At 45.0% G+C, this 142,985-nt stretch overlaps 5 protein-coding genes and 2 long non-coding RNA genes across 11 annotated transcripts; 4 read left to right on the top strand and 3 right to left on the bottom strand.

Moving 5' to 3' along the window:
• Positions 1 to 11,498: 11,498 nt before the first annotated feature.
• dntt (deoxynucleotidyltransferase, terminal) lies at positions 11,499 to 78,038 on the bottom strand. Of its 2 annotated transcripts, none has more exons than XM_040178082.2 (11): positions 77,692 to 78,038; positions 73,351 to 73,525; positions 71,205 to 71,315; positions 54,929 to 55,099; positions 52,414 to 52,485; positions 52,055 to 52,178; positions 49,862 to 49,994; positions 44,043 to 44,145; positions 35,751 to 35,999; positions 35,396 to 35,479; positions 11,499 to 12,802 (listed from the first exon to the last, which is right to left on the bottom strand). In XM_040178082.2, exons 1-11 carry the CDS (start codon positions 77,883 to 77,885, stop codon positions 12,716 to 12,718), a joined length of 1,503 nt encoding a protein of 500 aa, XP_040034016.2. In that variant the 5' UTR covers positions 77,886 to 78,038; the 3' UTR covers positions 11,499 to 12,715. The 2 variants fall into 2 exon arrangements, with proteins under 2 accessions (XP_040034016.2, XP_040034017.2); XM_040178083.2 differs by having other exon boundaries at positions 35,396 to 35,476; positions 77,692 to 78,020.
• Positions 12,718 to 15,009, top strand: LOC144409480 (uncharacterized). The gene is made up of 2 exons (XR_013467938.1): positions 12,718 to 12,856; positions 14,816 to 15,009. It is a non-coding gene; the product is annotated as an uncharacterized LOC144409480 (long non-coding RNA).
• A 2,894-nt stretch (positions 78,039 to 80,932) lies between the features above and the next one.
• Positions 80,933 to 103,387, top strand: blnk (B cell linker). 3 transcript variants are annotated; one of them, XM_078104578.1, is made up of 26 exons: positions 81,103 to 81,236; positions 81,375 to 81,437; positions 89,658 to 89,704; positions 93,706 to 94,666; positions 94,778 to 94,830; positions 96,505 to 96,570; positions 96,972 to 97,018; positions 98,342 to 98,382; positions 98,479 to 98,596; positions 98,809 to 98,912; positions 99,027 to 99,099; positions 99,247 to 99,330; positions 100,451 to 100,476; positions 100,573 to 100,601; positions 100,705 to 100,761; positions 100,850 to 100,874; positions 100,961 to 101,012; positions 101,128 to 101,179; positions 101,283 to 101,298; positions 101,390 to 101,420; positions 102,069 to 102,144; positions 102,231 to 102,259; positions 102,367 to 102,422; positions 102,518 to 102,601; positions 102,682 to 102,837; positions 102,986 to 103,387. In XM_078104578.1, exons 4-26 carry the CDS (start codon positions 94,562 to 94,564, stop codon positions 103,100 to 103,102), a joined length of 1,497 nt encoding a protein of 498 aa, XP_077960704.1. In that variant the 5' UTR covers positions 81,103 to 81,236; positions 81,375 to 81,437; positions 89,658 to 89,704; positions 93,706 to 94,561; the 3' UTR covers positions 103,103 to 103,387. The 3 variants fall into 3 exon arrangements, with proteins under 3 accessions (XP_040034012.2, XP_077960704.1, XP_040034015.2); XM_040178078.2 differs by lacking the exons at positions 93,706 to 94,666; positions 94,778 to 94,830 and having other exon boundaries at positions 80,933 to 81,236; XM_040178081.2 differs by lacking the exons at positions 81,103 to 81,236; positions 81,375 to 81,437; positions 89,658 to 89,704; positions 93,706 to 94,666; positions 94,778 to 94,830 and adding an exon at positions 95,950 to 96,124.
• On the bottom strand, positions 103,349 to 108,823 carry znf518a (zinc finger protein 518A). Its single transcript, XM_040178092.2, has 3 exons — positions 108,297 to 108,823; positions 105,463 to 107,293; positions 103,349 to 105,219 (listed from the first exon to the last, which is right to left on the bottom strand). The coding sequence occupies exons 2-3, from the start codon at positions 107,264 to 107,266 to the stop codon at positions 104,615 to 104,617; spliced, it is 2,409 nt and encodes an 802-aa protein (XP_040034026.2). The 5' UTR covers positions 107,267 to 107,293; positions 108,297 to 108,823; the 3' UTR covers positions 103,349 to 104,614.
• Positions 108,824 to 111,676: 2,853 nt separating this feature from the next.
• Positions 111,677 to 115,279, top strand: ccnj (cyclin J). Its single transcript, XM_040178095.2, has 6 exons — positions 111,677 to 111,858; positions 112,047 to 112,138; positions 112,544 to 112,754; positions 112,846 to 113,145; positions 113,847 to 114,006; positions 114,254 to 115,279. Exons 2-6 carry the CDS (start codon positions 112,070 to 112,072, stop codon positions 114,603 to 114,605), a joined length of 1,092 nt encoding a protein of 363 aa, XP_040034029.2. The 5' UTR covers positions 111,677 to 111,858; positions 112,047 to 112,069; the 3' UTR covers positions 114,606 to 115,279.
• Positions 113,469 to 114,404, bottom strand: LOC144409479 (uncharacterized). Its single transcript, XR_013467937.1, has 2 exons — positions 114,191 to 114,404; positions 113,469 to 114,067 (listed from the first exon to the last, which is right to left on the bottom strand). It is a non-coding gene; the product is annotated as an uncharacterized LOC144409479 (long non-coding RNA).
• Positions 115,280 to 120,327: 5,048 nt separating the features above from the next.
• On the top strand, positions 120,328 to 140,063 carry btaf1 (BTAF1 RNA polymerase II, B-TFIID transcription factor-associated). Of its 2 annotated transcripts, none has more exons than XM_078104576.1 (38): positions 120,328 to 120,795; positions 121,811 to 121,934; positions 122,151 to 122,265; positions 123,362 to 123,505; positions 125,300 to 125,499; positions 125,978 to 126,111; positions 126,328 to 126,457; positions 126,541 to 126,609; positions 126,730 to 126,819; positions 126,908 to 127,003; positions 127,864 to 128,040; positions 128,268 to 128,408; positions 128,532 to 128,656; positions 129,279 to 129,399; positions 129,536 to 129,640; positions 129,764 to 129,913; positions 130,580 to 130,725; positions 130,818 to 130,992; positions 131,099 to 131,302; positions 131,599 to 132,019; positions 132,460 to 132,644; positions 132,731 to 132,887; positions 133,277 to 133,386; positions 133,588 to 133,789; positions 133,960 to 134,108; positions 134,236 to 134,388; positions 134,766 to 134,887; positions 135,335 to 135,502; positions 135,686 to 135,763; positions 135,848 to 135,977; positions 136,070 to 136,211; positions 136,310 to 136,440; positions 136,756 to 136,875; positions 137,194 to 137,346; positions 137,628 to 137,839; positions 137,938 to 138,097; positions 138,637 to 138,807; positions 139,260 to 140,063. In XM_078104576.1, the coding sequence occupies exons 1-38, from the start codon at positions 120,782 to 120,784 to the stop codon at positions 139,398 to 139,400; spliced, it is 5,565 nt and encodes a 1,854-aa protein (XP_077960702.1). In that variant the 5' UTR covers positions 120,328 to 120,781; the 3' UTR covers positions 139,401 to 140,063. The 2 variants fall into 2 exon arrangements, with proteins under 2 accessions (XP_077960702.1, XP_077960703.1); XM_078104577.1 differs by lacking the exon at positions 120,328 to 120,795 and adding an exon at positions 121,557 to 121,695.
• The last annotated feature ends 2,922 nt before the right edge of the window (positions 140,064 to 142,985 follow it).

Here is a 142,985-nt window from a genome sequence, read left to right as displayed (position 1 = left end):
ACCTCTGACCTGAGTTATTTATTTCAGAAGGCTTAAAAACCGAATGTTTCATTCATGATGAGTAAAGCAGGCGGACAAACATGCAGGAGACAGCAGGCTGCTGGAACAGCTTTAATTAGAGTCCAAAGTGTGTACACGGTGTAACACTTGACTTAATAAGATGAAAAGATCAAACACGTAAACTGTTTGCGATTGTTGTACTGATGTACAGGACAATTTCCAATCAAGAGAATCATAGTGATTATTTCAGTATTCAATGTCTTGTGTATTACAAGATTATATGTTTCTGCTATCCACAGGTGCACAGTTTATGTTACATGTAGAATTTATTCTACCAAACTTTAAAATGGGAAACAGTAAAAAAAAAAACAATCCACAGCAGTCAAGATTATGTGCTATATGTCTAAAAAGTATAAATATCAAAAAGGGAATAAAAGAATCAAGTTGCCAAGTAAAGCGCCATAAACGGTACAAATCCTGGTTAAATGTACTCTGCTGCTCTCTGGTCAAATGTTACCAGAAAAACTGTACAGTTGACAAAAGGGTAAATCCTAAACAACATTTCTCATTGGCTGTGCAATGACGTGCTCCTAGAAGTGAAGCCCAACCACCGCCAAATTCTCATTTTCTTTGCCTTCAAATGGATCACAAGGTTGTTAAGAACAAAGGCTGCATTGATTAATATGCCTTCTGACACCTCGATGAATGACTAATTCTTGGTAACAGAATGCTCTGCTCAAAGAATCGATCGGGGTTCATGGATGTGATGTATAAAAAAGATCCGGCTGTCATTAGAGAGATGAACTAGAGGACAGACACATTGGGGTAACAAGCTCTTTTTTTTCAGGAATATTGATTATATTGATTGAATAGAAACACAAATAACAAGAAAGGGGAAGTTATAGATTATCACAAAACTGGCGTTAACAGCTGCTATATATTTATTTTGCTGTATTCAAAAAAGCAGGTTGCATTTTTGTGTTATTTTTAGCCAATCCTCACCTCCTCCCGCTCCTGCCTGTCTCTGTGACTGAGGCTGACACCGGCGGGGGGCCAGATGGCGCGAGTTGCACCTTTTTTGCAGCCGTGCGACTTATTTTTAAAACCGAAGAGGCAGCAGCAACTCCAGACCGAAGCTTTTTGTTTTTATAGAAGCTGAGGAGGAGACGGGCGAGGAATGAGCAGAAGACAAAAACAAATGTCCCTATTAGATTACCACCTAGGCCCCCGTGGAAGGACTCTCTCCTCCTGTCTTGTGTGTGGAAGCGCTGCCTGCGGGGGTTGTGTGTCCCCCCCCCGCCGAACAGAAAACAATGGTCTGATACCTCAATATCACTGGAAAGAGGCCATGGATCATTTTAATGCCGCCTCGTGTACAGGAAGCCCCGAGTAGCGGATCAATGATACATGTCCCCCCAGGCACCCATGACACCAGCCAGACTACACACATATCGCACAACCGGGCCCTGAATTCCTGCCTTTTTACTCTGCAGGCACACACCCCTCCCCTGTACGCTCAATAAACTGTGAGAAAAAAGCAATATCTCTCTTGAAGCCAGAGGAATATGATTAAAGCTCCCGTGCTGCCGCTATCGTCCCATGAGGCGCTAACAGCGAGCAAAAATGAAGCAAAGTGAATTACCTCCAGCTGTCACCGTGTAGCCTGCAGACCCACAGTCAAGGGCCCGTAACGTTCAAAGCATTGTTGAGGCTTATAATGAGAGGTAGGAGACTAGAAAAGCACATTGTGCCTTTGTAAGAAAAACAAAGTTATTGTGGCAACATAGCTTACAGGGTCACAGTTTTGGTGGTTTCCACCAGGTGAGAAGAGATATGAAGCCGTTTGTTGTGTGAGTGTGAAAGCATCTTGACATTGAATAGTGGCCGTGACCGCCGACACCGACTCAAATCATGGAGGGTTTTCAATAAACACTCGTATCCTGATGCCCATTTTAGACCTCAAGTCTCCCAGCAGAAGAGTTTCCAGTATCCCACCAAGAGACCAAGAAAGCGGGGCCCTCCGGACTGGAGTCAGGCACAAAAAGTGGTGCTTGCCTCCCACGACTGGGAGGTGAGCACGGTCGTCCTCCAATCAGAGGGTTGGTCAATCAATCTAGGGCCCGGCTAACCTGCATGTCCATGTTGTCTGATGGGCAGGTGGCTCTGCCTTACGGTAGCTGCTGTCATCAGTGTGTGAATGGGTGAAGGGTGACATGGTGTGTTAAAGCGCTCTGAGTGGTCGGAAGACTGGAAACGCGCTGTACAGTCCGTTTACCCCCCTGCACCTCGAAGCCCCTTGCGCATTAATATTCAACATGATTGTATCTTTGCCGTTGAAGCCTCGACAAGAAAAACAGAGGTACACCCGAAGAGTCTTTCTGTTCTTGGGTTGGACCGTTTAATATCCATTATCTCTTCTCGTGCTGTTTGCCGGGACGGGTATTACAACACATTGATTTTCATTTCCTTTGACGGACTGGTGTGAGCTTAACAATAAGACCATGAGCTCTGTGAGTAAAGGATAGTGTAAATTATTTTGCCTCACATGGCGGTGAGATAGGTAGTAAGGAGAAACGTATTGGAGCCTCTGTTGGAGCCTCCCTCTGTCCTTTCTCTTGCTATTTCCAGCGTGTGCTTTTCTGTGGCGACGTGTCAGTCCTTGAAAGATACCATTACCGCTCACACTCATATGAAACATTATCATCCCTGGCTGCCGCCGTGCTAATCGGCAGCAGCGGCATCGGGATGAGAGGCGACGCGGACGAGAAGACGGAGAAGATGAGACGAGCAGGAGTGAGAGGAGTAAAGTGTGAGTAGGAGACTGATTGCAGCCGGCCGTCTGATCCCTGTCAGTCTCTGCGTTTGATTACAGCTCTGTGGGCTTTTCCTCAGACCTCCTTCTTTAAGTCAACGGGCAACTTTATGGTTTACATTGAGACGAGTGCTTGATGTAGGTGTCAAACCACGGGAAGCATTAGGATAAGATTTGTGCGTGTAGGCAGAATCTAAAACAAGGGCTGTCAAAGTGATCTCCCGTGTGGACGAAAAGGCAGCGCGTTGATGAATTAGGACAGGGACTCATTTTGTCGCAGACTGACAATTAAAAATGCCTCGGGATTTGCTCAGTGATAACATCCATCTCCCTCTTTGCGCCCATTAAACAGGAGCAATCATTTAGATTGACACAATGAGTGCTTACGGGGGAAAAAACAAAGATTATATGACATCATTACTTGACTTTGCAGTCGCTAATCTTTATTAATCTACTTTTCTCAAAGGAAAGCCCGTAGCAGTGTCCTAAATCCACAGTGCGTTTTAATTCTCAGCGGGATGTGATTGATGGTGTGTTTACGGCGAGCGTATTCAGAACTTCCTTCCAGATATAAAGTTTAGGTGCCAGGTGATGGATGGTAGACTCGGAAAAGATTTCCATGTGAAGGACTAGAAAGCGAGACGGTTGTTGGATTAGAGAATTGGTCTTGTGAGGCTTGAGATACATGTGCACTGACATTTTGAAACTGTATCCATTAAATTTGTGTTAATTACTACTAATTACTTGTGTTAATGAACGACAGTCTTAAGCCGACACGAGGCACTCCCAGGTGAGTCGTGATTTGAGATCATTATTACCAAAAAAATACATTTAGTCAAACATTAGGGGATTAGCAGCCCTATTAAGCGCTTATAAAAAAGTCTTTGGAAGTCTTTCCAACTATTTTTCCGATATAAACTACAAAACAGTCAATTTCGGATCCTTCCCATAATTAACAATCTAGGCCACTAAGGCTGTGGTTATATTGTCATTTGAAGATGGATTGGTCCAATTGAAACAGCTCCGTCCCCTTACGCGTCCACCCTTGACACCTCATTGTGAACTGGTTAAGCAAACTGCGATCAGATGCATACGGGGAGAAAAACTGAACTTCGAACCACAGATCATTCAGAAGCGACAAAGCGCTTTGAGAACCGAACACTTTTGAAATAAATGTCTCTCTCTGGTCTCCTGAGCCGACGTGTGAGGAGGAGAAAGGAGAGACGGACTGAAAGGACGGTAATGGAAAGACACGGTGAGACATGGCACAGCCAAAAGGGCCCGAGGAAAGCCTTTTAAGACTCACAGTTCTATATTAACAAGAGAATAAATTACTTTGTGTAAAGTGAAAGCTGTTTCCCATGGCGACGATGTCAGGGTTGAAGGGGTGGAAGGCAGGACTCAAACGCAGACTTTTCCAAAACAAAAGACTTTAATAGTCAAAAGGTCAAAAAACACAGGAACCGGGGGCAAAAGCACACAGACGAGAAACTACGGCGATCCAAGACGAAAGACAGGACATGCGTGGCTAAAGACAATGACGCGACAAGTGACACAGGAGACACACGGCTTAAATACACAAGGGAGGTGCAGGTGATTGGAACACAGGTGGAAACTATTAGACGAACACAGGGGATGACGAGACAAGGCAGGAAGTGAAGTTACCCGGGGACACGAGTGGCAGAAAACGACAAAATAAGACAGGAAGTGAACCACACCGTGACAGTACCCCCCCCTCAAGGACCGACTTCCAGGCGGCTCACACTAGAGCAAAACAAGGGGTGGGGGGGAGGGAAACCAGAGACGTTGGTCGGACCACCCGGGAAACTCTGGCGGGCGGCCCGGCGGGTGGCCAGACGAGCGGGGAGCCTCTGGGGGGCGGCCCGGCGGGTGGCCAGACGAGCGGGGAGCCTCTGGGGGGCGGCCCGGCGGGTGGCCAGACGAGCGGGGAGCCTCTGGGGGTCGGCCCGGCGGGTGGTCACCAAGCCGGCTCCGGAGCGTCGACTGCAGGGCACGGAACGTCTCTAGAATGGCAGGCTCTGGGACACGGGAAACCTCCGGGGTCGGCGGCGGCAGCTCGGGGACACGGAACACCTCCGCGGTTGTCGGCGGCGGCAGCTCGGGGACACGGAACACCTCCGCGGTTGTCGGCGGCGGCAGCTCGGGGACACGGAACACCTCCGCGGTTGTCGGCGGCGGCAGCTCGGGGACACGGAACACCTCCGCGGTTGTCGGCGGCGGCAGCTCGGGGACACGGAACACCTCCGCGGTTGTCGCCGTCGGCAGCTCGGGGACACGGAACACCTCCGCGGTTGTCGCCGTCGGCTCCAGCTCGGGGACAGGGAACACCTCCGTAGTCGTCGCCGTCGGCTCCAGCTCGGGGACAGGGAACACCTCCGTAGTCGTCGCCGTCGGCTCCAGCTCGGGGACAGGGAACACCTCCGTAGTCGGCTCCAGCTCGGGGACAGGGAACACCTCCGTAGTCGGCTCCAACTCGGGGACAGGGAACACCTCCGTAGTCGGCTCCGGCTCGGGGACACGGAACACCTCTGTAGTCGGCTCCAGCTCGGGGACACGGAACACCTCCGCAGTCGGCGGCGGCTCAGCCCCCCCCATAACCCACCCCATAGCCCCCCCCTCAAGGGCCGGATCCCAGACGGCCCTCAAATCACCAACGGGAGGGTGGGAGAGGACCATGGGATGGGAGGGAGGGAGCCTGAGTCTCGGAGCGGGGACTGGGGGCGTCGGGGTCATGGCTGAGAGTCTCGGAGCGGGGACTGGCCGAGTCGGGGGCATGGAGCGTGGCGCCGGAACTGGTCGGGTCGGGGGCATGGAGCGTGGCGCCGGAACTGGTCGGGTCGGGGGCATGGAGCGTGGCGCCGGAACTGGTCGGGTCGGGGGCATGGAGCGTGGCGCCGGAACTGGTCGGGTCGGGGGCATGGAGCGTGGCGCCGGAACTGGTCGGGTCGGGGGCATGGAACGTGGTGCTGGTACCGGGGGCATGGATCGTGGCGCTGGCTCGGGGGTCGGGGACATGGATCGTGGCACTGGCTCGGGGGTCGGGGACATGGATCGTGGCACTGGCTCGGGGGTCGGGGGCTTGGGTCGGGAGGCCGGGACGGGAATCTGCTGCGGCCCAGCGCGGGACATCTTGCGCTGCGACCGAGCGGGGTCGGGACGTCGCTGCGGCCCAGCGCTGGACATCTTGCGCTGCGACCGAGCGGGGTCGGGACGTCGCTGCGGCCCAGCGCTGGACATAGTGCGCTGCGGCCGAGCGTGGGGAGCATAGGTGGCCTGTAGTCGGACCGCAAGGTCCATTACCCGCTCCCAGTGCGAATCGCCGCCAGACGACCACGAAATGGTCTCCTCCTCTGGGGACCATGTGGGGGGCGGCGGATGGTGACCCAGATGCCTACTGAGGGCTCCAGATGGGGAGACGGAGTAGTACAAGTACCCAGCTGGAACCCCCGGGAGGACCGTTCCCCCACTACGGGCAGCCCGCTGGAGACTCCGTGGACCGCCCATTGCTAGACGGGTTCCCCTGAACTCGTCCAAGGGAAAAAACTCTGCTGAGTCCTTTCTTGGTCGCGTCATTCTGTCAGGGTTGAAGGGGTGGAAGGCAGGACTCAAACGCAGACTTTTCCAAAACAAAAGACTTTAATAGTCAAAAGGTCAAAAACACAGGAACCGGGGGCAAAAGCACACAGACGAGAAACTACGGCGATCCAAGACGAAAGACAGGACATGCGTGGCTAAAGACAATGACGCGACAAGTGACACAGGAGACACACGGCTTAAATACACAAGGGAGGTGCAGGTGATTGGAACACAGGTGGAAACTATTAGACGAACACAGGGGATGACGAGACAAGGCAGGAAGTGAAGTTACCCGGGGACACGAGTGGCAGAAAACGACAAAATAAGACAGGAAGTGAACCACACCGTGACAGACGAAGCCTTTTCGCTTAGACCCTTTAAATGGTGTCTGATGTTAGTTGAAGAGATTTTAACGTTTAGTTCTGTTCTTATTCCAGAAGCAGCGATTTCATAGAAACCCTGGTTGCTGACTGGTGACCAAATGACCGAAGCAACAGGAAGTCAATCCAAAGTCACACCACAGTGGTGTAGTTTGTTCACAGCCTGAGAGATTATCGTGCTGAACAAACGGTGTAAATATCATAAAGGTTTGTTCGCCCTGGAGCATCATTTCTGTAATAATACAAATCCATTGCATTGGCTCTATAGTTTTCGCCTGGCGGTCGTCGCCGCTACTGTTTTGGTTCAGGAACAAAGCTCCACTCACTGTCAGGACCCATGAAGGATGACAGTTTATACGGCTTCAAGGCTGAGGAAAATCCCCAATCATGTTAAAAATAAACCATGATTTAGACAGTTGGAGGTCTCCTGTGTAAAGATATTACACCACAATTACTACAGCGCAATCTTGTGTGAGCACACAGAAGCACAAAAATGATCTTGCCCTAAAGGTTTTGACCAAGCAGGCATTTCTTTCCACATGCTTTTTGTCTGTTAAAGGCTCTCGCGGAGCTTGTGCGGCCGCAGCTTTTCATAATGATCGAAATGCAAATTTGAGTTTATGTAAAGTTGAAATGATGCAATTATGACAGTGCAAATGAAATTGAGTTAAATATTACAATGAACATCAAAGCTGTTTCCATTTTGTGCTTGTAACTACTTTAGCTGATTTCATTCCTGGAGGTTAACAAAATACCAAAAAGAGATTTAAATGGCAGTGCTGTAGTTTACCTGCAGGTATCCGCTGTACAACCACCAACAAAAGGCCCGGACGTAACAACACTACGTTGTGACAGAACGTTCTAACTTTCGTTCAGAAATTCACGATCGTGTGCCATCAATAAAAAAATGACCTGTCCCACCCCCTCGCTCTGGGACGGGCAAAATCACAGTATACTCACTGCAAACATATAGACTACACCAGTGCATGGCAGGAGGAACTCGTGATCGCACCTGGCCAGTTTTGCAGTTGCATTTAACTGCCCCAGTCCTCGCTCTCTTGGTTGGCCTTTCGCCTTCGTTCACGGGAGCTTTGTCTCTTTTTCCCCTTTTCTTGAAGAACGACAAATGAATTATACGTGCAGTCTACAATCCCGTGTGTTTGTCGTGGCTCAACAGCCAGGTTGTGACAGTGCACTGAAGATCTTTATAGAATTGACGAAAACAAAGAGCACGCGTACATTGAGTGATAAACTGACACATTGGAAAAGGCACAAACATGGGTCTGCACACACACACACACACACAGACACACACACATTAGCACAAACACGTGGAGTAAATAAAGTGGCGCGCACACACTCACTTTCAAAGACAAACTGCCTGGTAGAAAGCAGGAAGCGGAGGGAGGTGTGGAACCGCGGTGACATGTTGCAGCAGATGGCTCATCTCTTCATCCTAATCCTCCGCTTTGTTCCTCTGCCACCTGTGGAGGAGGACGCGCGCCCCCTGAAACTGTCCGCCCTCCCCGAAAGCAAGGACGCAGCTCGTTCATCACGAAGGGAGAAGGTCACCTCAAAGTAAAGTTTGTTAAGAGAGTGTGCCGTTGTTCTTGTGGGCTCGGGTGAGTCTGAAAGTCACCGTGACACCGACTGGAGTTCGTCTCCAATAATCCCTCAGATCCATTTCAAACATCTTCACTCATGACAGAGATCTTCTGTTTGATATCCCTGTTTTTTACACTTTCTAATTGTGCCCTGGTATTTTATTGATGGAGCCTTTTTTTAAATTTTGTTTAAGTGAGAAATCGCGGCCTCGAACGTGATTTGAACCCAAATAAATCTGTTGTTTTGGAGTCAAACCGTCGAAGCATCACTTCTCCCCGGCTGAGCTTGTGACAGGCCTTGAGAGGCAAGGAAACGCAGCGTCCTTGTTCTGTCACCTCCTGCCATTGGCTCTGACCGGCCCCAACACTCGCATTTAAGCCCCCCCACAGCACGGGCAATAAATCCCTGTCTTCTGATACAATGCGAGAGGACGTTCGCTCCGGGATCTCGACGTGGACATTTCAGCGGCGCTTGGTCCCGATCTATTTCGGTCCTCCCCTTTTCACACGAAAGGATAGATGTGCTAGCGGATCACGCTGTGATGAAAGCGGTGATGTTCTTCGCCGCATTGACGGTTATCACAATGATAATTAAACTAATCGGGATTTGTGTGTCAGCTCCTTTTTGGCAGTTTGTTCCCAGACGCTGGCGCTCTGAGGGGTGTCTCCCAACAATTATTCACATTAGTCGTCCATTGTTCCTGGTGACCTTTCGCCACGTGACTTTGAGAGGACAGCGACACTTCATATTCTATCTTCAGAGCGTCGCTGGGGAGACATTACGGCTGATGCATGTTCCCACGGGTACATGTGTCCTCCTCAAAGAGACGCCCATTCATCTTTGAGCGCTCCCTATCAATGCAAACCATTCCCACATCATCGGCTCCCTCGATCAACCTCACAACATCTGCAGTGACAAATTGGCGGAGCTGCAGAGTGACCTCACGTCATTTTACATTGCAATGTATCCATGGATGAATTATGAGACGGGCCCTGGTAATTTCTATGTAGTCATTTTGGTAATTGATTCTTCTCTCTCTTTGTAGTCGTTTTTGTGTCTGTTTGTGTCGTTTTTTTGGTATCTTTCTAATCGATCTGTCAAATTATTTAGTAGACCTTGTGGTTGTTTAGGATCTGCATCCATTTGTACTTGTTTTGTGTCATAAATGTACCACATTTTTATGTTTCATTTGTGTCCTTTGTGAAATCAAGCACTTGTTCTTTTTCGTCTCCTTGTTGTCGTTGGGCATTTTTTTGCAGTTGATTTGCATTTGGGGTGTTTTTTCAGTAGTTTTGCATCTCTTTGTAGTAATTTCTTGACTTTGTGGCTCTTTTGTTTCTTTCAGTGTTTTTGGTTGACTTGGCAAGAAGTAGTTGAACTGCTATTGATAATCAATTTGAACTGAGTCTCTGGTCCAAGGCGCCTGTGGCCGCTCGGCCCCCCTGAGCCGGTGCCTGTAGTTAATCCATCCCACTGCAGAGGCTGCTAAAAGGTCAGGAGGGAGGCTGCTATGTTGCACGACGGAATGAATGAGACGTTGCTGGCAAACACCAACCAGGTGTCAATATAAAGCTCCCGTGGCTTGACAGATCCGGCTGAGCACAAAGAAGGGTTGTGACTGCAATGATTGAAGGATTTTGGCGCCTAATGTTACTGAAAGAAAACTGGGGTCTGGAAATGATTGCAAAAGAAGAAATTAAATTAAAAGTGATTGGATGGCAAAATAAAAAAGCATTTTGTCAGCAAATCAGCACTTTCATGCAAATTCCTGGAAGCAATTTTTGCCTATATTCACACTTCTGTCATCGCAGTAAGACTTCAGACATTAAACATGCAAAAAAAAAGGTTTGCCGGGCTGCGACCAGCCCATGGCAGCGATTTACATAGAAAAAAAACAGGTGTGATTGGCTGAAAGTGATGCATAAACAAATTAGATGGATCTGAGGCTTTAGAGTTGGACCTTCTCTAAGTTAATAGAATTGGTCAATAATGTAATTCCCCCCCCAAATAGTTAGCCTGTGTAGAGCAACAAACAGTAATGCAGTGTCCGACAACTGGTTGCCACTCTGATCTTTAGTTTTACACATTTTACACTGAGAGAGAATAATTATAGAAAGTCAAAGTAGCAATTGTTGAAAGAGTGGTGACACACACACTACCTCGACTAAAGATTAACAAATTGTAGCACTTAAGTTGTACTTATAAGCCACTTATCTACAGCAAATTGTAAATTGGCTTATTTGATGAAATTGCACTTTCTTGGTTCTTGTTCTTCTTAGTTTGTACCGCTATGGTTGAAGGCACGTATAAGTCGCTTTGGATAAAAGCGTCAGCTAAATTACATGTAATGTAATGTTGAATGTACTGTTCAATCCTCTTTCCTCCTTTTCACGCTTCAATTGCGCCCCGAATCTCTATGATGTTATTTTTCATAATTTACTAATACCAATACATGTACTTTACCTATATAATTCAACCCAGAGGGAGCACAGGAGATGTTATTGATAGTTGTGGATTGAATTAACCAACGTGGTCAAAGCAGTTTAAAGTAGCTTCATCTTTAGATGAAAATTAAACTATCCAATAATGTTTATTAATGCACAAATGTCATTTTGTACATAAAATGATGTTATTTAACTTTGAGTACTTAAAGAATTTCTTTACAATGATGCAGTTTTTTGTAGATACATTTAGAGAGCAGGACTGAAGTAAACACTGGAATTAAAAGAGGCTGTCTGAATAACATGCACGTGCTTTGTGAATTAAGTTCTGTATGACAATCTGTAATTACCTCGAGTTCACTAAGGTTAAGTGTTGAAACACTCCGGTATAATCAGTTTTGTGAGGCATCCACATGTGCTAGAGTTCAGATTCAGATACAGTTCAGAGTAACTAAGAGGAAATATGGTCTCACTTAATAATGGTTTTATTGTGATACCACTCAAAGGACGCAGTGTGTTGGAGCTACTTTTCAGCTTTATATGCAGTTCAACTTTTCAAATTGAGTGCTGCAACTTTAACCCCTTTATATTGGTGCATAAGTGATGTGCCTGTAGAAAAAAAGATCCTTTTTGCACTTGAAAAAAGGAAAAACCAAAGCGAGGTTGGTTTAGTTATTTTTTTATTCGTGCTCCAAACCTCTATGAAGAGATTCCCTATTTTTTGCTAAGAATCATTTCCTGTGGAAACATCAGACAACCCAGGAGAGCCTGGTGCTCGCTCCATCTGGCACACTCAGAGCCTTCAGAGTGAGTTTTGAGTCGGAGTGAAAGGGACCCAGAGGGAGAGTGAAGAAGGGGTGGCGGTCGGATGCCCGGGTCGAGTCCTCAAAGCGCCGGACTGTTCTACTTAAAAGATCTTTAAATAGGGTGATTTACAAGAATGCCCGGCTCTCACCCGTCTTATCTCTTGTTGAGGCACCATGGGAGAGAGGCACAGTGCATCATGGGAAAGTGGGCCGTGCCGACTCAACCAAATTGCCCACAAAGATCAATAAAGTTTCTTCATAAATGAATCATATACGGATAAAATAAGGACACATGTTGTGCATAACACATCAGCCCAACTCAAACCAATAACATAATAGATGCTTTATGGGCCACAGCCCCCTTTGAACGCTGAGGACCGTTCATGTGCACTAATTTACCTTCCTTCTGAATTCTTCAGGATATTCCCGGTGCAGCTGATTGCCTATAATTTCACCCGAGCATCAGAGGACGGGGGGATCCATTGTGGAGCGTGAGTTGTATTGCCGCTCTGCCAGCTAAATGATCTCCAGTGGACGCCGGCTTAAATGGGAGCTAAACGGCGACGCCGAGCGCTCCTCTATCTGAAGCTCATTACCCGCCTCTCGATTCCCCAGAGACCTGGTTCAGCTTCGCATCGAGCACTCTCCCGCCAGGAGGAGGGTGATTACAACATTTTGCTCGACAAAAGGCCCACCCCCCCCAGCCCTCGCCATTTCCTGTCTCCCCCCCCCTCTTCCCTCTCCGCGTTTCTTTCAGGCTCTCTCTCTCTCTCTTCTGCACCTCTGGCGAATCGCACGCCGCCTGATTTGTCTTTGTTTCCTTCCAATGATTGCGACGCTTAAGAGACAGGCAGTCCGTGAATGGCACGGCGGAGCGCACGCTCGCTAACAGACGACGGCGGGAACAAGCGGAATTATGAATCATCGCGGCAGTCCAGACGACAACAAGCGCGATAGCAGTGACAACAACACCGAATCAAGAGGCTTTTTCTAAGAGCGGATCACGGGACAGCCGCAGAATGGCGAGCAGATGGGATAAACACTGATGCATGGCCGCCCGGGAGGAGCGGAGGCCTACGCGTTCCTCTGCCAGGGCTCGATGTACTCCAGACCCAGATGCGCAAAGATGTCCTTTTCAGTCGAGGCTGCCAGGAACTCTTTCTAGAGTGAGAGAGAGAGAGAGAGAGAAAGAGAGTAAAAACAAAGAGAAAGAAGGTGAATTCTCAAAATTTGACCTTCACTGTTCCTAAAGGTGTTCAAGCTCTGCAATCCGTAGCGGCGCGTTTACCGCCACCTCCGCCGCCAGCTGTCAATGAAGCGGCGACTGTGGCGGTTTACATTTGAACGCCCACCTCCCTTCCAACTCATAAACACTCTCACCCCGCTCTGTGTGATTGCGCCCAAAGAATTTTCTTTGACAAATCACGACGGGGGACATTAGCGGCTGGCCGTCCACCAGCAGGCCATGTGATGGGTTGTGTCTGTACAGGAGGGGAGACGAGGCCGGACTCACCTTGAGAGTGAGACAGCCGAAAGAGAGAGAGAGAGAGAGTGTTGTGATTCTGACACGTCCTGCCTCCACGTGTTAAACCGGACCGGAAGAGATTTTGCAGAAGAAACGAGCGTCCCCCGCTGCGAGCCAAGCGGCAGACATAACCGAGTGCAACCAGTCGACAGGCAGGAGAAGGGAAAAGCGCCACCAGGCTCGCCTCCCAACATGCGCCTAGTTTATTTATAATGCAAACGACAGGTTAGCCGTGCGGCGGGGGAGGTTTGGCTGCACGCTGCATGAGGCTCCGTTCATACCATAGATCTTCCTGACCACTGCATTTGGAAGTAAAAGTAAAAGGGAGCGCCTCAAAAGGTCAATAAACACAAAAAATCACTTTGTTTTTAGCTTCCGAATAAGTGAGTGAGTTAACATAAATACTTGTTACTGCTGTTGGCAATCATGCCTGACAAAAATTCTTTAAACTGAGAATCTCCGTATTCTTAAATATGTTGGTCATATAGTGCTTTGTTCTGGGAGACGAATGAACGAACCAACGCAGCTCATCGTACGCTCTTCTGAGCGATCAAGTGGTCAAATAACTGAAGGACGAAAAAGAAAACACAGAAAATCAAACAGAAGTTATTAGGTTGATTTTCATTTGGGTGGAAAAGGACGTTTTCCCCTGTTTTTACACTTTATTGTGATGGACACCCAGAGAGACTGTGCGTGGTGTCCGTTAGTTTCTCATTTTTCTCCCGTAGACAAATCCTCTAACCTCCGTAGCCCCTTGAAATATTATTGCTCTTTAATAAAGAATGAGAAAAAATACCTCACATTGTATTATATTTGAGTAAAACCATCCGGGTCCCATTATGTGCCTGGATTTTTCATTGTGCTCATAACCCTGAACCCTTTTATTGTACTCACAGCTCAAAACACAGATCGCTGCCATTTATGATGCGGCACTCCGGACCATATGGGCTTGCAGGTGATAAAAAAGGATGCGAGTTGGAGTGAAAGGAAAACAGGAAAGAAAGGATACGCTGTGATTTGCAGCAAATCCACATTTAAGCATCACAGGACTTTAAGGAGACTGAAGGAGAGACTCGGGGAACAGATGAGACTTTCGACATCACCAATTTAACCATTGTTCTGGATTAGGGCCAAAGTCCTCTCTCCGCTTTCACTGTTCACTTTCCTCCACTCCTTCCATCCTCACCGGCCCTCAGGGAGGTGTGGCTTTATTGACTTAGCACAACGCGGCGAGAGAGAAATCCTCGCGCCTCGAGTTCTCTGGTTCAAATGGCAGAAGCAGCTTTTTTGGTGTATCAAAAGGAGCTTGGAGTTTAAGAACAGGGCAGCGGTTAATTAGACGGCGAGGTTATCCGCCGGAGACGCGGAGGTTCTCGGGTTACTGGCACGCCGGATGGAAGCCGCGCGGCAGAATGGAAGCCGATGGCCTCGACTTAATAAGCGTCTAATCAGCCGCGCGTTTGTCCGTCCGCCCGCCTAGCGGCATCCCTCATGGACGTGGACACACATCAGTTCCTGCGGAAAACATCTGCCCTTTCTCTGCTGCTTGTCATCCTCTCTCTCTCTCTCTCTCTCTCTCTCTCTCTCTCTCTGCCACCCGGCCCACTGCTTGATGGATGGTTCTGACGGTCATGGCCGCCTGCCCAAAGAGGAATGATGAGGACGAGGCCGGGAGACGGAGGGAAGAACTCGGATAGCTGTCCAACGCCATCCTACCGGCGAGCACTCGAAGGACAGAAGCAGAGAGGAAAGCTCAACAACAACAACAACAACAGCCCAAAGGAGCATGACCACTCAAACTCTGCTTGAAATAGGCACAAATTAAATTGTCTTTTGTTATGGGCTTGCTTTTCCTTTCAAGTGTTTTTTTTAGAGCTACCACTCGTGGCTACTTCTGAATGAAATCCAATCAAATCATCCTTCGGAAGAAACATACAAGCTTATATTCCATGTATGTAGGATAACATCAGGTCTGTCCAGTGTGAGAGTCTTTTTCAACTGCGTTCTAGGGAGATGAAAGGAACAACAAAGGAAAAGAACAGACAGGAAGCAGATGAGTCATATTTATCAGAAATTACGAACAATAAAGTGTTCAAATGTGGCTGAATTCACCGCAGGAGTCACTGTTGAATTATCTACTTAAATATTTATTATTTAGTTTATTTTAATTTAATTTAATTTATGTTTGACTTGCTTTTAACAAACACGATATTGTCTAAAGCTCCACAGTTGCTAATGTTTTAATGCAACACGCCGGGAGACAGCATGATATAATTAATTTCACATAAATACTGCAAATGTACTGGGACACTTTCAGGCAGACACAGATATCTTTAGAAACAACAGTAGGCTGCTATGATAAGCGAGTTAAAGGTCAGAGGGAGAAGTATGCAAACACAACTTGACGTCGATGCAAATTCCCTTGTTGCTTCTCCGGGGCAGTAAAATGAATAAGAGCAAAAGCCTCAGTGAGTGTCTCACTGTCTGCTCTGCCACAAAAGCAATGGCAGCGTATCAAGAACTCCATTATTGAGGTCAGACTGAATGGCTGGTGCGCATAAAGCTTTCAAAATGTTCAACATGGTTTGTTTTCACGGGTACTTCATGTCTGAGGACATCCGCCTCTACACGAAGAGTCCAAGGTTTTACAGTTCCATCAGCGGAGGGACACTCGAGGCCTGAAAGAAATGCAATTGGTTTGTTCAACAGAATATCAGCCAATGTTCTCAGTCTCCTTTTCTGTACTTGGATATTCTTCTTCTCACTAACAAGGTAGAAACAGATAACACTATCGCCAAGAGATCACGAGGAGGAAAATCCTTTGATTGCTTTTAAGTCAGTTTGTCTTTATTGCAGCACACGGGAAAAGGCTGACTGGGGCAGTAAAGAAAAAAGGGAGTGGGGGGGAGGAGTGGATTATGCCCCTGTGTCTTCCTCCTGCAACGATCCGCCGCACACCCACGTCTCCCCTGTGCTCCGGTCTGCAAGAGCTCGGATCACAGGACAGCCGGAGCGACCAGCGAGGGCACAGACGCCTCACTAATCACACGGCAATTAGTGCCAGTCGTACAGCACCGCCGCCTATAAAACAGCTATTGAGTGCTTTGTGCATTCATTTCCTATCTATTTAGTGTTGCCTTCAATACCTGTCCGTCCCCGGCTTGCTAATCAGCACAATCACTGGGCAGAGGAGCACATACTGGGTGGGGGGCAGATAATGAATTTCTACTTGGAAAACAACGGGATCCTCTCTCTACGTGGCCGCCGTTATGGCTCCGTGCTCCCATGAAGCGGTAAACATCTGCAAATCAGAGTTATTTACTTGATTAGGCTGCTGAAAGGTAATGGGCAGACACTGCAGGGAGTGACAGAAGCGTAATAAAATCTTTCTTCTTTTTTACGGCGTCCTTGTGATGATGCCAAAGAGCTTCTGGATCCATGTTTTCATTTGCACATCATTATCCTTGAATACAGGATTTGATTTGCAATGACTGGCCGTGACATTGTCGTACTGCTGGAGAATTCTCTCTCGCTTCTCGTCGGGAATTCAAGGAAAGATGGAATTTGTTCCCACAATAGAAGTTCAGAAAATAGTTTTTGTTTCTGAAATATTCTATTGAAAACTTTTTTCGGCCTTGAAATGCTCATGAGAACAATCAAGTTTCTACTGAATGACATGGTTCACACAGGTATGAGATTAAGGAGCTTGGTTACCATGCGTGCCGTATATCGTCTTATTTTGTGGAGGAATAAACCTGATGACAGACAATAGATTCATACAAATAGATTTTCTTAAGTTACTTTCTTAATCATGTAGGTCCTATAGAGGTATCACGATGAGCCACTTTAAAGTTCTTTTGAACTTTGATTACTCTGCCGAGACACAGCATGTCACTTGGACAATTGTCCTTGCAGGATGTTTGTTTGTCGTCCTCATCCTTTTAATTTCCATTTATTAGCTCATCATCGCCCTGAAGTCTGCAGCCCCCCGTGATCTTGTGAAGTGTAAAAACGACTGTCTGCCACAGTCGTATGAAGTCCCCCATCATCTGTGGAGCCCGTAATTGTAGCTTGACTCTCCCTCATATGGATTCAAACAGAAAGCTCTGCTAATGATAACAATAAATTAACTCTGCTCCACTGAAGGCCTTAAATAATTAATTGGTTTGTTGAGGAGGGGCTGGTTTTGCGTGACCAATTTGCATCCTTTTCCTGACAGTGTGATCGGATGCTGCTGTATCAGCACTGCTTTTCATGCTGCTCTGTTTTAATGGGACTTTGGGAAAATGTGAGCTTAGTTTTGGAATCACTTCGAAGTCGGAAACAACAATGGAGAGTTGGATTGGGCGGGAATGTGCTTTACCTGAAGGTTTGAAATACAAGTTATGACCAGGAAGCAATTACCAAACAAAGTAGGTTTCCCATTTTTTGGGATGCACATTTGACTGCAAAGTCAGCTGCCATTACTTAGCTGTTATATTCTAGAGTCAATATCGAATTTAAAACCGTTTATTTGAGACTAAATAAATACTTTTCTCTGACTCTGATCACCATCGACATAATGTAGCTGTCGATGAATGGATGAATTCTGTTTGATTCTGCGACTATTGGCTGTGGAGGGAAACACATGAACCAGCCGGATCATTAATTCTAATATTTTTCTATTTCGGGGCATTAGTGGCCTTGATGCGCAATGCTGTATTTTCTTGATGGCAGTTATTTTGTATTTTGGTTGGTTTGGTTGGTATTTTGGAGGACCAATTGGGCACCTCAAGTTGCAATATAGTGCAGGTCCGGAATAATGAAGTGGCACCCGGGCCGGCGTCAGAGACCTGGACTGCATACAGAGAGACTCTGGCAGAGGAAGAAGCAATTTTCTGTGTCTTTTTCGAAAGTGCACACTTATCAAGAGATTTAAAAGTTTTAAATAACTTACATTTTTCGTTCAAAGTGCTTTTCTGGCTGTACTTCTAACTATTATAATCTAGCACAGACCTGCCAATATGAGTCATGAGTTAAAAGGTTGGCAAATGTTGTCCTTCTTCTCTATCATTAAACGGTTTCCTACATTAGAAAAGGGAGCTCTTTGGAGCCAGGAATGTGTTGGCGAATGTGCCTCCTCCTCCCACACCAATTTAATTTGAGGTACCTTCTATTTGCCTTTCGTTGAAGAGAGTCTTTGGCGGTGGGATTTTTTCGCTTATTTGTCAGTGCGCTGCCGCTCAGAAAAGACAGATTTCAAAAGGGAAGAAAAGAAGTGATCTGATTTCGTCATGAGTCATGTCAGTGCCCACACTGGCTGAGTAATGTATTCCTTCTACTCGCACACTGGTTCCAACACGGTGTCACTGGCGGTCGCACGGAGACCAAAAAGAAATTCTGTTGCCACATCCCGTGTGCCTACAAGAATATCTCCTCTCAACCTCTTATCGTTGCTTCGCCCTCTCAAATCTGTCCAAACAAACCGCAGTTGTTGGTTCTGCAAACAGAAAACAAATCCCCCTCAGTGCAGGAGGGCTGTGATCAGCAGACAGTGTTCAGAATGACTCCTTTATGACTGAGCTGCGAACATGCTGAATCATCAACGAATGACATTAACCGAAAGCATAGTTTACATTTACATTTGCTCGTGGTCATCGATCGTGGTGACAATTTCACATCATCACGTTTGTGCTGATTCTTCAGTTCAATAGTTATTCAGTGAGTTGCTGATACCTTAATGGGAGGAGTAATGATTAACCAGATGTACATAGTTGTCTTCATCCATGATTTCTAACCTTTTGCACATTTCACAATCTTCAGATTATGAAGAGCCGGATGAGATTTTTAGACAAAGACTGGGTGAGATCATTCCAGACGGAAGCAGCTTGTAATTGATTTTTCAACAGCATTTTAATGGCCAGTCTGGGGGGGATCTCAGAATTGTGTCTCCGCCCCTTTATAGACGATGTGGGTCTGTTTGCTCGTTCGGAACGTGGCCTTTCAAGACGCACCAGGACCGAGCATGAGGTGTTCGCGATGAGATAAAGTACATGCACATGTGATTGCCCCGTCGGTGTTGGGCGAGAGTCAATGCCCCATGCAGGGGAGATGATTTATCTGGGGTTATTGTTGACAACGAGGGTAAATTGGCGAGTGAGATGGACTGACAGTTGGATGGTTCTAAGTTCTACCAGTCGGTCCACGTCCTGACCCTCACGTATCTAGTACTGCACTCGGTCACCAGTGAGGGGACTCAATGACAGTGAGGATTCAGTACTGTCAGTTCGGTATGAAGAGTGCGTGAACGACTTGTTTGTGCAGGAACTGAACACCTCTTGCAACATGAGCAATTTCCTCTTCCTGCCGTTGGACAGTGAGACCACCCATGCCTTTTAGAGGGCATCCCGCAAGAGAGACCACAAGATAAGCCCGAACCACCCCAGTGATTGTTAAGTCGAGTCTCCCCTGTAAATAAATCATGGGGCAAACTGAAACAGGAGCCCCGGACGGACGGGTGCCCGAACAACCGCATGGGCAGTGTCAATTAATGTTACAGGGCAAGCAGACACGGCCCAACACCTTCTGCTGTTCACTCACATCAATAATGGAGTTGAATCAGTCTCCCGAGTGAGCCGACACCGCTGGTTCAGCCCAATCCCCATGCTGCTCTACCTCCAACATCTCCATCTCGCTCATTATCTTATCTTCTTTGTCTCTTTACGCTGCAATTACTGAAAAACAGATTGCAGGTTGCAGAATTTGTCTGCTGTCTTCTTTTTTTGTGATGCAAATCGCAGGTTCAATAGAATTCATAAACACTTTCTACCCTTTGTTCTCAGCCATTAAACACTGGTAACAGGCACTGTGTGGGTGGATGGGAGGCAGAGGCTCAGTCCGTGTGCTCGGTGAAATGGGTGACAGTGGGGAAAAGTGGGGGTGAAGGAATTCAGCTTCAGTGGGTGAAGAGATAATATTCATGCAATTATTTTGAATGCCTTTCTCTTCATCTAGAAATGTCCCCCCACCTTGGTGGGTCCATCACTCTTCTTTCTTCGCCTTAAATCCCTTTAATTTCAGTCTATTTTCAACAGCTCCTCATTCCCTCCTCTATCATTACCCCCCTTCTGTCAGGCAATAGCTGCCAATATGATTTATCGTTGATGCTAACTGATGCAGTTGTCCCAGTGTGAAGGCTGATTAGATGACCATCCTGCTGATACAGCCTCGTCAGGATAACGGAATGGCATCCAAACCTTCCTGTCTCTTCCAATGTCTTCATGTGTCACTCTGTTTATCTCTCTCTCTCCGTTTCAGTGCCATAGCACATTCTCACATAAAGCATCGCATATCGGCCTGCTGACGCTGCCCTCTGCAACACTTTCATGGAAAAATACACTTGTCTTTTCAACATGAATCATAAACTTGCAGTTGAAAAAATGAGCCCTTTTCAAGTGATGTTTTAGATTTGGCCAATTTTTGTTAGGGATGAACAGAATCTTCTCCGACCGCAGTGATGAATTGGAACATAAGACTGAAGCACAAACAAGAAGCATTCCTTCTACAGAAAGTGTCAGCACTGTTTTTTTCCTGCTTCATCCCTGTTTCTCCAAATGGCATTTGCTTGACTAAAAATGACTGTAATAATAATGCTTTTTATGCTTTTTGCTGGTAATTCGTGCACCAGGTAGTCTGTACTGATGCCAACACACTTGGACGGGTGGGGAAGGTTGTCGGGTAAAACGCAGACCAGGAGACGAAACCATTCATCAAAGTGTCGTTTTTCTAAAGTTATGTATCTGATATTCATGTCTTTAGTGACTTTTGTGTCATTTGTGACGGGTTTTCTCTTTACTGGTCCCATATGTTGATGGTTTAAAGATTTAAATAGTTCACCAATTATGGGAACCGTTGTTATGACATTCATGACTATCAAAATATGGATCCCATTGACAGCAATCAAGAGATATGTTTGGTTTTGAGTGAAATGTCTGGGACATTTGTGCACATATCTCAGATGCCACGTGAATCCATCTTTATGACTTTAGTCCCGTACTTTCACTACCGACAAACAGCTTGAAGTTTTTAACTTAGGCTTGCACAGACTGCGTTTCTCACTTCTCTGCTGTGTGCGGGAGGCTCGGCTCCACCGGTCCATGTCGATGTGTCCTTAAACTCAATTTGCTCCTGTAGCCGTGCCTACGCTGTGTGAATCTAATGTTAGTTAGCGTCCTGATGGGCAGGTTGCACCTTGCAGGCTGCTCCTGCCACCAGTGTTCGAATGGGTGTTAACGGGTGAAGGAAGACATGTAGTGTTAAAGCACTTCGAGAGGTCGGAAGACTAAAAAAGTACACTCCATTTACCCGTTATACACACCTGTCATCAACGGGCTCATCGGCCCTTCCAGTCCTCTCACCTGCCTGTCATCAGATCATCAGCCTTGCTGTTTTTTGGCCCCAGATTTTTACACATCCAATACACTTATCTATTTGTTTCTCTCTCCCGGACTGTTAAGGAACAAAATGTTCCCACCTTTGTCCACAATTAACACTCCTCTTGCCTGTCCACCAGTCTTGGACAGGGATTGGCCAGAAGCCACATATAACCACTTATTCAGCCGAACCGTGTTGGTGCAATTGGCTTATATTTGTGTGGATGTAAATGGATGTCTTTCAGTTTTTTTTTATGCATCTTGCAACTCAGTTGTACTTTGGTGCAAATAGATTTACACGCAAATGTAAGACGATGAACATTGCAAATATTTTACGTGCTAACCAATAGCATTTAGTTCAAAGCATCACTGGGCCTTAGAGGGTTTCTACATACTCGTTGCCTTGTTTTCACAGTATCTGCTGGCTGCATGTTCTGTTTTTAGTTTTAAAGGTACGGAACCTTTATCATCACAACCACGAGTAAACAATTTTTAGCTAAATAGTAACAAAATACATGTGAATTAAGAAAATAACTATATAACTCTTCCAGCTTCTGTCGTCGCCCCTTAAAATCGCTTGAGATTTTCTGTTGTAAAAAATGATATTTAATTTATCTGCTTGAACAAATTCAAAAGCTTGGGATCCATCCTTTGCCAAATACAAAATACTTTTGTCAAAACAACAGAGCACAAATCTTGACAAGGGATTGGTAAGAAAACCGCAGGAAGGGAACTAGACGTCCCGGCACAACGCTTCACATGTATAATCCATCATACACATGCTGATTTACCTGCCTGCAATCATTGCACTCAGCTTCAGTCTTACAGTCAGTCTTTCAGGACCAACTTGGGGACATAGCAGGGAAAATGTCCAAACTGGCGTGATCAAAGCAAATCCCTGAAGGGAAAAATTCCTTGAACTCTGTTTTGATTGGCAGGAGAATACGAAAAAGAAATATGAAATGTGTGCAGGCTCATACGGCGAAAGCAGCATACCCGCCTTTGTAATGCTGAGTGGCAGCTCCCATGCAGGAGAACAGGCTTCTTTATCAGAATAAATGCAAGAAGACACTCTGACCTGTTGCACGGTTATGGCATTAACATGGATTAAGAATTGACAGAAGCTGTCCGGCCGTGTAGTGGAGATCCTGATTATAGCGCCTGCATGCAGACTGTAAGCAACTGAATGAGTGACAGACAGCAGGCCGACGCGCTTCAATAAAGGATCACGTGTGTGGGGGTTGTATGAGCATTGATAAGAGTGTGAGCGAAAGAGCTGTCTTTGCCTTTTAAACGCAGAATTTATATTGTCCCCACATAACTGCCTTCTTGGCAAGAATACAAAGTCCTCATTTACACCCGGTAATACTATCTGGATCTGTGAGTGCTATTCAGATAATTAAAGATTTGTTTGTATCTATTAATTAGATGCTTTTTGCATTTTGGGTGTGAAAATACAGGTGAAAAGTCGATGGGGACATTCAAGATATAAAAGCACAGACTAAACATTTTAAAGCTTATTAAGCTATTTTGCAAGTGCAGCCGTAATTAACACCTTTGTTTTCTGAGTGGCAGAGAGGGATATTTTGTGATGCTGCCATGGTACAGAAACCTGTCCTTTCTCTGGTCTATTACCCCACATTTTCCAGATAAGCTTGTGTCATGATCACTCAGTGACCAGAAGGAAGGAACCTGTGTCCGGGGGGCCTTTTGACTACCTTTGTCTTTTACTGCCACTCAGACAGGGACCCCGAGTGTCCCGCTGTTTGAAACCAATCAAATTCACCCCTAGGTGCAGGGCGGGATTGATATCCGGGGATTATGGTGGCCGAGGTCAAATTGGTGGCTGTATCAGATAACTGTGTTGTGATGTAATGGGACAACTATTGTGCTCGACAGTGTTGTGATAGTGGGACTGACCTTTCTGGCACACATGATCAAGTCTTTATCTACTACATCTGGCTTTAAATCCGGTGATAGTAATACTTTCTCGAGTAACGTATGGAGACAACATCAATTTTTGCCTGTCATTTTGTATTGTACAATACCACACAGTAATATATTTAAAAATTGTGAGAGATGCAGGATTAGGTTTTCTCTTTTTGGCATCTAAACGAGGAAAAGGTGTCTATAGTCATATGACTCAACAGAGCATGCTATCATGTGCACCGTCTTCATCCTAACATCTGATAATTAGTGCTTGACAAAATGTTTACCTGATTACTTCACTCCATGAAAAATCGGAGGCAAAATTGTAAACGTGAAGCTGGTGGAAGAGGAAAGCTAAGGGCATCATCTGGATGAGGATGATTCAGCAGTCACTGCCTTCCCCCACGGATATGTACGCGCTGTAGTTCAAAGACATCCAACAAAATCACCATATGGGGAAAGGTTGTCTGGATGAAAAATGATCCAATCAAAACATCCCCATTTCTAGATTCCACAACGTCTCGCCATCTTTGATTGTGGCAACGCGGACCCGAGCGTTCACTAGCGTGGTTTCATTAAGTAACAAAGCAAAAATGAAAGTGACAAGAGAAGTCAGCTTTAAAAGGAGGCAGTTGTTTTTACAGTGAAAAGCGAAAGCTCCGGGTATCAAAACCCGCACTCGTCATTCCGTCACCCAACATTCTCTTCAGTTCAATTTCCTTTTACAAATTCTGAATGCAGGGACTTGTTTAGCTGGCCTCGCTCCATGCTGGATTTCAGTTTGTCATCGCGGATTGCAAGAATGCACATGTTCACAACCTTCAAGACGGTCCAATTTTCCAAAATCCTATTTCCCAAATCCAAACAAATCTTGTAATCTGTAATTTCCCGCCCTTATCTCACAACTAGGTGGGAGCTCCTCTTGGAATGGAAGACAAGGTTTTTATGTGAGAAATCTGGAGCGGACGGCCTGTAAATATGAGATATGTGGAGATTCCTTAAATCCAGGCGTCTGATCCCGGCTTAAAAAACAGCTCCTCATCCGGCTCTGCTGGGCGCCAAGATGTCTTCATGCGGTGTTTCGTGAAATGCCCCGTGTTTCCTGGAAAGCGCTGTCGGGTTGCTGTCCATTGTTTGTGCGATTTCCTCCGGTAATGATAATTGCACCAGTTCATGATATATGGCCAGGCATGTGCGTGTTATTACCCGAGGTGACGTTTCCACCTGTGGTGATGACATTGACACCGACAGTGATGACATTTCTATCCGTGGTGATAATGTTTGCGCCCACAGAGATAACCGTTCTACCCACGGCGAGGATGTTTCCAGTCATGTTGGGAAAAATGATGCCATTTCTCTGAACAGTAAGGAAAAGAGAGCTATTTTTTCAACAAAAATCCTGCTTGACCTTGTGCTCGACCGATGGCTGAACGCCAACCAAAGATAGATGTAAAGAAGTGGGGTTTTACCTCAACACAACCTTCTCTAGCAGCTGTACAACTTGGAGCTTATAATGATTAAATTCAATTAAATTCATCAACTGCGGCCATGAGTGAATGTTGATGAACCACTTTACGCAGTGGAGCCCTTTAATGGCCTCAATAAGAAAGAAGTGGTGGAAAAATGTTTTCTTTGCATTTGTCCTTCTTTTGGGGCAATAATATTTCTATCAACAACATAGCTGAAGCAAGTAGTAGAGATGGCTCAAACGGTGACTTAAAGTCAATCAAATTCTAGATGGCGGAGCAGAATAAGTTCTGGTTCAAGCGAGGAGCGAGGGGATGACAAATAAGATGTATGCTTGATCTGACCTGGGCCCGGGCCTTGAGAACGTAGTATCCCCGGGACGCATGGTACTAAATACTAAAACAATTACGCTTCTTACATCTCGTGTTGTTAGTTAAGTACGCACATTATGTCACAAAAGTAAGGCAAAATGACTCAGGGTGAACTTGGTTTCTCAGGGGACAATAACAGCTGCGTTACTTCAAACTCTTCATAGTGAGTTTTGAAGCCTTCACCCCCTTAAATACTTGCATGCAAAACCCTCCTGACTGGCAGAGACATGGTCACCTCTATAGGAGTCAATACGTGTTACTTCCCACATGTATTTGTTCTTTATGGCTAACATTTAACATACTTCATACTGCACTTAATGTTAAAACCCCCAAAGAGCATAAGCAAACACCAAGTTCACAATAAACCACTAACAAACTGCAAAAGGCGGTTAATTAGGGATGAGAATCGAGCACCGGTTCTTCTTCAGAACCGGTGCCCAGTGAATCGATTCCTTGGAATCATGTCTCTTCCTAACGATGCCGCTCATTGTAAATGCGTCATGACGTCACACACCCACTGCGTTTGTTTTGATTCAGAACGCAGCAAACATGCCACCGAGACTGAAGCGCTCCAAAGTTTGGCTATATTTTACGCGAAAAGACTTAAATTCCGTCACTTGCAACAGTTGCAAAAGTTCAATTTCGTCAAGGGGAGGGACTACCTCCAATATGCAGAAACATTTGGCCACCCAGCATGCGATTCATTTGCAGGACTGTCGCGTGTTTGATACACTTCTACTTAGCGACACGACAAGTGAGTCAAGCAGCAGCGGAGCTAACAGGACACCATCTGTTATTAATTCCAAAGGTAACTTGTCCAACTTGACTTAGTTAATGTGAGCGCGCGCCATTTCATTCATTGAGTAAACTTTGACTATATAACGATATTAATCTCCATTGTCATTGTACATCAAATTTAGATGATGATGATGACGGCCAGAGACTGGCTGGCTCAGAGGTTGCAGCAAATATCTCTCGTGCACCTCTAGCTACTCCGTTTACAGAGGCAGAGAAGAATAAAATGACCCAGGCAAGGATAAACGAATGTCACAGAGCAGTGACTAAGTTTTTGCTAAAGGGTTTGCACCCGTTTGCCACAGTAGATGCCTCTGCATTTCAGTAGGTTTATTTGCTGTATTTTGTCCAGTACAGTTTGTTTTGAGGTTGTGTATACTCCGTGGTGTGTCTTAAAGTTAATTAAAGTGAGTTATAACAAAAAAACAAATTTGTACTTATTCCCTCACCAAATGAGAATCGATAAGAGAATCAATAAGGAATCGGACCGTTAAGCAATATCGATAATAGAATCGGAATCGAAAAAATATTATCAATTCCCATCCCTAGTGGAAATTAATTTGACTGTCGACATACAAGATGGAGCCTAGAAAATCGAATGGAAAAAAAGAAATCAATCGCTGCTGCTTAAAATAGAACAGCCAGCGCAGCAATTAGCAGTGCGATGTTCCTGGAACACTCTGCTTCCGAAATAAAAACAGCGACGATGATTCAACTTGCAATTGACTTAATGAAACGCTGCATGCTGCTCGCGCCCCTCCATCGACACTAGATCTCATACGAAAACCAGGAAGATGCACAGCAGGAAGGGATGCGCGTCTTACTCCCGCAGTCTAATTTTTGCGCTCCTGGTTATTGGTTTATATAACACGAGCAACCAACAGGAATAAATTTAGGTTTTTCTTGCTTATTATGTGCTGTATTGGATCAAAACCGTCAGCTAATGCTTCAGTAATGGAAACACAAATGGTATTGAAGTAGCGTGAAATTGCTGCATTTTTTAAATTAGTACAGGATCATATTTGTTCTTTTATGATCAAAGGAAGGGAAGCTGGTGGTTGGGACGAGACACAGTTGCCCTGCAGCCTGATTTTTTTATAAAATGCATGTCCTCTAAAATGGTTTAGAGGACATGCATTCGCTTTTATATGTGTTGATTTGATTCCTTCCCCAGGATCTCCTTCCTTACCTTTTGTGAACCACGAGGCCCGTTCTCATGTTCTCACTAAATAGGATCACTTCTGCCAGTCATCCACATTGAAGTTCACATCCATGTCTGTAAATATCAACACTTTTTTCCCATATTAGTTGGAAAATTGTCATGATCACCATATGAACTATTGATCTGAGATGTGTTTTATGAGGTCACAGTGACCTCATTTGACCACCAAGTTGGGGGTTTGTGCCAAATCTGAGGAAATAAATACAGTCAAGACAGAAACATGTGACGAACGAGGGGTCACAGTGACCTTGAGCTTTGACTCCTCAAATGAATCAGTCCATCGTAGACATCGGTTTGTGTTGAGTTTGAAGAAAAGCCCTACGAGGCGTTACAGAGATATCTGTGTAGTTCTATTTATTATAATAACATACCTATTGATACATTGGTCGAAAGCAGAAAATAAGCACTGGATGAACTGGGTCAACCTGAAACCTTGAAAAACATCCCAACGTAGCCGTCCTTTTTCCACAGGCTCTGGTCGATTCCTCTGCCTCCCTTAATTAGAATCCATACAGTAAGAACAGACGTGCCGCCAAGGTCGAGGAGAAACGCGAATGTTAACAGTAAATGAGTAACATTCCCCCAGCGACTCGGCACATCACTCCATTTAGAAAAGAAGGAGAAGAAAAAAAAAGGCTCTCTCCTGCTCTCCCAGACTGCCACCGGGATGTTAGCAGGACAGGGGGGGGACGGGGGGGGGGGGGGCGCGCCCACCTCAGCTCGCGTGTCTTACAGTATGTGACGCCCCGAGGGTCCCTGTGCCGCCACCCGCTAAATGAAACCTCACCTCCCCCTTCCTGTGCTCGCTGAGAGGAGGGCCTCCATTTCAGGCAGGCTGCATCCTCACCAGCCAGCAGGCCGGTTGGGGGGGGGCATTCCACATTGTCTGCCCCCAAAGCCCAGTGCAATTGCCCCGTTATTGTCCACTCATCCACTGTTTAGAGCGCGGGGGGTCGAAGGAGCTGTGAGCACTCCATGTCCGAGAGATCGTAATTTGACAGCCAGCCTCGTATTAAATTAAATAAGAGAGAGAGAGAGAGTTTGGTGGAGCACAAGAAAGAAGCAGTCTTCCCTGAAAACTCTTTAAATGAAACATGTTGTGCTTCTCAGGGAAAATTGGGCCAAATTGAGCATCTGCTGTTCATTTATGTATTTTTGAAATGTTTGAACTTCAATGCCTCTGTAAATTTCTCCAACAGCCTTTTTTTACATGAAAAATCAAACGTAATATTGCTACTACTAATAAACAGCTTTTCTGAGTTATCTTTGATGTTTTTAGCACATTTTATTTTATTTATATTCCAGTTAATTGTACTGCTTTAAGCTCAGATATTTAACCTCACTGCTACAATTTAACAAAACAATTAACAAAACATCAACAATATGAATAATTTGAACAGTCTTTCATGCAACTTTCATGTTAGCATTAAATGTTAGCATTATGTAGTTAGATGACATAATAAATATATGAAATAGGGTGTGAATCCTTTTAAAGAAATACATTAAATGTAAGAACAAATGCTCTTGAATTGAAGAGAAATGAGGCAAATAGTGACTCCTATATGACTGCAGTACAGACACACCTTCTGTAATCAGAGTGATGTATATTTTAGAATAGAGCATATCTGTGTCCTAATGTCAAGTGTGATTTTGACACTTGACATTACGTCTGTGTGTGTGTGTGTGGAGTACAAACAGCAGGTGTGTGATTTTGTTTTCCCATAACATCTTAATGTGTCCTTATTGTCTGTTCAAGTCATACGAAAATCTACACACTCGGGGTGCAATCTACACAGCTAGACTGATGAGAAATAAATCATTTCTCATCAGTCTAGCTGCAGAGTAACCTTCTTGCTTAAAAATGTCATCCATAATAGATTATTCCTCCTCGGAGCACACATGTGATCATCATGTAATCTTCTTGATCTCTGTGGGAGCACGTCACTGGACTCTGTCTTAATTGTTCACACACAGCTAATCATTTCTTCAGAGAATTGGCTTTATAAAGAAGCCTTTAGGTATATTGCTTTCATTTGATAACACAGCTGCTGCTTTTATTGATACGTGCATATATTTTACGATGAACGTATGAGTGCAATAGATTAATTTAAGTTTTGATTAAATGAACAGTAAATTTTGGCATTCTGACAGACAAATGTTTTTTTAATCTTCATTCCTAATAATACAGTGTTTAGGATTACAGTGTGGTAAAGAGCCAGAGGAGTGTCAGCGGAGAGTACAAATGGTCCTCTCGTATGAGTAACTGGGCTTCAGCACTGAAGCCGGGACATCTACGCTCACTGCCTTTTGACCAGGACCTCATTAATCACACTCCTACCCAGGACATAGAGTAATTACCCACTGAGAAACACACACAGACGGATACACACCAAACGACACGCGAAAGCATGCATAAACAGGCGAAAAAACAACAACCAATTTCATCTGCATGGGTGTACTTATTATCCGTCTGACTTCGGTTTGCGGCCTGGGGAGCCGCGTCCATGATAACTCAAACTCTGCACACACAATCATGCTCACAGACTGAATTTCAAGGGTAGATCCTGCCAACCAGAGAGTGTTTCTCTTTTCTTTCTAGGTGTTGGGCGGGTCATGGATCCCTCCTGCCAAGGGAGGGAGTCACTGTCTGGGAAAGATAAAATCCTCCACCTGTCCTCATTCATCAAGCCCGCTACACGTATTAATTATCACAAACCTTCAGACTTACAGCAGAGGACACACACACACACACACAGACCCATCTCCCTCGGCCCTCCCGCCTCCCTGAAAGTTGCCACCTCAGACCTACAGTTAAAATTCAACCGTGAAGGCCAGACACTGATGCTGTCTGTAAGTGCCTGGGGCGCTCCAATTCACCAGAGTGTTACCTGAGGACGCCTAGATGTCAGTTATTGCTCGTGGGGTGTCCCAACCCAAAGCTGCCGGTGGAGGTGCAGCCATATCGATCGCACTGGGGTGTGAATGATTTCCTGGTTTGCGGTCACCGATCGAGAGCAAACCGGACTGACTCAGAGGCTCCTTCTGTTTGGAAAAACACCCACTCAACTGCAGGAGGACATTAAGGTATGAATGTGCGTTCTGGACCAAAACAATTCTGAAACTATGAGGCTGGAGGTCATGTTAAAATAAAAGGTTGCGGTAGGTAGCCCCCAGGGGTGAATAATTAAATCGGTTTGGGCTGAATTCCATTTAGCTGCTTCAGTTTGAGGTACCTGTCGTTATAGACACTTGAATGGAACCGAAACAGCGTTACTGCTACCAGTAACACCCGTGCTTTGCCTACTATGACGAGTGAGAATATCTGTTGCTCCAGTATTCTGTCATGCAGGTCCCAGTGTCTCAGGGCTCCATGTAAAAAGACGTTGTGATAAACTTTCACTTGAACCTGCAGCTCCTCTCGGCTTTGCGGAGCTCTGGGATCAAACGAACAGCCGCTTTACTGTAAGAGTGGGGTTTAACCCCACTCTTACAAGTCATTGATCAGCTTAAGAGACATGTATTTCCCTCAGGAGGTGGTTGGGACCAAAACCCGATCAAAAAGAAAGATTGCGTTTACATTTCTGAGGTTGCCAGAACCAACTTTTTAAAAGTGTAGTAATGGAAATCTGAGATTTCTGCTTGATAACATGATGACAGAAACATTTATTGAAAGTCTAAATGGCAAGAGATTGATATTTTTGTCAATCGTCAAATAATTATTAAACTAATTATTTCAGCACAAAGTGGAAATCTTTCTTTCATACACCAAGCAGAACATTATGCAAATATTTGATATAATCAATTGCTTATATTTTGGAGACCAGCATTAACAACTGCACCTCAGTCCAAAAAAAGTCTAAAAAGTCAAGCTCCTGAAGTTTGCGGATGACACCACCCTCATTGGACTGATCTCTGGTGAGGATGAGTCCACCTACAGGTGGGAGTCTGACCATCTGGTAATGTGGTGCCAAAACAACCTGACACCAAAGACAGTGGAGATGGTTGTGGATTTCCGGAGGACCAGCGCCCATCACCCTGTGTGACTCGACCCGTCACCACTATGGATTCCTTCCGTTTCCTTCATCCATCATCACCCAGGACCTCAAGTAGGAGCTGAACATCTCCATCACCTAGAAGGATCAGCAGAGGTTGTTCTTCCTGAGGAAGCTGAAGAAATTCAACCTGCCAAAGACGATGATGGTCCACTTCTACACGGCCATCATCGAGTCCATCCTCTGCTCCTCCATCACCGTCTGGTACGCTGCAGCCACAGCCAAGGACAAGGGCAGGCTGCAGCGGGTCATCCGCTCTGCAGAGAGGGTGATCGGCTGCAATCTGCCGTCCCTGCAGGACTTGTTCGCTTCCAGGTCTCTGAAGCGAGCTAAAAAGATCGCGGCCGACCCCTCCCACCCCAGACAAAAACAGTTTGTGCCCCTTCCATCTGGGAGGAGGCTGAGGTCCATCAGGACTACGACCTCCCGCCACACGAACAGTTTCTTCCCGGCAGTCGGGCTCATCAACAGAGCCCGGTCCCCCACTGACTGACTCTGATATTCCACCGGTCACTTTCTTCACACTTTCACTTGTCACTTTCTGTTCGCTGGTGCACTTTATTTTTAACATTAACGTTTTAAATGTTTTTAACTTTTTAATTGTTTTTACTTGTTTAGCTTTTATTTCTTGTATTCCCTTATTCTATTTGATTTGATTCCTCGCATGTTTTGTTGTCCATTGTCGTACTGTCTGCTGTCACGCACCAACCGCCAAGTCTAATTCCTCGTATGTCTGACGTATTATGGTAATTAATGTTTCCTGATTCCTGATTGTGTTTTCACTCTCTGAATGCGACAATCCATAACAACAGACGACTGGAACAAAATGTCACTGTGGAAACCGACTCTCTGACCCACTGCCTTCAGAAACAGTCAAAAAGGTTAATCGACTCAGTTTGGGATTTAATTCTTTCCTGGGCCTCCAAATAACCTTGACTGTCTCGTTAATAAGGGGCTGTATAATTGGTACCTGCCGGTCCGGAGGATTTGGCAGCAGGAGGAAAAGCAGAAGAGAAAAGTCAGAGGCCCTGCAGGCTTCAGCATAGCATCTCAACATGACCTTTCAGGGATCTGAGACCTGTGCCCTTCAGCCCATATTCTCCATGCGGGCTGTAGTCATCCATGATGTTATGCGAGGCTTTATGAGAGTGAAGAACTCTAGCTGCCAACACCGGTCTCCCGACACCCATAAAGCTCCACGTTGTGAGGTCACTCCCCGTATTTGGGTAGGATAATGTTCCCCCTCTGGACCACAACCTGCACTTTCAGCTGTTTCACTGCTGTTCCTTCGGCTTCCCCTGTGTTTGAATAGAACGCTTCACACCTACATAAGCAGTCTGTATGCTGGTGAATGCTTCAAACTGCAAACGAGTTTGCTGTGCATCACCCCCAAGTCGCCGTGTCTCTGTATAACGGTTGTCCAGCTTCCTCCCACGGCGAGATGCGACTCCCAATGAGCCTGTTCTTAATTGGGAGATCATTAGCCCGAGTATTAGCCCTCTAATCTTTTTTTAAGCATTTTATAATAAGACGGAGGCCGGCTTGTATCCACTGAGAGCTTCTGAAGCGGACCAGATTTAAGTCCTCTAAATGACAATCGGACGCCGGTCCTCATCGCTCCCCTGTTTCTCTGACACGAGCGGCGCCCAATCTCCGAGACACCGCCGGCCAATTAGACGGGTCGCGAAGAAGCTGAAAGCCCCATTACCGCGCCATCGTCCGACCAATTATGCAGGGACGCTCTTCCTCTCCTGCTGACGGGGAACAGAGGGAACGTCGGGTGGCGGACAGTTAATTGGTCTTCATTACGTTAATTGCGCCCTGCGCTGCTGCACCATTCTGTCCACATTAGGCTTTCTGCTGACCTTGAGACGCCCCTGGAAGCCATGGCGCTGCTTAGGCGAGCTTAGCCTGTTTCGGGGCTATTCTTGAGATCTCGACACCAGGCCGATACCTCCCGTTGGGAATCAGCTGCTCTTCCTCAAAGTGCTCGACGCGGCCGTCCTACCGCATCACACTCTGACGAACACGTGCACGGTTTCCGCGAGAATGTGTGTGTGTGTGTGTGTTTGCGCGTGACGTCCTCCCTGTCCGCTCCAGAGCACGGATGGCTGCCCTGTCAGCCGGCCCGGCTCTGCCCTCGCATTTGAATAAACACCATCTGAGTGGACTGATTGTGTATACAACCTGTCAGGAATCTGCCACCCGCCGATCCCGGCGACTCTGACCTGCGCCCCCCCCCGGGGACCGGCTGACAGGGCACGCCGCTGACAGGGTCTCTCTCCCCTGTCGATACGCTCGCCTCCCTCCTCGCGCTCACGTCTCAGAGCGCATTGGAAATGAGACGCGGGCGTTTTACAAGGGTGGAATGAAGAGTGACGAGGGCGGCGGCAAAACGCGAGCCTCGGAGACGCCTGTCACAGAGATTGATGGTCCTCTGGAATTTTTGTTGTCGTCTTGTCGGCGCCGTAAACCTTTCGCCGCTAAATAATGGAGTTCCACAGCTGAAGATGTTGCGTGTCTTTTTCCTTCAGGTTTATTCTCCCACACTGGTGCTTTCCAGGAGCGCGTCTGGCTATCTGATCGGTGTAAATCAGAGAGAAGTGTGGAGAAACCAATCTGAGGCCCATGATGTCCAGCTGATGTACGGCATACAAATAACCAGGATTTAATGCAAAAACCCCCAGCAGCTTCGCTGATCAACACAAACGTTGCAGAATTTAGCTGTTGCTAAAAAAAAGTCATCGTCTACCGTCTCTCTCCTCCCGACTAAACTCATCGGTCAGCTCTGCGTGATGTTTTCTTGAATAAAAAGAAATATACAAAGCAGCTTGATTGAGCGCCAAGTCTCGATCTAACTAGCGTGTGTTCCCAGTCTACAACCTGCTACACGAATTAATTAGCTTCACGCTAATTGCATTTCGTGTTAATCACACCGAGTGGAGAATAACAGTGAAAGTAACTGCCGTCATGCCGCCGACACTCGTCACACCCGGATGTGTAATGTAGAGAGCTGCTCCTATTTGTTGCTAGAATGATCTCAGGTGCCACAACTGAAGGTTTGACTTTGTCATGTAGTTTGCTGATTATCCCACGCACAAACGTTAAGGTGTTGCTCTGGTGTCGGCGTCTGTACTCTCCTGCATTCAGCCAAACCAAACCCAGATGAGCGCGGTGCCAGAATTACAAAATGCTGTCCTCGCTCCGGCATCAACTTTCATTTGCATCAAATCATTTGACGTCATTTTTTGCAACACACTGGCCTTTATATGTGATAAAAAAGAAAACAACCTTAGAGGACCAACGATTTGGCTGTAATCAACTTTCCAGAGGGTTTCTCTTGTGGCCTTCCCTTCGATCGGATTAAGTTCCCTAATAAATGGTTGCTTTTTTGTTTTCTTCCACCGACAGAACCTCTGGCTTTGCAAGTTACAAGGTATTCCATTAATAATTTAGAAACGAGGATTAAATAAATAGCTTGTTTGGAAACCTTCTCTTATAATATGAAAACCATTTGCAAAAAGCTGTTTGTGAAATCATTTGAGCACAGAAATGAGCCTTGGAGTCACTGTATCTGCAATTTAACCTTCAACCTTTTTTCGAGAATTTCAGAGGAAGTTGTCGTTCGCAACGGTTTATGGGACGAGGAGTGGTTTCACTCTCAAAATATTTACGTAAACAGTCTCGTACATTTGCCATTTTTCCATTTTCCAGGTTATTTCCACGATACATCAGCTACCAGTTGGTTGGCTCGGCTCATATACTTTTTAATTGGTTGATTTCATTAACCCCAGCGGTTAAAAGTGAGCATGGTGGGTCACCGTATCGTGTGAGAAATCCTCATTAAGTCAGTGTAATGTTTGCTCTCCTGGCTTGCGACACAGTCAATTACTTTATGAGCCCAATAAGTTTGAAACAGGAACATATCAAAAAATAATAGACTCAAGACTCTGCAGTGATTGTGTATCTCATGCTGCACTACCTTGTTTTTGTCGTACAGGGCGTGGTTGTCCAGAAGCATCCCTCGCTTCGCTCGCGCAAACCGCCTCAGGTCTCTTTCAAACTGCTGTGGAAGCAAAGAATCAATAGTCTGAAACCAAATATCTATTTCACCAATATGCTGTTATGGCACTGAGGGGAAATTAGGTTGCCTGAAAGCTTATTTTCCTCCTGATGGATAAAGAAGGTATTTTCATAGACATTTTAACATAATATTCTACTTCTGTTGCTAAACCAGAACCACACAGACTAAAGACCACCGGAACTTGAGCTTACTCTGTAGGCACGATTGACTTTATTCTGCTTCATTCCGTGAATGGATTGAGTGTGTATCGTACCCTGGAGCCGCTCCAGCCCAGGAGAGCAAAGGCATAACGATCCACAGGTGGCGACACCAAGTCCACGCGCACCGCCCTCCAGCCCCTGTTGTCCCCCTCAGCAATGTGGAGACCACCCTCTACTCGGCTGCCCTCCAGCCTCAGGATCAGGAAGCACTTTGCGTAGTGGTCCATAGCCTCAAACTTAGGGCTGGGAAGCTTGTTTATATCAAAGGTGGAGGGATGGTAGTCGCAGTACAGCAGCATGCCCTGGGGAGAGGAGAACAAATGAGGTGTGCCGTATCTCATCCCGGATATATAGATATTGGAGATTGTTTTCTTAATAAAGAGCTTGGTCCAACTGTATTGCAGCCTCCTGTTTGTCCGACACACATCAGTTGGTAAAGCAATAAAGAAATACGTTTTAACAACTATTACCCACAGTGTTATAAGCAACACTGTGACTTCATTTTAAGTATAAATGTAAAACTAAGTCAAAGTCGTGCAATTGAAATAATTTTGGCAAGCGACTTAAAAGAGGCCGCCAGTCCCTCAATCATCCCCGAGCGAGCACCCGAGGGATCTGACAGCAAACACCCGGTCACCTTTTATCATCAGCCCAGACATCCGAAGCAGCTGGGAGGAGCGCAGCTGTATCAGAGGATCAGAGGCTCATAGACGCTAAATAATCCTGGCGTTTAATCTGTAAGCGAGCTGTTGATCATCTTTATCACTTCCAAAAGACAACATCATTTGGAGAAGTGTTGTCTCCTAGTCGTGAAGAGAAAGCATGGGGGGATTTCACCAGACCAGAAGCTTTGACAGCTCTGCGGTAATCAGTACAAGACGATCGCAGGACTGACTGGCAGAAATTTCATGTTTAAATTAGTATTTCAAAAAGACGCATTTACTGGAAAAGCACGGAAAACGTTTCAATTCACGGTGGGGATGTTCCGGTATTTGTTGTGGGACTCTCAAATATGCTTTTGTCCAGGCAAAATCATTTCTCTATTGTCACATATACGATGTGGAAAGTCTGATGGCATTATTATATTTAATATAATTGTGGAGTGTGGAAGTCAGTGTCTGTCTGGCAGACGACCGTCCTGCTGTCCGACCCAGAATTGAGCCATTAAACACAGCAAAGCCAGTCTTCCTGTTATTGGACAGGCTGGATGAGAGCACAGAGACGGAGGGAACCAGCTCCTCATTTTAAGCCCTGTGAAAAGCATCTGTGGCCCAATGTTGTTTTCACAGAGCACCCATGATTTAAAACAAATTGTTTTAGTGCTTCTGCCCTTGAAGGAGACTTATACAACTGTATTCCTCTTCATGAGCACTGCAATTTCCTTTAGAACCGGGAACCTCCCAATCTCAAAGAGGAAAGGCAGCACACAGGCATGGAGGTATTAAAAATGTCTAAATTCAGGTTCTCGGCAGAAACATCATGAGACTTTGGATTGACTCTGCTTCTTTTCTGAAAAGCAAACATTTAAAATACACACATCAGTTTGTGTTACTTCTTTGTCTATTTGCATCTGAAAACTTTTCCTAAATTAGTAGCTATTAGATAATGCCTCCTTTGTATGTTCAGACATATTTCAGAAAACGTATAAATAGTAAAGATTATTGCATTCATGTTTGGATATTTGCCCTCTTAAAATACTGAGTGGGGGAATTTCCAGAGGAGGAATGTAATGGACCGCTGGATGGTCTGATGAAAAAATGTAAAACTGACTATAATGAGAAAAGTTGCAGTGAGCAGCGAGGCGGGTGTACCGCACGGAATGCAATTAGCATACCGAAGGTGCCTTTGTACTACAAGTCAACCTGCACCCATTACTGCACTGATGGCACAGGCTGTCATTTAGGCTGCGTCCTGCCCATCAGATACTAATCACTCAGACACAGCAATTACAGTTTGACTGGCGCAGCTGTAGAAATTGGTCTTGCTGTAAAACTAAAAGCCATCCTGGGACAAAATGAAATCATTGTAACAACGATCAGCTAAGGATCTCGCCAACATCGAGTTAGCTACTATGTGCAGTGGATGCTGTATTGTATGATAATATAGCTAATGTTGAAATCAAAAACACCCTTTTTGAGATGTTCGAGGAATCCAAGAGAACATCTGCTCAGACCCATTGTTCTGATTTGAGGGGGGAAAAAAGGGGATGGTTGAGCATCCAATGGAGATGAACCTCCAACCACCAGTCAGCCATTCCCTGGTAAATGGTTCCACTTCTCCGACAATGGAAACATCTGCCAAGTAGGATGGCCGTGCGTTGAAGAGAAGAGAGGCTCAATGGTGAGAAACAAAGCCCTGAGAAAAGAATGAAATGGAGGGAATCCGAGAGAGTTCCACAATGGAGAAATCTACCTGATAGAGGGAACGTGAGAAATGGCTGGAATCAGTGCTGTAGTGGTAAAATTAGAGGTGGGTAAACTCTGAATTTTGTGATCATACAGACCTTGACGCGATGCGATGCAACGCGATGCGAAGCAACACAAAGCGTTGCGACTCTGTAAGGCTGTCCTGGCTATATTGCATTATGTTATCAGTAAAAGTCATGTACAATCAATGACAATGAATAAATGTGTTAGTAGTTTGTAGTAAAGAAAAGTATGTCAACACAACACAACAAGACAATTGCTAGATTAAGAACTATCTACATATGGAGTCTCCTTTTTACAGTAGTGCCCAGAGGGCCTCCTTGTCCTCCACGTCAGGTCCTGCCTTGCAGGGGCGTGTTCTGGGGTTCATGGCTCCTCTGTGCTTCACCAGGACTTCACATAATGTGATGGATCTTTCTTGAGGCAGAGCCTCCCCTGTCATCATGAAAGTAAAAAACTAATATATTTGACTTTGACCGCGAAATTTGAAGATTCTATAGCTAAACTAAAACATTTCACTTAGCATTTCTCTTAGCTACGTCTAACTGGCTTGCACATAATCTGTCGACAATTTTTCAATGAATTAGCCTAATCTGCAGCAATATGCGTGAGGATAATTACCGGGAAGGCTCGCTTGTTACCTGCATCATCTATTTGAAAGCACGTTATTAATAGCGTTTGTCCCTGTCTTAATGCGATGTTGTGCGAACCAAAACAACGTTTAAAAACGTGATTTGATCTTCTTCAGTCTTACTTTGTACTTGAGGCTTTTTGCGGGCATCTGTGGGAGTGGGAGCACTCGATGGTCTCTTCAAATGTCGCCTGATATCATTGCTAATTACCGGCGGTAATCCATTCTGTAGTATCTTGGATACTTCCGGTTCAAATGTCTGTCATGTTGTGATGAGGTCATCAAGGTGCGCGTTTATGCGCAGAAGTAAATATGCACTAATAAAGATGAACGAATACAGCGCAGACTAAAAGAAACTCACTGGTACGTGTCGTACTTAGACAATTAAATGTCAGTGCACGCACACGAATATTACACATTCCGAACAGGTAGACAGGCAGGCTAATCCACAACGTGTATGTGTTTACACACCTCGTGGATCCTGATTGGTGTCGCTGCTGCAGCCGCAAGGCACTGATTGGATGGTCACAGACCACAACACAGCGCAGATGAAAATGATTCAGAATATGGCGTTTATATGTTCAACAATAGGAAACGTAGTCTTAGCTGTTTTAAAATTACACCAAGTTTATTTCGGATTGTTCCAAAGGAAGAATACAAGGCGCAGGGAACTTTGAGGTGCGCAAACGCCACTTAGAGGTGCGTAAACGCTATTTATAGGTGCGTAAGCGCTATTTTCAAAATTCCAGAGGTGCGTAAACGGCGTTTACGTGCGTTTACCCTCCACTACAGCCCTGGCTGGAATGGGAGAGAGTGGTGAAAAGACAGACAAGTAGAGAGAGAGGGGGGACAGAAAGACAGGAGAGTCTGTTGGGTTGATTTCCTCTGAGGCTCAGCCCAGCTGATTGGGCCTCCTCCCTGGATGCAGCAGCTTTAAGGCGAAGAAGATCACAAAATGTCAATTCAAATCCAGCACCGACGTAACTGCTGGGATGCTGCTCTCCTCTCGCTGGCCCCAAATCGGACGCGCTCTCCTTAAAGAGCAACAAAGCGGCTGCTGCCGACGACTGAGGTTAATCGCAACGCATTAAAGCATTAGAGTAGCCACACTGGGCCCTGGGAAGAGGAAGTAGAGAGAAATCCAAGGTGGCACAAAGGAAGCAGATCAGCCCCCTCGCACCTCCACCTCTAATCATCTTCAGTCGTGTAGTCGTTTGTCGGAGGCAAGAATAACTCTCGACGTCTGCTTCGCCTGTGCAGTCACCGATAAGCGTTCACCTCCCAATAACGGGCGGGCCGAGGGCTTCTTAAGGGTCCCTTTATGTCCGGTAATAGCCTCGCTAAAGGCAAAGACACGCCCCACTCAGATAATGAGAGCAGGAAGACGGCCTTAAAGCCCTTTAACAGCTGACTAATCTGGAATTAAAATCCCCGCCAGCTAACACTTGAGACAAGTTCTGGGAGAAGTTCCGCCAGCGCGTCTAATGCGGCAGGCCACGAAAAAATGTGGGTCGCGTCCCGTTCTGACAGCGCTTCCATCCGTCCCCTCCTCCTCGTCGCCATGTTCCTCTAAGCCTCCGATCCTTTTGGACGGCTTCCGAGAAAAGGTATTAATGAGCCCGGCGAGCACCTCGGAGCGGATGTCATTTGTTCCACGAGCATTGCTTCCCACATGAACCGCGCACACACAAATCCACCAATGAAAACAGGATGTCATGAAGTCGCCTTCAGGTGCTCTGTAATCATCTCCCACTCAGCAGGTAATGTCAGCGAGCATCTGAGGGGGAGTTCATCCCACCAGGACTGTTTACAGAGTGAGGACAGGGGAGGAGGTAATCGTTCCCCCAAAGCGTTTGCCTCTGGGCAATGGGACATTTTTATATTCTAAGAGTCAAGTGAACATGACTTTGGACATAGTGCTAAAAGAAAGGAAAAAAAAGCTATTGGATTATTTGCTTTTTATGTGACGGGTTGTGATGAGATGTCGCGGCCTGCTGCGTCCTCACAGAGGACAGGCGGGACGCATTCAGGGGGGGCGAGGGGGGCTCCGATCTCATCTTGTAATCTCCCTCACACAGAGAGAGAGGGGGGCCAGGAAGACGGCCCTGAAGCACTCCAACACTGACTAATCTGGAATTCTCTCACACACAGAGAGAGGGAGGGAGAGGCAGCGATAAAGGAAACCTGCCCGAGTCACAGATTAGCGCGCGTTAGCTCCGGGCCGTTTGAACCGCGCTTCCGCTTTGATTTTCGCAGCTCCGGCGGAATGAAAGAGACTGATTGCTGAAATTAAAGCGCAGCGGGCCGTTGCTTCAGCGCGCGTGTCAAAAGTGGGCCGCTGCCGCTCGGGTTTCGCTCAAATCGCAGCGTGACTGCATCGGCCCGGCTAAAGACCACCCGCCGCGTGGCGCCATGGACTGGTGGTGCGGATGCAGAACAATGAGGTCTGAGCGGAGTGGCATCATAATGGCAGCGGAACTATTTGGAGACAGCAGGTGACGGATGGATGGGTGGAGGATGCTGCATGGCTGCCCCCCCCCTCCCCCTCCCACTCCCCTGTCACAATTACCAGGGCCAAGCTGAATCTCATCTGTCTGCCACAGAAACTTGGGGGCTGACCTTGCCTCTGCCCCCGAGTTATGCTTTCATGATATCTGGAGGGGGGGGGGGTAAAAAACGATGAACCCGTTTTTACAAGGACGTTTGCAGATAGATGTATTTTAAACTCCCTGCAGGCTGTGGGGGGATGAAGGGACTGCCTGTGATATTAGGCCTGAGTGAAGACCCTCCTCCCCCACTCCACCCAGGGGGCATGATTGCAGATGACAAGGTTACGCGACTTAGAGTCCACCCCTGCTGCCGCCACTTAATCATTGTCTCTGGCGACCTCGTCCCCGCAGACCCCTCCGCCCCCCCCCCCCCCTCTCCGTGCAGCCTGCTTCCGGTCGAATTCCACAGTCCGAACCCGCCCCCTCGTCCTCATTCACACACCCTCACCTGCGCCCACTCGAGGTTCACCGCGAGTGGGCGGTAATTATCGGCGTGATGGAGGTGGGTGATGACGGAGGGACGCAGGGATTTATTTTTAAATCTGGTAAAGACAACAACAAAAAGAAGAAGTCAAGAGTAGACTGTAGACGCTTCGTCTAACGCTCTTCTGTCATGAGAAAAGTCCAGTTAGAGTTACAGGGGAATGAGATTGAAGGCGTTTTAGATGCCAAAACACTGCAGATTATATCATAAAACAGAATTATGCATCATCTGACTTTACAATGAAAGTACCATGGTAAAAGGCGAGTTAACGCAATCGCTTCATTACTTCTTATGTATCTATTTCTATGAAAACACTGAATTATTACCTTTTGATTCGTTCTTACCAGTTATCTAACTGAACATCCAATTGATCTTTGTATAACTGAACTTGCAGACTCTAAAGTAAATTGGTTATTTCCTCCTCCATCTGTTTTCCTTTTGTTTAAATGCAAAAAAAAAGCGCTGATATTTAAATTTCTGTTCTCTTCTCATCTTGCAAGGCCATAAAACTGGAGGAGTTTAAATGGGTGTGTAAAAATGACTCCTGTATTTACAATTATGATTTAGACCTTGGTTCAATGTAATTAGGTAAATGTGTTTACATGCACTGAGTTTTAATTGGACACTTCTGGAGCGCTTTATATTTCACATTACTGCGATATTAGCAGCAAATAATTGACACCATTTGAGTACGTTTAATTTTCAAACAATTACATGCAGGTAAACGTACGGAAAGCTGTTGACCACTCTGTGATGTCTTTTCGCTCAGACATTTCTCACTGATCTCGCTTTCCTTCTGCTTTAATCAGACGCCATCTGTCCGTCTCTCCTTCACATCCATCCTCTCGTTTTGTCTCCTTCTTCCTTCACTGAATGATTCATTTTCCATTAAGGGGCCTCAAGAGCGGCTGCTGGTCCTTGAAAGTCTAGCTAAAAGTTCTTAAAGTGACTCGCTAAATTGTGACGTTTCTCTTTTTCCTGATTCACTCACCTTTCTCCAATCTCGTTACATTAAACGCGACTGAATCAAAAACTCCGACCCCTTTTCTCTCTGGCTCCTGTGGAAAGGCTTTTAAGTCTCAGAGGGCAGTTCTAGATGATGGAAAAGTGGCCGACCGTTCGATGCCCTATTATCGAGACATTCCTCACACCAAAGAGATCTGTCTCTAAAATGGGAACAAAATGAAAAATTTATTTTTGAACCAATTGCATCACATTTCTGGTCATATTGTGGCCCTTTCTTGCCACATTCCTCCTGTGGCGCCGCATCACGCTGCACTCTAAAGGATTTGTTTTGAATCGCTGCTGTAATCGGGTAATATATACTGGGGAATCTGCTCCACAGATGACCAAACTTTAAGTTAGCATCTCACTGGTCCCTCAATAAAAGGACAGCAACCGTTTATCCATTGCATTTTGGATTATTGTAGAGAAATAATCGCTAACAGAAGCGTGTGGCATCGGCACATTTTGTTCACAAACACCCCTTTCAGGATCTTTGGGGGTTGATCGTCATGACTCGGCCCATTGAAAAGTCGCTCGCTCGTGAGCAAAAAAGATGTGGGGAAACCTGCTGCAGACCTTCCAAACATTGTTCAGCGTGGCCTTCTTGCATCTAGTTAGTGAGTAAGTTTGGATTTTTATTTTAATATTTCAATTGAAGTGACTTAATTCTTTAGTAGCTGTTAGATAGTTTGGAGCTGGTGATTCATTGATCTGATGGAATTCATGGTGGAATTCATCTGATTCCACCAATTCAATTTGAACATTTCTTTCGCAATGTGTAAATCGGTTGCTGGGAAACATTAGTGTTTTCCACTTATAAGCACGTTTGTGTAGCTCAACTGTAACAGTAATGCACAAAAGCGTTTTATGCAGCAGTACCCTGTACTTTGTAGTACGTAGATGTGTCTTATGTGTCAGAGAAGGGAAAGGAAAAAGTGCTGACGACGATCAGTTTCTAAGCTGATGTAGAATTTGTATCTGACTATGAACCTAAACATTGCTACATGGATTTTTGCAACATCAGGTGTATTGTGTTGCTTTTTTTTAAATGTGTGCAAGAATCTTCCCAGTTGCTCCGTTCATTCTATAACTGTTTCTCAGCCTCAGTTCCTTCATCCAGATATTAAGATTTAAATCTGTAGCGGCTTCCAATTAGATTCCATCACTTTCATTTGATTAGTTTCCCTCACAAAGGATGATCACCTCATTACTTCCCCCACAGAAGAAAAAAGAAAAAAAGACATACTTACTTGCTTTTTCAGTTCATCAATAATTTTGGGAAGCAGAGTCTCCTCCCCCCCCAGCTCAGGTGTGGTCACAATGAAGTCGACATCGTGACCAAACTCCTTCTCCCTGGAGATGAAGACATAGTACAATTACATGGTAGTCACAGCTATTAAAAGCACAGTCAATACTAATGGCATTGCCTTTTTTTTACATTATTCCAAGTAATTTGTCTTAATTTGGGAGTTTTTTTGTGTCGCCTCAGCTGTCGGAGCTTTAACTTTAATGAGAGTCATCATCTTCTGCTTGGACCAGTGTCATAAAACAGACCCATATGGAGCCCGGCTGTGCAAAGCACAAAGTATCTCCTCTGTCAGCACAACTGGATCGTGGTGGAAGTGATTATTAAGTGATTATCATGCAGGAACAGATACAATGAAAAGCTCAGCAGAGGACCCTGCATATTTATAACATCATGCACAAAGGAGACATATCAAGGCTTATGCCTGAAATCTACTCACTGAATCTGTGACAACACGTAGTTTTTAGTCCTGTTACTCGGGAGAGCTTCGCAGCTTAACAGGATCAATGTCTAACCATTTCAGTAGCCCGTTCACTCACAGTGGATCGATTGAAGCTGCTTCATGGTGTCAGGGTTGAGGTTTGTTCATGGCTTTTTGATTCATGTTGTGGCCCTTGAGGCCACAGTAGCAGAGCATACCAGGCCTAGTGAAATGCAAACCTGCCAATTGGTTATAAAACTCTCATTCAGAAAGTCGAATCAGTGTGTTTAGCACTGTGTGGGATAAGTCACCATCTCTGTCTCACATTCACAGTTGAAGCTTCTTCAGCTCGCTCCCAGCCGCACTAATACCCGGATGCCCTCGCATATGCCGACGTGCTTTCATTATACATTTGTTACAGAGAATGAGCAGAGAATCGCGCTCCGGTTGTCTCCAAAACTAAAGTTTGTAATCACCACGGTAAAAACAATCGTCATTTTCTTTTGTACAAACGACCTCGGGAAGCAGTTTGAGTGATTTCTGCACACGGCACATGCCCCTGTGAAGCATATTTGTGTTTTGGAGGCCCAGTGTTTAGAGGGCAGCTGATTTGTTGTGCCCGCCCACAACTCCGGCTTGGCCGTTCAAGCAGATGTCCGAACGCCATACTGGGGTTGAGACTGCAGTCGACCTCCTGTCATCGCAGTTACAAAGGCAGTTTGTTACAAGCTGGCACCGTGATGTGGCTGCAAAGAAGCCTCGGCTGCAGCGCGGCGCCGCGTTGGATCTCCTCCAGCCTCCAGTCCTCCGACAGATGAGTGACGGCAGCGAGCGCGAGGGACGCTACTAGAGGGCACGGCGCGAGGGAAGGCTTCTAAAGGCCACCGCCGCTAATTCAGGGTGCAAGAAAGTATTAGAAAACAGTCATTAGGGCTCCGCGAGGCACGGTAATGGTAATGATTAGCGTTAGTGGCAGAGAGCACGCACCCCCCCTTCGGCATTAACAGGACGAGTGGCTGACTTGCAGGTTCACGCAGAACAAACTGCTTCAGTCAGTCATTTCATCTGCACCGCGACCGCGTGTGCTCCGTTTGTTTTCTAAAATAATAGAAGACGTGGGAGTACAAACTTCTGTTTCGGTGGTATTTATGTCAGCCTCTATGTGAAAAGTCGACAGTTCTTTAATTAGTTGACTGCTAGGACACAGCTATTTGAGACTGCATCACAGATCGCCATCCGCTGACGGTGCAACTCTCCTCCCAAACGCTTCAACACTTAATTGGCCAGGCTGAGATTCCACAGCACTCCCAGCTTGTGCAGCGCCCTCAAGTTGTTAAGTGAAAACTCACCACCAGCCTCTGCTGCGCCGACAAAACTCGAGGGCAACTGCATAAAAGTGTGCGGTGAATAGCAACCAAAAAAAGAATCCCAAACCGGAGAGATCATCAGCATGAATTCAGTTTAGTCCCAATCACAGCTTAAAAACAAGTTGATTTTATATTGAGGCATGAGAAACATAGGGTTTGGGGGTTCATCTGAAGGGAAGGCGCCATGGCATCGCACGAGTCAGCTCCTTACTGATCACACCGCAGCATTAGTATGTGTCGGCTGTGCGCGGATTCAACCGCAGTCAGCGGAAAAAACTACACACATTCCCCCCTGTCAGAGAGGGTGTTTTGCTTCTTCTTTGCCCACGATGCAGCACCTCCACAACACAGTTTTTATTTAGCATGAGGGAATCCACTCTTGCTCAACGGGAGATGTGGCTCAGAAGGTATGGCTGAAAGACGTTAGCTTTGATGGTGCACCGTGCACAGTTCCAACCCCAGTGCTCCTTTAAATGAAGTGTAACACAGAAGCGCAGCACTTGAATTTAGCTGCCCTGCTATTTTATTGCGTGAGGTGAAATGCTAAATTATTAATTTCTCCAGCACAAAGCCCATAAAATATACATAGCTATATACAAATTTGTGTGGACGACACAGCGACACGTATGAATAATACAGACGTGCAAAGTATTGCCGCAGCTGGAAGTTTCACAGGACGCATTTATTTGCGGCGAAGAGCGTTGAGTCTGTAGACAAAAGGGTCCGGTCAGGGAAATGAAACCTCGTACCGCACTGTGCATTGTGTTCCGTATATTAGGACTGTAGACGTGATCTGGCTCGTGGTGAGGAGAGGGATCATGACCTGTGAGCACCGCAAGCCCAGTGTCATGTATTGTATTGCCAGTAGCCAGTACCTGACGTCTCCAAATCTGGGCTGCTTACACACGAACAATCCTTATTGACACATGAGGAAAAGAATGTACCGACATTTTGGGGTGAACTGTTCCTTAAGATTCTTGCTATGAGAAAAAATAGGTGACGAGCAGGAAGGCCCGTCATGAAGACAAGAAAAAGTGCACGGCGTTTGTGGGATGTACTTCACGATCAGACAGCTCATTGAGCTCCAGGCTGACAGTGGAGTTGTGTATCTGCGCTCTACTATTCTGATAATGGTTATTTATCTCGGGAAACGATACTCAGCCTCTGTTGGAGGATCTGAGAGCTGACACCGTCGGACCCCCCTCATCAGTGTCTCTTTGAGTCAAATTCCAGACAATTTGATGTTAAATAAGATGCACTGTGGGGACTCGCCAGCTTCACGCCAAAACAACTGACACCGTGTGCGCCTTTCACGCGCAGTGAAACGCAGAGGCTGTATTTCCAGGCCTAATCTATTTTTAACCCCCCCAACAAAACCGCTTTAAGACTTGTCACCCGCCTTCCACAGCTGTCCTTTCAATAAGGCTAATGTCAGCGGCGTCAACAAATCCCCGCCGCGCCGCGTCCCTGTGAAGTCTACTGAGGCACGGCGCGTATTTCGTGGAGGTTTTGGACTTATTTTCTTTGTGTGCGTTGTTCAGAGATGAAAGATGTGCATCTCTTTAGAGAGGTGTGCGCCGCGCGTGCGTCTGACATCTTTTGACGGGGGCCATTGGCTGGAAAAAGATGAAGCTAATAAGAGACTCTACATCACGCTGGAAATTATAGGTAATTAAATGGAGCTTTGAGAGGACTTTAGATGGGAACATTTTCAAATATGTCACACAGCTGAGATTTAGTGGGTTATTAGTGGTGCTCCTGGCACGGTAGAGAGTATATTAGAAGCTTTTTGGCGTGATAGGCCTTATGGCTCCTCCCGCTGAATCCAAAGCATGTCTGGAGAATCTGCTTATTGGCGAGATAAAGGTAAATTACATTACTTACCGACTGATAACATACAGGTCGTCTTTGTTTAATTATAGCTCCGCGTGATTCCAATTAGGTCTCACCTAATTCTCCCCAAGTACGAGATGAAGTAAATTCCTCCACCCAAGTTTGAAGCAATAAAAGCTCCTTTAAAGGCTCCTTGCAGCAGACTCCCGGCCCATAAATCCTGTGCCGTTGTTAACCATGCATGATGCTCTAATTACTTTCTCTTTTACCACATTATCCCGCTAAGAAACAGTTATTTTCAGATATAATTCCAGCTGCCATTTATCGTCTTGGAGATTGTATACTTTTTTATTGTTTGAGAATCAGCAAATACTCCCCCGTCCAGGTGTTAAAGCATTTAAGAAAACATAGTAATCCTCTTGGAAATCAGTAAGACGCATCTTCCTTACATTCAGGGGTTTCATTGCTCCCCACGTACTTGGTCTTGTGAGACCAGTAGCAAATTGTGGCTATACTTATAGTTAGCTAGAGGTCATACTTAGGCAAATACCGCGGCGTGATTGGTTTTGTCAAGTCGGCTTATGGCTTTCTGGCTGAGTCCCCAACAGTGCTGCTGGTAATTCACTTCCACTTAGCATCTGCTGACTTAAGAGTATCTTAAGTGCGGACAAATTCCAATTTAACAACAACGTTATGAGCTACTGATAAGGACCTGTACTCTGTCTCTACTTTTCATTTTGTTGAGGATGTGTGGGCAGCGGCTGCATCTGCTCCCTGTGGTTACACTGAGCGAGCTCTTGATGGCCAGAAAACCAAAAACTTGGAATGGATGTTTTTTAAAACCCAACTGTAAGAAGTCATCTTGAACAGTACATTTAGTAATGTGCTGTCAATTAACGTTTCTGTTAATTGTTTTTGACTAAATCAGTCCAATACACAATACAATACTGTGCCTGTTCACTAGTCAATGAGTGCAGCATTAAATGCAGTCGCAGTTGGACTTACATTACATTACGTGTCATTTAGCCTTTATCCAAAGCGACTTACAATAAGTGCATTCAACCATATGGATATAAACTCAGAAGAGCAGAAAACAAGAGTGCAATTTCATCAAATTAGCAATTTGCTATAGATAAGTGGCTTATAAGTACAATTTAAGTGCTACAATTTGTTAGTCTTTAGTGGAGGTGGAGTCTGAAGAGGTGTGTCTTTAGTTTGCGGCGGAAGATGTGAGTCGAGTGTTTTGCTCTCAGTGAGGGAGGGACGAGCAGTTCTGCATGAGTTCTTAGTGGTCAAAATAAAACGTTTACTGCTCACCTTCTTGTGTACTAACTGCAAAATACAGTACAACATAAAGATCAGAAAATGCGACAAAATTAAATTAATTTGTAGTAGGGCACAATGACACAGTTTAGGACTCACTAAGCTGAACAGCTTTTCCCAAAGCGTTGCTAGTTGCACACTGAGGTCACTGTGTGTCACTTCAGTCAGTCTGGTCATTTTGTGCGAGATTTATCTAAACTGGATGTTTAGAGGACTGCTATGTTTGAAGCGTGCACTACTAATTAAAGACCCTCGGCTAAGCTGTGGCGGCTCTGTCACCCCTGTTGAGAGGCAAGCGCCCGTCCTCAGTGCTGATAAATGATGTATCGCACACGCCACTGGTTACGGACAGATTTTTACAACACCACAGAGTAGAGTGCTCAGCGCTTACCCAGGCACAAAGCGCCGCACGTGGAGAAAAAAAATGAAAATGAGCACAAAGAGTTGGCGGTGGCAGGAGGCTCCGGCTGTGAGCAAATAGTTGCACTCGGTAGGTGGCTTGGCAAGGGCACTTGCCGTGCACTCTGAGATCTGAACTGCAATGCATTTTAACATCTCGGGAAGGTTTGTCGGTGACAGTGTGCTGTGTTGTCACATCATCACAACTGGTCAATTATTTCACCTGCAGGATGCACTAAAGCGGCAAAACCGCTGCGATGCTTCCAAACCACGCAAATAAGGTGCAGGACTCAAGCAGACGTCTGGAAACTAATACCCTTGCACGCCCATCAAGGGTAGAAAATGAAAATAAACGCAGGACAGGAAGCGCTGTTCCGAATCAACGGAGCGAGACGGGAGGAGACGAGTTCCAGTATGTACCTGCAAAATCCACCTGTCAGTGCTACTTTGGCAGCCGGTGTGGTCGCACGGGCAGCTTCGTCGATAATGTTCCTCAGGGACCGGGCCTCTGCTTTACTGACAACTCCGGATATGTCTCCATAATGCAGAAAACCTGTGGGGACGAGACCACGGGGTTTTTAAGTCAGGGAGCCGGCCATCAATCACAGCCATTTGCTCCAGCGAAGTGGCGACTCGGGGTGAATTAAAAGTAACGTAGATGTGATGTGTTTTCTGCTGCCTGATGGAGGGCGACTAGCACTGAACGCCTGCTGCAGATTACAGCCAGTCTACACGTTGAGCACAAAATATGATGATGAATGGATGGTTGGTCTTGTTGATTTCATGCATCTCACTTTGTATTTTCACTTCTACATAAGCGTAATAGACAAATCTTAAAAACAGTCCTAATGGTATTTTTGTTTTCACCGCAATGTGATTTAACGAAACTATTTATCTGTTTTCCCCCTTAAGAACTCAGTGGAGAGATTAGGGTTTAAACACATTGTCTTTCCCTAAAACAGGCAGCATTTCTCTGTACGAAGCGAGTGCCGCAGTGTTCCCAATGATGGATTACGATGCGTTTGATGGAGATGTCTGTCGGCCTAATACATCATCAGATGGAGTTTCTAACTGAAGGGGAACCTGTGAGCGGTCTAATATTAAGTAGTGAAATATCGCCTCGTACAGTACGCGCTTCCCTTTGAGACATTTCCCCCCGTGTGTTAAACGCTCCGTGGGGTTTCCGTCCCCGACAACAATAGAGGCTAATGCTTTCTACGTGTCTGGATGCCGCTGCATTGCCGTTTCAGGCAGTAACCCTCGTCCAGATTTGAGCATCACCCTCCGAGAATTACCACGGCAGAGACTCTCTAAAGCATTTCTCCCTGTGCTGCACCTCCTTCAGTGGTGCCAATGTCTGTCCAGAATGAAATAACTAATATCTACTTGATGGATTGCCAGAGAGAAAAGGAAGTTCAGATAATCATTGTTCCCTGAGGATTATCCCTACTGACCCCGTGACCTTTGCTCTATGAAGTGTAGATGTTTTGGTTCTTTGAGTGAAACGTCTCTAATGGAGACTGAAGCTGTCATGAGGTTGAAATACTGCGTTGTCTTAACGCTTTGGACCAAACACACTCAGTATCTCCACCTAATTAGCACATGCTAGTCAACACGCTAACAGAAGATGGCAGCCGTGGTAAGCAGTGATGAAAACACTCATGCTGAAGTACAGGGAGGTCATTGAGCCACATCTTCAGGGGAACATATATTGGCTGTTCAAAATGGCGATCCATCCAGTAGTTGTGATATTTCTGGGTGGATTTGAGTGGTTAACCCACATACCGACCTGTACTGCCCTCCATAAGACATGCTGATAATGAGGCTTAAAATATATTATATTTATTTCCTCCCTCAAGCTTGTTTTTACCGCTGGTCCATCTCGAGATATTCTATCATGACTTCGCACCACTGACTCAACATGACGACCTTTCTGCTCACCACGCATTTATCTAAAGATCTTCATTCTGAAACTACCATCTGGATCAGAGTTCCATGACTGAGACTGCTAATGATCAACTACTTCAAAAGATCAAAAAGCTCATTTTGGACCTAAACGTTTTATCTGTTTAACAGTTTCCTTCGCATTGAGCCTCAGAGACTCTTAGTTGTTTAAACGACCATATTCATATAAAACCGCTCTGGAAATTGTAGCAACACCTTCATCCAAAATCAATATGTGAATGAACTTAATAGTACTCATCCCCCACAGAAAGTTGGGACGACATTTTCCTTTTACAAATACGTTTAACATTTGAAACAAATCACACTGAAAGTCAGCGACCTCTCACGATCTCTGCCTGGCTGATTGATGAGGGCTTATGGGAAATCCACAAGCGACCCCCTCTGCAGTCACTGTTAAACCTGCTGCGTTTTCCCCCCCCCATAGTGCTTTCACTGTAAACTCCCTGATGGTCACATCTCCTGTCGCTTTAGAGAAAACACATCACAGCCAGCGCCTCTCATAAGGAGCCTCCTATGGGACAAAAAAAACCCCAACAAAATCACAAATGACGCGCCGGCTCCCCTGCGTCTCCGAAGCACATGCAAGTTGTAATTTTCAGTCTGTAATTTGTGGAGTGCCAGAGAGAAAGTGCTGAGATGTTGATGTACCAATTTGCTGCATCTGGTTGAGATGAATGCTGCGGTCTGCCAGAACCTCGCTGAATGAGCGCAGCCCTCCGCGGTACCACTTGTCAGCCGTCTTGGGTCCAACCCCAAACACACTTGTGAACAGCTGGCAGGAAACGAGGTAAGGACGTAATCAGAAGACATGCTTTCTGAAATGACACGCTCTTCTCAAGAGGGATGGGGCGGGGGGGGAGGGGGGGCTCGGGTTGGAGGGGAAGGGGGCAATCAAAGTACCACGTCCTTAAGAGATAGCAAATGCAAATCCCGTTTGGGCCAATGTCAAAGCGGCAAAAATGAGAGAAACAAAACGACAGAGGGGCTTTTTGTTTCTGTCTACTGACCTTAAATGTTTGATACCTTTCATCAGAGAGGAGCTTCTCGACTTCAAACGAGCGGCCGCATCGCAGGACCTCCTGCGAATTACAAGAGGCAGATAACGTCATTAAGACAAAACGCTCCCGTGTGTGAGAATCGCATGCCGCTCCACTCGTTTCCGTTCCATCAGCGATTAACAAATGGCCTCAAATGGCCCATTTGCAGGAAGTTTCCATTTAAATTAGGGGCTTGCGTCTTCATTTCCATTTGCTTTCAAATAACACACAACATAGTTGTTGTAAAACCTGGGGATTAATACCGTTTTAATACTGTTTTTTATGGCGTTCATAAACATAAAAGAGCCCACGGACTAATTTTCTGGTTGGGAGTTTGGTTCGGATTCGAGTATGTTATTAGTGTAGTGATGTAATTAGTCCCATTAATGTACATTTTTCTCATCGAATCTAGAAGCTAACGATGAAAACGAGACGCTGAATCGGGACGACGTGGAAGACGAGGATGCCCGTATCTTTTCTCTCAGACAAACCTTCCCAAAGCCAGAGCAAAACAACCACCGAGCATCACAAAGGCCCCTGTCGAGGCACAAAAGCCTCTTGCACAGTGGTTTATTTTCTATCAACGTGAAACTCTCGATGCTTACTGGCAACACATCTGGTATCTTAATGTCTTACAGGACCTGTAGGGCTTTTTTTGTATTATATTCATTTATTTCTTCACCAGTCACACTGATTTTTACACATCACAGCGGTTCCCCTTTATCCTGACAGAAAAATAATTGTCCAGATAGACAAATTAGTTAAAGTTATTACACCTTTTTATCACGGGTGTGCGTTTTTGTCGGAGCAGGTGTTGGAGGGGTCAACAGAAAACCTTCACTGCTCAATGATGCAGCCGCCCGTCCTAACTACTAACTATTTCTCCCCAACTCTGCCTCCGTGCTCGTGGCGTTTCATGTCAGTGGGTTTACCCCCCACCCCCCCCTTCACAGCGGATCAGTCGCTTGCTGAAGAGAGTGTCACTCCGATGTTCACAGGCGCGTCAGGGATTTTGTTTTCACTCTGTTTGGTTTCACTTTGTTTCTCGTGCCATGTCATTTTTCTGGTTTTGAGCCGCGATCTGTTCAAAGAGACAACCGAAGAAAAAGAAACACACACAAAAACAATCACCGCTGGCTGCACGTCTGAATCATGTACGAACAAACAACGGGGAGAGGTCATTCACGGGCCGTCTAATTTAGTCTCCCGGGAGGTTTGTGTTATTTTGTTTAATGACTCTGCCTGAGCGCTGACAGATATGACAGATTTGGAGACTTGCTGTGAAACCCGCCGAGTGTCTGTTCGGGTTTAATGTGTCAGAGCGTTGGACTGCCGGGTTGCACCCTGTTCCTCCTACAGGGACCCGCCGTTCTCTCGGAGCAAACATTTTTCGACACTTTGCCTGACAACCTGCCGTGATTTCTGCCCCGAGCACGACTGTAGGTGGGGAGATGATTGCCAAGTGACCCGAGAAGACTGCTTTTCTTTTTCTCCTTTCCCAAAGACGAGATAAATCGTCCGTGATGCCTGTCAGTGTGTGTGCTCATGTGTGCGCCTGTGTTTGCTGAGCGCGTCTGTCTTGGGCTTGAAATTTCAAAACTATTTTTGATACCTTTCGAAAAAGATTGTGTTCTTTTTTTCTTGCCTTCGATAACGCGTTCTCGTGAGAAGTTCCACTTTGGTGTCGCCTGAAAGCGCACATGTATTTGTGCAGTTGGGTGCCGTTACAGCTGCATTCTCCTTGACAGCGCACAAACACAATCTGCACTGTAGTTGATGGAAAAAGTACCAGATACCCACTCTGAGGAGAGAAGACGGGGTCAAGGCAGCTGACATTTTCTTTTTTTAATCGCTGACATCCAAATGTGAAATGCTCCCGGTGAGTCTGCTGATAATGAGCCGTTTCAAATTGGTGGGTAATGATGGTGATGATGTTTTAACCGATGGCGACTGGGTTGGACGATAATGGCCGGGTGTACTTCAGAATCTATGATTCATGCTTCCATGTGAGATTTCTTAATGGGTTTCAGTCTTTACATTACACACCTCTGTCTGTCCGTCCCTCCGTCTCTCCGTCTCTGTGTTGAATTTAATACATGAGATGTGTTTTCTTTCTCAGCTGAAATATCGCAATCGCAAGCCTACTGGTTCTCAATGTGGACATATATCGGAAGAGTCTTTATTTTGCAAAACAGTAAAACAGTGCAGTTATTTACACAGCATGCGTGTGTTTGGTTGACTCAAAGCCGCAGTGCCTTTTGTTCATCGCATTCAATGAACACCCTCTGCAACCGAGCGGCTCATTGATGTGTTTGTAATCGTTTTTGGAGAACAGTGGCACAGATGAATAACATCATTAAGGCTTTGGCCAGACAAAGAAGCACTTGTTTGTGGGACATTTCTCGCAGGACTCTTCTTACCAGGCACTTGTGAATCCAAGCTGACTATTACCGCCCCCATATCTGGAGGGAGCACTAGGCCTTACCTCCATGACTGCCTTGGTGTGTTCTCCCAGGCAGGGCAGGTCTTGAGTTTCCCTCAGGCTCCGAACTGCCATGGGCAGACTCTTTAGCACAGACGCAGCTCTCCTGAAGGCCAAACACGAACCATCCATCTCGTTGAATTCATAGTTCTCCGCCAGCACTTCAAAAGCATCCTGCAGGGAGAGGTCAGCGAGGGCGGGGAAAGAAAGAAAGCAGAATTACTTCGCTCATAGTGAAAATGTCAGGACATCGTCCAGGAAATTGTGAAGAAATGGAATGCAAAAGCGATCTAAAAAGCCTTAAACTGCTTAACCTTTCAGGTACTAAAAGTGTTTTGCAATAATTGAGAGTGACTGCTAAAATTTCCCATAACTTAATCACACTCCAAAGGTAGGAAATCAGTTGGGGGGGGTGCGGTTAACGGAGGTATGGAGGTTCTGTTGATAGTCCAAGCCAATCCTTAAGCTTTACATATCGACGCATGAATGGACGTAGGATGTGTGGAACCAAGGAGAGCTTCAATAACAGTATGTGGGGGAGTTTCATGATTAAAGATCTTTGGATATGAATCGAACCATCTATTCGGCTTTAATTTAACGATGGGCCTGCCTCACGAGGCAGACTTTTACTTTTGGCGTGGTAACCAAACAAAACAACAACGCTGCATACTGAAAGCGCAAAACGAGTCAATATTAAAAAAACATTTCAGACATTCTGGCTCATTTATCTTACTCGGATGACTTGCAATGATTGGAGTCAGCCAGGGTTGCTTTTTAATGAAATTGAATGTCCGTTAGTAAGCAAGCGTCGCTAATTAGCACTACCAAGTTCTCTGTCCCGTGGTCGGCCACGTATGCATGGTGATCTGACATGATTTTTTTTCCAATAGCAGGCAATCTACCAGCACTGCCTTGGTGATCGACCGGTTGACCGATCCGGTACCCCTGCTAGATGATACAGTTAGAATATTAAAACATTTTATGTTAAATCCCCTGGCAGGGCTTCAGATGAAACCGTTATATATATATATATGATATAATATTTTCTTGGTAGAGCCCTGTGGGTCAGTTCTTGTAAGGGTTGTGTCCGGACAGTTCTGGGTACATCCCTTTGTCTTGGGTTCTGATCCCTCCGGGGGATCCCAGTGAAATGTTCATAAAAGATTCTACCAAAAAGACTTCTCAAGGATAAGCTGAATAACCCTGAATGGTTCTAGTTAGCACCTTAATGTCTAAGATTGACTAATTGTTATTAGTCAGGATTTTGGGGGGGTTATTGCACAAATCACTCTTGAAAACATTGAATAAAAGGAAAAATGAAACCCAAGAAATAAAGCAAGACCTGGCACATGTCAGGTGTGCATTCACTGGTGAGATGCATTGACCCATGCAGGAACCCAGACAGGGAACAGAACTCCCTGCAGTCCCTCCCCTCCCCCTTCTATCACTCTCTGTGTTCCTGTCCCCATTAGAGTGGGATGTGTTCCGTGTTGATTTTCTTCTGGATGACCAGACAGACATTACAGGCTGGCGTGCCGCAGACAGGAACCTGTCATTTTCCACTTGCTCACGACAGGCTCCCCGGGGTGACAGTCAGGGACTCTCCCTTCACAACAGGCTCCTCGCACTATTACTGTTATTCTGAAGTTGGTCATTTAGAGCTGCTACAAACAATGCTTTGTATAAATATTGTATCAAATGACTGTGTGTTTGTCAGAAGGGTGGCTAAAAAAATGGGAGTCAACCAGCATGCACAAAAGCACTCAGACGTCATCAAATGTATTATCTATACACCTGTACTTTTCCCCTATACGATGAGTAGAGATGTCTGCTGTGCAAAGAGCCGTGCTGCTTTGTATCTGCTGGATGTGTAACAAGGCAGCTGTTTGATATGGTTTGTTGAAGCTGTCCACAAGTGGGAAAAGAATATGCAGGTTTAAAAATAGTTCAGATAAAAGGGGAATTATGTTCCTTAGTACAAACATTACATTACATTTTTACATTTTGGATCATTAAAGCGCCAATGTCCACAAAGCAATGAACTGAATTATGTAGCCGTTCTGTGATGAAATACATCAATGATGATAGTTATGTTGATCTTTTTTTTCATATATATATACATTGGCATTGCATAGATGAAAATCATCGAATCGATGTATGCTAGCAGCTAGCGGCTGCACTGCTCCCTGCTTCTAGGACACGAAGATGCTGTGGGTTTTGCAGGGTATTTTTTGTAAGTCTAATTCTGAGATCAACCGTTTGGGACAAATCTACGATTGCTTTTAAAACCCTTGATGCTGATGCCGGCAATTATAACATGACAAATTATGCAATTGGCGCTGTTTACCAGTCAATTACCTGGCCTATCGGCGCCGGCAGCAGAGCGCACAGAGAGCAACTCTGTTTCAACTAATAGTCAAGGTTCTGAAGCTGAGAAAGTAAGACAGTGGACAGGAAGGATGCAATGAGGCAGGTTTGGGTTTGCATGACACAGTGTGATTCTTTTGCTATATCGGAGGCTTTGTGTTGAAACATCACTGGTCAATGTCCTCTCTCATAAGAACGAATAATTGCAGCCCTGGTAGGGGCATTATGAAAGGTTGACGGGTTAAAACCAACTTTCAATATGTTGAGCTCATTGTTATGCATGAATGGTTGTAATCATTAGAGACTAACCACTAATGTAATGTGGTTGAGATAGATAGATAGATAAATAGACAGATGGATAGATAGACAGATGGATAGATAGATAGATAGATAGATAGATAGATAGATAGATAGATAGATAGATAGATAGATAGATAGATAGATAGATAGATAGATAAATAGATAGATAGATAGATAGATAGATAGATAGATAGATAGATAGATAGATAGATAGATAGATAGATAGATGGATAGATGGATAGATGGATAGATAGATAGATAGATAGATAGATAGATAGATAGATAGATAGATAGATAGATAGATAGATAGATAGATAGATAGATAGATAGATAGATAGATGGATAGATGGATAGATGGATAGATGGATGGATGGATGGATGGATGGATGGATGGACGGACGGACGGACGGACGGACGGACGGATAGATAAATAGATAGATGGATAGATGGATAGATGGATAGATGGATAGATGGATAGATAGATAGATAGACAGATGGATAGATAGATAGATAGATAGATAGATAGATAGATAGATAGATAGATAGATAGATAGATAGATGGATAGATGGATAGATGGATAGATAGATAGATAGATAGATAGATAGATAGATAGATAGATAGATAGATAGATAGATGGATAGATGGATAGATGGATAGATAGATAGATAGATAGATAGATAGATAGATAGATAGATAGATAGATAGATAGATAGATAGATAGATAGATAGATAGATAGATAGATAGATGGATAGATGGATAGATGGATAGATGGATGGATGGATGGATGGATGGATGGATGGACGGACGGACGGACGGACGGACGGACGGATAGATAAATAGATAGATGGATAGATGGATAGATGGATAGATGGATAGATGGATAGATAGATAGATAGATAGATAGATAGATAGATAGATAGATAGATAGATAGATTCGGCTAGTTTATATTAAAGCAAGAAGTTCGCTTTCTTGGAAATAAGGTCGCAGGTACAGGATATTCTTTGTATCAGAAAACTTCAGTACAGCACATAAACATCTGAAAAACGCATATTATTATCCCATTTCACTCATTTAGAGAAGCACATAACAGGAAATGTGAATGTGTTGCTGCATTATTATACTCAGGGTATTCTTTTTGCCGAAACACCTCAGCATGTTGTCTTATTTGCTTCTGTGTAATCATTGCATTTCCTCTCCTGTAGTGTTTTCTGTAAGGCAGGAGAGGGGGGCCGGAGTTTGAAAGTGCTGATTTGCTACTTACCTTTTATTGCCCTGTACGCCGCCTACAAAAATGACTTTCCAATCCACAAATTTCATTGTTTGCTTTTTTTTGGAGGCATTTTGTCATTTCTCGCTTTTGTGTATTTCTAAGTCAATCTGAGAAGCAAGTACACTGCCCCTCTAGTAGTCTCTTGCATTATATTCTTGGTTTGGGTCTCTTTCTTAGAATGTTTGATTCCCCTGCAGCTGTTCTCCGGACCTTCTATCACTGCTCAGAAATTGTACGATAGTCCTTTTCTACTGCAGACATTTAGACTTGTTATAGTGAGAAAGGGCAGGTGTTTTATTAGTATTAATGGATCTATTCAAGTGCCCCAGTAAGCCATGACAGAGGCAGCAAGCCGGCACGCAAAGGAACCTGGACAGCTCAGACCGTGGGAAAAAAAAGTTGCCAGAGTACAATTCTGCAAACGACTGGTTAGTGTGGACGTCTTTGCATTAGATCAGAGCGAATAGCACACAAAGTGGCAACTGACAATTTCAAACAAGTGGTAACTTATTAAAAGAATCATGTGGTGCGTTAACGAAATGAACAATGTGATGGACAGCTCAATAACAAACCGGAGACTGTCCGCTTGTCCACTATGAGACCAAAAGTAAGAGTTGACTTTGTTCCTCAACGCTTATCCGGTAACGCCACAGAAGTCACTATTTATTTTGTTTACTCGTTACGGTATCATTTTAACACAAATCCTTTTTTTCTAATCTCAGCTGAATTCAGTTTCTTAAACCTGACAGATTAATCAGGTCATATTTCTCACACACAACGTACGATTACAGTATTTATTTTCAGGTGACTGGGTTGACCTGAAGCTGAAACAAATGAATAGGATTCAGCCCTCTTCTTGTATTCTTTACATCTGTGCTTTTGTCACATTTCATCAGTCGTCTATCCGATGTTCCAATGAATGCTAAGTATGCTACATACTGTATGCCTACACTGACCAGAGAACAGTTTGCGCAGCACACTTTCACGTGTAACTACACACAGACTGTTTTGCGCTACAAGATATTGCGTTATGCTGAACAGATTAAATGTGGCGCCTGCTGTTGAATCCACAGCGGGAAGTAAACAACGCTTGAGTCTCATTGGGATCCACACACCGGACACATCTTGCAGGGATTCATTTGATTCAATATTAGCAAGAAAAGCAAGCTTAGTGAAGCTTTAAGAGCAGAGGCAACTGAGCGTGCAGGATCTTCTCTAAAACTTTAGATAGCACAAGGAGCTTAGAAATTAGTCGGTAATCACTGATGACATTTCAGGTCAGCGTTTCATGCTATGCTGAGTCGAACATGCTTCTGCTTCACCCTTTTTACGTAACTCACATCAGTTATGTTTAAGAAGGAGACAACAACAGGAAGACAAACCAGTGGAAAAGCATGCAGCTGAAGAAGAACGGTCTGCAGACACATTGCCTGCAGGGTAAACACAGAAAGCCTCCACATGGGGCTAAAGGTGACAAATTCTAAATCCTGGACGGGGAGCATCAATGCAGCCTAGGGTGACCAGGGCTCAGTGCAGATTCCGACAAACGCATTCACTTGTTTCCTCTCCTCTAGCCGAGGCGCAATCCGAGGTCACTGCGCCACCCGCTGTTCTGCCAGACACGCGGCCTCAGGTCAGCGAGCAGCAGGCTCTGGTCCAGCCCACCCACGAGACGCACTGACCCGTTTGCTGCAGCACATCGACAAGGAATGACCCTTTACACACACAAATATTCAGCAGGGCTCCCTTCCCAGCATGTAACAGATTAGAGATGCAAGCATGTAATTGGATAGGTGATGGGGCGCGCTTGTGTTGTGCTTGTGTTTAGTGTGCAGACTACAAGCAGTTTGTCTGCATGCGGTTTGACATTTGCTGGTGTGCAACTCACTAATAATGAGAACTGTGTGAACACTACCAACAATTGATAACCCCAGTACAACATAGCACAGCAGTTCAAAAATGTCTTGTAATGTGAACCCAACACAAGATTCTTTATACGGACAATGAGTTATCTCAAAATCAATCAACATAATGAGACCTGATAACTGATCAACCTCTACGTACCAAGATTAATTTCTTTATCTGGAGTCACACAGAAAAACAATATAATTGTAGGGCTTTCAACATAAACGCATTAATCTATGCGATTAATGTGGAGATTAATGCAACAAAATATTTTAACGTAGTTAAAGTTTGTTTGTTTACTTCCGGTCAAGGAAGTAATACGGTTACGGAAGAAACGAAACGGCCGCTAGCTGCAGTCAGTTACATCAAGATGGAAAGGGCTTTTTGCATTTGATGTAAAATAAAAACAGAGGCGCGACATACAGCAGAGAACTGTGCAGAGGAATTACTCCACGTGTCAAACAGAAGGCGGGTGAGTGGCAAACGGACCACTTAAAGCACTGTGCTATGCTAAGCTCGCTGCTACGCTAAGCTAGCTGCTAGGCTACTTCCATCTCAACTGCGCAGCACACAGTCTGCAGAGAACCACCACCGTGTCCCTAAAAGGCCGTGGTTTGAAAACATTCTGGTTAAATGTGGGGACATTGTTGGCACTTCAAACACAGCGGTCAAATGATGGAGAGTTGAGAGCAAAGTGCACGAGGACAACAGGAATAGTTGCTAGTTCAACATGTTCCACCAGGTGGAATTGAACAAATGTGTGTAGTTTTGTGTTTAAATATTACGTTAAAACTTTTTTCCAGTCCTGTTGTGTTTTAGCTAAGCTAAGCTAACCAGAATTGTGGAAGTATCTCTCTACTGAAATCACAGAGATGATGGTTCAATGAATAAGTCTGCAAGCTGCTTTCAGGGGTAAAAAAAAGCTGCCATATGCGACCTGTCAGCGCCAAACAGCAGCCGGATAAAGTTAGCAACAAGCTAGTGAAGGCTAGTGAAGGCTAACAGACACAGATACTTTCCTTACGAGCTGGTGGAGAACAAAACTGAGCTAAGAGGAGAATGAGTTTGGACTGCAACGCATTGGCCAGAGACATGGAACTGAGATGTGGAATTTCCCTAAATGATGTTGGTGTAAATGATGGTGTATTTCAAGACCTCATGTGCAGATAGTATGTCGACTGTAACGTTGTCTTAGCAGCTGCATGGAATCAGCGCTGAGGATCAACAAATCCCACCTGAATATGCATTTGTCCCATTAGTGAGGAGTTAAGGCTGGTGGGTGTTGGGGGGGGTCATTGGTACGTGGGGGACGGTGATATAGCGCACCTATTTACCCCCCGCCACCGTATAGAAGGGACATGTCGGTGATTCATGTCCGCACAGCAGCCGTTCACCGTGCGCATCTAAAAGGTCAGGGAGCCCACTGACAAGAGTTTTAAGGAGATTAACCGCCAGGAGGTGGATATTATCCATCCCATATCTGATGAAAACACATCACTCTGGATTTGAAGGTTCACATCATGCGAGGAAAAAGAGTTTCTTCAACTTTTCTTTCTACAAACGGCTTCCAAAGGCCAGCTTCAGGGCATTTTAGTAAGACATCCAAAAAGATGTTGTTATAGAAAAAGTATTGAAAATCTTGACACATGTTTTCCAATACCAAGCTGAACAAGCACTTCTAATGCTGAATTCTTTTTGTTTGTTAGCCTTTAAAGTTGAGAATGTTAACTCCGCTATGAAACTAAGGGAATCAATTTGATGCATTCTGGGTTCACTGCTTCCAACCCCCTCACACACACACACACACACACACACACACACACACACACACGTCTCCTCATCCGTGGAGTTTGCTGCTATCAATACATCGGAGGCTTTTTGCTGAGGGAAAGTAATTCATGATGTTGAGCCGTCTCTCCCTGAAGCTCCGCCACTCCCTCCCCTGTTAGTCTTAGACGATCTGTGTGAGGTTGTTGTTGTTGGTATGTGTGTCAGTCTGTGTGCGTGTGTGTTGTTATCAGAGAACAGGCGTTCGATGCTGCGCGTCAATCAGCCGAGACATAAATATCAATTTTTGTGCCAGGCAGAGTCAGGCTCATAGGGAAATTATGACAGCAGGGGACTCATAGCTAAGCAAATAAAAAAAGAGAGAGATGCTGTAGGCTTGATGTTTGTCTGTGTGTGTAAATGTGTGTTTAAATGTGTATGTGTTTGTTACACGGCGGATATTCCGTATTCCAGAGGTGCGCAATTATTTTCCCCAAGGGACCACAGGACAAACCAGGACTGTTGATGAGGGGCGGACCAACAGACTGAAGTCCAACCTGCTTTATATTAATCAACCTCTTTATTACAAGCAGTACACTGATTTTATTATATTATATTATTTTATATTTTTTTTGACATTATAAGCGGTTAGTACTTTATTTGAGTATTTATATTTTATTCAACTTTGTACATTTAAGCAGGGATGTAATTTTGGGGGGGGACACAGGGGACATGTCCCCTGCACTTTTTCAAAACCCCTGGTTACTGGACATATTCTCTGTCACAAGTAGCCCTATAACTGAAAAAAGTAGCGAAGTGACTGTTTGTGAAATCAAAATTTTGTCCCTGCATTTGAGTATCATACTTTTTACTCTAATACATGTTTTAGGCAGCTTTAATTACTCGTTGCCCTGCACATTAGCATTCATGATAACCCAAACTGAACAACAGATGATAAAGCAAACAAAAAGGTATGCACTCATTTTCTTTTCCTTGGTTGAACGCTCCGCTACAGAATAATTCACAGTTAAACCAACGCGTTGGTGATCACTAAGTCGTATAATACAAGTACTGAAAGTACCGATGTACTTCTGTGTGTGTCTGTTGTGTATTACTATACAAATGACCTCTTTCTGTTTTTCAGTTCCGTGCGAGAAATCTAGTCCTTGTTGGGCTTCAACTAGTGCACTAAAGTCAGGCTGGATGTCTGAGGCAGAGATGCAAAGGACGTGAGAGAGGATCTGTATCTGGATCACAGAGGTAGGTATAGATCCACGGAGAACCCACATCCTCTGAGCCCCGATACCGACTTAATAAAGTGCTCTGCCAGCGCTGAGTCAGACTGCAGGTCAAAGAGTTCCAGCTGAACATCACTGGGAGCGTTATCCACCCGGCAGAAGAAGGAAGAAAGAATCGTGTTCGTTGCACTCTCAACGGTTTTAAAGGCTTGGAACTGCATTGAACTCCCCGTGCCGGGCCCCTAACATGGATGAGTACTTGGTTGACTGGTGGTGTGGCTTGTTTCGGGGTTTACAGGGCAGGGGGAGAGTGTTGCCCTCCATCTGGCTTTGAATAAATTGCAATTTTTTCATGAAAGCCTTCAGCAGGCGGACCATGTCATGTCACGTCAACAGAAAAATGCAAAACCTGTTATCCAGTCGAGATCTGAGAGCTCTCGGATGTCCTTGCCTTTCTTCTCACTATACTCTTGATATCTCTGCTCTCAGGTCTCCTTCTCTTTACAGCACTTCGCCCAAGCTGAGCCATCTGACACTCGTGGTAGCCGATGTCTCTGTGTTCAGTCTCAGGCCCCCGCAGGAGTGCAACAAACAAACCGTCTGTGGGTCAGTGCTTTTGTCCTAATGACGTTAACTATTTGAGACACAACATCAAAAACATGGTTAAGTTTTAGCACCGACTTACAAAACACATTTTGGTGCTAACATACCAATTTCTGTTCTGGGTTCATTTCGGTCGCTTTATCTTGTATCCGCTTTAAAAGTCTGACATTCTTCCCTCTCAGAATTGGACAACCATCGGGCGAGACACATGCCAGTTTGTCCCGTTTCAGTCCCAGCTTGTGGAAGCACGCACCTCCGTGGACAAACCCCTCCCCCATCGTTGTCCCTTTCATTGACTGCGTTGATGCCTGCTCCTTCGTAATAAGGTTTTTTTGTTATCCCGCGTATGAAGATGAGTAACTGGGCTGTGTCGGGGACAGAAGAATTTACAATTCTTCAGCTGAAGCGTCTTATATCCCGTAATTTGCGCCTGGAGTGGCTTTCTCCCCCAAAGCGTGAGAATACCACGTTCCACAACGTAGCTATTACACGTTTCGCTGTGAGACTGGGTTGGTTATCACGAAGCTGGTCTTGGATGCTGCAACCCTGGATGTGTGGAGCTTCATCAAAAGGCCGTGTTGCACCACCAGTTTAGCAAAGCTAAGCTCTCATGATGGACGATTCAATCTTCTAATACTTGTAATATGTATCGATCTTTCTTTTTAACACAGGCTGACATTTGCAGGAATTGTCAAGTAAAAAAATAAAAGCAAGGCAGCTTTATTCTGTGTCTGCTGCACACCTTTTTGGGTTTTATTCCTGACCTCCCACCGGCCAGATGTGGCCCGCCAGCTGCCCAGGTCGGCACTACTCACAGCGAGAGTGAGAGGGAGCACAGTGAGAACGGGGACATGGGTGTGCGACACAAAAAAAGGGCAGGAGGAAGTGCTGCGAGAGAGCGAGAGAGAGTAAGAGACAGTGTGTGTGTGTGTGTGTGTGTGTGTGTGTGTGTGTGTGTGTGTGTGTATGTGTGTGTGTGTGTGTGTGTGTGTGTGTGTGTGTGTGTGTGTGTGTGTGTGCGAGAGAGCGAGAGAGAGTAAGAGACAGTGTGTGTGTGTGTGTGTGTGTGTGTGTGTGTGTGTGTGTGTGTGTGTGAGAGAGAGAGCGAGAGAGAGAGCGAGGCAGCGATAGCGAGCGATAGAGAGGGAGCTGGATGAATAAATCAATAGCTCGCAGTTGTGGAATGAAGGACGCGCTTGCTACCGGTGTGTGATTGACACCTCGCTGGGGTGCCGCTGCTGAGGTGATGCTCAACCTCTCTTCCTGATCCCGACACCTCTCTGCCCCACCTACTTCCTCCCCCCTGGCCTGCTGGCCTATGGATGCCTCCTCTCCTCGCCGCTGTTCCTGCAGGTCATTTCCTTCTCTCTGTCCGTTGAATCCATTTACACACACATAGAGGCCACATCCGCACTAACCCCTTCACGTTTGAAAGCAGGCTAATAATGTTATATATATATGTATATATATGACAATATTTTGTTCAAAACATTTGGGATGTCCTTGTGATTTCTGAAGAGTTTATAACAGCTCTGGCTGGGTTTCTGCTGCTTTGTTAGTCCTGGGAATAATAAATGCATTTTAATATAAAAAAAAAAAACTTTGCACCCATACATTTTTAAAGCAATTCTTTACAAAGAGAACTTCGATTTAGCCGCAAGATTCCAATTTGACTGACGTGCCTTTTTTTGCTCTCGAGTGAATGCATCTCTCCTCATTGAAGAAATAGTTATTCTTCCAACAAATGTTGTGCCCCAGACAGTTCAAGGACCCCGTCGCGTTATGCAGATTTGCATTCACTCTGCAGTAGTTACATAAAGGGGCTCACAGGGGGTCACCAGGGTCTAGCAGGCTTAAATGCTACTAGCAGAAGCTGAAATAGTTGTGTATCCATCAGCAGAAAGGGACTATTTGCATACAAACAGCTTTTATTACATTATAATATAAGCCTGAAACGTTACCTGAAATACGTTACTTTAGAATAAGCCCTTCAAAGTTATCAGTGAGGATTTCTTGAGGTAAATGGTCCTTTGCGTCTCTTTTGAGGGAGGGAGGAGCGAGCAGACACACATCACTATTCTACACACTATCCATTCAAATCTAATTAGTCTAGATCGTTTTATTTTCAGTTATTTCCAGTAGCTTTTGAAGTTATATGAAATAATTGTTGAGTTTCCTAGCTTAGTCTAGGTTTGGAGTGTAAGTGAAAAGGGGCTTTCCTTTTTTTTAAATACAATATAAAGTTAGCTAAATGAATAATGAAAAGGACGGCACTTGAAGACCGACTCACATGCCTGCGGTTGCCAGGTGACAGTGGCACCGGCCAGCCGGGACACACATCCGAGCAGGTTACATCGGACCGCACCGCTGTGTGCTCGAGCCAGATGAGCAGCCCCAAGGAGTCCGAAGACAATGCGCTCACACGCCTGACCCCAACATATCGCTTCGTCATTGGAAGTGAGGCTAACTAGCCAAGTGGTTTTGCTGCATTAACGTCCTTTTTGTTGCAGTAAAAAACACTGACATGTGATTTGTTAATGAGAGAATGAGAATTAACTTTTCAAACACGTTATTGACGTGGCCACTAAGGAGCTGCAGTAATCAATCGCTGGCCACTTTCCAAGGCCATGTTTCTCGTACATAACTTGACAACAAGGGCATCAACCAGATGTGGGCAAGTAGCTCTGCAAAATCCTATTATTGTATCTGCATCATGGAAATAACTCCCCGTTCTCGATAAACAAGAACCAGCAAATTCACAAAAAATAATGAGTTTTTGTTGGCAATGATATAGTTTTTGGTTTGTTTCGGATACCATTTGCCTTACAGATCCAACATAAAGACAGACACACGCTCACACAGACACAGTCTCTCAAAAGTCTTTTCATTAGAGCCGCTTTCAGGGAGATTTCATCATTACAGTGGCTCGCAATCAAGCAGACGGCGGGACGAATGGAGGACAGCTTTACCGTCTGTGGATCAATAGCCCGCTCCTCATTAGCAGCGCTGCACCGTGGCTCACATCCGGCGTCTACTGGCCCGCTGGTACTTGCGTCCAAAGGGAGCGTTGGTTTGCAGTCGAGGGGGAGAGGCGACATCTAACTTAAACATGTCAAGTCAAGGCCTCGGTGGAAGATTACGCTCCCATGTATGCAATTAAATCTCCAATTTAAATAACATAACAAACACAGTCATTTTAAGGCAAAACTACGAAAGATCGGACCAAGTAAGTTTGTTACGTTTCGGGGTTTCTTTTGTTTCCCTCTACGACTTTTACCGAGTGTTTATAACGGTGACTGTAATCGAAAAAAAATCCCTTATAATCCGCTTGTTTGTAAGGTAACGGGGTGTGGTAGGACACGCTTCGGTCGGTGTGGCGTCTTGCCCGCGGCTTCCTCAGGACCACATCACACACAACCTCTTGGCTCGAACACACAGTCTTCTTCGGTGTGGCTTAATGTGGGCATAATGAGTCAATCACGGGGATGAGGAAATTGAGTGGGATTGCTAATTATGGAGTTAATGCTGTGGAAAGAAACCAGGGGATAAGAAATGGAACAGCAGTCGGCCCCCAGGTGAGACGTGCGTGGGTGAAAATGCGGCGCACGTGCATCCATCTATTAAGTGCGTTTAGCGGCCCTGCGAGGCAAAGAGTCATTATGTCATAACAGATGCCCAGCAGGCCCTCGGTAAGCCGCGCTTGATGGGTTTAGATGCTCATCAGCGGGTCTCCACACTCCCACACAAACACACTCACCACACACGCACACACACACAGGTTTGCCAGTCACTTCACAGCAATGTTGCACACTTCAGTCCTGCAATTTCATATCCTGTGCCAAATATGGCGTGGAGACGCCGCCTTGGCGAGGGGATCACATGAATCAAAATGGAAATGAATGCAAGAACGTCGAAGTTGACTTGGTTTTATAGTCTATATATTCTTTTAGCGCATTCATGAAGAGTGTTCCTTTCGGTGAGAGTGGAGCAATTGGACGCGGTTTCTGCTGTGATAGTTGTATGATTCAATTCCTTTCTAGTTCAGTTTAATCTAGAAAAATGAAATAATGAAAAGGGATGATTTCCCATTTTTCTTTCATGCTCATCAACACCTGAACCAGTCAGCCGGTTCACCACTTCCCCATTTTGTGTGGGAACCCAGGATTCTAACATTCTCACACACACAGACACACACACACTGCTCACCAGATGGCGGAGGGACGGCTCCGTCATTGCTTGTGATTAGTGTCACGTCCGTTGGCCATCTTGGCGTATCGCACGGCGCCTCGGGGCGTGTCCGTGCCAGGGATCGTGGGCATCTAACGCGCCGCCGCTGCAGATGCTGCTCATTTGCAGGTTAATGTATCTTGGGGAGAGTTGTGTCACAGCGCTGGTGATTGAATCCGGCCGGCCATCCAATTAGAGCGGAACAGACTAGGAGGCGTTTTTTCTTTTTGCATTGATCAGAGCGACGGCCTCTAGCCGAGCAGCATGGAACAGGACGAGGAGACTCGTGTCTTGTGATATTGCATGTTTTATGGTTACAACAATAAATACATGAATAGGATATATATTATACAGTTTTTACCAACTGCTTACACACAAAATATTTTCATGTCACACGATTTTTGAAACCTCCGACTCAAAGTGCAAAACCACATGCCAAATCTTCAAAACCATAAGCTATTTCTCAGCCTTTGACTCAGTTTTCAATTGCATCAAACACTTTTTTCAAAACACACTACACACAATTCTCTACCTAAAACACAAAGATCTATCAGGAAGTGACTTGCTTTCCTTTTCCAAACACAACCAATCAAAATGCTACACTTATTCACCAGGTCACACAGACACACTTCTCACATGTGCAAACACTAATTGCTTAACTGATCACTAACCAATCACTGCTTTAGTGGGCCTATAAATAGGGACAGCGTGGGGGTAATACAACCATGTGTGCTGCCATCACTCAAAATGGGGTCCTCCATCACAATGCCACACTGGGTCCATACAACACCGGCCATATACTCACTTTTCTGGATGAAATTCACACAATGCTTGTCCCTGATCCAGATCAGGCGCCTGCTAGATTTGTGGTTATATGGGACAATGTTAGATTTCACCGCGCTGTTCTGGTCTAAAACTGGTTTGCCACCCATCCACAATGTGTAGTTTTGTACCTACCCCCATATTCACCTTTTCTAAATCCCATAGAGGAATTCTTCTCAGCCTAGCGCTGGAAAGTGTATGATCGCCAACCCTATGCCCGCATGCCGCTTCTCCAGGCATTGGAGGACGCATGTGGGGACATAGAAGTTGCCTCTGTCCAAGGTTGGATACGCCATGCTAGGAGATACTTCCCTCGATGTTTGGCAAGAGAAAACGTATCTTGTGATGTGGCCCGAAGTATTGTGGCCAGACCCAGCTCGGAGATGAGATGGAGCTTAGCACTGGGGACTGCACCCCCTCTGCCCCCCTGCCAATTCCTGGACCGGGACCCCACATACAATTTACTGTATTCTACTGTAAAGAATATACTTTATAGTTTTGTTGTATGCTTATGTATACAACAGTAATGTTTGGCCTAATAATTATTTTCTGTTTATACATAGTATTGGGGTTTCCGGTGTACTTGTTACCCCTCTCGGCACATCACTTTCACTGTAGAACGTTGTATTGAAATGTAGATATAAGCCTATGAAAGACCAAAGAGCTTTAGATTTAGAACAGCAGTGTTTACATGGTATATCCCAACATTTATTATTAAGTGTTTGCCATTTGACGTAAATGCTTTATTCTGACATGTGTTTATGGCATTTTGAATGCAGTGTTGCATTTTGAAGGAGATGTGAGGCATTTTGCATTTTGTGTGTGCAGTTTTGAGAATTGTGTGTAGAGTTTTGAAAAAAGGAGACTTGACTAGACTTTGAAAACGTGCGTAAGCAGTTGGTAAAAACTGTAAATAACCACATGGTTTTGTATAATCTTGTGTGATTTAAATTCAAATGAGTAGTTGTTTTCTCACTTAATGGAAAGAGCAAAATAATCAGTAAATACAGATTGTGAATATAATTAAGTAATTGTGCATCACTATATCTGGATACAGGTGTCACGGTGTGGTTCACTTCCTGTTGTATTTTGTAGTTTTCTGCCACTCGTGTCCCCGGGTAACTTCACTTCCTGCCTTGTCCCGTCATCCCCTGTGATCGTCTAATAGTTTCCACCTGTGTCCAATCACCTGCACCTCCCTTGTGTATTTAAGCAGTGTGTCTCTTGTGTCACTGGTCGCGTCATTGTCTCTTGTTGTGGATGTCTGTAGTTTCCCGCCTGCTGTTCTTCCCCCTGGTTCCTGTGTGTTTTTGGCTTTTGACTATTAAAGTCCTTTTTGTTTCCCGCAAAGTCTGCGTTTGAGTCCTGCCTCCCACCCGCATCCCTGACAACAGGATTTCATAACATTAGGATTTCATCAACAAAGTCAGCACGATGTTTGTGGAGCGCCTCTTTGAAGCTAGGGTTTTTACATTTCGGCCGTAACCATTTTAACGTTTGGCTTAAGCCATTATAGTTGAATTTTTGCCACAATCTTGTCTTTTCTAAAACCAGAAAGGACGCAAAACCATTTTTAGGCAAAACGTTAAACACTAAACTGAAAAAACAGGAGAAAATCTGTAAGAAAAAAAATCTCACAGACTGGAAAACTCAACCTGTCAATCACAAGGTAGCCCCGTCTATTTTACAGATATTGCAGCATTTTTACACATCATCTGCTTGACACGCCATCCGTCAAATGAAAAAAAACAAGTGAGATTAGGTGAAAGTTCCTTACTGTGATTTTCTTGTTACTGTTTTCGGTAGTTGTTCGTCTCTGGCAGGCATATTGAGAAACGGTGGCCATGGAAGCGGGTTTAGAACCTTCTGGCGGCGTGGCCACGGCGTCCTGGGGCAAAAAATAACCAGATGAACTCACACGTGCGCGCGCGGTCACGCGCTGCCTCCAATTTCTGCGCTCTTGCAAATCATTGACAGGCCTAACGTGTAAATGTGTGTCGGGCTATTCCCCACTAACTCGGAGCCAGGAGTTCAAATTGAATTACATAAAAATGTAGCCATTTGCCTCGGAGAAGTTATTTTTATGACTGTGTGTCTCCAGGGCAACAGACTAATGACACTCATCTCACAGTCTGGTGGCATCCAAATCCATTACGCTACCTAACCCGTGGCATTACGGATCTGCTTGCCATCATCCAATTTACCTCCTGTAAATTGCCTTTTTTCATTCTGTGAAGAAGCGGTTCGCCATCCGTAATATATGTGTCAAACGGATTACCAATGTCATATTAATATTCTCGCAGACAATTAGACATCACAAAAGGGAACATTGAGCCCATAAAATTACCCATGGGTTGGATGGGTGAATGATACGGAGAGGGGAGGAAGAGGAGGGAGAGGAAGATGGGGATGTGGTCGGCGTGCTGTGTTCAGTGGGACTGGTGCTGCAGCGGGAACAGAGGTGTTGAAAAAGAGCTGCTACAATCGGTGAGGGTTTTAAATGTAGTTAATCAAGTACGAAAAAAAAGAAGACAAACTGAATATATTTCACGGGACAATTTCTTCTGCCAATCAAATGTGAAACTGTCTGGCTGTGCTGCTTCTAAATATAACGCGGGGGGGGGGTCACTTGTTTAGTCCAATGCAGGATTGTGGGTCCTTGGAGGCAGCGACTGTGCGCAGGTTGGATTCCCAACCATCGTTCCATTCCATCTGGGCTGCATTCCTACACACGGGCCTGTAACTGTGTGTACGTTAACGCTCTCTGGCTGAGGGGCGCCGTATCTCCTCCTGGCCTTCTCTCCCGTGTCCGCTTTACCCCCCCTGCGTGGTTTAGGCGTAACTCAACTTGCACGCTGCAGGTCTGTTCTTCCAAAAGGCCGTCTGCTGAGCGGAGGAGGTGCAGGTTAACTCGGGCAGAGAGGTGCACTCTTGATGAAATCCTCTCGGGGCGCCGTGCGGGGGGGGGGGGGGGCAGGTGCAACGAGCTTCCGGCCCGCCAGCACACTGACCCACAAACATCTCGGAGGGGGAGCGAGGAAATTATTACCGTTTCCATTCCTTTCAAGCTGCGTAGTCTTACTTCCTACAACCTCACCACTTGAATAGCCTGTCTGCAAGGCACGGCGCACTGGCAAATATGACATTTCTCCTCTCTGACTGGTGTGTGGAATATATGCTAAAACACGTTGCCTTTCTTGACTATCAAGAAGAGCTGCAGGCAAATGCACACAAGAAGTGGCCTGTTTGGGGAATATTATATCGCCACCCGGTACCTCCGTGAATGGATTCATGACTCATAAACACAATCTACTGGAAGCGACGCGCTCCTAAAAAAGGAACTGCGTCTCAAAGCGAGGCGAGAAGTGGGCTGGTGGTTACCCGGGGAGATGGGTCAATAAATGTCAGCATGGCGCCATTAGGCATGTCACTTAATGACGCAGCCGCACTCACATGGCCGCGTGGAGAGAGCGAGACCAAAGAACCATCGCGGAGTAAAAACCTAGATGGAGCCGGGCAAAGGTGAACCCAAACCAGCTGCCGGGCTGTAAGCAATGCCGCTCACAAGGGCGGAACGTGTTTGTGTGTTTCACTCGGTGGTCTACTCTGAGCCCTGAGGTCCAGCCGAGGGGGTTTATTTGACTCTTCCCACTCGATATGGGGGACGTTTCTGTTGCCATGGGCAAGGGGAAGTGCGGTAAAATTACCCGAGGCGGAGGGAAGTGATATATGTCCTGTTTTTCTCAATGGATTGACATCATAGATCTGCTGGGAAACATATCTTTGTAGATGATATATTTATATTTCTGCATATGCTGCTTGTGGATGCCTACTTGGAAGCAAGCTCCTGTTGGGTTTACAGTGCCATCTAGTGCTTCACCCTGCGTCTGTCTAGGTGTTTGTTTTGCGGCACACTCACAAACCTGAATGAGGTGTCTGGTCTCCACAGCAACAGGTTTCCCCTCTCTCATGCTGTCAGTGAACCAGCTGATGTCCAGCACATGCACGCCGGGTGGATCGGCGGGGGCGCACTCCCTCAGCCACTTCCACAGCGATGCAGCCTGGCTGTCCTCCGACACCACGTGGGTGACCTTGTCGCTGTGGAAACGGAGGAAACAAAATGTGAGAAGATTCACTGTTCACTTTATGGTTTTATTATGTTAAAACTGAAAGGAGAGGAGGGGAGGTTAGCGTCATTAAGTGTAAAACTGTTGACTATGTGTCAAAATAATGAGACATATCAATTTAAAAGCTGTAATTATCTTGGACGTCGCAAATAGCTGTGAACCCAACACATTTTTTTTGCAACATTTGTAACTTTTCCAGACACCTGGAAAATCAATGAGTTAAAAACATGAAACATGTTAGTATTCCACAGTCAGGAGAGACAACCAGAGGAAGAATAAATGATTGTTTATTATTAACAGATGATATGTGATGTGGGTTCCAGAGATTTGGAATGGAGGCATGTCATTTTGGATTGAAAATCGTGACGGACAAAATCATGTGACCCACCCTTTACCTGCACACGACAAAACTGTCCTAATTCAATAATGTGTTAATGAACGCCCACATTGCTCACTGGGAGAAGCTGATTTGGGACGATATGTGTTTGGGGTCTTTAAGTAAACCTTGGATCGTTGCAATGGATTTCCTTCACCGCTTGGTTTATCAAAAATAAAAGTCCTGGGTTTGATCTCAGCAGCCTGTACAGTCAAGAGGGTCAAGAGTGGCTTTTGAAATGCAGCTCAGCTCCCAGTATTATGGTCCCGCTCATGCTGTTTGGGGATCAACACCGGGTGAACAACAATCAGCACGGACCCACTTCATAGCTGAACCCGCTCAACCGGTGCCTCCTCCAGCTCTGCCGACACTTCTCTCGACGGACTTTTTATCGCGGCCCTCTCCCCCCCGCTCCCTTCCACTGAGTCTAACTACCGTACCCAATCAGGGCGCCCAGCCGAGCATAATTACCCTCGGCACGCTCCTCCTCTTCCTACTCCTGGCGAGAGTAAATCACTGGAAAGGCTCTTTAAGAGATGCCTCAGCAGGCCTCGGGCTTGGGCCTAATTGGCCAAATCACTGGAGAAACTAATCCTTATTCTGCTCGGCGCACCAGTGTGGCCACGGATGGTCCGTATTTACGAAAGAAATAGATCCCTCGCAGCAAAAAAGACATGGACAAAGACAACATGTTTCCCATTTAGCTTGGTTTTATCACAGTTTGCATGTATTGGGCTACACCCCCTTCACCTTGTGAAAGGGACTCTCTAAACAAAGGTGATCATTATCATTGTTGTATTTAAGGCGTCTAAGGCAGTGAGCTTTTATCTCGAAAAAGCCCCAAATCACCTGCCGTGAATGCTTTTCCAGCGCAGTAAAGGACTCTCACTCTAAAACCACAAGGGGTTGAGCTGCTCCGGTGAAACGAGATAAAGATCTTCCCCGCAAGAAGAGAACACGCTCTCTCCACTCACTCTCTCGTGCCATGTTTACCTAGATATAATCCGGCTCGTGGAGTTCGGATCATTATCTTGCGCGTAGCCGCACAGAATGTGAAACGGCAGATCGACATGCAAATGAGCGACAATGCAAGCGCTGTTCCAGATTGTACTTCCCGGAATCAGTGGGGGACCGGACACAAGGACGGGCTAAAGTCAGTGGGCTTTGATGGGGAGAGCTCTTTATTTTTCTCTCTCTCTCTCTCTCTTGTTTCCAGTCAGCAGATACCCTCCTATTCCTTCCAGTGAAAACCGACGAGCAGATCAAAGAAGCAGTACTTTTGCACCATGGCCGAGCTTCATTCACCGGAATGCCCATGTTTGCTGTTGGCGGTAAACGAATCATAATGAATACATGTCCTAATTAATCCTAATGTCATTACATGTTAAAATGAACAATAGGAGCTGTTTCCATGCCATGTCAATGAAAATATCACATATATGTCAAATATATAAACTGTAAATGCTACAGTCCAAAAGTTTGGACACACTTCCTTATATATATATTATATTACATTATATTATATTATAACAAAATACTTATCCATCCATCCATCGTCAAACCGCTTATCCTGCACACAGGGTCGCGGGGGGGCTGGAGTCACAAAATACTTATGTGTATTTAAAATATTCTAAAATATCCATATAGGAATATTTACTACATTATATTAGAAGAAATAACTTGGTGATCTTATGTTTTCCTCATAATACTCGGGACTGTCTGGCTCTAAACTGCAATACACACCATCACTTCTCTATTTCCTCTCCATGAATCATTAACTGTGTAGAAGCTTACTTTATCCTCCGGAGATGCAGCATTGGCCTCATTCTTTTAGTTTTAAAACAAAAGGGCTGAAAATATTACAAGTCGGCTGGAGACAGCGTTAGAAATTAGCCATCTGGGTTACAGGAGATCAAATCAGCCTGACGGTTTATCATTTCCACCCCAGACTGAATGCAGCGGCTGCAAACGAGATGTCTTCTTCTCCTGTATCGCTGTTTAAAATCAAGCTGTTGTAAATTCCCCACTGTCGTACATTGTAAACTGCATCTATCTGCATTTATCTTAATGAAACCACCTCCCATCTTTGTGTGTCAGCGTGAAGTGAGCGAGAAGGAAACGTATCTGGCTATCTGCGCATCTGGAGTGATTCATCATTGAGCGTCCAATTTAAACATTTTTGGACAAACATGGAAAGAGGGGCCGTCCCACCACCAACACGTGGTTAAAATGTCAACGAACTGAATTCATCTTACGGCAGTCGTTTGTAAAAGAGCGTTCCTGTAGGCCATCAATCAGCCGGGACAAACATGTCGATATTTGGATCCATGTTCGTGTGCATCAAACTTGAAATTGGGCCAATGGGGAGAGTGTGTGTGTGTGTGTGTGTGTGTGTGTGTGTGTGTGTGTGTGTGTGTGTGTGTGTGTGTGTGTGTGTGTGTGTGTGTGTGTGTGTGTGTTGCTTTTATGCACAGGAATGCACACGGCGTGTCCGAGCCATATGCTCCAGGCAGCCTGCCTCTACCTCGTGTGAGACTAGACCGGATTCAGGAGCTGCTGCCATCAAACCGCAGCTGATATCAGTTTTGTCGGCTTGCAGAATTAATGTCAGTTTGAGGCGGGCGCACTCTACTTCCTGTTGTTGGTTTCAAACAATCGCATCAAGCCAAGTGTAACCGTAGGAGCGCTCAAGCTGTGTTTCTGGGAATGCTGCCATGGCCAAGCTGGCGCGCGGCTGGCACACACACACACACACACACACACACACACGCACACACCTCAGTTAAGCTACACCCGACAAGCCCCTTTATTCCCCTAAATCCCCTGCTAACTTCAATTGTTTTTACCTTAAACGGATATACATTTGCGATAACTGCCTTTTAATGTGTATTTCTTAAAGTCAAAGTCCTTGCGGGACAGAAACGGAGAAGCACACACACACACACACAAACACTCACACAAACATACACACACACACAGCTCCAAGTCTGAGTCTTGAAACAAAGCGGGCGTTCACAAATGGGAGGCTGAATCGACAGTATTACCACCCTCAAAGGTGACAAGTGGGGGGGAGGACTTCATGCTGTGTTCACACTTCAGGATTTAAAATATGCTTTCAAATCAGAGGCAGGAAAAAATGAAGAAGGTCCCCTGCTTCTATAATTGCAGCAGAGCATACCATTCATCGTTGCGACAAATAAGCTCGTAAAAACATCTTTCCTACACAAAAAACTCGTTCTGTATCTATTTACTACCCGTTTCTTATTTGTTTCTTTGTTTGCCAATTTCTTCGCCATCCGTAACGTATTTACGTAGGAGCAGTGAGTCAAAAACCCGCAGTGTACAAGAGAGGGTGGATGCCCTAACACTCACTAATTAAGTAACCATGCGACAGCAGTGGCTCTCTAATTAGATAACCATACAGCAAAAAGTAACATCTTAGTGGAGAAATGTCTTTCTTTCCTTCAGAGCAGCCTGATCTGATCTAACAAATTTAAATTCATTTTTAATAAGTGCAAATAAGCATTTATTTTGAATGTATTGGCCTGAGAGCTAGAGGGTACAATCACACTCACAGAGGCCTTTGTGAGTTAGAAAAGAAGCCTTGAAAGTCGACCGCAAGGTCAAAGCAATCTGCCTGGGGCCAAAAAAAACAAACACAAACACAGAAAATACTCCTGCGTCCCTCTCGAGCTTTACGTTCAGTCAAAGCTTTTAGTCGCCCTTGGTCAGTGAAAATGCTGAGCTTTTTTTTTCCCAACCTGAGGACGTTTTCCACGATGAAGCCCTTGGACGTGGCCAGCTGGGTCAGGAAGCTCCTCCTGCTACGGCCCATTTTCCTCTCCACCAGGAAAACTCGGACATCCTCGAACTTCACCTCGTTGCACCTGGAAACACCGGCTTCCGCCGGCCTGGACCTTTTCCTCGCACGGGGCGCAACAGCAGATTGGAACATCTCTTCTGAGGAGAGCTACAAAAGTATTCTTCCCTTCTAGGAACATTTGCTTTTTCTTCTGAGCTTTTTTTTTATGTGTGTGTGTGTGTGTGTGTGTGTGTGTGTGTGTGTGTGTGTGTGTGTGTGTGTGTGTGTGTGTGTGTGTGCCACGTAACTTTAATCCATGGAGAAAAAAAAAACACACCACCACACTTCGGTAAAGTCACACTTGTTTATTTCACAGTTGTAGATGTTTTGTTATTTGCCCATCTGCCGGCGTGTCAGTTAGAGCAGGGTTGGCGAGAGTTGGCAGACATGAGAAGCTGACACACAGGTGTTGAGAATTTTGGTGTTTACCAAAAAGAAACACCTGCCACGATCGAATGATTGAGGATGGGGGATGGACATGGGAGAAAAACACTCTTCTCTCGGCGTTACTCACTTCCAGCGAAAGTTGTTCTGCTCGTTTGCTGTGCAGTTGTGACTCGGCTCTCTTGGCCGGAGGGGAGCTTTAACTCCTGGGACGCGCCTGAATTCTGGTCACCTCGCAAAACCCCCCCCTCGCAGCTGTCCTGCCATGTCCGGTTCGTCCCGCCACTCACCGGCTCATTATGTCCGGGCCGAGTCTGAGCCATCTGCTCCAACGCTTTAATTAGCGTCCTCCCTAAAAAAAGAGAACCTTTGTGGGCATTTCTCAAGAGATCCCACAAGCTCACACATGGCCTTTGCACACACACACACACACACACACACACACACACACACACACACACACAGGTACTGCATGTGCAGACATTGATGATTAGGGACATTCATCTGGCCAGAGGAACTGCTTGTGCAGTGAACATAAAAATGGATTTAAAGCTTTTGAACTCATCTGTTCTTTTCAAAGAGGTGATGACATCATGAGCCTTCGCCTCGTTTTGATTTCCTCCGCTACAGCGGTCAACTATGCGAGACAAAAGGGATTAAATGTCCCTTTTGGTGTAATCATCTACAATAATGCCCACGCTTCAGTGGACCAAAGAGGAAACCTTTGTTGATTTAGGCGAAAGTAAAGCTGGGAAGAGTCCTCGCAGCCTCGATTCTACTCTAATTGCAGAGCCTGTGTTCTGGTGCTGGACAGACTCTCATCAGCGCCGAGTTCTGAGGGTTAACCGTTGTCTCAGGGCAGACGATGCTAATTGCTTGACTATTTACCCCCTCCAATGGCTCAGCTGTATGTGAGGGTCCTGGCCCCCATGCAAAGTGCGACAGATGAAATTCTACCATTACTAAAGCTAATGGCTCTTCAAACACCGGCAGCAATCGGAGCAAAGCGCAATGAACCCAATTTCTCACTCCGACTTTCATCCGGGAATACATTATAACATCAAAACTGTTTAGAATAATCGCTGGCATATTAGTTGGGTGGTGTAATTGCGTGGGCGAGTTGGTGAGGCGAAGATGAAGATGAAAATGCTCTTCAAAATTACCAGACTTTATTTTACACTAGATGATGACTAACGATGTTGGATATGTCAGGTTGAGTTTGGTACAAGTGTGTGTAACATGCTAAATAATTCCCTCGGTGTATTTAGCCGGGCACATTTTGACCTACACGCTATTCTCCACTCGTAGACACACTGCTGCAACACAGAACGTTAATCTTTGAACGTAATGGTTAGCATAAATATTGATTAGTGTTGTTTTAAAACTAATTAAAAGGAAAAGACAATTGTAAAGTTTATGATTAACTCCTGGGACGTTAACGGGTTAAAAAGTCCACTGAGCCGACGATTTATTCAACTTGAGAGTGATGAAAACGTGCGAGGCCCCTTAGGCGAACTACATTGAACATGTTCAAATCACCGGTGCTTCCCGCCGTACAGTTGTTTCAGAAATTAATTGTTGGTTTCCTTTTCTTTTATTGAGTGTAAAGAAGTGTGTTTTAAGGTTGTGTTCATTATTTGGGGCAATTCGATTTCGTGCCGGGTAATGAGGGGATCGGGCACATGCACACTATTATAATTTTAAAATGTAGAAAATAAAGTAATTGCAACATTCCATCTATACAAAGGGGCTATTTTAATTACAGTATATTTGAGAGTTTAAGAGTTTAAGATTTTAAAAAAAGATTTCCACAAACACTGTTCTAGACCACAAAAGTCCCCATTCATGCTCTCCAACGCAAATCAAGATATCTGCCAAAATATTGAAGTATGGCAGAGTTGTTCTTTTTTGGCTGAGAATTAAATTATCACTTTGTAGTTTTAGTTTAGTTTAGGATTGGACGGGAAAACCAATGTCTGTCTAAGTAAAAGAATAAACTTACTCCCACCTCTAACCTCCCAAATAGACCCATAGAATCGTATTTATTTAAGAGTTTAGGTGAAAATGAGCTGAAAAGAAAGTTAACATCAGACTCCTGTGGTCAAATCATGGCTCTAAAAAAAGAGACATGATGAAACACATATTTCAGACGGTTCAGAGGCCGGCCCCCCGGCCCCCCGGCCCCCCGCTCGTAGACACTGTCCGCTCTGCCAGCACTTTGGCCTTTAGTGCTGTTAGTTCCCGCTAGCGCATCCCAATCTTGTAGATTTCAATTACAGGTCAGAGAAAGTTCTTCTTTGTCAAGACGACTGGTGCCGATAGCTGCACCCAAAAATAATAATAAAGGTCACCAATCACACGTGTGATAAAACCCACCAAAGTTTGCTTTCATCCTCAGTCTCTTTTATCATATTTATTTATAAGGCGCTGTTCCGTCTGACATGCCTGACCTCAGTTACATTTCTAGTGAGAGAGATACTACAAAAACAACCCATTTCGCTGCTTCATAAGAACTTCCAAAAGTCGATTAAACTCACTCTCTCCACACAGCTAATTAAAGACAGTTCAGCAATCTTTCCTCGCTCACGAGTCAGAATAGTCTCGCGCCTCAAATAAGATTACACCTTGTAAATCAAAGTAAATGTACAATTTGTTCCCTCCAGCTCGACTGAAGCTGAAAGCCAGCGGACCCTGTGATGACGCTCTGGTTTGTCTATTGGTCTTTCATATATGGCTTTGAGGAAGTCCCTGCTTTCCATTTTGGGATGCTGCAATCGAACCTTTACTGACAGAGTTTAGAAAACACAATGGATTGCCACATTGCTTCTGGTTGAAGGCGAGGCCGACGGAGAGTGCGTGCTGGTGACCTCCTCCCCCCCCCCGTGTGTGTACTTCTCCCTGTTGACTCACGTTGCGAGACGGGTCAGTCCTCCGCTGTACTTTCAAAAGCACTCTCACTGCTCAGGCCGGTTCCCCCCGTTGAGACGCAACATGAACCTGCCGTCCAGAGAGGAGTTTGAGGGCTGGGACCACACGCAAGTAGCCTTCTTCTTCAGCGCGGTGAGTACGAGGAAAATAGCAGACAAGATACTGTCGAGGTGTTTCGTTTGTAGTCTCATGTTTGAGTTGTTGAGGTCCGGGGGGGGGGATGTGTACAGCTTACATGTGTAAACTAATTTCGTTTTTTATTCCCCTCAGAACAAAATGCAGGACGGGGCTGCCACTGTGAACAAACTGAAGATGAATGGACAAAGACTCCTGGTTAGTAGATGCCTGACTTCTCACTTCTTCCCTCTGAACTCTCCCGCTGTGCGAGTGCAGTTTCATAATCTACTCATCTGCTCTTGATCATATCAGCGTTGTGCTTGTGTTCCGTTTGCTTCTCTAATTACGTCGAAATGAACAAATCCTCCTGAGAAATTATTATAACAAGATTAACAACAGCGGAATTATTATATTTCCCGCTAGCTTGTTTGCTAAAAAAAAAAGGAACTTGGAAAAGAGTCTCACAAAGCCAAATATAGGTCACTCATTGTTGCAGGAGTGTGCTGACAGCGCTGCGAATGTCCAAAGTTGATAAACAGGAGGGTTTACAGGATATGAAACGTGTCACGTAGCAGCTTGTCCTTCCCACACAGTGTGCAATCAGTGTTCCTCCTCTGATGTGGAAGTCAGTACATATGCTGCTACTTCTGCTTTTCGAAAACATTTCACGTTGTGTCCGTCAACGGCTCCGCGTGTCCCTCCTGTGGGGGCCTCTCTGTTGCTGAGAGGACGTCTGTGTGTCAGCTGGAGAGAGGAACCGTGAAATTAGACTCGGGGGATAATAAAGCTGTGATCCCTACTTATTAAGTCAGTATCATTAAATCTGCTCCAGTCGTGGGGGTTTGGAGAAAGACGTCTAATGAGGATTTAATGCCGTTAAATAATCGGACCTCATAACCTTCTAATATTTAGGATCTTGAGGATCCACACTAAACCTCGGTAATACCTCCGCAGGGCCCTAGAAGCATTTGTTCACATGTGTCCTTATAGAGGCCACTTCTACACACTTGTTTCTAACAAATCAAACAAACCATCGACCTCTTTTATCAGTTGTTCACTGAGCCTGAGTTGATTCTATTTTAGATCAAATATTGAATCATATTTACCTTTATTCTGCAGACTTATCTCCCCCCAAAATATGCTCTGTGGATATTTATGAGCGAGAATGATTAATGTTTCAGAGGAGGGGCTTCGATGTGCAAGTTACTGGTGCAGACCCGATACTTCTACCTCATTCCCCCCGTGTATTGGCAAGGCAATTTTTCTTTTTTATAGGCAATTCAAAGTGCTTCACGTAGAACCATTAAACAACAAAAGCAAGGAGATTTACAAACAGTTAAGAACATTGGTTTGAAACATAAAAGTAAAACAGTCATTAGAAAGACATTAAAAAAATAGAATAACATTTGTAGTGTAGTTTAGGATTTCAGAAATGCAGGAATGGTCAATAAAGGTTCGTAAGGTATCAGCAGATTAGAAATGTACTTTGGCCCTAAACCATTCAGAGCTTTATAAACCAGCAGGATTTTGAAGTCCATTCTTTGTTTGACGGGAAGCCTGTTTAAACCTGAGGCCTGAGAACCGGAGTGATCCACCTTCCTGGTCCTGGTGAGGACTCGAGCTGCAGCGTTCTGCACCAGCTGTAGCTTTCTTGTTTTACACAGACATGTAAACACATCGTTTTCCAAGTCATACGACACACATCCTCTGATCCTTGATATAATGGGATATATATATATATATATATTGGTAACTGTCTTGATATGGCTGTTCAGGTTGAGGTCCGAATCCATAATAACACCTAGATTTCTGGCTTGGTTTGTGGTTTCTAACATCAGTGATCGATCCATCGTTCCTCCTTGTTAACAAAAACAATAGATCCCACAGCTTTACCAGCCAGCACTCCCTCGCTCTGTGCAGCTGCAGACAAACCCACGCTCCTATTGAACGGCAAGATTTCACCGCAGCTGCACTCTCACACTTTCAATTCAACCCGCTTCAAGACTCAGAGACAAACATTCACACTGCACTCAGGTCTGTGCTCCGCTTGATTTTACGCCTCGCAAGACGAGTAGCAACGTCCACCGTGATGTCAGGATGTGTCAGCCAGGGGGGAAATATCAAAATCAATCAAATACGTGAATGGATTGACTTCGCCTGAAATGAAGTGCTGATAAACGTGCACGGCGTTACAGCCGGCAGGTTGAGAAGTTAGAGCCCGGTCCCCCACTGACTGACTCTGACACTCCACCGGTCACTTTCTTTCACACTGCACACGTCACTTTACTGTCGTTTTTCACTCGTCACTTTGTTACTTGTTCGCTAGTGCACTTTTTAAATATTTTTAATTTTTAACTTTATTCTCTTATTGTATACTAACCCATAGCCTTAACCCATTGCATTAGCATTTCATTTTATTTTATTACTTGTGCACTGCTGTCTTGTTGTCTATTGTTACACTGTCTACTGTCACGCACCAACCGCCAAGACAAATTCCTTGTATGTTTGACATATTTTGGCAATAAATGTTTCCTGATTCCTGATTCCTGGTCTAAATGAAGAATTGTTGAAAACTATGTCAAGCACAGTCAGAGACCTGTGTGTAGCTTAGGCTGCACAATAACTGACCTCAGGCAGACTGCATACGTTGATCTGGGTCAATAGGGTTGCAGGATAGTTGCTCCTCTGCCTGCGAGAATCTTTTCAATACCTTTACTGAAAAAGTGTTGCTGACATGGATGGTTTTAATGCAAAATATCCACAAGCAACTATTTTCATGCAGTTTATTCGTCACAGTGTACAAAGGCCTCAGGATGGTCAACCTAGTAAATCTTACCAATTAATCTTGTTTGGGCCTTTGTGCAATGATGGAGATGCTTTAGTATTCATTAGCGTTTTATATCGCCACAAAATGATTGAAGATCAGTTTAGAAACTCTTGCTGTAAGGCACATACATGTTGGGGTTTTGAAACTGGCAGGAATGTTTGTACCACAGGGAGGATGAGCTTGGGGAAGAAGGATGAGTGTCCTAAATGCACATGACTACAACCCATGTGGCGACATGAACCAATCGTATCGCTCTCATACTAGCAGAGCGGTCTTGATAACTTTTTAAAATCGAATTCAACTTTGCTCCGAGCTTTTCTGTTCATATTAGCGGTTTCCCACAGTAGTGTTAATGATTGACGGAGAAGAAATCTCTTTTGCTGGCGAGGTGGTTCAGGGCTTTTCTTTCTTTTTCTTTTTTTGCAGCTTCTGAAGGACTCCGGTGGGTTATCTGATGGATTACCTGGCCAGTTTACTGTAAAGAGAGAGCCTTCTGTGTGCTTAAAGAGTGATTTGTCTCTTTGTCCTTGTGTGTCATTGTACATCGTATGTAAGCTACATCCCCTGTAGCAGACAAAGCCGTGCTAATATTTAATCTGCCCTTTGCAGCCACATAGACTTTTTTTTTGACCTCCTTATCTGTCAGTTTCCAAAATGCTTTACCTCAGAGTTCAGTAGTTATCACTTTTTACCGCTCTCGTTATGAGTGTTGTTGCTCATTGGAGTCCACTTCCTCTTCCATTCATGACATGACATGGCATGCTGATGCTTCTCGTAATCTACAGATGGTAACTTTCATCTAAGTTCCTGTTGCATAACAGCCACTTGAAGCTTTTCCGACTCTAATGTTCAAAACTGATTATTACATGTTTTTTATATGCGTTTTATTACTCCAAAACAGCTCCATTGAAAAATAATATTCAAATTCAATCCAGGGTCGATGAGGAGACTGGTGAGTATTCAATTGGAAACAGGAAACGTCCACCCCAAATCATGCTTAAAACAACAGATTTATTTATAACACAATTAGACAATCATTTCTGCAACAAATGCACGATTCCACACATCAAAAGAATGTCCAAGCAGGTAATATAAAAAATAAAGACAACCTCTGAGATCTCAGGAATGAGTTCAATCGGGAAAAACGTAACGTAACGAGTATCGTCCCCAAAACAATGTCCTACCACCCTTCTGTGCACAACCATAGTCAAGTCAAAGGGACTCCAGGCGCACTGTGACGTCCGGTGTGAGGGTCCTCTTGGTGGTGGATGGATGAAGATGATGAAGATGTGGTGGCAGACCGGACAGTGCTTCTGGTTCCAGTGATGGAGCTAACCAACAAAAAACAGCCTATGCACACGTGCAGGACAACAATTCAATTCAATACCGATCCAACTAGGCCTGCAAGCCGCATGGCTAAAACATCATACACAATATAACAAGTAATTAACATTAGAGCATTCAATTATATCCATTACACATTCATAAATGTACCTTTGCACCGCTTTCTAATTCGCGTCCTGACTGGTTTTAATACAATAGACAACTTTACAAAAACACAAAATATTGTGGAGCATTCTTGCTAACACAGCTAACGGTAAACGCACCGAACTTCAATCAAATGTTCAAAGGTTTCGTCATCTTCCCCGAAGCTCCCGACGTTGAATGGCTCATGCGTCAATATTCAAATTAAAGTTGTTCATTTTTCGATGAATCATAGGTTTCCTGCTCACTCTTACTTACTCTAACTTACTTCATTAACACGGTCTGCGGAGAAAGCAAAGATCGTCTATAAGGAGACAGATGATCACTGCGTGGAATGACAAAGATTGACTATTAAGGAAAATATGAACTCTTTTCCTGGTTAAACAGGGAAAACGTTGCAACTTATTCAATTTACATATGAACAGTAACGCATTTTCAAACCCTGGTTTGGTATGGTAGCATTCTTAAAAGGAAACATCCTTAATCAGGACATTGCAATTACATATTTGATCTTTATGCCAGAGGGCCGCCATCCTTATAACATTGCTATTGAGGATCTCATTAACCCTCCCAGATGACCGGTTCATCAGCAATAAACAAATAAACCTGTCGATCGAAGGCTCCCTACGGCGGGTCTTCTGCAATCAAACCACCATAAATAGCATCTGCACAACCGCCAAAATGTGACTTTTAGTCACATTAAATCGCGGCAGAGAAAGGATGTATTCTTTGTGTTTTTTATTATGCTAAATTCAGTTTGACTCATCAGTAACGGAGCGCGAGTCAGAGGGCCGAGGGCCGGTACCGGGGGCTCTGAGTGACATCCGGCGAGGCTGCAGCTGAACCTTACCTTTGGCTTCCTTTGCATATTGTTTATAAAGTAGATGGAGCAAAGGTCGCGGCGGTCCTCATGAAAATAGGCTTGAATCGAGCAAGCGACCGGATGCGTGCTGCTACGTTGCACACATCATCACATTTCACCTGCAGCTTCTCGTCATTTAGGAGAACGAGCAGCGAATGTAAAATAGTTCTGTCTGAGCTGCAGCGTTGACGGGAATGAGTCCGTCGGCGCAGCGTACATAGATGAAGGTGTTCGCCATCTCTTTGATGCCACGTTCGCTCGCACAGGTAGACGGGTTAAAAGAGACATTGTAGTGGATCAAAAGAGCTGTCAGCCTCCATCTTTGTGACGCCGCCCGCCGCCTGGCTGGAAGTCCCGCTCAAACTAAGGGACGGCACACATGTTTGGCAATTTATATCACACGGCGGCTTTGTTGTCGGGATCAAATATGTACAGCGGCGCGTAGAACTTCAAATGATGGGAGCTTTGTAAAACGTAGGCGAGCTGTGGTCAAAAAGAGAGAGGAGAAAATGCAATGTTCAAAAGAGATTAGGTGTTCATGTATAACCTATTCAGATTTTGCTAGAGTCCCCTTGCAGTGGATAATAGAGGAAACAAAGCCTAGCAGGAGAAAAACACCCTAAAACCACAATGGTTCCGCTTGTGTTTTTGGAACATTCAGGGTGGATTTGTGAACATTTGCAATAGAAAAGTCGACAGCGAGTAACAGCTGTCGTGCGAACACACCAAAGCTCATTTTGAGGGCGGCGAAGCTGTTCTCTTTATCGTGACATGGAGCTCATTTTGAAGGACGGCCTTAACGAACGCGCCACGCGTCAACACCTCCGCGCGCGGTTTGCCGTTCCGAACTGGAACAAAACAGCCACGTGGGAATGTTGAGTGGTTAATTATGTGGCTGCTTTCGGATGAGGCTGAGATTTCACAGCGTCAGAACTGGCAGGAAGGGTTACACGGTGTGTAGCTGGCAGGTTGTGTGATTTAAACCACAGTGTTTCTATTGGTTGGGCCTCAGGAAGCTTACATCTGACAGCAAAGACCTCAAGGACCAAGACTGGTGCTGGTGTATTACTGTGTTATTATTATTATTTTGCCGCACTCGTAGAATGGTACTAGAGATCGTTTAGAATGGAGGGAGAGTTACTGGCGTCAGAACAAAAATGACATAATGGAGTTGGTTTCACATGCAAAACGTTTTATCCTTTCAGAGCGTGAGTCATCAGTATCAGTCATGTGACTGTCAATAATCATTTGAATTGTTAGTCAAGTTAACATCATAAACTATTTCGTACGCTTCCTGTGAAGTTTGGAGGTTCATTTTAAAGTCTAACTTGTCATTAGTAAGATACTTTTTGCTTTACTTTAGTATACTTAAGGTACAACTGCTAATTAGCAGTAGGTCAGTAGGTTCACCGACTGAACTTGAAGGACCTAATGATCATGCTTTGAAACAGTATGTTAGAACATGCTAATATGACGAGGGCCTTACGAAGCTGCAAGCTCTAGCTGCAGTAACCATGTAACTGTGTGTTTTAAGTGCTGCTAATGCTACCACCAGGTCGCGCTAACGTCAGATATTCAAAGCGTCACTGCAAACCCCAAAAAAATCAAACTTTCCGTTAACAAATGCTCATTAGAATGTATGTTATAAAAGCGTGTAAAACCGGTGGATGTCGTTGAGCGCTGCTTTAAGGCAGGCGTCCCGCTCCGCAGCACAGAGGAGCGGCTGCAGCCTGCGGAGCTGTTGTGTCTCATTTGAACAAGCACAGGCACCCCTATAAATTATTCAATGTGGGAGCGGTGTTTGAGTATCCACCGGGGCGGATTAGTTGAAATTTTTTTCCGTGTCAAAAGGCTAAGTCAGATTTTATACCGATATTCTCCCGTAGGCCAGTTGGATGATCAAGTGTGTATCTGCATGGCAAAGGTTCAGTTCTTTGAAGGAGGTAAAGCCTTTCATACTAAGTGATCTCCCTTTCTGATTTACAAATGATGAAATCACAAGCTCTGCTTGAAGGGCTTTCACTTATTCCTCAAGGTAATACGTCCTGCTGTTGCACACACGCTCCCACATTCACACACCGAGGAAACTTGAGCTGTGTCATCGATCATAAACAGGTTTGAAAAATTGACTATTTATAGGCATCTTAACAGTCCACACTCACCTTTGCTCCAGATCAGACACCACAGGATTATTATTCATTCATAAATTAGCCGCATAAAACTCAAACACTCTTTGTACATTAGCCTCCTAGCACAGGCCTCTCATTTTGTAACACTCAACGACATGGGACATGGGCAAACTTTTCCAAACAGTTGTCGTCCCAGGATCGCCATCGCATCACGGCAAGTGTGAGGCAGGGAAGAGACGGGGCGAGTAGCGACCCAGGGCGATGAATTATGAATGAGAAAGGGAATACATAATTTAGCTGGATTTTGTTGCATATTTTATGGTAATCATTTCCTTTCATTTGCGAATCACAATTGCCCCACTGCGGAGCAGACATTAAATGCAAACACAAAATCCCAATGCAGCGGGCAGCCGGTTTGGTGATTTCTGAATGTCTGTAACGTGGCCGTGTATCTTTTCAACCACAGGAGCAAGTGCTTCGCTTGAAGGTCAGCAGCTTTAATTCAAAGATTAGAAACCAGGCAACAGTGTGAAAAAAACTTTTATTCTTATTTTATTTCTTTTGGAGATTGGGTCATCTGTTCAGTGTCCTACGTGCTGTTGGTTTATGACACGCTGCTACGTGTCCTCTTGCATGTGTGTAATGTGTGTAACCGGATCGGATCCTGCAGCCCCCGTGCTCTGTGCACAATATGTACCAATAACGTGGTTCTTCTCCCTCTTTGGTTCAGTTTAACAAACCAAACAGTGCAGATGAAATGGCTCTTAGTCGCGTGCTGCCACCTCCTGTTGGCCAAGAGGCGATGCGTGGCCACTCCAAATGTGTTTGTATGTGGTTCTCCACCTTTTTTTCAGTGATGTACCCCCTAAGAAAAAAATAACAATTTTTAAAAGGATTTTTCAAAGTTTTTTAATGATGTTAAAATAAGCATCCAATCTCTTGGAGTGCCTCCACGTACCCCCAGGGGTACACGTCCCTCAATTTGAGAACCACTGCTCCAATGCACGTGTTTGGTGACAATGTGACCCCCTTGTAGTATCGCCTCACCTGAGACATCACAGTCACTTGAGAACTCTGCAATTTTCACCCAACTTGTCACAATTGAAAATGGATTTCTCTGTTACTTCCCCCAGAGCCTGTCTGACGGTGACATGAGCAAGTTCAGTCTCATCCATCAACCGTGAGTAAAACCTTCACTCCACTGTCATCACACACCTCAACCAAACACCTCCCCGTCTTCTTGGCTCACCTCCCTCCCCTCGTTGTTCTGTCACCTGCATTTTACTTGTTGTCAAGGGAGTAAAACATAGCAGGCTCTTCATATCCCATTGGATACTTCAATTATTTCAGTTATTTTAGTTGTTTTAATGTACTGGAGTTAAGGGGTATAGTATAATATATAAAAACCTACAGACGTGTGTCTATTGAACCGAAAGATGGTTGGGTAAAATAAAAAAAATAAAAAGTATTTGAAGGAGTTTTAAATAAACAACAGACCCATTCTCTCGCAAAAAACTTTTAATATAATAATAATTATTAATGTTTTAATAATGGCGGTATTGTGCTATGAAACCGGAAATGTGAGACGCCGTAAAGGATGTAGTTAGCAGACCAATCACAGCAAGGGCCTCTTGCGTCTGCGTCTCTCTGAAAACGCAGAAGCATAAACTAGGCTTAACGGACGCGGTGATGTGGGGTTTGTTTGTGGGATCAAACACCGGCATGACATTTTCTACGTTTTGACCCAAACATTGTGAATGAAAAGTTATAATTGTGGGAATAAGATAGTGTTGAAGCTCAGCCATTCACGCCATCTGGTAACGATGCACCCCCCTAGGGAGGTGTTCCAGCTGGGAAGAGGCCCCGGGAAAGACCCAGGACTAGGTGGAGAGATTATATCTCTGCACTGGCCTGGGAACACCTTGGGTTCCCCCAGTCAAAGCTGGTAGATGTGGCCCGGGAAAGGGAAGTTTGGGGTCCCCTGCTGGAGCTGTTGCCCCCGCGACCCGACCCTGGATAAGCGGTTGAAAATGGATGGATGGAGTACTAGAGCTTTGAAACTGCTGCCTAAAGACATCCGTCATATCCCTTTTACATGTAATTTATATTTTAAGTTATAAACTTTCCTTGTAGAGTTCATGAACGCAACAAAAGTGAAATTGAAATTTGCTTGAATTGTGCTTAATTAAATATGTCTCAAATCGGACCCCATTCAACTTCATTTTATCAAGTAAAAGGGTTGCATCTCATATATTGAAGAGTTTGTTCCGATTGTAGCGACACGTGATGTAAAGGGGAGGGCAGTTTAAATATTATGTTGCCAGACAACGCCACCCAGGGAATTGTTTTAAATCTTCACCCAAACTAAGGGGAGGCACTCAGGTTCGTTGCAAATGATGCAGAGACATAGTTTAAGACACAATGTAATTTAATTCAATTCAATTTACGGTTTAAAAACAACGGTAAAAACCTCTTCACTCTGGTTCCCCCGTTGCTTGTCCCAATCAGGGCTGAGACTTATGATGGACGGTCCAAAGAAAAGGGGACCCAAGGAGCACCACACGTGAAACAACTAAAAGTGAAGCAAACTCAAACAACATGCAAAAACATAACATAATTAGGACCACCACCTGGGACACTAATCCACCACCGCAGACTCAGCACCTGAATGGGGGGGAAAGATGAGGGCAACAGGTTTAAAATAAAAGAAACTACACCAAAACAGAAAGAAAATAATTAGTTAACCAAAAACTATACAAATAAGACAAACTGCTAGAAAGAAAATTAACAAATTGACAAACTGACAAATAACAAAGTATGGCCTGTCTCGTACACACAGTTAAAATGTGGACCCAGTAGGAGGCCCACAGCAAGGGGAGGCCAATGTGGGGGAGGCCAACGACAAAGCAGACCCAAACAAGGTGGGTTTAGCAAAAGGCGAAGTAAAGCAACATGGTAAATTCAACCAAAGCAAACCCGAGCAGAGTTAGTTTAACCAACACCAGGAAAAGCAGCAGTGGTCTCTGGCAGGTTAGCGGGTGTAGAGTTGATGCTCAATGATCTTTGCCCTGCAGAGGAAAACAGACATTAAAGCCTTACTATGGCTGGAGGAGGGAACTAAAGCCACTGCGCTACATACCGGTCAGGCCGCCTCAGCCAATTAGCATGGGTCGGAGGGATCGACGCTACCACGAGAACTACCAGCGTGGACATTAAGTGCATCAAGTGGAGATCCGTACGCAGCCATATCAGTGAGCTTCTGGGACACAAAAGGCACTTGAATGAGCACTGGACGGACAACGTGGGAGCGAATACATTTGCTGCCGACAGCCTACCTGTCACCACACGAAGCAGCGTGAAAGACACCAGAAGGTGTCATAACCCCAGCCCCTGGCAAATGAAATGCAGACAGGTGCTCTGAAGCCGCCTTTATACCGTATTGTCATGTAGGGATTGGCTGTGATCCAGACCCAGCTGAAAGTTATTAAGACCAATCACTGCATACTGCCACACATGGCAACCGTGTAAAACGTTTATCAAAGTTAGCATCAGTAAATTTGCTAAACGATATACAGCCACTTTTAGAAGATAATAAATTAAACCATAAAATCCAACTTGACATTACTACCTTATTCCGTACTGTAGCATCCTGAAAACAGCTGCACCATGTCCCAAGCATTTATTTATAATCATATTGGTCAATGCCTTGTCGTGGAAAGTGTGAACGTGTTTGACTGTAAGAACGACACTATCCAATGTGATGTGTGTACAACAGTCTATGGCGCGTTTCCACCGAGCGGTACGGTACGGGTCGGGTCGGTACCCTTTTATTTGTGTCTCCACTGCCAAAAGTTGAGAATGGTACCAAAAATCCGAACCGTACCGTACCACTTTTTGGGTACCGTTCCGTTGGGGTACCTGGCACAGTTGTTTGGTACTAAAGGGTGGAGCTAGACTCACTGCAGAACGTTGATTGGTTGAAAGAGTGTCGTCATTTGCGCGAGCCGCAAGGGGAAAGACGACACACGAGGCGCCAACAACAAATTGTTCCAGTGGTTCAGTCGGGTGTAATATCTTGAACCATGAGCCCCAACAGTGAACAGTCTCATGCAGATCATAGTCTTCCACTCCCCCACCAGACCTCTACCTTGTTACTCAGTGTCTGTTGGATTTCAGCTTCCAGCACCTGGTGGCTAAAAGAGTGGGGCGTGGCACACTGTTGTTGGGTCGTTACAGTGATACATCCCTAGCCCATTTGCATAATAGAGACATCATAATAGACATCATGAGGGTATTGAGTGGGGTCCGAGGCGTCTGGCCCTTAGGTGATTGGGGGCATCCGTTGGACCAATGTGCAGGTTTGCCCACAGTTGAAACAATTATTATTTCATTGTCTAAACTGCCTCCCATTATTTCTAACCTCTGCCTTGCTTGCCCCCTCCCCACTGTCTTCTCGGTTGGCTGTAGGCACTGTATAGTGGGGCCCCCGTCATTGGTTGTGGTCCTGCTTGGTGAGGGGAATAAGGTTGGGAATAGCGAGCCTGTGGAGGAGTGTACGAGGCCTGTTGTGGTTTCTGGGAGACCGGCGCATAAGGGTTGGGAGGGGGATCTGGATAAGGGCCGTATTGAGGTGGTACTTCCACCTGAGATGGCGCTCACTCTTACCTTGGTTCACCTTTTACTTTCCCCGAGCCGCTTTTATGCCCACTGGATATTGTGTAATTCTCCCTTTCTCATTTATATTTTTCCTTTGTTCGGTCCAGATAGTGTTTAATCTGTGATGACCAAGCATTAAAGTTCATGTTAGATAAAACAACTATTCTTTGTGTTGGATCTTTATCTGTCCCTGAGACAGATTCTATAGCGTCGCGGAACAGGAGCTTGGTTCTGCAATCGTCCATGGTGTCTTCCCCTAACTTGTTGTTCCATAATTCCTTGACTCTCCTTAAATAACTAGTTCCTCCCTTACTGTCTTGTGGTGTGACATACGCAAGTTTAGTGGCAACTGTCTTCAAGGGATATCTTCAAGTCCGAGCCTTGGCCAAAGCTCCGCTTCCCAATTATTTTCATATTAGCTCAATTGATTCAATTGTATCTTATCTATTTCTGTAGCTTTTTTGTCAATGCTGAACCAGGCCTCTGTGGTCCAGAAAACAGATGTCCGCCTCTTTCTTTGTCCAGGTCAACCACTCATGTTGGGGATTCACCAAATTGAAAGAACGAACGTGATCAAAATTGAAGCCCGGTTGACAATATCTGGAAGAATCCAGCCAAACAACTTCTCTCGTTTTGGTAGATTTATGAAAGAGCTTTTGATTATTACAATGTTTACTGGGGTAGTAGATTAGGTAAGTATATTAATTACAGTTTTTACCAACTGCTTACACACGTTTTCAAAACTAAGTCTCCTTTTTTCAAAACTCTACACACAACTCTCATAACTGCACACACAAAATGCAAAATGCCTCACATTTCCTTCAAAATGCAACACTGCATTACAAAATGCCATAAACACATGTCAGAATGAAGCATTTGTGTCAAATGGCAAACACTTCTTTCATAATAATACATTTTTGGATATACCATGTAAACACTGCTGTTCTAAATCTAAAGCTCTTTGGTCTTTCATAGGCTTATATCTACATTTCAATACAATGTTCTACAGTGAAAGTGATGTGCCGAGAGGGGTAACAAGTACACCAACGCCAATGAAATGTATAAACAGAAAATATTTATTAGGCCAAACATTACTGTTGTATACATTAGCATACAACAAAACTATAAACATGTAAACTATAAAGTATATTCTTTACAGTAGAATACAGTAAATTGTATGTGGGGTCCCGGTCCAGGAATTGGCAGGGGGGCAGAGGGGGTGCAGTCCCCAGTGCTAAGCTCCATCTCTTCTCCGAGCTGGGTCTGGCCACAATACTTCGGGCCACATAACAAGATACGTTTTCTCTTGCCAAACATCGAGGGAAGTATCTCCTAGCATGGCGTATCCAACCTTGGACAAAGGCAACTTCTATGTCCCCACATGCGTCCTCCAATGCCTGGAGAAGCGGCATGCGGGCATAGGGTTGGCGATCATACACTTTCCAGCGCCAGGCTGAGAAGAATTCCTCTATGGGATTTAGAAAAGGTGAATATGGGGGTAGGTACAAAACTACACATTGTGGATGGGTGGCAAACCAGTTTTGGACCAGAACAGCCCGGTTAAATCTAACATTGTCCCATATAACCACAAATCTAGCAGGCGCCTGATCTGGATCAGGGACAAGCATTGTGTGAATTTCATCCAGAAAAGTGAGTATATGGCCGGTGTTGTATGGACCCAGTGTGGCATTGTGATGGAGGACCCCATTTTGAGTGATTATATTATATTATAATCCTATTACATTTTGTCCACGGCGCCTGGTTTTGGTGAGGTTGAAGCACATAAATAAATTTGTGGCGAATTACATGGCCATCCATCTCCAATACTCTCTTTAACAGACAAAATTATATACAGATGAGTAAATATGGTATGTCTGAAGTACTGGAAGTAGTGTTGTATACATACCTCTACAAGTCATGTCGCAGATTCTTGACTAAGTTTCTCTCAAATGGCACCTGTAAAGTTGTTTCATCTGACCTTTGACCTATTTATAGGCCCACTAAAGCAGTGATTGGTTAGTGATCATTAAGCAATTAGTGTTTGCACATCTGAGAAGTGTGTCTGTGTGGCCTGGTGAATAAGTGTAGCATTTTGATTGGTTGTATTTGGAAAAGGAAAGCAAGTCACTTCCTGATAGATGTTTGTGTTTTAGGTAGAGAATTGTGTGTAGTGTGTTTTGAAAGAAGTGTTTGATGCAATTGAAAACTGAGTTTCCCTGAGAAATAGCTTATGGTTTTGAAAATTTGGCATGTAGTTTTGCACTTTGGGTGAGAGGTTTCAAAAATGGTATGACATGAAAATACTTTGTGTGTAAGCAGTTGTTAAAAACTGTAATACAATCATTTTTTTAATCTGTGTACAACCGGAGGAGTTGCACCCTGCTGGCTGTTAGAAAGAAGTTTAAGGCAAATAGGCTTCACTTGTCAGACCAGAAGATTGTCTGTGAAACGGCTGACCAGTTAGGGAAAAAAAGCTCACTCGTGTGATACATTGTACATTTAGCTATTATCAGCAGATGAAATTGGTAGACAGTGCAAATATAGAGGGCCAAAGCATATGTGATGCAATAGGTTTGTTCACTGAAATCTGTTGTTCAATGTGTGTGTGTGTGTGTGTGTGTGTGTGTGTGTGTGTGTGTGTGTGTGTGTGTGTGTGTGTGTGTGTGTGTGTGTGCGTGCGTGTGTGTGTGTGTGTGTGTGCGCGTGTGAGTGAGAGGGGAAGAGAAGGGGAGCGGAAAAGAGAAGTGATTTTTTCCTGTGGAGGCTGGTCAGAATGAACTGCCTCCACCCCTCTATGACATAGACTTAACTCAAAGACAGTTCCAGTCATATTTATGCGAACCCTGTGACGGCACACATTCAGTGCCCGAGAGGACTCAGAGATGTTAAACATGAATATGGATACATTAAGTAAACTCGCTGCTCCTGCTACGGTAAAGATTCGGTAAGGAGTTCAGTTTTATTTCGCGGCATAATGGCATTAATTGATGATGGTGATTTAGGTGAAAAGAAAAACGCAACTTATCATATTTTTGTAATATGCCGCCAAAATCAGTTAACTTTCTTTGGCAACCAAGAAAAGGGATCAAATTTAATTTAAAAAAAAAGTCATTTGTGTTTATCTAAAGAAATTTGCTTTAAGATTCATAAATCAGAATGTACACACAAACCGTGTCAAAAAAATATAGAATTCAAGAGAAAATGAGGAGTGACTAATTGACATGAGTGCTGCGGCTGTCTCTCCAAAGCGCCCTTTAATGCTGACAGTGACTACTTGTACGCTGCAAAATACATTGTCTGCGAATGACAAATGGTGTTTTACAGGCAGCTTCAGAAGATCGTACTCGACATCAAGAAGAACGACGGCAGCCTGCTGAACAAACTGAGAAGGTCAGTCTCAAACATCTCCAGACCTTCACCACTTTGTACTCCCGGCTAATATTGGGACCCAGGTGTCTGAGGATGTGTCTGTGTGGTGCATGTACGCATTATCAGAGAATGTCAATTCCTCTTTCTCAACCGATGGAATAAGAGTAAGACCCAAAGGCCAAACAGATGGCTGTTTCGAGATCCTTTTATGGCAAACCTGTCCCCTCAAAGGACAGATGCTACAATGAAACGTTTTACAGAAACCAACGACACAGCAGTCCGCCAGCTGCTTTTCCCAGCGCAAGCGTCCGCTGGGACGTAGGTATGCAAATGGAATGTCTCTTTCGCAGAGAATAAGTGCTGTTGCATTGAGGAGTCATTTCTCTACCTGCTGCTGATGTCACTGTCTCTCTGTACGGCAGGTTGAAGAGCAAACCGAGTCCAAAAGTGCCCGCCAGAGATTACAGAGGTGAGTCATGAGGCGTTATTGCGCAAGAGGATCGAGACACGTGCTGCAACATAACATACAATGATGAAAATAACGGCATCCAATGTTCGAGACAAATACAGTGAAAGAGTCACCGCGGATTGTCTGAATGTGTCTTCCACGGCCTCAGCACGGGAATCACTCCCCTTGTTAAGTAAATCATGATGGGATCTCTAAATATCCACCATGGACAGGAGGAAGCATCACAGTGAAGAATAGCATGTGGGCACAATAAGCAGGATTCCCTAACAGCAAGAGAGAGCAGAGAAGTTTGGTTTTCATAATTTCACATCAGCAACATTACATGTGTTTGAGGAGTGAATTTATAAAGTACTCAAAATACAGTTAAAAGATCAGTTAGGCAGAATAGTTTCTTACAGAGTATAGTAGAAAGTAGCATATTATAATATGTACACTGTATATTACAGGAATATTATTACTGATGTATTATGTTTAATGAGTTAATACGTTTTATACCTCTGGGCACTTTGTATTCTGTAAACAGATCAAATGGTTTTAAAACACAAAGTATTATATAACTAGAAAAATCAGAAAAGTCAAAAAAATCTGTAAAAAGTAACATATTTTGTTTTGAAATATGTAGTGGAGTAGATTTACTAATTAAAGTACACCATTGAAATGCTCTGGTAATTTACAACGAATTTACGAGTTAGTTTGTTGATTTTCACATCTAGATGTTAAGATGGTCTGCTTATTTCACTAATTATGGAGATAATGCAGTATATAATCACAAAAACAGTGCATAATCAGCTGTGTTAGTCAGCTCACTGTACCTGTTGTACAGTGAGTACCTGTTGTACTGTGAGCTGGGTTGTTAATACCCTTACGGTTTGGATTTCATAATCGCCTTTTCTTCTCCATCGGAAAACCCCCACCTACGAGATGTGTTCTTAGTCTGACGAAAAGGATCCGTGCTCATGGAATGTACAAACGAAAATAGACAAAAAATGAAGCAAACCCCCATTGACTGGGCTTTAGGGAACAAGTAGATACCAAAACACCAGTTTCCAGATGAGTTTATACATACATGCTTTTGCTCCAGCTGCATCACAAAAACAGCAACTATTATGTCACTTTTTGTCAGTTGAAGAGGTGAGGAGATGCACTCTGCTGGTTCCCCAACAGTCGGCTCGGATCTATAATTAGACAATGTGCTCTGACACCTGCTCGAGTGAATTCAATGCACGTTTGATCGTTTTTTTAAGCTTCCTGGGTTTAATGAGATACACAGCTAGTTTTTACATTTCTCCCTCGCTGTATTGAAATCTCTTTAAATGTTTACAGATGCCAGGCGAGATGATGATGAATTCTCTGATCTGGACGATGTAAGTAGAGGAATTCTTCATTTCTAAATAATTGAAAGTGATTTTTTTCTCCCCCCTGGTGTCTGTTTGGAAACATTATAAATATGTGGCTCCCAGGATAATGACATGTATGAGGATCCACGTGAGGACCAAGACTGCAGCTACGAGCCTCCTCCCAGCCACATGGCCTTCAACCCGACGCCCTTTCCTCCCTTGGGAAGGGGGGAGTATCTCGGTCAGTGACGTCACCTGCAAAAAAACTGTCTATATCTGCACTTATTTCTCACCACATGGCGACCATGTCTCCTCGTGATGAAATTATTTTTCACACAGAGTTTCTATTCTTCATAAACTTCTCCTTTCCAAACCAAAGCCACAATACACAGAGGGCTCCGGAATGGTGCTCCATGCAAAGCCTGACGCCCCGTTTCTGCTTCTCCTTTCCAGACGACCACCGAAACCGCCCCTGTCGTCCCCCCAGGAAGCCCCTGCGCCCGGGCAAAGGCTCCAAACAACTGCCCCCCGAACCCACTCAGCTGGCGAGCGATGAAGTAAATAAACTTCCCATACAGACCCTCCCTCAGACGATGCTGCGTCTCAGAGAATTTTGCCATACCCTGTACATCGCTGAATTCATTTTCAAAGAAAAGATGTCGCTTTTGCAGGAGGACTACGTCAATCCCAACTGCAGCAACGATGACGACAACTACGTGGAGCCTGAGGAAGATCCATCCCCAGGTGAGATATGCACCGGAATAGAGAGGAGACAGAGTGTTAGGATAGAATAAATTAAAAGGAAACAGCATATGGAAACTACTGCCGCTAGGGTGATGAAGATAAAATAAAAAGGATGATATTGATGATCGTCTTTGTGCCTCTGCAAAGATCTTGTGGTGGTCGCTGGGGCCCGAGCAGCGAAGAACCGCCACATGTTGCACACACCTTTGGCAGAGCGTCCACCCAGTCCCGGTACGTACAACAGTAACAGTGTTGTGCCTCAACACCAGTTGGCAACAGGGTCTAGAATTATTGATCCTGTCCATGTAACAAACAGATAAACATAAAGTACACAAGTGTAAAAATACAAGGAAATATAAGTGGTCAGTGTATTGAATAAAGAGCAGACAGGATGTAGACAAAATTGTGCATAAATGGTTCTCAGAGTGCAGGACGGGGGAGACAGAGTAAGTGGGGGTCCCCCACCTTATTTAACTGCTTACAGAAAGAAGCTGTTTCTGTGGCACGAGGTCCTGGTCCTGATCGCAGAGGCAAAGGGGCTCAAACAGCTTATGTCAAGGGTGAGAGGGGTCAGCTCCAATCTTTTCTGCTTGGTCCAGGGTCTTGACCGCAGATTGCAGCCAATCACCCTCGTCCTTGGCTGTGGCTGCAGCATACCAATGATGGCCGTGTAGAAGTGCACCGTCATTGTCTTTGGCAGCTAGAATTTCTTCAACTGCCTCAGGAAGAGTATCCTCTGCTGAGCCTTCTTGGTGATGGAGCGGAGGTTCTGGCTTATGATGGAGCTTAGGAAGTGGAAGGACTCCACGGTGCGGTGGGGAATCACACAGGGTGATGGGGGCAGCTGGGCCTGCATTCTTCAGAAATCCACAACTATCTTCACTGTCTTTAGAGCGTTGAGCTCCAAGTTGCTCAGCTCGCACCAGGTCACCAGGTGGTCAATCCCACCTGTAGGCGGACTCATCCCCACCAGAGATGAGTTCTATGAGGGTGGTGTCATCCACGGGCCATTCTTGCCCATCCAATAACTGTTAAGTAGTGTCCCGACCAACCGCAACATGTTGCCAACATGGCTGAACACGGGGACCAAAAGGGAGGCCTCCTTTTCAGTTAAAACATAATGAACAGATTACAGGCATATGCGTCTTTGTAAATAAAAAGAGACAGTCTAAAGCAGGGAGTCAAAACACACACACGCACGCACGCACACGCTAAAATAAACACCCAGGGGGAGATCCTGCTGCACGCTAAAGATAGTTTGAAGCAATGAAAGCAATGACATCCAGCACAAATAAACCTGTGCCTTTGTGCCTCTGCAGTGTGTCTAATTCTGGCTTTGTTTGCCTTGCAGACTTTTACGAAGTTCCTGACAAAAAGGTACGCTTTAAGTTACGGCCTCTGCGAGTATTTTTTCAAAGAGCATTTACATGTGGCATTCATCCGGGTTGTTCTGTTTTATGGTATCTTTTACAGGAAAACTCATTATCATTACCCACAAGCAGGTCAGTGGGAGCCGGCTAATTGCATAGACGCACAATACTTATAACAGCAGCATTTTAGAAGGTTCTCTTGATTGCATTCTGAGACCAAAACATTCCCTTGCAGAGCGTGTCCGATCCCCGCAAGACAGTCGCATTCTTTACCTCCGAAGCCCAGCCCCAGGTAGGCCCGAGTGCCACCCGCTTTCTGATAAAAAAGTTGCGACGTTGCCTTCCTACCGTACTAATAATGACTTGTGTTTCTTCTCCAGAGGGAATACGGGGAGATCTCCTGCTGTAAGTGCCGTGCTTTTGCGGAGATTTGCTGCATGCCACGCATGCGGGGCGACACAGACTTATTGGTTATTTTGGTTGTTTTCTAGATCCAGGAGCCCGCGGAGGACGATGAATATGAAGTTTGTAATCCAGCTGACAGTGAGTGTGAAATGAAAGACCGTCTAGCAGGATTTGTCATCTAGCGGACAGAAAGATACATTTATTTACAGTAAAAGGACAGTAGGAGATAACTTGTCATTGTTTGCTCCTCTAGGTTCTAAGGATAAACCTGCAGGTCCTTCTCTCCCAAGATCTTTGTTCAGAGAGTAGGCATCACTCAGCAAAATATTTGTTTTAATGACATGTCTGTTTGAAGCTTAAAGGGAATAACTGAATGTCTGGTCATCTCTTTTTTTTCTCTCTCAACAGGTTTCCAAAACTGTCGGTAGGAGCCGAGAAATACCCTTCAATACATCATTGTTTAATGCTTCTGTTTGTGATGCTCAAAATCATTGCTTTTTTTTCTTCTTCTGCAGAAGCCTGTTTTAAAACCGAGGGAATTTGAAAGTGAGTGTTTTTAAATACATTGAGATATGTGGACTCACACATACAGGTCAAAGCGGAACTTTGATTAAACATTGTGAAATTACGGACGAGCATTTGGTTTGCTTTCTGGATTCCTTTCAGCAAAGAAGGTCCTGGGTTTGACTCCGCCCAGTGGCCTTTCTGTGTGGAGTCTGCATGTTCTCCCCGTGTCTGCGTGGGTTCTCTCCGGGTTCTCCGGCTTCCTCCCACAGTCCAAAGACATGTCCTGGGGATCAGGTTGATTGGAGACTCTAAATTGCCCGTAGGTGTGAATATGAGTGTGAATGGTCGTTTGTCTCTGTGGTCGTGTGTCTCCCCGTCTCTTGCCCAAAGTGCCCCCCCGCGACCCTGGGTGCAGGATAACCGGTTTGACAATGAGTGGGTGGATGGATGGATTCCTTTCAGCCTTCGGTTTCCACACACATGCTGCATATACAGGGGACTTAAAGAACAAGTCTCATGGATGTCCCACGTTTAAACTCCTCCAGTTCAAAGAGACAAATGCAGACAAAGCAAATGTTCAACATAAGCTTTCCCAAACAAAACATTTACACATTTCATTTGTGGGACGCGTCTTCGATTTCCACTCATTAAACTCAGCCCGATCACCATTCGTCTGGATCTCCACAGGCCGGACGCTGCCTGCGATGCAGAGCGACCAGAAGCCCCCGCCGAAGGCTTTTACGCTGGACATGAAGTGGCCAAAGTAAGACGCATGTCAGTTTGACCCGACGCCGGTGAAACCCCGGGCAGACTGCGTTTAATCGCCTCTGTTTCTCGTCTCTCTCGCAGGATCACTTTTCCACCGCCGACCCCCCCCAGTGAGTACAGCCCTTGCTCGTCTCTCCCAGACACGGGCAGCCACGTAGTGACAGAAATACAAAAACCACCATCACCATGATAACGTTTGTGTCTCCTGTGGTCCCAGGACCGGCCGACAAAGGAAGCGTGTCCGCTGACAATGGGTCGACAGACCAAGACAAGGTGCGCTCCTGCAACTCTTCTGTTGTAAAGATGAATAAATAATTGAAATAGATGCATTGGCGCGAAACCATACCCTCCATTTCCTTTGATTACAGGACTCAGACATCGGCAAGCAACCCTGGTATGCCGGCGCATGCGACCGCAGGACTGCCGACAACGCCCTGTGTCGCTCAAACAAGGTGAGAATCCTGTCATCATCGAAATGAAAGGTCTGCGGTTGGTCTCCACGTCATAACGCCACTGCCATTGGCTCTTTCAGGGCGGGGCCTTCATGGTGAGGAAGAGCTCGGGTCAGGACGCACAGCAGCCCTACACCCTGGTGGTGTTCTACAACGGCCGAGTGTACAACATCCCGATCCGCTTCATCCCAACAACGCAGCAGTACGCCCTGGGGCGAGAGAAGAGAGGGGAGGAGGTACGCCAGGGTTGGATGAATTAGAGAGAACTCAGCTGTGCACACAACTGGACGCACGAGGAAAAAGCTTCACAGAAAAAGAAGTATTCAACGTGAAATCACTCATTCATTTCAGGGACACGTTAAAGATATCACTCTCTTTTCGCAGCACTTTAGCAGCGTCTCACAGATCATCGAGAACCACCAGAGGACCCCGCTGGTGCTGATCGACAGCCAGAGCAACGCCAAGGACGCCACCAAGCTGCGCTTCCCCTCGAGGCCCTAGAAGGGCCCCTCGCCCACCCGCCGCGTTTCCCGTCAGACTGGTAACAGAACTCCCCGCCGCGCCAGCACCTCTGGATCAGCAGCACCGCCGCAGATGTTTTCTTAACCCCGCAGATGTTTCCTTAACCCTTAATGTTGAGATGTGAACAGTGTGAAAGGAATACAAGGAAGGAGACGGTGCCGAGAGAAGGAAGCAGGTAGACCGTTTGTTTATGACAGCAATATGTTGGAGAGCCGAAACACACACTGTTGTATATTTTTTGTTTTAATAAAATTAAAATAAAAAGACATTCTTACTTGTGTTTTATGACTGCATCTCACAAACAGTCATCACAAAAACACAACCAGGAACCGACTGACTGGTTTATTTATTGTCCGGTCAACAAGTAATGCTCTTATACTCACATTTTATTGCATAACATGTATTCCTAGGCACTTGGTGAGAACTCTGTAGTCATATTTTACAGTACCTCTATCTGGGTATCTATGTACACAAGTTTACATATTTTTTATCCAAATTGAAAAATATATACAAAACACAGTTACTGAGACACACGGACACGAGCACCACGCGGTCTGATGGTCCGTGATTCTCCCGCGGAATACTGAAGGCGTGAAACCGTGAAACTACAGTAGGACGCTGGTTTGAGATTGTCAGAAGCTTAAGCCTGATAAAGGTGAGGTAACGGGCAATAGAAATCCTCCTTTCATAGTGCAATTAAAAGATAGCGTTATCATTTCAAGTCAAGAGGAAAAATTGATGGAAAACTATAATTAACAAATTACAAAACAATAAAAAAGCCCATGATCCACAGACCTCCTAAATTCCAATTTAAAGCAATTCTGCCAGTGTTACATCGACATAAAGAAAAAACGTACATTTCTTATTTTCTATTTAAATTACATTGTGATTTTGGGGATAATTGGCTAAATAAATATATCTATTACAGATAACACTATTAATTGAACATAATTTAATTCAAATTTGTTTTCCAAATATACCGATTCTTCCAATTCTCCCAAATAAAAATAAAAAAGCATATAAAATCTAAACATAAATGTCATAAATAAATGTTGAATAAAACAGCTTATTGTTTTTTTTTCTTTCTTTTTTCTGAAATACATAGTTCAGATACGTCTGAATAACTTTGTGAGACAGCTATCGCGCTGTAGAACCTACCCGTACATGAACTGATTCAGCATGGCAAATACACATATTACAGTGTTCTGTACTTAGATCACCTTAAATAAAGCTACTGCGTAGACAAACGGCACAAAGGAACTAAATGGTGGACATGGCTTTACAGGTCATCACTAATGTACAAAGAGACTCCGATAGGTAAATGTTTACCCTGAGAATGAACCCCCGACACAAAACAAAACAGATTTAAGACTTAAACAAAAAAAAAAAAATAGAAGACTGTTTCCATTATTGTCTAGTTGTATTGCAAACGTCATTTTTACAGAAGCATCTCTGCTTTTCATCCAGTGTACGGAACATTTTAAAGAGTTTTCACAGTTTGGCTTTTTCCCAGTCAGTCAGATGTCGCTGCCGATGGGACATCCAGGCTTCCCGGCACGCAAAGACCCTGCCGCAAAACCAGCAGCGGAACGAGCTTGCGCCCGCCGCAGCCCCGGGGGAGCCCGCCCCGACCACTTCGTACTTCTTCCTGCTCAACCGGCGGAATTTCAGCCTCAGCAGGAACCTCTCCTGCACGGAGGCGCTGCCCGCCGAGTCCTCCGGGTCGCTTGCCTCGGCCGAGAGAGCGTCCGCGGTTCTCCGCGACAGCACGACCTTCTGCACCTCCCCTCTGTACCGGTGGACGACCTCCATGATACGGGCGACCTCCGGCGTGTCGGCGTCCGGGTGGTTCAGCACCACGACGGGCTGGTCGCCCGCCGGGCGCTTCACCGGCTGAGACGGACTTATGGCCACCAGCTTCAGGGTCCTCTCAAGGTGCTTGGCGAGCGGTGGTGGCTGGCGGCCGCAGGGCGGCGAGGGGCCACCGTGGACGTCTCTAAGGAGATGTGGGCGGGGCTCGGCGGGCAATCCTGTGTCTCCAGCCCCCTCCTGCTCTGCAGGGAGAACAAGGAGTACACCTTCAGAGTTTACCTTCCCTGCAAGACAAATATCAGAGATTATGAAATATTCAATTTAAAAGGGGAAAATATTGTAAATTTCAAATTTGCATGTATATTTATTTTACATATAATCTGCGGTTCAACCTTAATTTTAAAGTTATTATTCAGGTAAATTCAAGAAATGTGTCTCTATCAGCTTCTTACTTTTTATTTCTTTGACTTTGGTTTGCTATTTGTAAACTGAGTATTCAAATATAGGTATAGAATTTGGCGTCTCACCCGGTGCTGCGACGACACATATGGAGGCAGCGGAGGACTTGATGGAGCCGCTGAGAGGCGCCGCTCCTCCAGCTGCTGAGTTCCCCTCATCGGCAGACCCCTGGCCCTCCGTGCCGCCTCCTGATGTCGCCTCCTGGGGGTCGTCCAGGTCAGCAGAGGGAGCGTTGGTGCCTTCCTTCTGCCGTGCGTCACCTAGCGTCGCGTTCTTCAGAATCTGAGCCGTCTCCTCCAGCGCCGCCTGTGGGCATGGCGCTCCAGGACGGTCACCAGACGGAGACAAAGACACCCACTGCTTCTCCTTCACCGGATTCTTCTGCAACACTATCTTTAAGGCGACTCCTGATGGTCTTTTAGCGCGCCGTTTGGAGCCCGCCCGTCTTCGCCTCTTGTTTTTTGGTGCAACTTTGTGACCGGATGGCGGCTCTTCCGACTCGTTGGTCGACTTGAGTTCAGTGGGCGTGTCCATCCCATCGTCGAGCGCTGGCTCCTCGTTTTTTTCCCCCTGACCCTCCGTTTCCTGGTCACGCTTTGGTTCCCGGCGCTGTCCATTTGTCCGCGTTGGAACGCGGTGCGGTGGCTCGCCCAGGTCCGAACGCGGGACGCCTTTGGTCGGATTGGTTTTGCCCGGATTTGACTGACAGCCATTTTGGTCGACGGCCCGACGGGAGGTTTCCTTCTCGGACGACGTCATCACTTTCAACCTTTTAGCGTACGTTGCGCCGTTCTGAGCCACGGTTATCTTGTTCTTGACGGTCAGCACGGCTAGGTCCGACGGGTTTGACGCGGCGCCTTTCTCCGACTTCGGGTGGACGTTCGACAAAGCGGTCTTCAGTGTCCATTTCCGGTTCCCGGTTTCCCCGCCGACCGATTGCATCAGGAACTGTTGAGTCTCCTGAAGGGTCGTCTGCGGATCCGACAGAGGGCAGTACTTGTCCAGGAACTCTCGCCCCGGCAGAGAGAGGCAGTCCTGCGTCAGCCAGCACATCTCCCTCACCGCACTCCTCGTCAACCGGGGCTTCCCTTTTGGTACCGGCTCGTTTGGTTTCATCGCTAGGGAACGCACATCCTCCTCCTCCTCCTTTTTCTTCCTCCGATTCCCATTTTGGCAGACGTGCTTAGCGATCTGCCATTTCCGGGATGCTTCATAGCCACAGAGCTGACAACGCGACGTCCCGGCGGCCGTTTGAGGACCAAAGTCGTCCTCTGCGTGCAGCGACGGACCCTTATCCCCCTGCAGGCCCGAGTGATCTGCATACGTGTGCTCTAAAAACACTCCAACGTCGCCAGTGGAGAATTTCGGACACATTCGGCACGGAAACCTGCCGTCTTGGCAGTGAAGAGCGGTCAGGTGCGCGCTGAGCTCCGGCCACGTGCGCTGGACGTCGTCGTGACAGACGCTGCAGCTGGAAAAGGTCTCCTTGTGGCTCAGCAGGTGAACCTGAAGGCGGGAGAGCTCGTGCGTGCTGAAAGCGCACGAGCGACAGGAAAACACCGGTGGGCTTCCTTTGTGCTTCTCCTCGAAGTGTCGCGCCAAGTCTTTGGGACCGTACTCCGACTCGTCACCGCACAGGGCGCACGCAAGCCGCAGGGAGTCGGGGGGCTTCTTCGACAAAGGCCACGCCGCGCCCCGCTGCCACTCCCCCGCTATCTTCTCCGGCCCGCTCTTATCTGCACTCTGCACGGCCGGAGGCCGAACGGCAGTTCTCCTGAGGTTGAGCCGTTTGTGCCAATCTCCGTTCCTCTCGTTGGCGCGTCGTCCGTTATCTCCCCCGGAGTTCGCTGCACAAATATCCACCGAATCCATGGCGTTGTTCTTGTGATCCCCGGGTTTCTGAAAATAGATAGAAAATAGAATAAAATAGAAATATTACAGCAGAGGAAAATATAGTAAGGAAAAGCAAGAGCAGTTTCTGTCAGGGGGTTTTGTTTTTCCACTGTTTTCCCGTTCTGATTTTTAACAAAACTCGGCAGGAAGTTGCAGAACGGTGGAGGAGGAGGGACACGTTCAAAGAATCCCGGTGCGGAAACACAACCGAGTTCCCCCGTGCTCTTTCAATTAAAAAATAACCAGCCTTGCTCTGTGTGTGTGTGTGTGTGTGTGTGTGTGTGCGTGTGCGTGTGTGTTGAGACTGCTGTCTCATCATATCGCACTTTTCCCCCCCCTCAAAAAAAAAGTCCACCTGTTGCTGGCTCGGGTTCAAAACGGCTCCGCGTGGATAATATTCATTTGTCACAATCATTCGGGTTGCAAAGCAACGACGTCAGAGCCGCACGTTAACGTTGCCTCACCTGCCCGCGCGCCAGTAACTCAGGTAAACGCGCCCCGGTGCGCGCGTGCGTGTGTGCGGTTTTAGAACAAACACTCAAACTAACTGTGTCTCTTTGGCTCCCGGCAGCGCGTATTTGAGGCGGTCGGCCGTTGCGCAGCTCGACTTGACCACAACAAAGTGATGAGACGCGTCCGTAACGAGCCTCGGGAATCACGGGGTGACGATAACAAACAAACAAACAAACAGAACCGACTGTCGCTGTTAACTTCCCGCCGCGCGGCTCCCTCGTCGGAGCGAACCGCGGAGACGGTCGGGTTTGTTGGTTTGTGGTCAAATAGCGTTCGAGTGATTTGAATCGACGAGACGCGGAGACGAAATAACTTGAGGAATAACGAGCGTGTCGACAAAGTTACGCCGCGCCGCTTCTTTAAAGACCTCACATCGGCTCGTTGCTGCGGAAAAACCCGCCGCGAAGCTTAAATCCACCCAAAAGCTCTACTTGCGCGTGTAAGTTGTGTCTGTGGTTTTGTGTGTGTGTGCGTGTGTTTGTTTTGTTGTTGTTACCTTTTCTTTTGTGGAGCGCTTGACAGCTCAGCGAGCGGCGGCCATGATGGTCTCATACGGGGATTACAGCCCGTGAGCCGCTTTTAGCCTTTAGCCTTTAGCACCGGAGGCTCCGACGGGGAGCCGTGCCGTGCCGCGCCGCGCCGTCCCGGGCTGTTCAACGCAAACGCTGCTCTCCGAAGGCTGCAAAAACAACCAAACCAACGCCAACTTTGAGCCGCATCCCGAAAATGAATTGTCTCAAGTTAAAAAAAAAAAAAAAAAAGTACCCACAATGGCCGCTGAGCGCATCTCTGTAAATGAGAGGCGCCGGGCGGCGGCGCGTTGCCCCCCCGCGCTGCGAGTCAATAAAGCCCGCTGCTGTGTGTTAAAACACACGTTGTCAGCCTTTCAACATTGATTGATTGGGAGGAAAAGAAAAAAACATGCGTTATTTCCACTCTATATCTATAAATAATTCTCAGTATTTGCACAGTGCTGTTCTTTTTTGGTTGTTTTTTTCCCCGAAAAAGTAACAAGCTGTTAATTAATAAATGTTTTAACAAATCCCAAAACAACTAGTTAGTTCAACGGATGAGCAATGATAATACCATCTAATACAAAAAAAATAATTTTTTGAATGAAACATGTTTGTGTGAAATATATTGTTGAAGTGTCTTTTTCTCTTCTCAAGCGGTCCGGTTGCTGTTCCCGGCATCTACAGTGGTTGATGAAAGTAATAATGTCCATTTACTGGCAAAATACTGAGGAATCCTCTGATTTTTTCACAATGCCGGACTTCTCCCCACCGTCCAAAAAGTAAATTAGTAACAATGAGACACTTTAATGCCTCTGCTGTGGATTCGTTCACACCAGTTTAATATGAATGTCTTTCCATGAAAATGAAAAATAAACAAGACAGTTGAAGTATGTTTCTTCTTATTACATCTACTCTAGGGAATCATTATTCTATGATAATAATAGATATTTTGAGTCTGACTTGTCTTGGAGTTCCAACCAGCTTTTCAGAGGGGTGTGAAAAGGTCTCTGCATCAAAGATCCACCGTCCCAGGAGCAACACCGAGGTGCTAGCTGTTTAAACTAAACAAAGCTGGGCGGTCGCAAACGCCCACTTCATTCTTCTGAACTCAAAAAGGTTGTGAACCACTGTGTAGAGTCGTCTAGCAATTCATTTTAATATGTCACTTCATGCAGTTCAAATCATTTCATCTTCTATTTACTGACTTTTTGTGTATTGGACCAATTTACTGTTTCGTTACCGCTCACATGGCCCCAAAGTAATGACAACGTGACCTTTGTGCTGCCAACAACTTGCAACATATCCCTCCCAAAAAAAAGAAAAAATGAACATTAATGTCACCAAAGAAGAAAAAACAAAGAGGACACACAGCCGGTACTGATCCAGTGTAATATCGATAACGGCCAAGCCGGGTAAATCCTCTGCTTTCTTATGGGGAAAGCCAAGCTGTGGGTTTGCTTTTTTCAAGTTAATGGCTGGTCAAAGTCAATGGCTGCCCTCCACCGAGGCTCCGCATGGCACCAGGGGGAAGAAAGGCACAGAAACGACGACCACCAGCTCCCTCCACGCAGGGCGCCATTTGTTTCCTCTGAGAGACATTTTTCCGTCCCTTTGAGGACAAGACTACCCACAGGCTTTAACTGCTCCTTCCACCACGGAGCAGCCGGCATTACCAATCCTCTTAAGGAAACCCCCACCCCCTCCCAACCAGGACTGCTCTTTCTCCTTTTTATCCACTGTGAAGTCTAACATTACAGCATTAAATAGGAGGTGTGTTTACTTCCAGCTTCCAATCCAAACTTTTTACACAATAAATGCCTGGAAATGACGCAGGTGGAGTTGACAGTTTACTCCCTTGAGTGGTTAAATTAATCTAATGTTCTCTTAGTGGTGTCGGATCAACACAGGGCAAAAATTGAGGTGTTTGGGTAACACGGGATGGAAGGGAAAATTAGATTTAGTTGGTTTGCTCTTGAAAGAAAGGAGATCTATTGTAGCATTGATGTCGCTTCGACCGATTTGGGTCAAATTGAACTGTGCTGTGCTGCCGGGGTAAACTGACCCACTTTGAATTTGTAGCACGAAAATGACTGGATACCGCAGACATATGCGTTATATTTTTCATATGTTCAGTTTCCAACCATATTTCCTACATTTAATGCGCAAAACATGCTTTTCAATTACAATCCAAGCTGGGGTTTTGTAACTTTGTACTTTATGATAGTGGGGTAAACAGATATATGCCAGCCATTGTCATGGTGAGATGAGCTGGGGGATGACCAGGGAACCTTATGAAAGGAAAAACCGGGACAGCAACAGTGATGTACGGTAGTAAGATATCAGTTAAAAACAAATAACAAACCCAAATCTTGCATCACATTTATTCTAGATAATCATTATTTAGGTTTGAGAAAATGATGCCTCTGGAAAATCTCTCTCATTCACCATTATCACATCCTAAATTATATAACTTGACCAAATTAAAGACAATAGACACAATATTTTTTACCTCTAAGCATTTACTTTAATTTCAATAAATCAATAAAGTAAGGGTCACCTAAGGGTTAACCCATACCCCTTTTGCATATGTCACATGAGTCCAATGAGTTTCTAAAGTATTGTTATTATTATTATTGGAAATGGTACTTCACACACGGTATTAATCAGAAGATGTTTTTAGTTCCTACAGTTAAATTTCTTTTCCCCGTATTCTGAAATAGGCATTAGCGTGATACAATGATTTCTGCCTTGTGGGGTCATTGACCGGCACACAGACGTATTCTTTCTCAAGGAGAGATTATTTAAAAGCTGTATTGCAGGATCAGCTGGAAATGCTGAATAGCAGGCCAGTATCTTATCAAAACATTGAGCAAACAAGATGGAATTTCAGTGCAAAAAGTAGGCTTACCAGCGAATCACACTTTTGTTGCTCTTTTTCAAAAATTATTTGAAATGTTCAGTTGATGGTAATCTGCTCCTCATACATATATGGCGTGTCGTGCATGTTTTACTGTGACAGAATGTGCCCTCACCAATTCCAACTCCCCTTCATTGACTTTTGTTTGCATCTGGCCAGTTGATTGGATGTTTGCAGTGCGGCGATGCTTTCAAGTGCTAATTGACAACTTATAAAAATCCCTTTGGGTGAAATAACCGGATTTTCTGGTTTTGAATTGGCATTCCACTAAATCTGAGAAAAACAACTTCAACAATAAATCAGGTGTGAAGGATGTAATCGGAAATCAATCGGTATAGAAAATAATAAAGCGTGATAGTATTTGACATTAATAGTATAAACATCTGTTTCTACCACTTTCCGGCTTTTTTTTAGGCATCTTTGGAGTTGGGGGTACCTGCGCACGCAGCTTGAAATGCGCGTTTCCGGGAGCCCTCGAACGCAGCCGGGGTGTCTGTCGGGTCTCGTGCTGAGTGGAACAGCTTCACGGACTACAACAATGACTGTGAGCAAGCATGGCCGGGGAGTTTGAATACACTTTACTTCAGTGAAAGGGCCGCTAATATTCACTACATGTGCTCGTTTGGGTGAGTTTCCACTTCTGAAGCGTCAACATCAACAGTGTTTTTTTATGTCCGAGTTCATGAAATCACGACCAACGACAGACCGATCGATCCGCTTAACGCGATGCGGCCCAGAGGCTTAACGTCAGCTTCTCCGTGTGCATATCTAGTTTTAGTTTGACTGATTGCCCCTCGTGTCTTCTGCTTTCCAGCGGGTTCCCGAGCACTGTGCTAAATGGAGCTCGAGGACCAATGGTGGAAAGGACAACTCGCTGCAGACATCTACCAGGCGCTACGATACAAAGTGAGTGGGACACTTGAGTGACTGCTGCTAGAAGCAAAACAATTGCATATCTCACATGAATCAGTGTTCCAATCTGTTGAATATCTCCCAAACAGAATTCCCTCTTTATTTTTAGTGGTATTATTTATTTATTTTGTATTATGACGTCGTTAATTGGCCATACGATAAGCAATGCCAGCGTCAGCCAGAGATTATTCAAGTAAATAAAGAAACAAAACTTTTCTTTTCTGTCTGGTGGACAAAACTATTTAGTGATGTCATTATTTCAGTCAAGCCCGCTGAACTGTCCTGTTGCTCACCAGCACACACCCAACTCATCACTCGTGCCCCAGTGTGTGAATGTTCTGCACGTTGAATGCGCATGCATAGTAAATGTAGTGACGGTCGTGTCTTGTTGTCTAACAGGAACTTAAGTTGCCATCCTACAAAGGCCAGTCCCCCCAGCTCAACTTGAGGCGATACTTTGCAGACCTCATAGCCATCGTCAGCAACCACTTCAGGCTGTGTCCTGCAGCCAGACACCTGGGCGTCTACCTGCTGGACCTCTTCATGGACCGCTACGATGTCACCGTGCAGCAGCTTCACATGGTCTCGCTCTCGTGTCTTCTTTTGGCCAGTGAGTTCGCACCCTCAAACGCACTCGATGGTGTTCTGGTCCCTGCGTGCATGGTGTGATGTTTTTCCCAAAAAACTCCCCTACGCTGCAGGTAAATTTGAGGAAAGAGAGGACCGGGTGCCCAAGCTGGAGACCCTGAACAGCTTGGGCTGCATGACCTCCATGAACCTGGTCCTGACCAAGCAGAGTTTGCTTCACATGGAGCTGCTCCTGCTGGAATCCTTCCAGTGGAACCTTTACCTCCCCACAGCCGCTCATTTCATCGAATACTACCTGTCTATTGCCGTCCACGAGGGAGACCTCCATGACGGCTGGCCGATGACCTGCCTGGAGAAGACCAAACTATACATGGCCAAGTATGCTGATTACTTCCTGGAGGTTTCCTTGCAAGGTGAGTTGCATTTGGTCCCAAAGTTGGAGAAAAGTTCAGTTTGACACAATGTAGTCAAAATAAATTGCACTAATTTGAGAATGTATAGAAATGACATTGATTACACGCTCTTCAATAACATCTTCACGCCCACTGTACTGACATTAAACCGCAGTATTAACAGTTTCCAACTGCCTGACAACCACTGTGATCAATAGAGATGCTGTAATGCTGTTTTTATAAGCCGATGTATTTTATGCAAATGCTTTGGAGGGCATTGAATATGCAGTGTGTCTTTTTAATTTTTGTCTATTTCAACTAAACAAATTTAGAAAATGAATATGTTTTGATTGTTTATGGTTCATAGTTACAAGTATGGTTCAGGAAATTCCTTTACAATTTGAATACATTTTAAATGCGTGACTCAGCTTAACAACAGTAATTGCCACGGATCAGACAAGAGTCAAAACAAAAGGTACTTCGCTAGTTGGAATTCATTAGCAGTGTGAAATAACAAAGTGTAGCAGTTAACGGTCTTCCAGAGCCAACAAATTGTATATGTTGTTCTCATATGTGTAGAAGTGTGTGTGACAGCATCTCGCATGGTAAAACAAACGTTAAATCCCTTCCATAACTCCGTTTTGACCAATAACGGCGTTTTGCAGTACAGTTTTAGTTTATTTTGCTGCACGCGCTGATCCCTTGCTGTTTTCTTCCCTCAGATCATATGTTCTTGTGTTTCGCCCCCTCTCTGGTGTCCGCTGCTTGCGTGGTCACGTCCCGCATCGTCCTCCACCTGTCCCCCTCATGGCCGCCCCGACTGCAGCACCTCACGGCGTACACATGGGAGAACCTGGTCCCGTGTGCAGAGAAACTACTCATGTGTGTAAACCCGCCTGTGGCTCAGATGACGCTGAATCCGCGTACACGCTCATTCCAGCTGCTAAAAAAAGTAAAACGGATGTATACTGACGACGCATGCTGCCACGTTACACAAGAACAATAGGACCCCGACACCCAGGAGCTCACATATTCCACACTGCACATTCAACACGCTCAGGCTCACCTCACAGCGCTGGATCTTTTCACTAATCAGCAGCGCGACCCTTTTGTTCCTGTTTTTTCCCAGTGCACACGAGGGTGACGTCAAAGAGGCCAACAAGCAGAAGTGCCAGCAGCCCGGCCAGCAGCAGCAGCAGGGCCACGCAGTGTTCCACGGTTCGGGGCCGACAGTCGCCGTGGCCCAGTACCTGCACCGCTCCAGCCTGCAGTATCCCCAGCAGCCCCCCCCGCCGCAGCCAGGCCTGGCCCCTAACCACAGGCTCGCCTCCTACCTCAGCCACTCTGCCGCCAGCCTGCAGGCGCCCAACGACAACGCGCAGGCCCTCGCCGCCTCCCAGGATCCAAAGTCCAGCATTCCCAACAGGGCTTACCAAGTCAGCATGCACTACACATGCGCCGCCCCGTGCTTCGACAGATGATGGACCTTTTCCTGAAGGTCTTTTTTTTTTTTTTTTTGGGTGGCAAGACATAATAGATGGTGATCTGTTTCTCTTGAACGTAATCTAACACAGTGAAGAAGAAATAAGTGTTTTTAATTTGGAGAGACCTGATGTACTTGGTACAGCACTTTGAACCACAAGGTGTACGTAATGTGCAATATGCATGCTCTGCAGTCATTAAATGCATGGAGCTGGCATTAGGATTTCTGTTTGTTTGAGATATCGGGTGTGAATGTTGTTGTGATGTGGGCTAGAGGCAGAGTTTGCACCACTGTATCCACTAGTGTCACTGTATAATTTAGCTGCAGACCAAAAGTCTTGTATTTATTTGAGCCAAATTACCTCAAAAGTTTTGACAAAATACCTCGTGCCTTTATCCTTTGAGTTTAAGGCCAGTTACAAAAAGGGACTTGTGTTGGTTTATGGTTAAGATTGGAGAGCACAGTTTTCTGTACCTCAAACTTTTCTCTGTTTCTCCTTTTTGTTTTTGTGATGAGTGTCATTTGTAAAAAAGAAAGGGAAGAAAATAAATCAACTCTCTTGATCTCGCAATTTGTTTGCGGTTTCTCTTCTGTACACGGAGGATTTCAATCAGTGCTATGCACTTCTATGATCATTTTAAATAAAATACATATCTGTGTTGGTTGAACTGAGATTTTTGTATTGTTGACTTCTTTCATATTGACTTTTTTTTTTATTACTGAAAAAACCCAAGACTTGACAGTGAGCTCAGAAACAGGATAGACTTTCACATTTGCACAACCAATTACTGTCTCCTGCCCTCCTCATGCATGTAAATGGAGTGGAAATATAATATATAATGCCGTCCGCTACAGCCCCACTTTGACCTCATAGAAGTTGTGCCCCACTAAGTGGCCCCCGGCTTGATGATGTTTTAGCGGGCAGCTCCAGGTGCTTGTCAGAAGATTTGACATATAGGAGGTCTTGGAACCAGTGGCTACAGCAGCCAGTTAATACAATAAAACATGAAGAACCAGATTGGATGTATGTTTAAAATATTGAAAGTAAAGTTGTCCAACTTGCCTTGAGCGTTCCCTCTCTATTTCCTGTTATTTCCATTGTTGGCTTATCATAAATTAACTAAAAAGGCACAAAACTGCATACACTGCCAATCATTTCTGTTTCTGTCTGTTGACATGGCGATCTGCAGTCTGCAGAGGGCAGTGTGCGCTTCACAGCTCTGTTGTATTTCTGCATGTAGGCTGTCCCAGAAATAAAGATGATCAGATTCCCCTCATTCTTGTTTTCTAGGCTCTGTACTTAGAAGAGCGAAAAGCTAAATGCCCATTAACATTGTGGCATCTGTGGTGAACAGCGTACCTTCACTCCCCTGGACATCAGATGAAAAGACTTTTAGAACGCTGGTACTCTTAACTTTAACTTCTCCTCTGCTCTTTGTGGGGCTACGCTTTTATAAACCCTAAAAGAGGTCTTGTTAGTTTCTAACTAAATTCGGTTCTAACGAAACTATGTGGTCAAGTCTGAGGGAAATGTAAACATCTTATCCCCTTCTGAATCCTGAACATGTCATGAAACTGAAATAGCATTTCCGCTCTGGAGTTATTCGCCCAGCTTCCTGCGGAGGAGGAGGTCGACTGGTGGACCTGCTGGGGAGGTTTAAAGTCATCCCATTGTTTAGCCAAATCAACAGCGTCTGCTCGCTGGAGGGATCTGTTCAGTTGCCAAACCAGTAGGTGGACCATGATTTATGATAATGCCTATTGGCATTTAGTGGGATGCAGAAAGGTGAACACAGTGAACGAGGAGGCGTTAAAGCCTAGAGGCACATTTCAGTGTCATATGAGCATTTTGAGATAACGTTTGGTAAAAAGCAGTAAAGGTCAAGATACTTACAAACCCATATTTGTGTTTTTTAAAATGTTGCCTTTGAAAGAACCACCCACCTGTCTATCTGTTACCACCATGATTTACTCTACTATGATATTTTATGTGTTTTCCAAATTCAGAATGAACATGTGTCCATGTAGTAGATTCTCTGATAAATCAGGTTGAGGAAAGGAACTAGTGAGATGCTGCTATCGAACAGTCGTCAGCACCCAAACTGTCTGAACTGGAGCAACTGGACTTGCAATAAACGTGTTACTAATTAAACAGCCAGTCTTCAACAAATAGAAATGGAAATCTTGGTAATACACTGTACGTTATACTGAAGGGAGCTTGTATTTTGGCCAAACTTTCAGCATATGATTCGCTGCGACCTTGCAATAATGTTCCATCTGTCCTTTCAAGTCCTGGGTGGCTTTGAGGCGTTCAGCTCCAAATAATGAATATTGTAGAGAGCAAAAGGGATGTGCGGCAACGTTGTTTTTAATCTGTCAAAATATTAAAGCAGTAATGGCTTTTTAAATCCTATTTTAACACATTTCTAAATGGACATTTTTAGGGTTAACCTCAGTACAGCAGCGAAGTGGACATTAATTAGTCATGACAAGATCTCAATGACCCGTTAAAATGGCCGCCGCTCCGCCCATTCTGGTTCACTCTAAAGTGGGTAAAAAAATCTCACCTAAATGACTGCGCTGTTTGGTGAGAGAAGCCATAGTCAAGCTGTACTGTGGGTGAGTGGGGAGCACGGCCGTCCTCCTATCAGAGGGTTGTTGGTTCGATCCCAAGACACTTAACCCAACATTGCTCCTGTAGCTGCGACTACAGTGTGTGAATGTTAGTTACTGATGTGCAGGTGTCACTGTGTATGGTTCTCCTGTCGTCAGTGTATGAATGGGTGAAAGATGTCATGTAGTGTTAAAGCGCTTTGAGGGGTCAGAAGACTAGTAAAGCGCTATACAAGTACAGTCCAATTACCATTTACTTCTGTGGTCCAACTGCTCTTTAAGGGCCAGCAGTGTCTCTGAGAACAACAACACAAGGAGATTGTTGTGAGGACTGCTGCGAGGCACACTCCAGTGTATCACTGTGTACCACGTTGCTAAAGCCAATAGCACATTGGTCACGAGAAAGGTAATTTCAAAGATGACTGTGAGGAAAAGCTAGTAAGCTCTCTAACTGAAATAAACCCCTGCGTTCACACCAAATAAAGAGCTATTATGTTGAAGCAGGGTGTTATCTTATCATTCTCCTTATATTTCTAATTATATGACTCGTGTATTTGTTTTGTTTTGTGCAGATTTAAAAAAATTATACGTCTGCCTTCATTTTAAGACGGCATTGTGCAATGACACTGTTTTTTTTGTTACATTGGTGTCAAATTCCTCTCAGATTATTGCCCTCCGCCTTCTTAAGATAGCATGCACAACAATTGCTACTAGGTTAAGGAAGCTGACGCCAGCTCCTGTTAGCCGGGTCAGAGGCCAAGTAGTTCTGACTCATGCACCTGCTGCTGTTGCTAATAAACTCAGTAACCATAAACTAAAGCCTCTTTCTCATTGATCGGCTTAACAACACTGTACATGATACGTACCCAGCTAACTAGCTAGGCCAGTTTGTGAGCTCGGTTTATTCCTCATCATCTGAGTGAGACAGTGGCAGCTCTGGCCAGCAGAAGCTACATGTGTCTGCTAACACTGGCTCTCAAATGCGGAGTAGTAATCCAAGCTAACAAGCCTACACAAACAGAATTAGCAGCCTTGTTAAGCTGAAGAGATTTGAATGTGTCTTTCCAATTTACTGTGTTTATTTATAGTACAATGTTTCTAATTGGTTGATTCAAAGTAACCAAAGCAGTGCTCTTGCTCCAGCTAACAGGAGCTGGCTGAAAGATGGTGATGAAGTGTTGTTATGAAACTCATTTAACGCATTTTAAAAAAAAGTATATATACATATACATATATATCAAGTGCTCCACTAATAAATATTAGTTTAAATATTACTGCTTTGCTAATAATACTGATTTGATAAATAATATTGTATGTGTTTGATGTATGAGTGTCATATGGGGCATCTTAGTCTTGGAATGACAACCCAACTCAAAGATTAAACACGGATCATATCAGAAAAAAAGAATTCCAGTAATATTTTAGATTTCTACAGTGAGGGATGAATCTTGCTCCAGATTCATGAGCTTAATACATGCAAAGAAGCTCTTCATGAATAAACAGATTGTCCACCTTCTGAAAGACATTGTCTAAGCCCAATACATTCAAATGATGGGTTGCATTCAAAGTTGTGAAAATCTTTTTCTTTCATTGCAAAATCACAAGCACCTTGCCCTTTAACCCTATTCAGTCTGGATGATCTGTTTGCCTTCAGACTGATCAAAAGACAGATGGCACAAAAGCAAGCCAGCTTGAATATGTCATCGACATCTCGGGAGTACATCCAAATGAGATGAGCAGGCCTCATATGTCCCACAATAGCAACATGCTGCATGTGTCCGCAGTGAGGATTGCAGATATCCTTTGACAGGCGTTGTGTTATCGGTTCCTAGTTATATATTTCATGAATATCTGTCTTTTTCACTTGTATGCTCCATTGTCTGTATTCCTGTTCAAAATATATTCTATATATATTCGCTAAAATACTTAAATGAAATGTTCATTGTCTAGAACCCAGCAACTAAATATCCTGTTGTGCAAATATTTATTCCGAACATGTGTTTATTTTTAAACATGTTTTTCTGCCCTATTTACTGAGAATCAGTGGGTGAAACACAGATCAGCCTCAGAAAATGATTTCATCACTGCAACTTCCTCTTTACATCTAAAACGGGTGAAGATTATGGTCCTGTTTTTTTATTTTTGCTGATTTTCTCCAATACTCTGATAAAGTACTGAAAAATAACTCACTTGCAGGTTAGTAATGAGTCCAACTGCAATACATCTCAGTAGTCTATAAGGAGCATATGTATTCAATATATCGTTGTTATTTTTAAATCACAGAAAATCCCTGAAAAAGTTGATTCCCATTTGTTTTAAATTTTCTTTAAAGCACATCGATCATGTAGCAATTCTACAGTCAAATAACTTCCACTGTGCATAGGAACTTGTTTACACTCAATACTTTGCAGAAATAAAACAGGATTGACTGTAATCTAAAAAGGAACAGACATTGTGCTAAAAACTGCAGTGCCCTTATGCTTATTTTAGACATTGCATAACAATGTTTCATAACTAAAACATCTGAAAACAGACAGGATGCTCATTGTGTGATGAACCATTTCTGATTCAAATCTTATGCCGCCGCTTTACACAGCGATGGTTTAGTGTACATTTCATTGTACGCATTTGCATATTGCAGATACTTGTACGATAGTACAACCGTTGTCCCTGTATTTTCATCGTATTTGACCAACTTAATGTCATCAACAAAAAGGAATCATTGACCAATTTCACTGGAAGAAGCATCAGCAAACATGATTAAATATAGTAAAAAAAAAATATCCCCACTTAATAATGTAATAAATTGAAACTAAGAAAACTTTATTGGATTTTAGAAGCAAATGCAGTTAACGGAAGTTAGATGATATCACGCTTCGATATGCCATATAGCTTCCTGTATGAGCATTTACGATCACTATGCAAATCAGTTTTTGCTATTCTGTTATGTTTTAGATCAACTAGAGCCACGTAGGATGCAACAATGCCTCTAATGTGATTGAGAACTATCCCCATTCGATTTTTTGTCTTTCCATTCGTTTCCTCTTTTAAGGTGCATTTTGATTGGCTGGCCGAAACGCTTCTAGCCAATCAGCCTCCGCCTGCTGTGGAGGAAGGAATAAATGCAAGATGGCTCCTCATATAAAAACAGTCTTCTTGGTCGTCCTCAGCGCGCTTCAAAATAACTCTTTATACCTTATTAGGTTAAAATATTTATCTGCGGAGAGTTCTGAGGGGTAACGGCCGCTATAGAGTGATATCCGTATGGTATTCAGCGATATTTTGTGGGAGAAGATACCGAAGTGACAAGAAGAACAACTTTGTAGCAATGAATAGGCGGTGAACTCCCTCCGTTCAGTAGATCCGCTGTGGTGGTCAGAAGCACACCGCCGTGGCCTCGGCTAGCTAGCTAGCTAGCGGCAGCTGCTAACTAGCTAGCTAAGGACTTCATCTAACGTTAGCTGCTGTCATCCGCCGCATTTGAACCGTTGAGAGGAACACTTCTTATATTACTGGTTGCTTGTTGAATGTGGGGCGTGAAAGGCCGTACAGTAATTGACCATGGCCGTATCAAGGTAAGATTGGCCGCCTCTGTTGACTCCGTTTTATCCGGTCGTTTCCAAACCCAATTAACGTTAGCGAGCTAACTTGCTAATGTTAGCTTTTGATTTGGCAACGAATTGCATAGGGACGGCCGACCAAAGTTAGCCAGATAGCTAATACCGTAACGCTGTCGTGTCAAACCGTAGTCGCTATTCGTGGGGCACGTTTTCAGGCCGGGTACATAACGCAATTAGGACCCCTGTTTACTGCAGGTGTGATGGGTCGGTTCGCCAAAATAATGTCACAGTCTAGTGCTCCGGTAATGCTGTGAGACGTTACGTAAAAACGGATCCTGTTATAACGTTGTAACGTGATTCTGAAGTTGGGTCAGGAAAGCTAGTTTGCAAACACTTAACGTCAGAGGCCACCATTGAATACCTGTGGAGTTTTAACGCAACATGTTCAGTCTCACGTCTAAAGCAACCGGCAGGGAACATTCAAAGTTGGGTTTCCCTTTGAAAACCTGCTGGAGAAGAGTCTACTTCTCATAAGCCTGTCTTTGGTGTTTACGTGGGTGGTGTTTTCCACAGTGACTGTTGTGACAATTCCACGTGGTGTCAGTGGAAGTCCTCCGTGTTACCTGGGCTTTAAGCCACTCCACCTTTTTTATTTATAGACCGCTAGTGACGTCAGTGAAAGCGCAGGTTCATCAGACGGGTTACCTTGTTGCAAAGCTAGACGAGTACACGCCAACCACATGGAAAGAATCAATCACAGTTTTTATATTAAACAATGATTTATTTATATATATTTGTAAATAATGTGGATATAATCAAGTGATCTAACGCAAAACCAGCTAAATTCATTTGCCATCATTTTAGTATAATGCAAAACCCTTATACCAGATAACAGAAATCCAATACGATGTCTAGGTTTGTATCATTTATATTGATGTTTTCCAGCAATTGATAAAACACAATGATTTTGTCCACAATTATTCATTTTTATAATCCATTGGCTGTCTTTTTTTTTGCCATCTGTCTTTAGACTCGACCGTTTGTTTATCTTGCTTGACACCGGAACAACACCAGTAACCAGGAAAGCAGCAGCCCAGCAGCTTGGAGAAGTGGTCAAACTCCACCCACATGAACTCAATAACCTCGTATCAAAGGTGCGTTGGTAGCTCTATTCAGTCATGACACATATTCTAATGGTTACATTTGTTAGGTTATTTTCAACTGTAATAAACGTCACATCTGCATATCAAGGACACAGATTTTTATTTGTTTTTTTTTATTCCATGTCCCTTTCTTGTTATAGTACATACAGTTTAAGTGCTACGTGTAGTAGCCTACATTTAACTGTATTTTCTTTTGTCAATTACCAGGTCTTGACCTACCTCAGGAGTCCCAATTGGGACACTCGAATAGCAGCAGGCCAAGCTGTAGAGGCCATTGTGAAGAATATTCCTGTGTGGGACCCGACGCCCAAGCTTAAAGAAGGTGAGCGTTTTCAGTCAGTCAGTCAGTCAGTCAGTCAGTCAGTCAGTCAGTCAGTCAGTCAGTCAGTCAGTCAGTCAGTCAGCCAGCCAGCCAGCCAGCCAGCCAGCCAGCCAGCCATGACTGTGATGACGGACCGAGTGACCCCAAAAGGATCGTTCATGAAAGGTACAAGAGTGGAACCCCAGTTTGGAGAGGCAGGCAGTAGTTTCAGCATGGCATTAAAGCAGAGCGGCCCAGCTCAAAACAAGGATGTATCAGTTTTAGTGTATGTGATACTTCCAAAATGAAAGTGGACTTGTCGTACTTTTTTTTTTTTTTTTTCACCAGTTCAGTTTTTGAAGACTTTAAAGTTCATTTCCCATTAGTGAAGTGCTGCCTGAAGGCAAGCTAAAGCTGTGAAAGATTCTTCATTGACAACCCGTCTTCAAATAACCCAAACTATCCTTCTAAGGGGAGGCACATGTGCCATAATAAACACTGGCATGGACGTTTTGTTAAATGCTCCATCGCAGTGAACGTGCCATAAAGGCAAAGAATAAATAACCAAGGCTTACCTTAGAATTTGTGAGACCTTTTGATTTAATCATTTAGTGTCTCACAAAATAAGGTTGTGCAACAATTCTGCATCTTGGCAACCAACATAATTGAGAAGTTGTTTTATGACCACTAATCAATTTCCATTGTATTAACCTTGAAAAACAAGGAAGTTGTTGTTTTTAAGGTGGAAAAACAAGCTCTCTTGATGACCATATTGATGCAGACATGATCTTGTATTCATTAACGGTTTCCCCTTGGTTTACAGTGCGTGCGTGCGTGCGTGTGCGTGTGTGTGCGCACGTGCATCACATGCAGGATTTAGAGAAGAATTGTAAACTAGACAGAAATGACATGCTGCTGTGTAAATAACATAAAAGTATTTGCGTTGTTTAAGATATAGACCTGTTCTATAGAAAAGTGGAACAGTAAATTACTTATTTTGTGATTTGGCGCAAAATTGAAAATATAATAAAACTAAATTAAGCTGACCTTCCCCCGTAATATAATGGTAGCATTAAGGGGAGAAATGTGCAATATTAACAATGTTTCTCTCCTTTAGAGCCGAGCGAAGGCTTGTCTCCTGAGGACTCTTCCTGTGACCGCTTGACTTTCTACCACTTTGACATCTCCCGCCTTCTCCAACATGGGGCCTCTCTGCTGGGATCTGCGGGGGCCGAGTTTGAGCTGCAGGATGACAAAACTGGTTAGTAGTGGTTATTTTTAGTTGCAATAACCTTGAGATTGCCCTCTCAATTAATATCCGTGTTTCCCCTACCGTCAGGGGGTGCCCTGCCCCCACAAAGGAGCCCCCCGTTGCAGGCATTCTTTATTTCCACTGTGAACAGTGGAAAAGGACTCTGTCCCATGAGTGTTAAGTGATTGATTAGCTTGTGGGACACAGACAACATTTATTACCATAATATGTCAGACCTACAAGGAATTTAACTTGGCGGTTGATGGATGAGAGCAGACGGTACGACAATGGACAACAAAACGACGTAGTGCAAGAGAATCAAATAAAATGTATAATGCTGTGGGTTAGTAATATAAGGCTATGGGTTAGTGCTCTCAACGAACATTCTATATTTGAATATATATTCGAAGAGTTGTTTTTAACAACTATTCAAATGGGAAAATTAATATTCGAATGTAAAACAAAAAAAAAACAATAGCGGCAGAGGCGCGACTGTGCGCTTTACGGGTTGGCACGCGCCTGTACCAACTATATTGCATGAATAAAATAGACTAGATTGGCTACAACAGCTTCATGCACTAGTTTGATTATTTGCCGTTTCATGCCAAGGAAAATTTCGTATTTACAGCACAGCTCGCTCGGACCGTTCAATGTCGGTACTGTAAAACTTTCAGTTTCAATCACTGAATGAAGCCTGCCATATTTCGGACAAGGATCGCGACCTAAAATTGCTTGCACAAAACTCTTGATAAGCATTTGTTTATTGTTGTCGTTCATTTAAACAGCTTTGCGCAGAGAGTGCGACGGTGCAGGAGAGCGAAAGAGAGAGCGGGTTTGCGAGCGAGCGAGAGATCTGCGGTCTTGGCAGTTAGTTAATTTACTTATTTTTGTGCAGGTACTATGTTGTTAAATCGGTTTAAACTTAAACAAATTACCTATACAAGTAGTTATGTCTCGTTGTATTAATTTGTCCTGTTAGTGACGTCTCTAATGCGCAACCAGATATTCGAATCTCTCACCGCCTTGCTAAACTTGTATTTTGACTCTGTATACAAGTCTTTGTCCTCACTCCTAAAAGCCTGATCCTTCTGCAGTTGTAGTTTTCTGAGTTCCGCTGTGAACCAGGGTTTGTCGTTGTTATAACTCACCCTGGTGCATGATGGTACACAGCTGTCCTCACAGAAGCTGATGTAAGAAGTTACAGCCTCTGTGAACCCATCCAGACTGTCCGTAGCAGTCCTGAAACCATCCCAGTCTGCAGTCCAAGCACGGCCGAAGATCCTCTAGCGCCTCACTGGACCAGTTCTTGAATTCCCTCACCACAGGTTTGCAGAGCTTTAGTTTCTGCCTGTATGCAGGAATCAGATGCACTGTGACGTGGTCAGTGTCCCAGCGCAGCATGAGGGACGGCGTGATAAGCCCTGCTTACTGTGGTGTAGCAGTGATCCAGCGTGTTCTCCTCTCTGGTGGGGCATTTAATAAACTGGTTGTACTTAGGAAGTTTAAGTCCCCGAGGACGATAACTAAGGAGTCCGGGTTGGTCCGCTCCATATGCTGTATCTGGTCGTCGAGTGTCCGCTGAGCCTCGTGCACGTTGCCGGGCGGCAGCACCCACCAGGATGAATGAAGCAAACTCACAGGGGGAGTAAAATGGTTTGCAGTTGATGATCTTATTTGTATGCCCAGGGTTCATCGTGTTTTGCCTCCTAGCTGTATTTAGCCGCTTACACGGGTACAATGTACTTGTTTCTCAGGCTCAAGAGTTTTAACCTGATGTTGTGTCATTTTAAATTTTTTCCTCAGCGGAGATGGACCCAAAGGAACGTCTGGCCCGCCAGAGAAAGCTCCTACAGAAGAAGCTGGGTCTGGACATGGGCGCCGCCCTCGGCATGGACACCGAGGAGCTGTTCAACGACGAGGACCTGGACGATACCTGCCAACCCAGTGGGCTCCGAGCCCAAGGAAGCAGAGACACAGCTGGATCCAGCTCCCACAACCACCTGGTGGGTCTAATTTTGAACCTGTTACCTTCTGATTCAGCAGCCCTGTGAGCGTGCACTGCGTCCCTTTGGGTTACTACGGCTCTTACTGCAAGCTGTACAATTGGATGGACAGTCTGTGGCAGCAGTTGAATGTTGTAGTGAAACACTGAGGCTTTCCTTCCTCTGCCTCTTCTGAATCCACTCTTTTTTTTTTTTCTTTTTTTTTTTTTTCTTTTTTTTGTGCTTCCAGTTTGTTTTGGATCATCCAGCCCTACGTGCCTTATCACTTGTGACATGCTGCAAACATTTCAACTTAGATAGCGGGGAATGTCTGTATTTATTTATACAATATGATGACCACCCTTTTTACGATGTCGGACATATCATACAAATGAGCATACGAGTCACTCTGTAATCTTGTTGACAATATAATAGCTCTGATGTACGTGTGTGTGAGCTGACCGCTACAATGAATAACCCCCCCCAATCTTGTTTTCAGCCCATTCAGGCTGCTGACTTAATTGACTCTGAGTTCCGGCCAGGCCTGAGCAGTCGTCAGAAGAATAAGGCAAAGAGGATGGCCAAGCTAGTGGCCAAACAAAGATCCAGAGACACGGAGCCCAACGAAAAGAGGTACAATGAGGCATAGTGTGTACATGATCAAACACCTCTCAAATAGACATCCTAACCATCCTATTGAACAGCATCTTTTTCTTCAATAGTATACAACCAAATGTGTATTTCCTAGGATTAACATACCCACATTTTTATTATGGACGCTTTTTCTATATGTGCGGTTAGATTGTTTCTAATTACAAAAGGTTTGTGTTTAATCCCTCCGCTCCCAAGTAACGACAGCTTTGAGGGGGAGCCCGAAGAGAAGCGAAGGAAAACCACCAATGTTGTCATTGACCAACCGGCAACGGAGCATAAAGTCTTAGTAGACAACGTTCCAGACAACTCGTGTCTTTCAGAGGAGGTAAGGAGTCCAACCCAATCCCACAATACGCCGATGTCGAGCCCTGATTGTGTCCTTGATGTTTCCTGCTGTCTTCTTTTTAGATACTCGAGTGGCCGCTGGAGAGCTTCTGTGAGGAGCTCTGCAATGACCTCTTCAATCCATCATGGGAGGTAAAAACAAATGTTGATATTGTGATGATAAGATTGTTGTGAACATAAGATTGCGGTGCTGATTGACGGGTGCGCAGTGATTGTAATCCAAGTTAAAATGGTATCGTCTGTTGTCCACAGATTCGTCACGGTGCTGGCACAGGTCTTAGAGAAATCATCAAGTCCCACGGGGCTGGGGGCGGGAAGTTGGGCGGAAGCACTGCGCAGCAGGTACGTCTCACCCTTTTTGTCTTTGGGATAGTACTAACGGGTCTATGAGAATGAAACCTGACCGTAAGTGTCCGATCCTCTGATGTAGATGTTGCGGCAGCATCAAGAGTGGATCGAGGACCTGGTCATCCGGCTGCTCTGTGTCTTCGCTCTGGACCGCTTTGGAGACTTTGTATCTGATGAGGTTGGTCTGAGGATACCAAAACCTTAACAAATGCCCTTTTAGACACCCGATGAGACCTGCAGCGTATGGAAAGTGAAGACATGTGACCGATTTCTGGATTCATGTTATGGTCATTTGTTAAGCAAAACCTTTCTTGCGCTTCAGCAGCAGGCGTTTCTGTGGCCCTTTGTTCAGGTTATCCGTCCCATTCATGAAAGACCTCAGGGATCCATGTGGAGTCAAAGAGGAAGTAATTAGCATTTGATATACTGTACCATTACAAAACGTTTGGCCACAACTCCAGAGTTTATATGCTAATTCTAAAAAGGAGGACAGGATCCCATATTGGACTGACTGGCAGGTTTGAGGATTGCAACAGAGGGCGGAGATCTATTTTAGAATTGCGTCTTTATTTTATAAAATAGATACTTTTGGCAACAATTGAGTGTCAACTAGTTTGCTGCTTGCCATTTAGAACCTCCTGTTGGAGGCTTTAGTGTATGTATCAAGCAATACAACCAAACAGCCTTTTAATGATTGTACAGGGGAACTGAGTAGATTTAAGGACCTTGCACATGATTTTATCTAAGGTGTTATTTTCTGTTTCTCCTTTTTTGTAAGCGAAAATGTTTTGCTTTGTGGAATAAAAACCTTCTTGTGTTTATTCCATTTGAGAAGAGGAACTTTGGTCCTTTATTGGTTTGCAGTGTAACTGATGTGTGATTAAACTGTATCACACGTTGAACAGAATGTGGTTGACTGGCTTTCAAGAGAAGTCTAGATATATTAGCTAACTGGTTAACCAGCTAAATTCAATGCATTGGAAATCTTTCTCTTTTCTTGTCTTTTCATCCGTCCTGTACGTCCCTCTCGTTTGCCAGGTGGTGGCTCCTGTCAGGGAGACGTGCGCTCAGACACTCGGTGTGGCCCTTCGGCACATGAACGAAACTGGCGTTTCCATGACCGTAGACGTCCTGCTGAAGCTTCTCAAAGAAGACCAGTGGGAGGTCCGTCACGGAGGCCTGCTGGGGATCAAGTATGCCCTGGCTGTCCGGCAGGTAGTGTGTGTGTGTGTGTGTGTGTCGAGCTGTTAAATAAGGGGTTCTACGATGTATTCAATTCTAAGTGCCAGATGGTCATGAATAACAATTGTAGGGGTGGGAGCCTACAGGTATATGACTGAATATGCTGTTCTTATGGTCCGGCACCATGGCTGCTCCTCCTTGTGGAGAGATGTCAACATAACTCGTACACATCCCGCTATGTACTTTGCCTTTTGTCTCAGGACCTGATTTCTGCCCTACTACCCCGAGTACTTCCTGCCATCACTGTAGGCCTACAGGACCTAGATGACGACGTCAGGGCCGTGGCCGCCGCATCCCTCATCCCTGTGGTGGAAGGCTTGGTACAACTACTGCCTAATAAGGTCAGAGGGGATATGGTATAAGTTACACTTTGTTTATGTGTAGTTCCCTGTAAACGGCCATTTTTCACATTATACTCATTTCGTGGGTCTTTGTGTAGTTGTGAAACTGTGTGTTTCTCTCAGGTACCCTTTATCGTAAACACGCTATGGGATTCTCTTTTGGACCTGGACGACCTCACTGCTTCCACCAACAGCATCATGACACTGCTGTCCTCGCTGCTCACCTACCCGCAGGTCCGCCAGTGCAGGTTAGTCTCACACAGGCAATGATGCTGCTTTACAGCAGAAAACAAACACTTTCTTATTGCGCCAAGGGACCAAGAAGCTTTTCTCTCAATGTTGAAATTTTAAATTCAGGGGCCACTTTATTAGATACCGGAGCATCTTCTTTAAACGGTAGTTCTTGAAGCTGTACTTGAGGTAAAGAGTACAGCTTCAAGAACCAGTGAACTATAAAGGCTGATGTCAGGTGTGACATTTGGTTCCTGTTGACCGGAACAATAGATTAAAACACTTCTGTCGTTTTTCATGTGAAAGATGAGTTTTGAGGTTTGATGGCCCTAGGATATAGTCTGTTTTAACCAGCAGCTCAATGTAGTGACCTGATCTATTGTTCCCTCTGGTGTATTAGCAGTGTGAAAAGAGGGCAACTGAGCTTCATTTGAACGTGAATCACATAAAACCACACAGCCAGACAATGCTCTCCCGCCACTGAGAAAACTCACGCACAATTAATGGCCACTGACTCTTAAAGTCTAGACAGAGGTCTGGAGTATAACCTTGTAGCACGGTGTTATTTTATTTAGGGAGTCTTTTTTTGTTCTCTGACATCATGGTCTCATGTCCCTCCTTGTATTTTGTCCGCTCTAGCATGCAGCAGTCATTGACGGTCTTGGTCCCTCGGGTTTGGCCGTTCCTGAGACACACCATATCGTCAGTAAGACGGGCGGCGCTGGAAACCCTTTACACGCTGCTCTCTAAATACGACGAGGTAAAGCTGACCAGCGCATATCTGGCAAAGTACTATTTATTTAAAAATGGAATTGAATTCCATGCATACAATACTGTGTTACTAAAACAAGACAATGATTTTGAATGCTGACTGTTTTCTTTGTTTTTTCCTTCAGAGCTGCGCTATGTGGATCAACCCCATCCTACAAGAGATGCTGCGGCACATATTCCAGTCTTGCATACTGGAGAGCAACGATGAAATCCTTGAACTGATTCAAAAGGTATGCTGCCTCGCCCACACATTAAAGTTTGACTGGTGGAAGGGAGTGAAGCCAAACTGAAATGTCCTCCTGCTAGTGGTTGAGTTTTCTGGACTTGATTTGTGGCCGTGTGTCTTTGGCCAGGTGTGGATGGAGCTGCTGTGCCAGGCCCCGCAGCAGTACGTGGTGGCGGCCAGCTGTCCGTGGATGGGCGCCTGGCTCTGTCTCATGATGCAGGCCTCGCACATCCCCATAGACCTCAACATGCTGCTGGAAGTGAAGGCCCGCTGCAAGGTCGGACACTTCTTTTCAAGTCGTCTTGTTCAGTTTGTATTTAAAGTTCATGCAGTGTGGCAATTTTGTCATGTAAATGGACAACAGCTGCTATTTGGTAGCAGTTTTAGGCAAATGAGCTATATATTTTATAATTGGGGAAAAAGTGTCAAAAACATGCGTTATGGATTAGTCTTCCTGAATATAACTGCAAAATTGTTTTCATTCCGCTGACTAAAACTGCTACAGTTTGCTGCTTACCTCATCCATGGTAACAACAATATATAATAAATAAGCTCAATCGTGTGACATAACCAAGGACGGTGGGGGTGTATCTGCGAGTTACATAGAACAGGGCCATGCAAATAATGTTGCTAGGCGACAGACCTGCAGACGGCATGAGGGTAACAGACCTGGCTTGTGCGTCTCTACTTTTGGTTCGGAGGCACTTAACCGACCAGACCAGAACAGTACAGATGAGTAAATGGAAAACGCACAACCCTTCACCCCACAACTGTACAGTTTGTTTAAAGAAATGCAGCTGTACTCAAGAGTATAAAATTAGAAATGGGAACCGCTTTAATTTGAATGCACCAAAATACATGCACATGCATTTGGGAAATGTATGCTTAGGTCCATTTAAATTTTTCGCAAATGACCGTAGTAATGAATGTCATGTTCCAACAGGATAAGGCTGGTTCAAAGGCACGTCAAGGGACCACCATTCAAGTGAAGGAGACGGTTCAGGAGTACATAGCGGGTGCAGAGACTGTGACGGAGGACCCACTAACGAGGGACTATGTGGTGGTCCGGTCTCGCCTCATGGCTGCCAAGTGAGTTTAAATCCATTTCTCTTAAAAAGCAAGGAATTTGCATGTAGTTGTTCTGACCGTATTTCCCTGTTTTTTTTCTCTTTGTAATCCAGATTGCTGGGAGCTCTGTGTAGGTGTATCTGTGACCCTCAGCTCAATGCTGCAACTCAGGAGATCCGACCAGCCGAGTCTTTGGGCCAGCTGTTGCTCTTCCACCTCAACTCCAAGTCCGCCTTGCAGCGCATAGTGGTGGCTCTGGTTCTTTGTGAGTGGGCTACGCTGCAGAAGGTGAAAAAGCTCACACACTTGTGTATTGTTGCGGCTTTACATAATTGGACCACTTTTCAGTTGACGTGTGAGTTGGGAATTGACCTTCCCAATCTCCGTTTTTCAGGAGTGTCGGGTGGTGTCGTCTTTGGTGCAGCCTCGGCTTCTGGCCATTTTGTCAGAGCATCTGTACTACGATGAGATCGCCATCCCTTTCACACGGATGCAGAACGAGTGCAAGCAGCTCATTGCGCTGCTAGCTGAGGCCCAAATAGACCTGCAGGACCGCCTCAATTGTAGCGTTTTCACTATTGATCAAGCCAATGAACTGGTAGGTGCAGCCGAACATATCAGTTGTATTTATAGAGGTATATTATGGAATACGTTGAAATAGGTTTTATATTTTTTTTTCCCCAATGTACTGACAACTTTAAGACGACCCCCCCCCCCCCCCCCCCAAACTGTACTTTTGCACTGCCATTATATTAACATTTTCATTCACATCATCTGTAGTTCTGTTTCCATCCACTACTTTTATCTTGTAACCCGGCAGCTTAATTCTCATCTCCTGAAGGCCAATGGATGTTTCAGTCTGTAACAAAAAGGTCCCTCCCTCTCGTTCCCCAGGTAACCACCATTTTCACAGAGTCGACGGCGGGTCTCAACGTAAAGTCCAGTGAGTTTCAGGCGCTGGACAGTAAACGGCAGCAGGCCCAAGCAACGGTAACGGAAACCAACGCGGAGTGGCAGCAGCTGCACCTGCGCGTTCACATGGTCACGGCCTGCGCCGTGATTAACCTCCAGGTGCTTCCTGAAAAGCTCAATCCGCTGGTCAGGCCTCTGATGGAGACTGTCAAACGGGAGGAGAACACACTCATCCAGGGACACGCCGCGTCTTTCATAGCCAAGCTGCTGCAGCAGTGTGCCGGACGCTCGCCTTGCCCCAATCCCAAAATCATCAAAAACCTCTGTGCCTCGGCCTGCATAGACTCTGCTGTCACCCCCTCCTCTGCCTGCCCCGTTCCCCCCACACAGGAAAATGCAAAAGGTAAGAGTTGTTGAGGCTAGGGAGTCATTTCAGTCAGAGTGTCTGCTACTAGCAGGATTCTAAAATTGGGTTTTCTTTGACACTTTAATCATTCAACTGGCTTACAAATACGAAATGTGCTGTTTTCCATTCATGTCATGGGCAACATTAAAATTCCTTTTTTAAATTGCAATATGTATAAAGTAACCTAGACAGGGGTTGTTGGGAGCTTGGCGCTCTGTCAATGTGCAAGCCTATTGGTCAAAATGAACGTGCTACATTGTCAGGGAAGATGGATTGGAAGAAAGCGAAGGAAAGGGACATTAAATTGGTTTCTTGTTCTGTACTTGTCAAATTTTGAAAGCACAATGGCACCCCTCCAATAATCCCATGTTGACGGTGAAGACGTTCTGGCTTGTGTGCTACTGACCCTATTTTCCACTTCTTTTCCACACCCTTAGGCAGTGGGTTAGAGAAAGATTGCATTCATCACATGGTGAGCAAAACCCGGGGTATAATCACCCTGTACCGCCACCAGAGGGCGGCGTTTGCCATCACCAGTAAGAGGGGTCCAGCCCCTAAAGCCCCAAAAAACCCCACCACAGAGCTTCCTCCTGGCAGCTCCATCTGCACTGATAGCGATGAGGTACTGAGGGCTCCTGGAGTACATTTTTCTCACAGTTGGATCACGTCGTCAAAAAGTTGTTTTACATTATACGTTCCCATTTCTAGAGCAAGAAGCCGTTTCTTATTCAGAGGCGGGGGGCGGAGTTCTCTCTGACAACGGTTGCCAAGCACTTCGGCGCAGACTTCACAAAGTCGCTGCCATACCTATGGGAGAACACAGTGGGACCACTGAGGACCGTAGTGACTGAGAATCAAGAAATTGGTATGTACATATATTCATGTATGTAGCTGTTTTTTTTGCCTTTTTCTTAAATGGTCTGCAGCCTTTTGGGTGCAACATTGATCTCATGATTCATAGCTTCAGATTGGGAAGTATCTATGATGAGTTATAAGGGTGCTAAGATTACGGTGTATATCAGATGCCTACAGGTCCATATTATTGTTGAAGTATTCTGTTGCCCAATTATTTATCTGACATTTGATGTGTGGCCCATGATGATGTGTTTCTGAAAGGACGAATTAATATCTATTCAATTCACTTAATATTCCCCATAGAATCCACTCGGTATAATCCAGGACTTTCCATTTCAGGATGTCCAGGATGCATGTACTCTCTCCTCTGAATCACGTTGTGCCCACTGTGTGTTCTAGATAGACAGGTCCAGCTGGAGAGGGGAGACTCTGCAGCTCAGGAACTAGTCAACTCTCTACAAGTGCTGGAAGTTATGGCTGGTGCCATGGCTGCTGAGCTCAAACCTTTGGTACGATTGCTCTCCCCTGCTTCTTCACCACCACTTATGTCCTCATTGATTTGGATCAAATCTAATTGCCCCATATGAAGACTGGTTCAAGTATTGAAGCAATATCCACTGAAGCCTGATTTCCCAGAGAGGTTCACGAATGCTTCTTAAATCAGCTACTACAATAAAAGTTAATTATTATTATTATTCTTTTCTCTCAAGCTGCTGGAGCACCTACCCCATCTGTTCACCTGCCTGCAGCACCCGTACACGGCAGTGCGTCACATGGCGTCGCGTTGTGTGGGCGTGCTCAGTAAGATCGCCATGCTGGAGACCATGAACCGCTTCCTGGAGTGTGTCCTCCCCTGGTTGGCAGCTATCGACGACTGCACCAAACAGGAGGGGGCCATCGAGGCACTCGCCTGTATCCTTCACACAGTGACTTTCCGTTCAATCTTGCCTTGCACAATAGACACGCTTTCCGTCAATGTCCGGTAACACCTATTTAAAACAAATTTTAAATCCAAGCATATAGCTGTGTTCCCCCCCACACAAACACACACGCCGTACTCTCCTTGACCGACGCGTCTCCAGGTGTCATGGAGCAGCTTGACGTGGACATTGTGCCCTACATCGTGCTACTCGTAGTGCCGGTGCTCGGCCGCATGAGCGACCCCAGCGATAGCATCCGCTTCATGGCCACACAGTGCTTCGCCACTCTCATCCGCCTGTTGCCCCTGGAGGTAGGAGCTTCCAATGTTACGAATCTCCGCCAGCCTACTTCAGCGCTCGCTTGCTATTACTCTAATAATGCAACGTCGTTATGCAGCGCTTTGCTCCTAAGCGTTTTTCCCCTCTGTCGTCCACCAGGCTGGCATACCCGACCCTCCGGCCATGTCCGCTGATCTGATCCGGCAGAAGGCCAGAGAACGCCACTTCCTGGAGCAACTGCTAGATAGCAGGAAATTGGAGGACTACAAGATCCCTGTTCCAATCAAGGCTGAGCTGAGGAAGTACCAGCAGGTACGAGTCCGTTTCCGGGTCTTTAAAATACCACATTGAGCAGCAGATAAATTACGTTTTTATTTATTTACACATTTTAAAAACCTCCTGGATGCTTCGGTGATCCTGACCAGATTTAAACGTACGAACTGTACTTTTCTGCAGGCTAGCAATGTTAAAATAAAGAGGGTGGGGAAATAGACCTTAAGGCAAGGGGGGTGGGGAGAAACGCTGCTTCTAGAAGGGTTGGCAGCTCTTTAATTAATTGAGCTGTGCAGAAAACAAAGGCAAATAGTTGCTTCTGCCCTCAACCTTGACTGGTCCCACTGAATCAAGCTGCACTTCAAATAGAGGCTCATGGATTGACCTTCTCACTGTGCGTCTTTGTCACCTCGCAGGACGGAGTGAACTGGTTGTCCTTCCTGAACAAATACAAGCTTCATGGGATCCTGTGCGACGACATGGGCCTCGGCAAGACTCTGCAGTCCATCTGCATTCTGGCAGGAGATTACTACCTCAGGTAGTCTGCACGGCACTACGGCTGTTATTTATGTTCATCGCTACGGCACACATGCTTGTCAGTCACTCCATAGATGTATCGTACCATTCGAGCACATCATCCATCGTAGGATTGTTACCTCTATAGTAACTTCAGTTAGAAACTGAAGAGAACGTTTAAGTTGTATCAATATGAAAATGAAATGTCTCATTTTAGAACTACAAACTGTTGGTTGTTGACTAGAGAAAAACTTTTCAACATTTCAAGTTTTGAGCTTGTCATAGAAAGCGTGGTGAATATGGAACGGTATAATCTGCTGTTCATTAATGAGCCTGCCACATGCTGTGCTGTGGAACAATGCACAAAGCAGCCTTTGACAGTTTGAGCATCAACCGTGATTTGTTCAGTTTGGTTCCTTGTTCTTTAATGCCCGACTCCGCCCTTTTGTATGCTTTGATGTCTATTCAGGGCACAGGAGTATGCCAAGACGAAGGCCCCGGACAGCAGCCCCCTGCCCTCTCTAGTGGTGTGTCCTCCCACGCTGACCGGCCACTGGGTGGACGAAGTGGGCAAATTCTGCCACAAAGAATACCTCAACCCGCTGCACTACACTGGGCCTCCTACGGAACGAATGCGGTATGGCTCAGTCCGACGAAATAACACGGCGACATATGGTCCCCATGCAACTGAATTTCTTCAGTGGAATGAAGCCGTTCAAGGGGACAGAGCTCCTTTCAGATGTTGGTTTGGATTCATTATGAAACGCTGACTAATTTAGAGTATGCAATGTCTCAAATTTCGGACGATTTTCTTTTCCAGGCTGCAGCACCAAGTGAGAAAACACAACCTCGTAGTGGCCTCTTACGATGTTGTACGGAATGACATCGACTTCTTTAGGTGCGCAGTATGTGATCTTAAGACCTTATTTGGGAAGGCAGGGCTGTTTTTAACATAAACGAATACCTTTTTATATTTTTTTAGGAATATCAAATTTAATTACTGCATCCTCGATGAGGGTCATGTAATTAAGAACGGGAAAACCAAACTCTCCAAAGCCATTAAGCAGCTGGCTGCCAACTTCCGAATCATCTTGTCAGGAACGCCAATTCAGGTGAGCTCAGTCGCCTGGTGGTAGAAATGTTCCTGTTTTCTTTTCCTTGTGTTTACTCATTGGCCCATTCTCTCGTCTGCCCCCTCCCCCAGAACAACGTCCTGGAGCTCTGGTCGTTGTTTGACTTCCTCATGCCGGGCTTCCTTGGAACGGAGCGGCAGTTTGCGGCTCGCTACGGTAAACCGATCCTGGCCAGTCGGGACGCCAAAAGTTCCTCACGGGAGCAGGAGGCAGGTGTGTAAATATTGCATATTTCTGTCTAAATATTGTTTGTTTTCTTTCCCTTTTTTAAATGGATATGGAGGTGTTCACATCGCTGTCGTCCCTCTCAGGTGTCCTGGCAATGGAGGCGTTACATCGACAGGTGTTACCCTTCCTTCTGAGGAGGATGAAGGAGGATGTCCTCCAGGACCTTCCTCCTAAAATAATTCAGGACTATTACTGCAACTTGAGTCCTCTACAGGTACCCCCCTCCCCTCCCTCCCCCCTACAACTATTTAATGAGCTGTTCCAGAACGCAGTTCTGTCACTATGAAGAGTGGCCTTTGCATTCTTCTTGTTACTGGCATAGTTAGTGATGTGGTAAATTATACTAATTCTACTGTTGTGTTCTGCAATAAACTCGTAATATTAATATCGGCCAACCATAAAAGTTAAATTCCTAAATTTCATTCAGCTAAGAATCATGTACGCATACATCTCATTTCAGTTTTAAAGGAACTGAAGAGAAAATGGCCCAGCCAACAACATGGTGCATGATGCTTTCTCCTCCCTGCAGGTTCAGTTATACGAAGACTTTGCAAAGTCTCGAGCCAAGGCCAGTGTGGAGGACAGCATCTCTAATACCTCTGCAGAGGAGGAGAAGCCCAAACTGAAGGCCACCGGCCATGTCTTCCAGGTATGGATTTTATTCAAGTTTTCTAGAAGCGCGTCTTGTCCTGACCCAATAGTTAAAGGTGCTCTGTTATTCATCGAGATACTTTGTATCTTTGAGGGCCAACGAATGAATATGGTTTTCTTTCTTGTAAAATATTTTAAAAAGCCAATTTATTCTACAATGTTCTACTTCCCTCTCTTTAACTGTAATGCGTCACACATTCATGTAATACGTTATGATTTAGTTCCACAGCAGAGATTCACTGGTTTGAAAAGAAAGCATCATTAGTTTGATGCATCCCGCCCTGACCTGCAGTGATGTCTACCTACGTTCTTTCAGGCTCTGCAGTACCTGAGGAAGCTGTGTAATCACCCGAGCTTGGTCCTGACCCCGCAGCACCCCGAGTACAAGCGCATCAGCGAGCAGCTCGCCGGGCAGAGCTCCAGCCTGCGGGACCTTCAGCATGCGCCCAAACTCTCCGCTCTCAAACAGGTGAAGAGTTTGTAGATCCACCGCATTCCTTCTGCTTCATCCACACTGATGTGGATTTCTGTCCAATTATGTTCATACGAACAAGATGAACGATAACATGCATTTTCTTAATATCAATACTCATTTTACAAGATTAAAGTTGATAACTTTATAATTTACCTCCACCCAATCCATTTGTTTAGCGACTGGATGTTATTTGACCCCAGAGAACGTAGTATTGAGCCTCTTCTCACACTTTAGCAGCACGAGACTGCTGTTCTGACTTGTTTTCTGTCTCCCAGCTGCTGTTGGACTGCGGCCTCGGCAGCGCTGGAGGCTCCGAGGGGGGTACAGAGGCCGTCGTGGCCCAGCACCGCGTCCTCATTTTCTGTCAGCTGAAGAGTATGCTGGACATTGTGGAGCAGGACCTCCTGAAACCCAAACTGCCCTCCGTCACCTACCTGAGGCTGGACGGCAGCGTGCCGGCCGGCCAGCGTCACTTCATCGTTTCCAGGTCAGCCGATGAATTCCGTAGAGCCTCAGGGCTCCGACTTCCACCGAGAGCCGACTGGTATTCTTTAATTCTGCTTCCCGGACTTTTCTCTTTCTCAGGTTTAACAATGACCCATCTATTGACGTGCTGCTGCTGACCACCCATGTCGGGGGTCTAGGCCTCAACCTGACTGGTGCAGACACCGTGGTGTTTGTGGAACATGACTGGAACCCCATGAGGGACCTTCAGGCCATGGATCGTGCCCATAGGATAGGACAGGTACACACAAGGCCCGTAATATTTACACTTGGGGTTCTCAACAGTTTGTAACTTGGGTCTCTGCGGTAATAACATGATGAATATCCTGCCCACTCGTCACCCATCATGCCTGCTGTTATGAATACAGATTGAATGTTTTCAGGCTCATATTTCCTGTGTCGCTTTTTACTGGCACACAGTCTCCCACATTAGAAAAGTTGATGTCTTTATGTATGTGAATTTCTAAACAAATTTAAATCTCAATATGACTAGATTTTGTAAATTCTGAAATAAAATTGTGTTGTCCCATTTGGAGGTACCTCCCCGGCCCACTAGGTGGTGCTCTGACTTAGTTGGAGGATAGCTGAATATTTTCAGATGATACCGAATCAAAGATGCTCAGTTGTTTCCTTGTTGCATTATTGAATACAGCCTCGGATCATGTGACACTGCTGTTATTGTGTGAAACCAGTGATGCTAGATGGCCCAGGTGAAATTAAATTGGGATGGGAGGCACCGTCTCCATGTCTAACACCCTGTATTGTGCTCTTACCGTGCAGAAACGCGTAGTGAACGTGTACCGGCTGATCACGCGCGGCACGCTGGAGGAGAAGATCATGGGTCTGCAGAAGTTCAAAATGAGCATCGCCAACACCATCATCAGCCAAGACAACGCCAGCCTGCAGAGCATGGGCACGGACCAGCTCCTCAACCTCTTCAGCCTCGACAAGGTGAGGCCTCCGGGGGCTTCTGGCGCCGTGACGTGTTCATGGAGGTCCAAACATCTCAAAGAATTCCGCTGTCTGACAGTCTGTTATTAAGGCAATACCTTCCTCGTGAAAACCTTGAGAAACAAATCCCTTCCCAACTAATTGGCACACAATGAGGCCAGAATAAAGATAACGAGTGCTTATTCACGCCGGGTGTCGATGCAGCCTGAGGATCTCATGTCATTACTCAGATCACATGTTAATGCCCGCAGCTTATTGCTGCACACATGAGAACACATTTTTGACATTAGAATTCAGAATGCAGGCGCTAATTTAGTGACTGAGGCTTTTGTTTAAAATGATCTATCAAAGGTTCCAACGAGGAGGCGAGACTAAGACAAACCTGGGGAAATGGGTCTGCATCCCTGACGTCGCACCTATAAACTAATATTCGCTGAACTGTCTCGTTTCAGGGCGAGAAGGGTGAGCAGTCGTCGTCGACCTCTGGCAAGTCCTCCATGAAGTCTGTGCTGGACGGCCTCGGGGAGCTTTGGGACCAGCAGCAGTACGACACAGAGTACAACCTGGACAGCTTCATGCACTCGCTGCAGTAGCACTGCACGGCCAACCGGCTGGCTGAGCAGGACCTGGTCCGAGCCCCCCCCTTCCCCCGAGGAGACGCCGGCTGCTGCGTCCTTCTGTCTCTTCTGGGCTCGCGCGCACACAGCGCATCACAAATACAGTAACTGACACTTTTACAGCCCATCGCCCCTCTCCCACGTTGCATTGCCAAACTATACAGTGTTACCTGCTTTAGACCCCCCCCCTCCCCCCCACCACCACGAAGCCACACCCGATGCCTATCTGACCGCCTGAAACCGGGCGAGAGCGACTAGTAACCAGAGGACAACATCACGCTGCTCCGGTGGCGTCGCAGCTCTGAGCCCTTTTTTGTTCCATGACAAGATGAGCCTTCTTCCAGATGTCACTCTTTTGTAACCCCCCCCCCCCCCCCACCGGCCCATCCGGGACAGTTTGTTAACGTCCAAAAAAGCGGAGAAACAATTGGTGGTCATATGTGGTTTAACAATGGACTGACTAAGCACTGCACTGGCAGCAGCGTTACAGAGACTGAACATGGGGCCAAGCGGAAACTGGTACCGGAAACCTGTCGCCAGTATTTTAAAAAAAGAAAAGACTTGTAAATATTTCGGTAGTTGCTGCTTTTTGTTTATAATGGTGGAATTGTAATAAATTCTACAAAACTTTGAACTATATTGCTGTCCTCATCTGCTTTTCTTTTCTTTGCATGTCAACAGAGATGACCAGTAGATTCACTTTGAAGACTAATAAGACATTAATCTGTCAATGTACTCTTTGTTACAGCCACACTGCAAAGTAAAATAGCTGGAGTTGGATTTTTTAAAACTGTGTTGGCCTTTTAAAGTTGATTTATAATACCCTTCAAATGGAATGACAGGTCAACAGTGAAGTAGGATGTTTAAATGAATATACGTAAATTAGAGCTGTGACTCTAATCTGATCCATCTTCAAACCGCTTACCCATTATACAGGATCGCAGGGGGGGCTGGAGTCAATCCCAGCCAATTTAGGGTGAGAAACAGGGTTCACCCTGGATTAGTCGCATCAGGGCTGATGCAGAGATAAACGACCTCACTCTCACATCCACACGCCTACGGGCTGCACCAATTAACACGCCACACAGAAAGGCCACTGGGCGGAGTCGAACCCAGGACCTTCTTGCTGTGAGGCGACTGTGCTGCCCCTCACTCTAATCCAGTGGTTCTCCAACTGTGGGGCGTGGCCCTCTGGTGGGGCGCGGAGGTATTACAGGTGGAGCCGTAGGGCAAATGTAGATTAAAAAAATATATATTTAAAAAAATCACATTTAAATTTTTTTTTATAATCCTTTATTAATCCCACATGGGGAAATTATTCTCTGCATATTAAGGAGCAGTGTGCTGCTGTGAAGCGCTGGGGCTTCAGTGTCTTGTTCAAGGACACTGACGTGCAAACTATGGAGAGAACACGGATCAAACCGCACTGTAAAACATCACAGCCCTGTTTAGTTATGTCCACTTACTTCTCAACTCAAAGAGCTCTGACAAGTTTTAATTTTATTACTTTTGTTACATTTTTGTTGGGGCGGTAGGGCCTGACAGAAAAAGTTTGAGAACCATTTTGAAATCCATTAATCAAATTTAGTTTTCTTCCGAAGGCTAAATCTTCTAAATGAACATGTAATCATTTTAGAGCATATGTATCTCCACACTGAGGCAGAATTCCAGAAAACATGTTGAACCAGCTGTATTAATCTTGACCACAATTTCATATATTAACGCTTTAACTTTGACAGCCCCGATTCAACTTTTAAAGTGTTTCACTTTACTATGACAACTAGTCAGACTCCCTCTGCTGATTGTGTGATTTGAAGGAAAGCTCCAGAACAAAATTGACTGTGAACGGATGATTTGTTCAGATACGGATCTCTATGGAGGATTTCCCTGCCACACCGTCTTAATCTATTATACTAAAGGTCAAATGTATGAATATAAAGGCAGCATGTTGCAGAGGTTAATACTGGTCAGCTCTTTTCTAAAATCTCAACAGTGGACAGAAATGACGGGATGCCAAAGACAACAAGGGTTTACAGCGTCATACAACTGTTTAATAAGATTTGTTTATTGGTACAGAAAAAGGAGAAATGAAGGTGGCAACTACGAACTCTGAAGCATTAGCAGCATTGAGCTTTATGTTTTCAAATCATAGTATTACTGCAACAAGTTCATACCAAGACAACAATCTCAAAAGCAGCGCCAGGATAGAACCAGTCTTCAAACGAGAAACGAGACAATAAAAGCACATATGCCTTGATTAAAAAATAAATTTCAAAAAGTAATGGAACTTGTGGAAAAGAAGCACATCTATTTGTATATTCACAACGTGACTAGACCCACAGTGTTTACCTATTGAAGCAGAAGTGAATATGCAGTATAATTCCCAAGTTGAGTTACATGAAATACAATTCCATAGAATATATAAAATGGTTGCAATCATTGAAATCATCTTTTTCATTTGCACTTACACTTTGTATTATAGTTAAGGTATAAATAATTATGTGAAGTGAAAGAAAAGAAAAGGACCAGGAGATAAACACTTGATGATGGTGGTGAAGAAAACAGCCCCAGCAGAGAGACAAGTGTGGGACTAAAGTATTATATAAAGTATTACCATCAGCTGTGTAAACTGCTAGAAAAGGCCCACCAGAAGGACTTTTTTTGGACAAAGACAGGAAAGACGGAGTATGAAGCCGAAGCCCGAAGCCACTTAACATGACGATTGAAAACAGGTATGAAAATATGCCTAAAACCACATTTGCTCTTGTTCAACCCCAAACACTGACATGTTATACACAAGTGTAAAACAACACATTAGACAAAACATCTGGAACAAAACCCCACACACACACACACACACACACACACACACACACTGCAACATGTCGCATTTTACTCTTGTTAGTTGGATTGATTTATAAATAAAATACGCCATATTTTGGTATTGGCAGGCAGAATATGTTGCCTTTATGTCAAACTGGGCTAGCTCTTTATGCTAAGCTAACGAGCTATAGCTTCACTAAGTTACAGCCACTGATCACATTAGCTTAGCATTGCGACTGGAGGTGGAGCGGGAATAGCTAGCTTAGCTTTGTCCAGAAATGTGCCTACCAACGCCTCTGAAGGCTAACGAACACGTTATTCACAAGCAGCAATTTTGAGAGGCTACGTAGCATGGTGCTAATGCTAGTCTAAGCTAACAGTCGTTAGCTTTATATGTCGGCGCGGGGACATGAAAGTGTGTGTCATCTAAATCTTGATAAAAGGGCTATTTAGAGAATTTCCCTTAACTTCAAATTTGTATCTTTAAGGCAGTTACGAAAGGGGAATGTTGGATGAAAACGGACAAACAAACAAAAAGTTGTGAAAGAAAAATAAAAACACGTTAGACCATTGATTGCCTCCTATGTATAATTAGGATTCTACAGTTATACATGCTCTTCCCAAACATTGTATGTTACACAGTGAATCTTTACGTTTACAGTCATACATAAATACAATCACACTGGTGCTCTCTGCAGGGCCCGGACCTCCTGCAAAGAGAGAGGATGTGACATGGCT

Source organism: Gasterosteus aculeatus, chromosome 6, assembly GCF_964276395.1.
Source record: "Gasterosteus aculeatus chromosome 6, fGasAcu3.hap1.1, whole genome shotgun sequence".
Lineage (NCBI taxonomy): Eukaryota > Metazoa > Chordata > Actinopteri > Perciformes > Gasterosteidae > Gasterosteus > Gasterosteus aculeatus.
Note: the sequence above shows the minus strand (reverse complement) of the source record. Positions and strands in the feature narration are given on the sequence as shown.

Excerpts from the sequence above, each read along its gene's own strand:
- blnk (XM_040178078.2), top strand. The coding sequence starts at position 81,168 with ATGAACCTGCCGTCCAGAGAGGAGTTTGAGGGCTGGGACCACACGCAA. Across the intron at positions 97,019-98,341 it reads GCCCGCCAGAGATTACAGAG|ATGCCAGGCGAGATGATGAT; the intron begins GTGAGTCATGAG and ends AAATGTTTACAG. Across the intron at positions 102,145-102,230 it reads CTGGACATGAAGTGGCCAAA|GATCACTTTTCCACCGCCGA; the intron begins GTAAGACGCATG and ends TCTCTCTCGCAG.
- dntt (XM_040178082.2), bottom strand. The coding sequence starts at position 77,885 with ATGTTCCAATCTGCTGTTGCGCCCCGTGCGAGGAAAAGGTCCAGGCCG. Across the intron at positions 52,486-54,928 it reads ACACCAAGGCAGTCATGGAG|GAGGTCCTGCGATGCGGCCG; the intron begins GTAAGGCCTAGT and ends TGTAATTCGCAG. Across the intron at positions 49,995-52,054 it reads CAACCAGATGCAGCAAATTG|GTTTTCTGCATTATGGAGAC; the intron begins GTACATCAACAT and ends TCGTCCCCACAG.
- ccnj (XM_040178095.2), top strand. The coding sequence starts at position 112,070 with ATGGAGCTCGAGGACCAATGGTGGAAAGGACAACTCGCTGCAGACATC. Across the intron at positions 112,139-112,543 it reads ACCAGGCGCTACGATACAAA|GAACTTAAGTTGCCATCCTA; the intron begins GTGAGTGGGACA and ends GTTGTCTAACAG. Across the intron at positions 112,755-112,845 it reads CTCGTGTCTTCTTTTGGCCA|GTAAATTTGAGGAAAGAGAG; the intron begins GTGAGTTCGCAC and ends CCTACGCTGCAG.
- btaf1 (XM_078104576.1), top strand. Across the intron at positions 123,506-125,299 it reads GCTGCAGGATGACAAAACTG|CGGAGATGGACCCAAAGGAA; the intron begins GTTAGTAGTGGT and ends TTTTTTCCTCAG. Across the intron at positions 133,790-133,959 it reads GGCCATCGAGGCACTCGCCT|GTGTCATGGAGCAGCTTGAC; the intron begins GTATCCTTCACA and ends ACGCGTCTCCAG.
- znf518a (XM_040178092.2), bottom strand. The coding sequence starts at position 107,266 with ATGGATTCGGTGGATATTTGTGCAGCGAACTCCGGGGGAGATAACGGA. Across the intron at positions 105,220-105,462 it reads ATGTGTCGTCGCAGCACCGG|GGAAGGTAAACTCTGAAGGT; the intron begins GTGAGACGCCAA and ends TTTGTCTTGCAG.